Source organism: Oryctolagus cuniculus, chromosome 3 (assembly GCF_964237555.1).
Source record: "Oryctolagus cuniculus chromosome 3, mOryCun1.1, whole genome shotgun sequence".
Classification (NCBI taxonomy): Eukaryota; Metazoa; Chordata; class Mammalia; order Lagomorpha; family Leporidae; genus Oryctolagus; species Oryctolagus cuniculus.
In genome coordinates, this window is record NC_091434.1 from 148,073,649 (window position 1) to 148,217,827 (window position 144,179).

The window sequence follows — 144,179 nt, forward strand, 5'->3', positions numbered from 1 at the left end:
TTATCTAACAACATACAACACTAAAGTGAAACCAAATTGCAATCTATATTATGCAGGCCCACTGTTAACAATTATGGAGAAGTACAACTGCTATGCTGTGCACACAAGAGCTTGATTCCATTTTTTGTTTTTGCTGTTTTTACATTAAGAATTTTTATTTACCTTGCACTTTTCTAGGAGTGAAAATACATTCCTCTTATCCACAATGTATATGTTGCTAGGTTTTTTTCCCTGTGTGTGTTTCAGCTTTTTTCTTCAATCATCTGTTTCATTGAAGGGAAATAAATTAAGGGATTTCAAGCAGGGATAAAACTGTAGGATGAGTAGGCAATCATTCCCAGATACAGATATGGAGTACATATAGAGTGCTGGTCTTCTCTATCAGGTTTTAAGCTCCATGAAAGTAGGGGACTGCTATCACTGTGCTACCTGCTACCTCTCCATTGTATTGCTTGTGGACAAATGTAAATGAACACTGAATTAAAAACCTCGTATCATGAGAAACTCACCTGCTCCCCTCCAAGAAATTATATATTTAACTTTCAAGGAAACTGATAATGTAGTTAATTACACATAGTTGACCCCTATGAACTAGAATTTACACTGCTGTCCTAGTTCTGTCATAAAAAAACATCACAATGCATGGCAACAGGGAAATCATTTAAGTCTCTGGATATCAGTGAATAGATTTATGGAAATTAAGGGATTTGACTAGATGAAACTCATTTGGAAAATTCTAAAAGTCATTCCAGATTTGAAATTGATTTCCTATCCTTAAACACTTAAGATATGTCAGAGACTACAACACTTTCAGTTAATAAGTTATAGACAAAGAGAATTAGAAAATTTAAAATTTTTAATAAATGTGCTTTGTTCACAAAATGTGAAAAAATACAACAACACAAACATACATTTTCAGGAATGCTACCTCCCACCACTTGGCAACTATGATAAAACCACATAATTGAGTCATGATCTTGAAAAATCCAACCAAATGATTATCATTTGTTTTTGAAACACCAAATTTTGAAGAATCTTGTGAATGTGCCAGGAGGACTCTTTATATTCAAATGAAATCATCTTTAAGAGTACCTATACAGTTTCAGAAGGCCCCATTAAATTCTCTTGTCTCTATATTTATGATTTGGCACCATGCCATAATGACTGTTTATCTTTCAACACTTATACATTGAGTTGGCTTTGGTGGAATATGCATTGTCTTAAATTCTATGACAACCTAATTTGAAGGAGCTGAATTTACAGTAACAAATGATATAAATTCAAATAAATTTATAGTAAGTGGTAGGTTTTAGAGAATTTTCTTTAAAGTACTACTTAAAATACATCATGCACACTTTGGAGCATAAGCAGAATGAACATCTGTAAACAATCAGAAGAATTTATAGCACCAACATTTTAGCTGTAACACAAAGGCTGACTCTGACTCCAAGGTATATACTTAATCTGCCCTTCAAAAGCACTGTTTTCATTTACTTTCAAAGCACTTTCACTTGGAACACTATTTTCTTCACTCTTAAGATTAAATTTTGCTAAATAAAACACAGGAGGTACTACCAAAAACTGTATTATCCTGAACACAGTGCTTTTAAAATTTTATTCCTTGTTTATATTGAGTGAATTACAAGACATGATCCTGCAGTGCTTAACTAGAAACAAAAAAATCCCAATTATTAAGGAATCTTATGCTGTTGAAAGTAAATGAAAAACTTTAGGTTACTTATGGAATATTTGAGCAACCAATATTTATTGCATTTAGTCAACTGACTCTGGGTTAGTTAACATTCTTAAATCTTTTAATTAGCTTGTGAAGTTTAATTTGAAATATTAGGTACACATACTCAGTTGTTTTTATCTGGAAAGGTAAGTTTTAAACTTCTAAATAAAGTTTGACATTTAAAGTTAACTACAGCAATTCACAATAAGCACAAAAACATCAGTTTTACCAGAATAAAGAAGTGCAGTTATGAAATTTAGGATCAACTATTGAAAATGCATTTCCTTTAAAAACACACATACACATACACACAACGTTAACCATGAAATCTGAAACTGTGACATTTCAGTGCAAAAACCTCAGTATGAGGCAATTTTAATGTAACAACCACTTGAAAAAAAATCCACACAGTGGCACTCTTAAAAATGATAGTTTACATGACAATTGCTGACTGACAAGACAATATGGACTAAATGTTCTTAATTGTTTAAAACTAATCTTGTCTTGTTTGGGCATATATTTCTCCTTAATCATTTGCTTCTGATTCAGAAAGACAGCATTTATCAATGTGGAAAGGGAGAATTCCCACAGCCAACTAATGGTTTATATATTCAAAGAAATTTCTGCTAGGATTTAGATAGAAGTTAGGATACCAAAAGGTCAAAATTACTTTGAGATTACCGGCAGAGGGTTATTTCTAAATTTTCTCTATAATTTCAAACTTGTAGTGCAGCACCTCCATAATGGAAAGGCGAGGACTCTACCAAAGTTGGTTGAGATAGAACATAAATTCTTAACAAGTGCAAACCCTTTCACAAAGGTGTTTTAGGTCAGTATTGAGTACTACATTGTTCCTTGTGTAAGTAGAAAATTTTGTAAATGAAACCTAAGCTTTAAAAAGATACAAGTGAACTCTTACGATAAATATACTTCACACCAAGGCTCAAATAAACAAGGAAGTTATGAAAATACTACTTTGGCAATGGTGTTTACTGTATCATGCTAATGAAATCAGAATACATATTTTGGGGGAAGTGTTTTCCCCAATGTCTGATGCTACCAAATGAGCTTTTAATAGAAGAAAGAAGGAAAAGGATTATCACCAATTTAAAAAAGTTCAGGAAATACTGGATCATCAGACAAAATTGAACAGAAAATGGCTTTCTGTAATCGATAACAATTTAGTTAGAAAAAAAAAAAGAAAAAGGATAAGTGCATCACAAAAGAACTAAGCCAATCTATCTCTGTGTCATATTTAATTTGTGAGTTGTCAAAGTGCAATCTACAGCTTTCTACATATCTTAAAGTTTCCCACTGCAATGGTTTAAAGTCAACATGGAAAAACTGAAAAGGAAAACATACAGCAAATTATGCTTCATTTTTCACAGTAGCACTAAAGAGGAAAAAACAAAAAGGTACCTTTCTATGATATCTTAGTGCTAACTGCTAAAGTAACAGTGGTTTTTGCTATGACAGGAGTCACTCTGCATGAAACTTTAAGCTTTCCATATAAGAATAAATTTTAAAATCCGGAAGTAGAAAAAAATAGCAAACTCTGTAAACCTTTGCATTTCTTCTATGCAAACCAGGTTTTAAGTACTGAGTTCATGTTAATATTTTCAATTAGTGTAAGTTTAGGAGTCTGGACTGAAAGGGCCTTCTGTTTATATATTAACTTAAAAGTAATATGGGATCCTCTAACTCATAGAAAGGAATAGAGCTGGCTTGACTTTCTCCAGAATCTGAGTCATATGGAGCATCAGGGAGCTCTGTGAAACCATATGCTAATTGTTCATCTTCTATATCTGATCGCACATAGCAGGAAGGGTTAGAATATTCCTCATCTTCTATACTGTTGAAATCTTGAGGAATATACAACATCCCTGGATAGTTCCTACTAACCAAGTCACTTGTGGTTTTTAGGGAGATTTTCCTAAATGCCATCAGATGCATATGTGAAAATTTTGAATACTTGAAGCGTTTAAAACCCAGTGACTCTATAGCAATCTTCCAGCTTTTCATCATCATTGCATGTCGGTTCTGATGGGAGGAATCAGGTGTGATGATAAGTAATAAGCCATTTAACACTAACAGTTCATGAGCTTTCTTGCAGCAAATCCATCGTTGATAAGGTGATGGAAAATAAGAAAGAAGGAGAGAGAAAACAACCACGTGGAAGAGTTCTCCAGGAAGAGAATCAATAGGGTTCTTTAGTTGCTTCAAAAAAGCATCTATAGCATCCTGTGCAAGCTGGAGTGGTTGCTGAAGCTGTAAGTTCAGGAAGTCACATTTATAAACACTCTGTAGAAAGAGAAAAATACAGCATAAAAAGCACTTCCAGATCACATCCACCTTTTAGATTTTTTATATAACTTATACCAAAGAACTTCATATCTCATAGCATTTTTATATAATTCTAGCTCCAATTACATACCTTTGCTTTCTAAATGATTAAGTATACAAATGTATGCAACAAAACTTTTACTAGCAAAAATCTCAGAGTATTTAATCCCCAAGAATTTTGAGACATCATTTAAAATATGTATACAACTCTAACAACTTGAAGTTAGAAATAATTTTAAATATATATTTTAAAAAGTCATAAGGGCTTATTTGTAATTTAATTTGAATTCAGAGATTAGAGAATGATTTCCAAGCTTAATCATATTTACATTCACTTTAACATTTACAGTTACAAAGAATACACATGCATATGTGTGTGTGTATATATAAAAACTTTAATCAAAAAACACAGTGAAATAAGGATGAGTCAAATGAAGGAAGGAAGAAAGAGGCATTATAAAATCTGTACAAACAGAATGATGCCAAAATGTTTTAAAGTCATTAAAAATGTCTTTCAAAACCATTAACTTTAATCTCTTAAAAAGTAATCTTAATACTGCTTTCAATCTATTAAAAAGTTAATCCTTAGAAGTTTAATTAGCATAGTCAAATAATCATAGAAACACTACAACTAAAGGAATAAACAACATGGCAAAATTTGCTGTATATTAGAAGTATGCATGGGGCTGGCGCAGTGGCGTAGTGGGTAAAGCCGCCGCCTGCAGTGCCGGCATCTCATATGGGCGCCGGTTCTAGTCCCGGCTGCTCCTCTTCCAATCCAACTTTCTGCTGTGGCCTGGGAAAGCAGATGATGATGCTCCAAGTCCTTGGGCCCCTGCACCTACATGGGAGACCTGGAAGAAGCTCCTAGCCCCTAGCTTTGGGTTGGTGCAGCTCCAGCCATTGTGGCCAACTGGGGAGTAAACCAATGGATGGAAGACCTCTCTCTCTGTGTAACTCTGACTTTTAAATAAATAAATCGTTTTAAAAAAAGTATATAGAAGTTCAGAATTAAGAATTTTAAAATTAAGTAAAAATTATTCTTAAGTAGCATTATTTATTATTTATTTTGAAAGAATTACATAGAGCAAGAAACAGAGAGGTGTCTTCTATCTGCTGGTTCACTCTCCAGATGGCTGGAAGGGCCAGCGCTGGGCCAGGCCGAAGCCAGGAGCCAGGAGCTTCTTCTAGGTCTCCCATAAGGGTGGCAGGGACCCAAGCACTTAGGTCATCTTCTGCTGCTCTTCCCAGGCCATTAGCAGGGATCTGGATTGGAAGTGGAGCACCCGGGACACGAACCAGTGCCCATTTGGGATGCCTGCATTGCATGTGGTGGCTTACCCGCTACAGCACAATGCCAATCCCATAGTTATTTTGGAGGCTACACAGCTTGTGCCTTTTAAAAAAATCTATGGGAGAGAGAGCAAGTGCATGTGCGACTAAGCCAGGTCCCATCCACTGGTTTACTTCCCCAAATGCCCACAACAGCCTGAGCCAAAATTGAGCATCAAGAATTCAATCTAGGTTTCCTGCATGGTTGGCAGGAGCCCAATTACTTGAGCTGTCACTGCTTGCCTCTCTGGGTCTGCATTAGCATGAAGGTGGAGTTAGGAGCCAGAGATCAGTTACAGAACCCAGTTACTAATACAGGAACAGATGTCTTGACTGTGTAGGACAGATACCTACCCTAGCAATAGCTATTAACAGAAACATGGGCTAATACCTTAGTATCATACTTGTTAGTGGACAGACAGGTTTGTCACATAATCATCTGGATTGTCTATTGAGGAAAGTGATACGTAACATTGTATTATCAGAAATAAGATTCTTGTTTTCCTATCCCCCCCCCCCTTTTAAGGAAAGTTTTACTGAGGTGTAACTGACTTTATTGAAATACATAGTTTTTAAAAAAATTTTATTTGTGAAACAGGGCAAGAGTTCCTATTTGGTTAACTCAAATGCCTACAGAAAAAGAGATGCGGCCTCAACCCAAATCTCCCACATAGATGGCTTGCACTCAACTAGTCTTTCCATCATTGCTGCCTCCCAAGCTCTGTGTTATAGGAGGCTGGAATGTTTAATCTTCTTTTCCTAGTTTCTCTCACTAGGAATAATCAGTTTGAGATCTACCCTTTTTGCAAGTATTAATAGTATCTTCCCCCTTCTTTTGTGTGTGCTGAATAGTATCCCATAGTATTAAAGATACAACACAGGTTGTTTCCAGTTGTTTGGTATTACAACTCAAGCTGCTTTGACTATTCATGTCCAGTGTCTGTCTGAATGGACATGCTTTCATTTGTCCTGGGTAAATACCCAGGAGAGGAGGGTGGGTGAGATTTTACAGTAAGTATATGTATAACTTAAAGAAACCCATAAGCTATTTTAAAAAGCTATATACTATGTGTACACAAAAGATTCAGTTCCTCCACTTCCTCATCAATTCTTGGTATAGCCAGTCTTTTTAATTTTAGAATTTGTAGTAAGTGTGCTGTGGTATACTGTTTCTTTTTCCTAATGAGTTTTGAGGTTTATCTTCTTAAACAGCCTTATTTGTTATTTGTGTATCTTCAGTAATTGTTCAAATCTTTTACCCATTTAAAAATAATTAGTTTGCTTTAAATTTGAAAAATCATTTTCTTAAGGAATTTTAATTTTTTAACATTCTGGATATGAGTCAATCCTGTTTCAGAGGTATGACTTGCAAATATTTTTCTCAATATGAGGCAGCTTGTCTTGTATTCTCTCAACAGCATCTTTTATATTTAAAAATAATTGTGAGGCAGAGATACAGAGAGAAACCAGAAGAAGGGGCCTCAATCTAGGTCTCTCATGTGGATGGCAGGAACTCAACTACTTGAGTCCACCAAGGCCTGCGTTAGCAGAATGCTGGAATGAGATGGGGCAGAGCCGCACCCACTGGTTCACTACTCAAATGTCACAAATGACGAGGACTGGGCCAGGTCAAAGCTGGGAGCTGGGAACTCAACCCAAGTATCCTGTGAGGTTGAAGGAACTCAACTGCTTAAGCTATCATGGTTGACTACTATAGTCCTGTGAGGAGGAGCCTGGAGTCAGGAGCGGTAGGTAGATGTGGAACTCAAGTACTTCATTATGTGATGCAGGTGCCTTAACTGCCAGGTCAAATGCTGACTCTAATACCACCCTGTCTTGATTATTATAGTTTTATAATAAGTTCTGAATCAGATAGTGTTACTCTCTAGTACTTTTACCAGCATTTCTTTGAGCTATTCTAGCTGCCCTGAATTTCCACACAAAGTTTGGAATAAAATTTCATATTTCTACAAAAAGTCTGATTAGATTCCATGCAATCCTCAGTGAACAGATTAATTTGGGGAAAACTGGCATGCAGATAATATTGTCTCCTCCAAAAAAACATAGTAGATCTATCAGTTCTTCAATTTCTCTCAAATTGTAGTTTTCAGTATACAGATTTTTCTACATATTGCCATTTATGTTAAATATTTATTGTGTACACTTGTCAAAGTTTTTATTTTTATGCTACCATTAGTGGTACTATTTTAAAATTCAAATTCTGATTGCTATCAGTAAATATAAACAAATATAATTCTGTATATTAATCACATATCTTTGCAACCCTCCTAACTCACTACTTCTAATATCTTCCATGGCATAATCTAATAAATGATCAAGGTCATCTGGGAATAAGGGTAATTTCTTCCATTCTAATTCGAATGTCTTTTATCAGTTTCTTCTCATTTTATCGCATTTGTAAGAACTTCCAGTACAATACTAAATAGAAGTGGTGAGAATAGATATCCTTCCTTATCTTAGCGTGGGAAAAAGCATTTCTTTTCTACCATTAAGAAGCTGTAGGGTTTCTTTTTTTTTTTTAAACCTTCTATCTTGTTGAAGAAATTCCCTTCAAATGTTACCAGTGTCTTTTATTAGGAAAGGATGTTGGATTTTATCAAATGCTTTCTCTATGTTTAACAAGATGATCACATGATTTTCTTTTTGGTGAGTGAATACAGCAAATAGATTGATTGATTTTTGAACATTAATATTGCCCTCCTGCAGAAACTCTAAAATAGCCATGTTATATTATCCTTTTTATAAAAAATTATTTTTTCCCCAGAAACCTTTTAAGGAATACAAACTTCATATATCTCATAATTACAACTTTGGGAACATAGTGATTCTTCCCACTGTACCGACCCCTCTTTCTCCTCCCTCTCCTATTCCCACTCTTATTTTTTTTTACTAAGATATTTTCAATTATGTTTAGACACATATGATTAACTCAATGTTAAGTAAAGAGTTCAACAAATAGTATAAAAGTAAATATTCCTCAAGGGTTGTTATAAGTCATTGTTTCTCAAAGTAAAATCAATTTAATTTCTACAGGTTGCCTTTCAGGTACTCTAATTAGTTGTCACAGATCAGAGAGATCATATGGTATTTGCCCATTTGGAATGGCTTATTTTTCTAAGAATGATGTTTTCCAGTTTCATCCATTTTGTTGCAAATGATTGGATATTTTAAATCACTGTGTAGTGTTCCATGGTGTACATATCCCATTAATTTTTTTATCCAGTCTTCAGTTGAGGGGCATTTAGGTTGAATCCATGTCTTATATATTGTCAACTGAGCTGCAATAAACATGGGGGTACAGATAACTCTTTCATATGCTAATTATATTTCACTTGGGTAAATTCCCAAGAGTGCGATGGCTGGGTCATATGAGAGGCCTATATTCAGATTTCTGAAGTCCCTGCATACTGTATTCCATATTGGCTTCACCAGTTTACATTCCTATCAACAGTGGATTAGGGTATATTTTTCCCCACATCCTAGTCAGCATTTGTTACTTGCTGATTTTTTATATGAAAGTTACTCTAACGGGGGTGAAGTGAAACCTCATTATGGTTTTGATTTGCATTTCCCTGATGGGAAATGACCCTAAGCATTTTTTTTCACGTGTCTGTTGGCCATTTGGATTTCCTCTTTTGAAAAATGCTTAATTCCTTTGCACATTACCTAACTGGGTTATTTGTTTAGTTGTGGTTGAGTTTCTGGAGCTCTTTATATATTCTGGATATTAATCCTTTATCAGTGGCATAGTTTGCAGATAATTTCTCCTATTCTGTTGGTTGCTTCTCTGCTGAGTGTTTCTTTTGCAGTGCAAAGCTTTTCAATTTGATGTAATCACTTTAGTGAATTTTGGCTTTGATTGCTTATGCAATTTGATGGTCTTTGATCTATTTTGAGTGGACTGTTGTATAAGGTGCAAGGTAGGGGTTTTACTTTGTATTTCTGCATGTGGAGATCGAGCTTTCCCAGCAATATTTGTTGAAGTGATTGTCTTTGCTCCAGGGATTGATTTTAGCTCCTTTGTCAAAGGTTAAGTTGGTTGTAGATATTTGGAATGATTTCTGGTGTTTCTATTCTGTTCCATTGGTCTATCCAACTGTTTTTTACCAGTACCAGGCTGTTTTGATTATAACTGCCCTGTAGTATGTCTTTTTATTTTCTTTAAGATTTTTATTTTATTTATTTATTTGAAACTCAGAGAGAAGAAAGGCAGAGAGGGGGGGGGGGTCTTCCTTCCATTGGTTCACTCCCCAATTGGCTGCAATGGCTGGAGCTGCGCTGAAACGAAGCCAGGAGCCAGGTGCTTCTTCCTGGTCTCCCATGTGGGTGCAGGGCCCAAGCACTTGGGCCATCCTCCACTGCCTTCCCAGGCCACAGCAGAGAGCTGGACTGGAAGAGGAGTAACCAGGACTAGAACCCGGCATTCATATGGGCTGCTGGCGGAGGATTAACCAAGTGAGCCATGGCGCCAGCACTGTAGTATGTCTTTAAATCTGGTATTTTGCCTCCATCTTGATTTTGTTGTATAAGATTACATTAGCTATTCAGGGTTTCCTGTGTTTTCATATGAATTTCAGCATCATTTTGATTGACATCACACTGAATCTGTCAATTGCCTTTGATAGTATGGATATTTTGATGATACTGATTCTTCTAATCGATGAACATGGAGATTATTCCATTTTTGGTATCTTCTACTTCTTTCCTTAATTTTTTGTAACTCTCATCATAGACATCTTGGACAACCTTGGTTAAATGTATTCCAAGGTATTTGATTTTTCTTTTTTGTAGCTGTTGTGAATGGCATTGATCTTAGAAGTTCTTCTCAGCCAAGGCGTTGGCTGTTTATACATCTGTGAGATATACTGTGAGATCATTTATTTGATGCTGTTCCAATTTCTTGATGTAGGCACTAATTATTTCTTTTCAACTTTATTTAATAAATATAAATTTCCAAAGTACAACTTTTGGATTATAGCGGCTTTTTCTCCTCATAACCTTCTTCCCACCCACAACCCTCCCATCTCCCACTCCATGTTATACATTCGTCGTCATAATTCACTTTCAATTATTTATATATATAGATCAACTTAATATATATTAAGTAAAGATTTCTACAGACTGCACCCACACAGACACACGAAGTATAGAGTACTGTTTGAGTAGTAGTTTTACCGTTAATTCACATAGTACAACACATTAAGGACACAGATCCTACATGGGGAGTAGGTGCATGGTGACTCCCATTGTTGATTTAACAACTGACAATCTTATTTACGACATCAGTAATCACCCAAGGCTCTTGTCATGAGCTGCTAAGGCTATGGAAGCCTCTTCAATTCATGAACTCTGATCTTATTTACACAAGGCAGTCAAAGTGGAAGCTCTCTCCTCCCTTCAGAGAAAGGTACCTCCTTCTTGAATGGCCCGTTCTTTCCATTGGGATCTCACTCACAGAGATGTTTCATCTATGTCATTTTTTTCTTGCCAGAGTGTCTTGGCTTTCCATGCCTAAAATACTCTCATGGGCTCTTCAGCCAGATCTGAATGCCTTAAGGGCTGATTCTGAGGCCAGAGTGCTGTTTAGGACATCTGCCATTCTATGAGTCCGCTGTGTATCCCGCTTCCCATGTTGGATCGTTCTCTCCTTTTTAATTTTATCAGTTAGTATTAGCAGACACTAGTCTTATTTATGTGATCCTTTGGACACTTAATCCTATCATTATGATCACTTATGGACTGAAATTGATCACTTGGACTAGTGAGATGTCATTGGTACATGCAATCTTGATGGGACAGAATTGGAATCCCCTGGCATGTTTCTAGCTCTACCATTAGCGGTAAGTCCGAGTGCACATGTGCAGAACTGTACATCTCCTCCCTCTCTTATTCCCACTCTTATATTCAACAGAGATCACTTTTCAGTTAATTTTAAATGCCTAAGAATAACTGTGTGTTAATTAAAGAATTCAATCAATGATATTAAGTAGATAAAAAAATACTAAAAGGAATAAAATAGTATGTTGTTCCTCGACAGGACAAGGGCTGATCAAGTCACTGCTTCTCATAGTGTCCATTTCACTTCAACAGGTTTCCTTTTTTGGTTCTCAGTTACTTATCACCCATCAGGGAGAATATATGATATCTGTCCCTTTGGGACTGGCTTATTTCACCCAGCATGATGTGTTCCAGATTCTTCCATTTTGTTGCAAATGACCGGATTTCATTGTTTTTTACTGCTGTATAGTATTCTATAGAGTACATATTCCATAATTTCTTTATTCAGTCTACTGTTGCTGGTTCACTTCCCAAATGCCTGCAATGGCCTGGTCGGGACTGGGCTGAAGCCCAAAGCTGAGAATTCAACCAGTTCTCCCATGTGGGTTATACAGATTCAACTACTTAGGCATCACCTGCTGCCACCTAAGGTGTGCATCAGCAGGAAGGTGGAATCAGGAGTGGAGCTGGGACTTGAACTCAAGCAGTCTGATATAGGACGTTAAGTGTCTCAACCAGTATTTTAACTGTTAAGTTTATCAATAATTAAAGATGGGCATGTAGCCTAAGTTTAAATTTATAATCTTTGTTAAAAATTTGTCTTCACTTGTTTCCTGTTTCCTCTTTTACTGTTATCTTTGGATTAATTGAAATTTTTATTCTGTTTTATATTCTTAGTGGCTTATTAACTATAACTGTTTATATTAGTGACTGCTTTAGTATTTCAAATGATATGCCACTTCATGTATAAGAACCTATGGTAGTGTATTTCCAATTTTCCCATCCCATCCTCTGCGCTATTTTCATAGATTTTAGTTGCACCTGATTATAGCCTCCTCCCAATAGTTGTAGCAGTTTGCTAGGGTTGTTTTAATGAAGCACTATAAACTAGGTGGCTTAAATAAGATTTATTTTCTCACTGTTCCAGAGTCTAGAAGTCCAAGATGTCAGAAAGGTTCTTTTTTCTGAGGATGGTGAGGGAGCACCTGCTTCATGGCCTCTGCCTTTCTTTAATTTAGTTGGTTGACTGGAAATTTTTGGTATTCTTTGGCTTACTAGATGCATTACTCTGATCTCTGCCTTCATGAAGTCCTAATCTGTGTGCTTGTTTCTACATCCCAATGTCTCCTTTTAATAAGGACACCACAGTCACAATGGATTAAGGGCTACCCTGATGATATTATTTGTGAGGCCCCTATCTTTAAATAAAACCAAATACTGGAGTTAGGACTCCTTATCTTTTTTTTTTTTTTTTTTTTTTGTCTGGAGGTGTGTGGGGAGGTACAAAATTCAACCCATAACAATGATATTTTAAGTAAAAAGAAAATCTTTTACACTTTCACCATGTAGTTATCACTTCAGTACTCTTAATTCTTTTGTATAGGACTACACTCATGTTTCCATTTAGCTGTAATACCTTCAGCATTTCTTGTAATACAAGTTTGTTGCTGTTGAATTTCTTCAATTATAGGATGCCTGGAAGATCTGAAATGCCAGATGACAAGTTTTGTTTTTTTCTTTTAGTATTTTAACATATCTTTTAAATTTTCTAGGTACTTTTAAAAGTTTATCACTAGTTTTAGAAGTTTGATATTGATGTTCCTTTTGTAATTTCTTCCTATTTTGTTAGGATTTGTTGAGCTTCTTCAACTTGTAGTTTAATAGCTTTTGTAAAATTTGGAATAACCCCTTGCCATTATGTTAAAGTTCCTCCACAGCCCCTCTTGAGGATTCCATTGTGCTCATTATTTAGCTGCTTAAAATGTCTAACCACTTGTTCTAACCACTATTTCATTTTGGACAGTTTACATTTGAATGCTTTCAATTCAACTTTCTTTTTGCAATATTTAGTAGGTATAAATCTCATCTAGTAGGTGTTTCATATCACATATTGTAGTACCCATCTCTAGAAGTTAAATTTTGGTCATTTTTAAAAACCTTTTATGTCTAACCTTTTGGTATGTATGGAATACACTCACAATTTTCAGATCCTGGGTAATATCCAAGATCAAGATGTGAATAAGGATTGCTTCTTTGTGAAGACTATGAAGAAGAATCTATCCCACGCCTGTGCCTAGCTTCTAGTAGTCTGCTGGTAATTTTGGTGTTCCTTGAAGCATGAAACACACAGATGTGCACAAATCATAACTGTCTAGCTCAAAGAATTTTTTTCAAACTGCAATATCTGCACGTTAATGTGTTTGTTTCCTAATTTTAATACCTCTATCAGTTCCGAGTTTGTACTGTTGGTTGACTTATTTCCTCACTGTGGTTCCAATTTTCTTATTTCACTGCATAACTGATAATTTCCTTTTGGGATACCAGATACGTTGAATTATCTTGATGGTACTGGATAGCTCTAGATTATCTATACATATGCTTGACCTCTATTTTAGGATGGCACCAATATAGCTGAAGACAACTAGATCTTCTGTGTCTTGTTTTCAAGATTTGTTAGAACACAGTTATAGCCTGAGCCTCACCTTCCTAATTATTCTTCATTACTGAGGAAAGAACCTTCTCTGTAGGCTACCCAATGCCTTGTGAATCTTGAGTTTTCTTGTATGGCTGGTGGGAACAGGCTAAAATAAGCCTGTTTGAGTGTGAGGCACTCTCACTTTTAATCCTTTCAAGTAATACCTTTTCCAATCTCATACACAAATGCTGCTTAGCACTCAGCTCTAATTATACTTAGCTCCATGCCAGTTCCAGAACTCAGAAAACTGACTGGGCTCTGCTTGGGTTCTTCTCTCATTGTCATGCCCAGGAAATTCTCTCAAGGAAATATACAGGTGTAACTATATGGCTCATCACATTTATTTTTTACCTCTCAGGGATCACAGTCTTTAAAAATTATTCTGGTGTCATGTAAACTATTTTACATGTTTTGTTCACTTTTTGGGTTATTTTAGGTAGAAATTAGATAAATGTTGTCTTTTTTATTTTACCTTGGCTGGAATAGTAAGTATTTTTACTTTGTTTTTTTTTTTTTTTTTTTTTTTTTTTTTTTTTTTTTTTTTTTGACAGGCAGAGTGGACAGTGAGAGAGAGAGACAGAGAGAAAGGTCTTCCTTTGCCGTTGGTTCACCCTCCAATGGCTGCCGCGGCCGGCGCGCTGTGGCCGGCGCACCGCGCTGATCCGATGGCAGGAGCCAGGTGCTTTTCCTGGTCTCCCATGGGGTGCAGGGCCCAAGCACCTGGGCCATCCTCCACTGCACTCCCTGGCCACAGCAGAGAGCTGGCCTGGAAGAGGGGCAACCGGGACAGAATCCGGCGCCCCAACCGGGACTAGAACCCGGTGTGCCGGCGCCGCTAGGCGGAGGATTAGCCTAGTGAGCCGCGGCGCCGGCCCAGTATTTTTACTTTGTTTTAAAACTACTTAGAGGGTTCTTTTCTTTCCTAGTGACTATATAAAGGTTTATAGCTCTACCTATAAATAAATGTAGTATTTTAAACATATTTAAGCTCCAGGTTCAGAACAAATAGTCATCAATTCCCAGCAATCTTTAAGGAACATTTCTACAGTATACCTTGAAAAAGGAAGAAAAGAGAATGCATGCACAAAGCCACTTACACTTAAAACTATAGCTCCTGGTGTCAGAAATTCTCTTTAGCAAGAATAGCTATTTTACTGTAGTCAGATATTTGTCTTTAGGATGGACAGATAATAGTGATGGTTTTACATTTTCTTGTTCCTCAGTATTAGTCATATAGATCAAATTAAGAGTCATGCCCAACAAGATAATATTTAAATCTTCATGCAGGAACTTTTCAGTAATAGCAAGCAATTTTTTCTAGTACTCAATATATAACAGGTATAGTGCTAGGTGCTTTTAAATATTTTTTGCCAAGGAAACATTACAATATCCTATGACATATTATGCATAACTAACCTGAGACTCAGAGACCTGGAGAACTAGGTTGAAAGAGTCCATTATTTTACTTAAAAAAAAATAAAGCACTTTTCTATGTGTTAGTAATAGAGCAGTAGAGGGGGGAAAATCCCTAGTCCAAGGAGTTTATACTGTAATTTATACTTTATAATATTAAAATTTTAATGTATAAGGCTGTTTTTATACCTGTATTAAATATTTTTATTTATATCAAAAGTAAAATGGAAAACATTATGAATTTATTATTCAGGAAAAATACCTAATTTTTTACTAATATAAATAAAGAATGTGCCTGCCCTGTATCTGCCATCAAAAATAATCTTAACAAACTCTTGGAATTGTATGAACAGGATTAAAAAAAAAAAAAAACTGGTAAGGATTGAGGTGATTCTGCTTCACTGACTGAACTGACAGCACCACAATAACTGACTTATTGGAATATTATCAAAGGGAAAGACAATGTCATTTACTAAGGACCCATAATGTGCAAGGCCAAGTTACTCTTGAAATTCTCTAGTAAATGTAGAGTAACAGTCTATATCAGTTAAGTATTTTTAACCTACTCAAGTATATATAGGTGCATTTAATACAGTTCTGGCAGATTCTAATAGCCTTGTCTCTTTCTACTGATTCTATCATATGTCTACAACACTGTACATTTCAGAAAGAGACATTAAAAAAATCCAAATCAAACAAAACACAAAGCACAACACTGAAGCCATCTGGATTCTCTGCAATCCACACAAGTTTCTGGGTCATAATGGTTTTATTATAGCATAGTGCCAAATTTTAGTTATTTAGATGAACACAGAACAAAACAAATACAAACACGGTACTGGTCACATTACTATTGGTTAATTAAATGCTCAAATTTTCACCACATAATTTTTTTCTTTTGAAGTAAATAATATCATCTAGTACATAGGAAATGTATTTGCTGTTTCAGACACATAGGACAGTCCTTTTCCTCTGTAAATATATATACACTAATATTCAAGTATGAAAACAAAACTTTGCATACCTCTACAGCAGGTACAATGTCTATGCCAACAGTTAAAAATTCTTCAAACTTCAAAAATGGGTTAAAGCAGCTGCCAACATCAAGTAATCTGATCTTTCCTGAGGCTTGTAGCAACCTGCGAACAAGAATTTTAGGTTATAAAAGGCAATAAAGAAAAATCTCAAATACTTGAAAGTAAAAAAGGTCATGTAGGTTACTAGCTCTTTAACTTTTTGATCTCAGGGCCCTTTAAATATGTAAAAATTACTGAGGATGCCATACAGCTTTGTATTGGTTTTTATCAATAATTACCATACTTCACATTAACATGGAAAGCTTTTAAGAATATTTTTAAAATGCTAGATTTGGAAAAAGGATAAGAAGTGAGACTTTTATAATTTTTTTCAAGTTTTTTTAAAGTCTGGCTTAGTAAAAGACCAATGGTTCTAATATCTGCTTTTGTGTTCACCTGCTGCAGTATCACTAACATGTAGTCTCTGGAAAACATGATCCTATGTTCATGATAGAATGAGAGGTAGAAAAGATAAATGACAGTTTTTTTATGAAAATTTTTCTTCCTGTACAAAACTTGAAAGGGCTTCAGATTCTCAGACTACATTTTAACCTTTGGAAGCAACAATAATTTGTTCAGAGATTTAAAAGGACAAAAGAGAAAACACCATGAACAGTAGTATTCTGTAAGTTATGAAAATTTCTAATTGTATCCAGTGCTTTCCTCATGCCCGACAATTGAAAAACATAGCAAATTTAGTCAAAATGAGACTAAACATAGCAACAAGTACAGATAAAAGAAAACAGTGAATTTTGTCCCAAGTTGGTAGTCCCAATGAACAAACAATAAAGCAAAAATAAAAACATGGTTATGTTGACTTCAGACATATGCCATTTCAACTGATATTAAAATAAAACTATAAAATAGTTTTAACAATTCATTACTACATATTAGAAAAGAATCTTGGATACTTTAAAAAGCAGAGAGCCTGTTCAGCTTTTCTCCCTCATACATAAGCTAGCATTTCTCCTTAAAAAGGTGTTAAACTACAGATAATAGTGTAAGCTCATGAAAAAGGCAATGTAAATCAAAACAATCTGAGGATTTTTTCAGAGAAGAAACACAACAAATGAAGGTTATATTTTTAATCAGGACCTTAATATCCTAACATTTTATGGAAATAAGTACAACTACAGTTTTATTATAAGCCAACTATAAAGGACCTCCCTAATAAAGTATACAGCATTTTATAGTACCATAAAATAAGGGCCAATGAAAGATTTTTGCCAATAAAATCAATTGAGGACTCATCTGAGAATAGATATATGATAATATCAGTAGCAATTTTACATTTAGTTTTGATTTTTCTCTATAAAGCAAATGATTAATTTTGACTAAGACATCAGATGAGTGTGAGTTTTCGCAAGGAATAACTACTCTCCCAGTGAAAATAGCTGCTTCTGAGGCACAGATGTAATTTTATGTACGGCAGACAATCTGAGAGCAGATTACTATGTAAACTGTGTGATTCCTATAAAAAATAATCATTTGTAAAAGTTGAATTAAGTTTAGTGGTTCTGAAAGCACACAATAGTTCCAAGAAAGAAAGAAGCCAGCAAACTTGCCCCATTGGTTACAAGCTTCTCCTATCTGGAGCCAGAGAAATGATGGCTGGCATGGATCTGACACTGCTGTTGAATGAATGTAGAGTTGAATACTAAGATCACAACCAGTTAGAACAAAAGAGACTTTATAATATATAATATGATATATACCACTAGATCATCATTTTAATCCTCAATCAATGCTATATGTAACAAGAGTTCTGGAATCAGAAAAACTAAAGACCGAATACTGATTCTGTCCCTAATATTGATACCTAATAACAAGGCACCTAATAATGGTGCCTTTACATTGAAGTTTGTTTTTAGTATTAAACGACAAAATTGAGTCAATTCCTGACTCAATGCTCCTGGTTGATAGTGTGCACAAAATGGTAGATGTTACTGTTAGTGATTATTATGTTATAGATGAAAACTAATCATCTTCCTGTGCACAATAAAAGAAGAATTTCTGCCACATCAAATTCTATACTAAAGATTCTAGTAAACTAAGTATTAACAAATTTATGATATTCTTAAGATATGCTTCTTGCAAGTTGAATTTTCTACTTGGAAGAAGTATTCAGAATCCTTCAAGTTAATTCAGCATGATGGTATAATTACCAATAACCTTATATCACAGATTAGCTAATTTATATCAATACTCATTAATGTACTTAGTCCATTTCAACTTCTTTGGTTGAGCTACTTACTTTTCTATTTGTGTAAAATATAGATGTTCAGTTTAAAGCATAGTCACATAGTGAATAGTCAAGTAATTATCACCCAGCTCAAGAAGTAAAACATTGCCTACTGGCTTAAGAATGACCCTCCCTGATGACACTCCTCACCTCTTTCTATAATGGTAGCTATTACCCTAATTCTAGTGATAACCATTTTCTTGACTTTTTTCCACAGCCTAAATAGTAGTTTGGCTTTACAGCACACATTTGTTTTTGTGATGTGTTTCCATCATTTAAAATTGTGCTTCTGAAAGTTACCTGTGCTTCTATAATTCACTTTCATTCCTATATAGTGGTATCTATACACAACACATCCCACAGGGACTTATGATTTGTGAAGAATTATTTTTTTTACAATGATTTATTTTATTTTTGAGAAAGAGAGAGAAACAGAGAGAAATCTTCCACCCCCTGGTTCACTCCCCAAATGGCTGCAGCGCAACAAACTAAGCGGGGCCAGGCTGAATCCAGGAGCTTCTTGTCAGTTTCCCAAGTGGGTGCAAGGGCCCAAGCTCTTGAGCCATCATCAGTTACTTTCCCAGGCACATTAGCAGGAAAGTGGATCTGAAGTGGAGCAGCTAGGATTTGAACTGGCATCCATATGGGATGCTGGCGCTGCAGGCAGTGTCTTTACCCGCTACACCACAACATAGCCCCAGAAGAATTATTTTTACATTATGGAACACTTTTTTTTCTTTGAATTTAAAAATTCAATATTTTTGTTTGATTCCAGTAGCTTCAGCATTTTTTCTGAGAAAGATCTCATATTTTTTGTTGGATTTATCTTGGTATCTCATAGTTTTTCAGACTACTAATGTTACCTTTCTCACCCTCTTAAATAAACCTTACTGTTATTTAAAAAGTGATTTTCATGCATTGATTTTTTTACATCCAGCAGTTCTACAATATATCCTTTAACTCAAAAGTTTACCTATTTTTTCCTTTTCTATTTCTTTGTATTTCTTCCTTTCCTGCCTACCCACCAACCAACTCCCCCCTCCACACACACACACTTTACCGTTCCGCTCAGGACTTCTGGTACAGAAGTATACAGGTTGGCACTGCTATCTCCATCTTGGAGGGAACACTCTAGTGTTTAACCATTAAATATAATTATTGTTGTAGTTTTTGTACACTGCTTTTGATAAAGATGAACAAATTCCTTTAATGCTTAGGTAGATTTTGGTTTTAGTTTTAAAACAAAGGTATATTGAATTTTATCAAATGAATTCTGTACATTTATTGAAATACACATCTGCTTTATGTGGTAGAGATCATTAGTTAATTTGACAGTGTTAAATCAACCTTGAATTCTTGCATAAGACCAAATCTGGTTCTGATATACTCTCTTCTCCACATTAAAGGATCTGTCTCATATATAATATAATATATATTTGTGTTTATAGGTGGTCAATTCATGCTATTTGTGGTAGTTATATTTTATAGTTACTGCAAATGCTAAAGCAGGTTCCTAGGAGAGGTATGGAGTTATATTTTTGGTCACATTTTTATAACTAGATTAACATATATCCTGGAAATGTTTCTGTTTAAAGACATTTTATTATATATATTGTTGATTCACTAACACTGAACTTATGGCCAATAGCATTATAACTCATACCTGAAGGTTAAGTAACGTATTTTCTGTAAAGTGTAACAAGACAGACTTCTTATGCTTAGGACACTGGACTTCAACAACATGCTTTGAGGTCATTTAAAAAGCAAAATCAACAGTAAAAAGCATGAAAATGGAAAAAAAAAACTGGTATTATACATAAATGTCACTATAAAAGGATATTTAGTTACGTATGACAGCTGTGAAAAGGAAGCTGAAGCTTGGCTTGTTTGACCTTGGCTGGGAAGGTGTGTACAGGGTGACTCAAATTTATCATAATGCTGCCTCTGTGGACAGGGCCACAAGCTTGATTCTGGAGTTGTAAATAAATTTCGGCAAGAAGGTGAATTCACACATATGGTATCTATGAGTGATAAGTGTGTATGAGTTTGCATCTATGTTCATGAGTAGGCAAATATGTTATCAGGTTATTCAAATATTTTATACTTTCTTCCATTTTTTGGAATAATATTAGCTCAACAATTGAGAAAGGTTTATTGAGCACCTGCTCCTAAACATTTTTAGTCTAGAAATTACATGCCTGTATCATATGTTGGAGTACATGGTTCCATTCCCAATTCTGGCGCCTAACTTGTTTCTTGCTAATGCAGATCCTGGGAGGGTTTTTGGCTATTCTTATTGGAGACCTGGATTGTGTCCCCAGCTCCTAGCTTCTGCCCTGGTCCAGCTGCAGCTACTGTGGGTATTTTGGGAGTTCTCTATTTGTTGAATTCCTTTTTCTCTCTGCCTCTCAAATAAAAAAAAAAAAAAAAAAACTTGCCAATATTTTAAAACAAAGTAAGAATGATCTCTGAAAATTTCAAGTAATTCTCATTTTCATTTATGTTTGTTTTTGCAAAAACAAATCAAGGAAGCTAAAACAGAAACTAATGAAATTTCAGAAAACTTGCAAAATGAATGCTTTAAGGAAGGCATGGAATATCTGAGTACAACTTTCACTATAGTTTTGACTTTAGAAAATTAATATCTTATATATTCAAAAAATAAAGATGAGAAAAAAATACAACCCAATAGAGTAAGTACTGAACTAGCAATATATAAAATATCATGTAAGATAGAATACTATGTTCAGAAATTATTGAGTTTAACAATATCTCAAAGAATTGCAAAGAAATCCCGATTACTACTTAGCATGAGGATGATATGAACTTTTGCTGATGAAAAATGGAATTAAGACCTTTCATATGCATGGATTTCAAAAACTTTTATAAAGTCCACAGAGAGGCATATCAAAAACAACTGCATGAATCTCAAAATAACTTAATTCAATTTTCTCACAAACTTTCCAAACTACCTTCAAGTTTGTGGTGTGGTACTAATGTAGCCATTTTGAAATTATTCAATGTGTATGGAAGGGCTGAGGAAATGAACAAATAAACTAAGTTTCTAGGAGATGAAAATGAAGAAGGGAGGAGAGGAGGAAGAACCCTATAATAATGGTCTAGAATAGAGGTTCATATGAAAGGATTTAGAAGCAATAACATCTTTGTAGCTATGAGTATTCTAAAATTTGGTTTTTAAAGCCACAGCTTCACTAAATAAAACCAATTATTTCTTTTTAAGAATTTTAGTCACAGTTTTAGAAATTCGAAATTTTTAAAGGCAGAGAGACAGATCTTCATTTTGATTCACTTTCCAAATGCCTGCAATAGCCAGGACTGGCAAGGCTGAAGTCCAGAACCAGAAACTCAATCAGGTCTTCCAAGTGGGTGACAGGGACACAAGTACTTGAACCATGATTTCCTGCCTCTCCGGGTGCCTATTAGCAGGAAGCTGGGATCAGAAGCAGAGGCAGGATCTGAACCCAGGCATTCAAATATGGAATGTAATTGTTTGCTGCACCAAATGCTCACCCGGGAACGTGTACTTCTTAATGAAATGGCTTATTCCAGGGTTGAAGCACCGAAAATACAAAGTGAGTCTGGATAATATTATTATAAATTAATACTCAAAAAACTAACAGGGACACAAGAAAACATCAAAAAAGCTAACTTATAGGAGTTTCAACTAGCCAAATTAGGGATGATTTCAGCATAAAATGAATAATGAAAGGAATGAACTATAACACTTTGAATTGAGAAAAAAAAATCAGTCTGAATTTTCAAAAAATTACAGAAAGGGGGAAGAGGGAAAATTCTTTATAGACGAATGCCAACCAATATATATTTAAGCAAGACAGAAATAGAAAAATTGCCCTTTTCCAACCACTGTAATATTCAAAAAACTTGATTGAGACAAAACCATTAAATTAGTATTAAAACAACAGAGGAAATTCACTTGGTCTTCCTCCATAAAATACAGATTAAAGGTATTATTACAATTGGGAAATCTGGTTATAACATCTTAGTGAAAAGATCAACAGTAACATCACTGATGATGAACATATAGGGTTACTAGTTTTACTATTTTTTAGAATTTTGCCAGAGATTTGAGATTTATCAAACAACACTGGAAAATATTCCCCAAATGAAAGGATTTGCCTGTCAATTTTTACCCACTCGCCCGCACACAAAAATATGAGTATGGATAAAACAAAAATAAATTTCAAATCTCTAGGAAACTTTTAAGAATAATATAACCACTACACTTATATTCATTATCTATGTATGCTATACCATGAGGTACAAATTTCAAACTGTTATATTTTCTTATTTTTTTATGGAAAAATGTCTCTAATTTTGCCAATAATCTTTCTAATCCTGATGTTTTGAATATATTTCTCATAAGCAGCATGAATCAGATTCTTAAATCCAGTCTGAAAATCTTTTAATTGGAATTATTTAGGTCATTTACTTTTGATGGAGTTTACAGATTTTGATTAAAATATAGTTTCTTTCCACTTCATATGCTCCACGTGTTCTTTTTGTCTTTTTTCCTTCTCTTTGGTTTCCTTTATAATCACAATGGGAGCTATAAAATCTTAGATTCTGACCAAATTGGCATAGGGTGGAATATGGGCATAAAGATTTTTAAAAGCTCTCTAAGTGAATATACTACTCAGAACAAGTTGAGATTGACTTTATATATTTTTTCTTTTATGGTAATTTCATGTCTTTTTCATTTTGCTAATTTGAAAATTTTACAATGTTTCTCTCACCTTTAGTGGCTATCCTAAAAAAAGCATACTTAAGTACTGAATAACCTTAGTTTTCTCCCAGACTATAGAGAAGTTTGAGAACACTTAAAACTTCTGATACCCACATAACTTAGTATTAATTTTTTATGCATTTAATTATATTTTTGACCTTCCCAGATATTACTAGTGTACATCTGTTTCAGATTTACCAGCATATTTACAACATTTTATTTCTTCATTTTTTCATTTTAGACCAATTTCCTCTTATCTGAAATTCATATTTCAAATTTTAAGAAAAGTTTTACTCTGCTATTTGCTGTAATTTAGACTTCATTCTACTTCTACCTTTAACTATTTACTTTTTTGTATATTACATTTTCTTATGTGGTATTCTGCATAGTAACTGCCTTTGAGTTCCATAACTTCCTTTTTAATTTCAGCTTTTCAAACGTGTGATTTTTAACATTTCTATATTCTATAGAAATTTTCAAGCAATTCCTTAAAATAGTATATTTTATAAACTGTCACTAATAATATCGGAAGCCTTTAGGTCTATTCTTCCTGTTTCTACTGGCCTTAGGTCACAGCACCTTGTTTCCATACATGCTTGGTAATTATTGTTTATTGTGAGCTATTTATTTTTCTTGAAAAATTATTTATAAAATTGCTTTGAGCACAAGAATTCACTTTTGCTTCTGTCAGACAACCTGAAGTACCACTAGGATAGAATGATGTTCCACTAAATAAATTGAAAGTTTATAAAATTTTTTGAACTATCCTAGTTACAGGAATTTGAATCAAGTATTTATACTTGCCTTTCAGTTTCAAATTCTCAGGATCTATCTACTTTAGATGTATGGGATAGATTTACCAGACTGAGAAAAGTAGCTCTTTGGAGACTAAACTCTATTGAGAAAGTATACAAACCAAAGCTAAAGTTTCCTGTTTGGATAAATGCTCTCAGAGCAAAAGAAGGTTCACGTTCTGCTTATCTTTCTGGCTTCATACACTCATTTGAATTTTAGCTTTTTTTTTTGGAATATTTATCCAGGACTCTACAAATAAAGGACTTTGAACTTTCTTCATTAATAAAGGCAAGAAAGCCAACCTTAAGTGATCTTAAATGATAGGCTTTACTTCCACCTTAACAGGTATAATAGATAAAACAGGAGGGACTAACTTGGAAATCAATGCTTTATTAAATAAAAAATCCTGAAAGTATTCCTCAACAGTTGAGACAAGGGTTGTTAAGTCATTGCATCTCAAAGTGTCAATTTAACTTCTACAGATTACCATTTAGGTGCCCTATTAGTTATTATGGTATTTGTCCTTTTGGTACCCTCTTATTTCATTAAGTATGATGTTTCCCAGTTTCATCCATTTTGTTGCAAATGACAGGATTTCATTCTTTTTTCATACTATTTGTTGAACTCTTTTCTTAATAAAGAGTTAATCATATGTATAAAGTTAATTGAAAATATATCTTATTAAAAATGAGAATGGGAATAGGAGGGTGGAGGAAGAAGGGTGGGAGGGCAGGCATGATGGGAAGAATCACTATGAAATCCATGAAGTTTGTATTCCTTAAATACAATGTTTCTGGGGAAAAAAAATAAGTACCTGCAAATGCATGTTCATTGTTGCTTAAATAAGGTTTTCAAATATTTAAATCTAATTACTGAAAGAACATCAGTTCTTAAAGGGAAGCTCTACATCATATAACCTTGTTTATCTTTCTTCCTCTAAATCAAGGTTCTTACTTTTGGATCATGAAGCTCTGAAGTAGTCTGTTGATGTATATGGATACTTTTTAAAATGCTTTTAAATGAATAAATCTATTGAATTGTGAAAAAACTTCATTATCATGAAATAAAAATATCAAAATATTTAAAAAGTTATGATAGTGTAATGCAGGCCTAATATATTAGTGAGGATCTACCACTTAATTTTTAATAACTACCATAACTTCAAAACAATAAAAATTCTGTGTAATCTATCATATTTTTACTTAAATGTAATTTCTGTGACCATAGATACTAGATTTTGCTACCTCCATTCATAACATAAAGAAATGCTAAATTTTAAGGAGAAATGATTTTGTTCTTGTTGTAAGTTCATGGACCTTCTGATGAATAGTCAAATGACCTAAACCTAGACAACCTTATTTCACATAGTAAAAGACCTCAAATGGAAAAAAATTATTTTGAAAGAAGAAAAGACTTCTTTTCTAGCTGGCTCACTTTTAAGAAGAATATAGGAACCCTCTGTAGGCACTGCTTATATTAATAATCCTATGATTCCATACTACTCTTCATACATTTTATCTTCCTCATTCACAATATTTTTCATGCTTTTATGTATCTTGTTTTATAAGCCACTTATGTTATTTCTGGAATAGAACAACCTAGAAATTTTCTGCCAACAAAATAAACTCCTAATACATAAGTGAATAAAATTAAACTGTATTGCCCCATTTCCCCATTTTAGCAACTGTCTAACATTTTTCTGAGAAAAAAATTATATTTATTATTTATATAAATATTTAAACCCAACATCACATCAGAAAGATCATTCACCTGCACCAAGTGAAATTTATCCCAGGTATGCAAGGATGTTTTAACATTTGCAAATCAATGTGATGCATCACATTAACAAATTGAAGAACAAAAACCATATGATTATCTCAATAGATGCAGAGAAAGCATTTGATAAAATACAACACCCTTTCATGATGAAAACTCTAATAAAATTAGGTATAGAAGGAACAGTCCTCAAAAAAATCAAGGCAATTTACAACAAAGCTATGGCCAGCATCACACTGAATGGGGGAAAAGCTGGAAGCATTCCCACTGAGATCTGGTACCAGACATGGATGCCCACTCTCATCACTGGTATTCAATATAGTCCTGGAAATTTTAGCCAGAGCCATGAGGCAAGAAAAAGAAATTAAAGGGATACAAATTGGGAAGGAGGAAGTCAAACTATACTGATTTGCAGATGACATGATTCTATATATAGGAGACCTAAGAGACTATTGGGATTCATAGAGGAGTTTAGTAAAGTAGCAGGATATACAGTCAATACATAAAAATCGATAGGCTTTGTATACACAGACAATGCCACAGCCGAAAAAGAACTTCTCAGGTCAATCCTATTCACAATAGGTACAAAAAAAATCAAATACCTTGGAATAAATTTAACCGAAGAGGTCAAAGATCTGTACAATAAGAATTATAAAACATTTTTTTTTCATCATTTATTTTTTTTTAACTTTTATTTAATGAATATACGTTTCCAAAGTACGAATAATGGATTACTATGGCTTCCCCCCCATACCGTCCCTCCCACCCACAACCCTCCCCTTTCCCACTCCCTCTCCCCTTCCATTCACATCAAGATTCATTTTCGATTATCTTAATATACAGAAGATCAGCTTAGTATACATTAAGTAAGGATTTCAACAGTTTGCTCCCACACAGAAACATAAAGTGAAAAATAATAGATGATTTTTTTTTAATGATGATGAAATCAGATCAGACCTATTGTCATGTTTAATCCCAGTGAGAGTCAAGTTGGGAGTTGATAGTTTCTTTTCTTTTTTTTTTTTTTTTTTTTTTTTTTACAGAGGATCAGTTTAGTATACATTAAGTAAAGATTTCAACAGTTTGCACCCCCATAGAAACACAAAGTGAAATATATTATTTGAGTACTCGTTATAGCATTAAATCTCAATGCACAGCACATTAAGGACAGAGATCCTACATGAGGAGTAAGTGCACAGTGACTCCTGTTGTTGACTTTACCAATTGACACTCCTGTCTATGGCATCAGTAATCTCCCTATGCTCCAGTCATGAGTTTCCAAGGCTATGGAAGCCCCTTGAGTTCTCCGACTCTTATCTTGTTTAGACAAGGTCATAGTCAAAGTGGAGGTTCTCTCCTCCCTTCAGAGAAAGGTACCTCCCTCTTTGAAGACCTGTTCTTTCCACTGAGATCTCACTCACAGAGATCTTTTGCCAGAGTGTCTTGGCTTTCCATGCCTGAAATACTCTCATGGGCTTTTCAGCCAGATCTGAATGCCTTTAGGGCTGATTCTGAGGCCAGAGTGCTATTTAGGGCATCTGCCATTCTATGAGTCTGCTGAGTATCTCACTTCCCATGTTGGATCACTCTCCCCTTTATTTATTCTATCGGTTAGTGTTAGCAGGTACTAGACTTGCTTATGTGCTCCCTTTGACTCTTAGTCCTTTCATTATGATCAATTGCGAACTGAAATTGATCACTTATAAAACATTAAACAGAAGAAGATACAAAAAATTGAAAAATCTTCCATGCTCATGGATTGGAAGAATCAATATCATCAAAATGTCTATTCTTCTCAAAGCAATATACAGCTTTAATGTGATACTAATCAAAATACCAAAGACATTTTTCTCAGATCTAGAATAAATGATGCTGAAATTCATATGGAGCCACTGGAGACTTCAAATAGCTAAAGCACTCTTATACAACAAAAACAAAGCCAGAGGCATCACAATACCAGATTTCAAGACATACTACAAGGCAGTGATAATCAAAATAGCCTGGTACTGGTAGAAAAACAGATGGATAGACCAATGGAACAGAATAGAAACTCCAGAAATCAATCCAAACATTTACAACCGACTTATATTTGTCCAACGAGCTAAAACCAATCCCTGGAGCAAGGACAATCTCTTCAACAAATGGTGCTGGGAAAACGGGATTTCTACATGCAGAATTATGAAGCAAAACTCCTACCTTACACCTTACACAAAAAATCTACTACATAATGTCAATTTCAAATAGGTCTCAGTAAAAAGTAAGAGGGGTAATAAGAGAGGGAGCAGGAAATTTGTAACTGTAAAGCTGTGTAGTTCTGCATACAGTGTTATGGATTTACTTCTAAGTGTATTGTTTAAAAACTTGTCATGGGACTCCAAATCCCATTAAAATTGGTGGTAAAAATGCCATCTTAATTGTTAAGCTAATCTTATTAAGTGTTAAAATGAGCATATAGATAGGATTAAGTGTGAAAGAGATCATATAAATAGCATCAAGTGCCTGGTAATAATAATTGAATTAAAACTGGGGGAATGTCCATGAGAAGTAGTCCACACAGCAGACTCACAGAATGACAGTTGCTTTAAGTAACAATCTGACTTCCGAATCAGCCCTTAAGGCATTCGGATGTGGCTGAAAAGTCCATGAGAGCATTTCAGGCATGGAAAGCCAAAATACTGTGGCAAGACATACCCTACATGAAGAAGCTGAGTGAGACCCCAGTGGAAAGAAGGGGCCATCAAACAAGGATGTACTTTTCTCTGAAGGAAGGAAAGAACTTCCACTTTGCCTATGGCCTTGTCTAAATACTGACGGAGTTTGTGGTGACAAAAGACTTCCACAGCCTTGGCAGCTCATGGTAAGAGCCTCTGGTGATCACTAACATCAGAAACAAGAATATTAATTGTTAAATTAACAACAGAAATCACTATGAACTTACTGTAGGACCTCTGTCCTTAATGAATTGCACTATGAGAAATAACTATAAAACTTGTTTTCAAACAGTACTTTATATGTTGTGGGTGTGTATGTGTGGGTAGGTGGGTGGGTGCAAACTGTTGAAATCTTTACTTAGTATTGAGCTGGTCTTCTGTATATAAATTAGAAGTGAATCTTGGCCAGCGCCGCGGCTCAATAGGCTAATCCTCCACCTGCAGCACCGGCACACCAGGTTCTAGTTCCAGTCGCTCCTCTTCCTGTCTAGCTCTCTGCTGTGGCCTGGGCGTGTAGTGGAGGATGGCCTAAGGGCTTGGGCCCTGCATCTGCATGGAAGACCAGGAGAAGCACCTGGCTCCTGGCTTCGGATCAGCGCGGTGCGCCGGCTGCAGACGTGGCCGCAGTGGTCACTGGGGGGTGAACCAACGGCAAAAGGAAGACCTTTCTCTCTGTCTCTCTCTCTCACTGTCCACTCTGCCTGTCAAAAAAAAAAAAAAAATCTTAATGAAGAGTGGGAGGGTGAGTATGCGGGGGGGGGGGACCTAAAGTTGTACCTATGAAATTTGCATTCATTAAATGAAAGCTTTAAAAGAAGTGCAAAAAATGTCTCACCAAATAGAGAATATTAATAAAGTAAGAAAATGATTGCTATTTTTAAATAACAAAAGAAAATTTCATGGAAACAAACATAGTATAAAGAAAATATGCATGACTTCAAAATTTCTTTTACCATGACCTTTCTTAAGTTTTCCTACAGTTGAAATGGAAACTCTAGACTCAAATTTAGCTTACTCTTCATTTCTTAGCTTATTTTTAGCAATTTTCATATAGTCTACTTCATTTTTCCCTCAATCTGAAATTCTGACTGGCTGAAGATTTCTGTTTCATTTATTCATCTGCATTTGTTGAACCTATATGCACCTTTGAGATCTTACTTGACTGTGGTAAAAAATCTTTCATCTGCTGCTGGATTTAATTTCCAAGTATGTTTTTGAAGACTACTGCATTTATTTTTTATCAAGGACAATGGCTTCTAGCTTTCCCTCATACCCAGCATTTGTTCTTGTCTGGGTTTGATAGGAGCATTAACACTGGCCTCATAGAATGAGTTTTGAATAATTCCTTCCTCTGATTTTTTAAAAATATTTCAAGAAGAGTTGCTATTAGTTTTTGTTTAAAATCTGGTAGAATCGAGTAGTAAAGCCATCTGGTTCCGGACTTTTCTTTGATGGGAGATTTTAAAGTACTGATTCAATCTCATTACTTGTTATTGGTATATTTACGTATTTCTCAATCATTCAATCTTGATAAAATATACATGGTCATGAATTTGTCCATCTCTTCTAGGGTTTTAAATTAGTATAAAATTAATTGAACAATAATTTCTAACAATTCTTTCTGTAGTAGCAGTTGTTAATTTTTTCATTTTCATATATGATTTTAAGTCTTTTTTCCTACCCTACCTGAAGGTTTGTCAATTTTGCTTATCTTTTTAAAGAACTATTACTATTAGCTCAACTCACTTTTTTCCTCTTATTTTTTTAGGTTTTTTTAATTTACTTTTTTTATGAGTTGTATTTATTTTCTTCTAATTTTGAGCTCGTGGCTGGAGCTATCTCAGAAGGTGTTTATTTGAAATCTATTCGTTGATGTAAGCAATTACTGCTATAAACTTCTCAGTACTACTTCTGCTATATCCCTTAGGTTGTGGTATGTTGTACTTTCATTTCCATTCACCAAATTCTGACATTTCTTGATTTAAATTCCTTGCTTTCTTCCTTGGTCTGTTGGTTGCTCCAGAGTAAAATATTTAATTTCCATATATTTATGTCGTTTCCAATGTTTTTCTTGTTATCACCAGTTTTATTGCAATGTGGTCAGAAAAGATACTTGATATGATTTAAAAAAAATTACTGAGATTTGTTTTGTGGCTTACCACATAACATATCTCAGAGAATGATCCAAGTATTATTGAGAAGGATGTGCATTCTTCAGCGGCTGAATGGAATGTTCTGGAGATGGTGGTTAGGTCTGATTGTTGATTTTCTGTCTGAATATCCGTCTACTTCTGAAAGTGGGGTATTAAAGTCACACATATTGTATTGGAGTTTCTCTCTCCCTTCATGTGTATTAGTACTGGCTTTATATACTTGTGGACTAAACATTGGAGCACCCATGTATTACAACTATTATTTCCTCTTGCTGAATTGAACCCTATGTCATTATATAATGACCTTCCTTATCTTTTTTTTTTTTTTTTTTTTTTACTGCTTTTGATTTAAAATGTATTTTATCTGATAGAAGAATAGCTATTTCTGCTTTTTTGGGTTCTGTTTGTATGAAACACTTATTCCATTCTTTCCCTTTAGTCTATCTGTGTCCTTAGAGGTGAACTGTTTCTGGGCCTTTTTTAAAAAATTTTAACCCATTCTTTCACTCTTTTAATTGGTGAATTTTTAATGCATTTCAATTTATGGTAAATAATGATAGCTGAAGTTTTACTACTGGCATTTTGATACTTATTTTCTAGTTTTTAATTGCATTTTTGTTCTTACTCTCTTATAATCTTCCTTAGTGGTTAAGTGATCCTCTATAATAATGTGTTTTGATTCCTTGCTCATCATTTTGTTAAGTCTATCACTGATTTTTGCTTTGTGGTTACTCTTCCAAAACCATCTTTTTGTTATAACAAGGTATTTTGAAATGGTAGTTAGGTTTACATTGATTGTAAAGACAGGAAATAAGCAAAATGAAAAATTGGGAGCCAGATAAGAACTTGCCTTCATATCTTGGTACTAAATAACAACCAAAAAAATGTAATAAATGGAGATCAAGTGTGGTGATGAAAGGCAATAATATACACAAAACAAAAAGGATTGAAAACTTTGCCTCCCAAAAATACTTGAAAAGCTCTCACAAGGAACAGGGAGGCTCATGGTGTTAAGTATTTTTTCCCCAAAGTATATTTTATGAAATAGTCTTTAAATATAATGCAGAAACTCCATATACAGGGATCAAAGGCTTTATAAAATGAAAATATAGTTTCTTGTATTTAAGGATATAAAGCAGCAAACACTAGCTAGCAGTATGAGCCTCTGCATACCTAACAATGACACGTTTTGTTAAAAATAAAAAAGGATAGTTTTTAAGTATTAGCAGGGAGCTGGTTTGGAAGCAGAGCAGCTGAGACGAACCAGTGCTACAGTATGGGATGCCAGCATTGCAGGCAAAGGCTTAACCAATACAGGCCCCAAGACAACCTATCTTAATCTAATCAGAAATCATTTATCAGCTATGTGGACTTGATGTGTTATTTAACTTCCCTAAGCCTCAGTCTCTTCATCCATAAAATGAAAGTAATAGTACATACTCACAAGAAAATTACATTGTGGTTGCAGTAGCTATTTGTCACTGTTACATGACATTAAAGTGATAATCATGATGACAAATCAGGGAATGCTGTCATTAAAGTAGGGATTTGGGCATCTATACAAACCCACAGCTAAGATCTTTCTCTTAATTCTTTATACCTCCCTCTTTGATCCCTATATACGGAGTTTCTGCATTATATTTAAAGACTATTTCATAAAAAATACTTTGAGGAAAAAGTATTTAACACCATGAGCCTCCCTGTTCCTTGTGAGAGCTTTTCAAGTATTTTTGGGAGGCAAAGTTTTCAATCCTTTTTGTTTTGTGTATATTATTGTCTTTCATCACCACACTTGATCTCCATTTATTACCTTTTTTTGGTTGTTATTTAATATGCCTGGGAAAGCAGCAGCGGATGGCTCAAGTACTTGGGCCCCTGCCACTCATGTAGGAAACCAGGATCAAGTTCCAGTTTCCTCACTTCAGCCTGGCTCAGCCCTGGCATTTGCTGCCATTTGGAAAGAGAACCAGTGGATGGATGATCTCTTTCTCTGTCTCTCCCTCTATCTCTTTGCCTTTGAAATAAAACTTGTCTGACTCAGCAGTCTGCCATTTAACAATTATGCTTAATATGCCTAATACAGAGGGAAGTGGCAGTTTGGAAACAAGTTGTTTATGTATAACACCCTATGGAAATATACTATAAATAGAGCTCTTCATGTTAAACAATAACCATATACATTAGTTTTCTATTACTGTGTAACCAATTTCTCCCAAATATACTTTTTTTAAGGTTTATTTATCCATTTGAAAGGCAGAGATACAGAGAGAGAAGGACAGAGTCTTCAATCCATTGGTTCACTCCCCACATGGCCACAATGGCCAGAGCTTGGCCAATTCTTCTTCCAGGTCTCCATTGCTTTCCCAGGAAAATCAGGAGCTAGATTGGAAGTGGCTCAGATCAGCAGACTTAAACCTGTGCCCATATGGGATGCTGGCACTGCAGGTGGCAGTCCTAACAGTTTTCTAACAACTCTAATTGTGTAGGTCAAAAGTACAGGTAGCCTTGGTGGATGCTTTAAGGTCTAATAAGGCTGACATAAAAATGTCAAGGGGCGTGAGATCATATCTGGGGACTCCAGGGCAGAGAATCTGATTCAACCTCTTTTATGTTGGTGGGAGAATCCAGTTCTGCATGGATGAAGGACTGGGTTCCCTTTTTCCTTACGAGCTATCTGATGGGAGTCTTTCTTGGCTTCCAGAGGCCATGTGCATTTGAAACCCAACAACAGTACTTCAAATCCTCCTAATGCTTCAAATCTCCCTGATGTTTTCTTTTCTCTTCCTCTTCTGCTGTATCTGAAGAAGTTCTCTGCTTTTAACGTCTCAGGTGATAAAATTAGGTCTACCCAGGGAATCCTCTTATTTTAAGCTCAATTGCTAGTAATTCTAATTAACTGTATCTGCAGAATTAGTTCACAGCAGTGCATAGTTTAGTATTTGAATAAAGAAGGGATGAAAATTTTGGGAACAAGAATTCCACCTACCATATCATATATAAACTAATAATTCTGGAAGCTTATTCAGAATATTACTTTTGTGGTTAGAGAAAGACAATGAAGAGGACTGAGACTTATGCACTAGGGATATGTGTACATTACAAACATTCTTGCTACTAAAGACCACTTTGAACCCTGTATTTTTTTTAAAGGCATGAATATAAATAAGCATACATGGGCTGATGTAGTGGTGCAGCAGATTAAGCTACTGCTTCAATAGCCAGCATCTCATACCAGAGTGCTGGTTCTATTCTTGGCTGATCCACTTCTGATCCAGCTCTCTGATAATGTGCCAGGGAAAGCAGCAGAGGACGGTCTAAGTGCTTAGGTCCTTGCCACCCTCATGAGAGACCCAGATGGGTTCCTTGCTTTGGCAGCATTTTAGGGAAGTGAACCAGAAGATGGAAGATCTCTCTGTCACTCTGCTTTTCAAATACCTAAACAAATAAATCTTTGAAAACTACAAGTATTCAACCAATTTGGAAATTCAGTTAACATTAATTCCATTTTGATTAGCTGGTTTAAAAAAAAAACAATGGCAGTTAAAAATGAATATCATTTGTTTTCCCTGATCCAAGGTAACTAATAGAGTACCTGAAATGTAATGTATTGGAGTGAAATCGACATAGTAATATTCTATGATTGTTTATAGCCTTTGTCTCTTCCGTTGAGGAACAGCTTTTATTAAGATTTATTTACTTATTTATTTATTTGAAAAACAGAGTTACACAGAGAGGGAAGGACAGGTAGAGAGAGAGAGAGAGGTCTTCCATCCTTTGCTTCATTCCACATTTGGTTGCAATGGCCAGAGCAGTGCCGATCCCAAGCCAGGAACCAGGAGCCTTCTCCTGGTCTCCCATGCAGGTGCAGGGGCCCAAGCATTTGGGCCATCTTCTGATTTCCCAGGTCATAGCAGAGAGCTGGATTGGAAGAAGAGCATCCAGGACTTGAACTGGCACCTATATGGGATGCTAGCCCTGAAGGCGCCCCCCCCCCCTTTCTTCTTCATACTATTTGTTGAAATCTTTTACTATATGATCATTAAGTAAACTTAATATAGATCTTTGTAAAAATTGAGAGTGGGAATGTGAGAGGGAAGAGGAAGAACAGCTGGAGTATGGGTGGGAGATGTCATTATGTTCCTAAATCTGTATATTTGAAATACATGAAACTTGTATAACTTAAATAAAATTAAAAAAAGAGGTCCTGTGCAGGATTATTCTCCTTAATATGCAAAAAAAAAAAAAAAAAAAAAACCACACAGAAGAGTAATACCATTTGAAGAAATTGAAGACCAACAAGTAAAGAGCAAAGAGTCTAGACCTTTACATAACAATGGGGAAAATGATGCGAGAAAATGAGGGAAATATTAAAAATGTAAGCTTAAGGTCACCAACATTAACTCACAGTAGGAATCACAAAAATAAAAAGCAACAAATATACAGCTAAAATTTTAAGTCACAAGTATTATGAAATACTACTTTGTACGCAGGTTAAAATAAAATTCCAGAGCTATGTTGTTCTATACTGTGTCTGATGAGAAGACAAGGTGCTCGTTCAAATAAAAAAAAAAAATGTTAGCACATTATTGCATAAACTAAACAACCATATGCAGTACAGCAGCCTAAATGTCTAGGGAAGCTTTAAAAAGCTCACAAAAAATGGTCTAGATGTGCAAATGTGTAAAATTCACACTTATCTTGAAATCTGAAGCGTATACACTGCCAGCAACCTCTATCACATTCCCAGCGCAATCACCTTGTCAGGGAAAGAACAAGAGGTAAGTAAACACTGGGCTTTAAGAGCTGCAGCTAGGTGGGAGAGGTCACTTCCAGGATGCCCAGTAGTATGATTAGGAAAGAGCAGGCAACACTATTGACTATGTGGGGACTAGTTTATGAATGAAAGCATTTTCTCTGCTCCAGGGCTAGATCAATAGGCAAGACTACTACTCAATTTCATTTAAGTTTATATATGTCTGTCAGGTGAATGGCCACCTTTTATGTTGTACAACCTAAATACTACTTGTGGGAACCTTTTATAAAACAAAATGGAAGTGTTTAGTAAGAACACTAATATCCTTTGGCTTGCAATGTAACTAAATTTTATATTAAGGATAACATATTAGAAGCAAATATATCCAACATGAACTTAATGAATTACTATACAACCACTAAAAGTAGATATAAAAACCACAGTAGATATAGAATATATATACCCTGATAGTGAGAACAGAAAATAGCTGGGGGGGCCAGCGCCGCAGCTCAATAGGCTAATCCTCCGCCTGTGGCGCCAGCACACCGGGTTCTAGTCCCAGTTGCCCCTCTACCAGGCCCGCTCTCTGCTATGGCCCGGGAGTGCAGTGGAGGATGGCCCAAGTGCTTGGGCCCTGCACCTGCATGGGAGACCAGGAGAAGCACCTGGCTCCTGGCTTCGGATCAGCACGATGCGCCAGCCGCGGCGGCCATTGGAGGGTGAACCAACGGCAAAAGGAAGACCTTTCTCTCTCTCTCTCACTGTCCACTCTGCCTGTCAAAAAAAAGAAAAAATAGTTGGGGCAGGTATTTGGCCCAGTGGTTAGGACACCAGCTTCCCATAATGGAGACTCTGGGTTCAAGTCCTGGTTCTGTTTCTGATCCTTCTTTATGCTAATGCACACTTCACGGAGGCAGTGGATGATCCTTCAAGTACTTTGCTCCTGTCCACCCACCACCCACATGAGAGATCTGGAATGAGTTCTAATAGGCTCCTGGCTTTTGACTGGCCCATCCCCAGCTGTTACGGAGATTTGAAAAGTGAACCAGCAGACAGATCTCTCTCACTCTGCCTTTCAAATATTTTAAAAAAGAAAATAGAATATATACCTTGAAAGCAGCAATGTACAAACATATAAGTAAATGTCAGCAACAATAAAATCATTAGAGAATGTTTTATAAGTGTCTTTAATGCTTTCTAAAATAATTTCAAGAAAAGTTCCCATTTAGGGGTCAGTGTTGTGGTGTAGAGGTTTAAGCCACCACATACAATGCCAGCATCCATATGTGTGCCATTTCATGGCCCACCTGCTCTACTTCCAATACAGCACCCTACTAATGTGCCTGAGAAAAGCAGTGGAAGATGACCCAAGTGTTTGGGCCCCTGCCACCTATTTGGAGAAGTGGATGAAGGTCCTGGCTTCAGCCTGGCCCAACTACAGCTGTTGTAACCATTTGGGTAGAGAACCAGCAATGGAAGATCTCTCTATAAATCTTTCAAATAAATAAATCTTTAAAAAATAAAGTTCTCATTGTTAAATATTTACAAATTTCACTGTAATATTATAGATATTATATATTTGCTTAAAATCATTTTTAAAATTACAGCAATAATAAATTTTAATGAGGTATTAATCATGACTTTCAAATTAATGCGACTGTACTGTATGTCCACAGTTTACTTCTGAAAGCTTATATACTTACTGAAACATTCATAAGTCTTGTCTTTGAATTCTAGCAAGTAAAGCTGTTTGTAAAGGGCATCCACTACTATGTCTTTAAAAGTGAAGAATTTATAATGTCATATCATAAATTCTATTTGTGACTTTAACTTCTATAAGAAATTAAGCTTTACTGATATTTAATACATGAAATGTGTCATTTGATATGAAATATATGACATATCAAATATGAACTTTACTATCAATTGTACCATGATATTGGTCAAACACTAGTCTAGATATCACTGTGAAGTTTAATTTTTTTTTTCATGAGATTAACCCTTAAATCTTTGAATGCAGATTACCATTCTATAACATGGGTGGGCCACATCTAACCAGTTGAAGGTCTTAATAGAAAAAGTTCGAGGCTGCCCAAGGAAGAGAGGCTGCTGCCTCCAGAATACTTTTGAACTCAAGCTGCAACATAAACTCTTCCCTGGGTCTTCAGTCTGCTAATCTGCCTTCAGATTTTGGATTTGGCACCCCAACAATCATGTGAGCCAATTCCTTAAAATAAATCACTTTCTTTCTCTATGTATACAACACATACTGTTGGCTCTGTTCCTCTGGAGAACCTTAACTGATACACACCCCCACACAATCTGTGTGTCTGATAGTTAGGTTTCTCATCTGTTGTGTAGAGTTACCTGATGGACAAGAGGATTTTCCAAAACAGAGAGACAATGTCCCTGCTGTTTGTTCCTTTTTTTTTGGACAGGCAGAGTGGACAGGAAGAGAGACAGACAGAAAGGTCTTCCTTTTCCGTTGGTTCACCCCTCGATAGCTGCTGCAGCCAGCTCACCGTGCTGATCTGAAGCCAGGTGCCTGGTGCTTCTCCTGGTCTCCCATAAGCATACCGAAATGTACTGAATTTCCTTGCTTCCAGGTTAAATGAAAAGAGTGAATTATTGGTTTAAATTAACCTAAGCCTCACAGAAGAGCGACTTATCAAGATTCCTCACATAGAGATTAAAGAAGTCAATGTAAATGAAAAAGAATTTACCCCCCCTCCCCAAAAGCCACAACACACCTGACACTTCTCTTTCTAGTAAAAACACTTTGATACAGAGACAAAAATGGCTAAGATATGACAAGAAGTTGGGAGAAACTTGAAATTATAATGAGGGCTACCCGAAATGCAGACTTATATTCACTCATGACCGTGCACTAAGGGACTATGTCTTGAGATATTGATTAGTAACACAGGAAACTATTGTACTTGATATTTTAAACACTGTTGATTTCAAATATTTCATCTGTTATTCATGACAAACAACCTGCTGGCAACCATCTTGCAGTTTTTAAACTACATATTTTTTGATAACAAAGGCAGAGATCTAGTGCTTGAGTGATAATTTATATTTAACAGAAATCTTTTAAGATGTGTTTATTTTTTAAAAATTTGAACAGCAGTGTAACAAATCATTTGCTTGCTGGTTCACTCCCCAAATGGCTGGACCAAGCAGCAGGCACAAGCCCACAGTTCCATCCAAGTCTCCCATATGGCAAGGGTCCAAGCACTTTGCCATTTTCTGCTTTCTTCCCAGGAATATTCACAGGGAAGCTAAATGGGAAGGACATTCAGACTGGCACTCCCATATGGGATGCCGTTGTTGCAGTTGGTGGATTAACCCACTGCACCATAATGCCAACCCCAACCTTTTGAGACTTAATACACTTAACAAAACTGTCTTCTTAAAAACGACTTAAAGAATATACTCTCTTGACAAAATATTTTCATCGTCTACTAGCAATTTTTATGGATGTGTTATAGGACTCTCCCCCTATAATAAATATACCTATGTTTTTGCAATTATTCTTGTTCTGTAAGATAGTTGGTTTCCTCTATCACTATCACATTTTATCATAAATGATTATGACCCATGTGTCTTCTTACGTGAGGTCTCTAAGCTGCTATGATTGAAAAATTCTCCCCTGCCAGATCGCTTGTATTTGAAACCCTACTTCACCTCCCATTCCATGGCAACTGCCTGAATTGAACAGGGTGCTTAAATACAAGTCAGCTAAAACTGAGTCTTACTGTCTTATACTAACTAGGATAAGCAGCCTAATAGTTCAAATATAAGGTTAACAATACTTTCTGAAGATATCAAGTTCCCCCCTATTAAAAAAATGGAACACTTTTTCTGAATAGTCTATTCCTAACATTTTAACATTGTTTTTCCCCTTGGGATCATCTATTATGTTTTTATCTGTTATGTTTATGATACCATCCTACCATACTTTGGACCACATCATTTACAAAATGGCACAAAGTACTGAAAAAGTCTAGAAAAAAAGAAAAGAAAAACAAAGATAGTACTATAAATTTTCCGCTTCTAACATTAATTAAGCCATCTCCATGAATAAAGTCAGAGTTAAGAACGGTGCTATTTGGAATTCAAATTAAAAATAATTGCAAGATCCCTTCTAACAAAGAATTCATTCATTCACTGAATTACTAGGTTACTTTATATTCAAGATTCTGCTATAACCCAAGGTCTTTTGCGTCCTAATCCCTGGAGATTTATATAGCAGAAAATAATGCAGTTCTAACATCTGTAACTTTAAAATCTAATACAATAGTATGGGAAATTATAACAGTTGGGAAACTTATAATGCTCCTTGGGCCAGGTACTAAGTGAAGAAATAAGTTTATGAATTCTTTAACCCTTTCATAATTTTTCAACCACTACTAAGACCTAATGAAAGCTGGTATTTAGACCTTGTGATTTGGGGATGGAATGGATTAACTTGAATACTGTGAATTCTGTTAAACATAGACTTTTGCAGGTTTTTGAAATTTTATCTACTTTTGAGAACATGTATGTATTCAATCTAAGGTTAATCTTTAACAGTATAGAGATCTTCAGAAAATTAGGATTTCCCTCCTGAGTGATTCTGATGACAAGGAAAAAGGCTTAATGACTGTGGTAATGTCATTCTAAAATACTGGATTACTCCACACCCACATTAAAAATTAAAAGTTCTGTTATGTGGTGCTGGTGCTATGCCTAATGGGTACAGTTGCTGCCTGCAGTGCTGGCATCCTATTATAGGTGCCAGTCAAGTCTTGGCTGCTCCACTTCCAATACAGCTCTCTGCTATAGCCTGGGAAAGCAGCAGAAGATGCCCCAATCGCTTGAGCCCCTGCACCCACGTGGGAGACCTGGAAGAAGTTCTTGGTTCCTGGCTTTGGACTGGTTAAGCTCCTGACATTGTGGCCATCTGGGGAAGTGAACCAGTGGGTGGAAGTCCTCCTCCCACCCCAACTCTGCCTTTCAAATAATAAATAAACCTTTTTTTTTTTTTTTAAAGTGAGATAAAAGTTCTGTTATGTGACCACTATCAATGCTTGTTTAGACAGAAACACAGGGGATAATACTTATTTAAAGTCCAAAACCACTACTTTATAGAGAACATAGGTGGGGAAGAATTGAGATGGCTAAGATTCTTCACCGTACATAGTTCTTTTTTTTTTAACTTCTGTATTTCAAAGACAGTTTCTACCTGAGGTTCACATTTTGTCATTGGTTTAGCTCTTAAGACTATACTCTTAATTATAAAACATGGCATTCTCGAGACATAAAACAATTATGCTTAAACTTTCTGTATTACAGAAATACATGGAAGCTTCCTATATTATTCAACAATGTCCATTGTCTTTCTTCCATTTATTCAAATATAATTTATGCGCTAGATATTCCACAGGATTGTTTTTAAGTTTAAGGTTTATTTAAAAGGCTGAATGACAGGGAGAGACAGAGATGTCGCTGCACAAATGACTGTCAACAGCTCGGATATACTAAAGCCAGGAGGTAGGCACTCCATGTGTCTCCTACATGGGTTGCAGAAACTTAAGCACATTAACAAGGAACTGGATTGGGAGTGGAAGTAGGGTTTCTAGGCCTCAAACTAGCACTGTGATATAGGGTGCCTATGTTGAAAGTGGCAGCTAAACCCTCTGTACCACAATAACCCATTCAATAGGTTTTGACAAAAGAGTGAGGAACAAAACAAAGTTACTGTCCTTAAATTTATACAGCAGAAACATAATTTAAGCTATTGCTATATAAATGAAATGCTTAATGAATTATTTACATACCTTTCTAAATAGGCAGCTACATCGAAAAAGAATGGGAAACAAATATAAAAAGTATATAGTACTAAATGGATGCAATGATTTGAGATTAAATGTCTATATAATTCTTAAGATAGCTACCTAATACTACGAATTTGGCTATTACTACTAAAATAAACTATAGTAGGGGCTGGTGTTAATGGCGCTGTGGGTTACATAGCCTGTGACAGTAGCATCCCATATGAGTGTACCGCCTGCAGTCCAGACCACTCCACAAAACAGCAGAAGATGATCCACGTATTTGGGCCCCTATTACCTGCATGGGAGACCAGGATGGAGTTCCTGGCTTCCAGCTTTGGCCTGGCCCAGACATGGCTGTTGTGGCCATGTGTAGGATCTTTGTTTCACCCTCTTTGTCATTCTGCCTTTTGAATAAATAAATAAATCTTATAACAAGGAAGAATCATAGCATAAACATAATAAAATTTGGTACAGGGAACTAACTCTGAATTTTTCCAACACTGTAACTAAATAAGGAAGCCAGCCATAACTCTGGCAGATGAATGGCTTAGGGCAGAGAAAGGGCTTGCTAGTTTCCCTGGGCCAAATGAAGCACAGAGAATCAAAGAGAGGAATGAAGCTCAGTGGACAGCCAGCCGCCTGTGGCTGTAACAGCTGCTGCCTGTTGAAACAAAAGAGGTCAGGAATGAAGTGGGCTGAAACCCAAGAAGGCGGCTGTTGATTACAAATGTCTAGCTCCTGTTCTATGTTTTTAAGTAGCATCTGCCCTATAACATCCATGTTGGAAGGTTCAGAAGGCCACAACACTCAATTCCAAGTCTCTACCACAGGTCCCAAACTATAGATCCTGTACAGGCCTGAAAAGTACATCACAGAAGAATTCTGTACTTCTCTTTGTTTTACAACTAGTATCAGTCTTCATATTTATCCTTGTTTTTCTTACATGTTTTTTCCTTCCTCTGAAAATGCTTTCAAACAATGTTGTCACCACACTTTCTCAAAAGAATGAGATTGTAAGCAAAATAAGAAAACTGTTAAATACAAGATGAAAATACTTAAAAACTGAGGTTCATGTTTTTTCCTGTATATGCACGCCATTGCTGATTACCCTCTGTAGCAGTACTGGCCTGAAACAGTGGAACCAAGCACTGGAGAGGACCCCACAGACCTTTCCCCAGGCTCGGGACCTTCTTTATCCAACCTTGGGCAGACAGTGAAGTAAGGTTCTAGTACCTGGGAAGTAGGATAGGAAAGTATGCCCACGACTCTGCTTTGGACTTCAGTGTGAAGACTGCCACAGTGACAGCCAGCACCATACAAAGCCCCAAGGCCTCTTTTCATGCCAGTGCTCACAGATGGAACCTCTAGGCCAGTTGTATACCCAAGTTGGTCAAACTCTGGCTTTGGTTTCCATCACTGCCAACCGCTTGTGGGCCTAACATGCACCCTGTGTAGCTTTTAGAACCTGATGTGCGCCAATTTAGTGTCAGCTAGGGAAGCCAAGGCAGCCTCTACCAGTCATTCCCCAATCTCATGCTGACAGAAAGGAACAAGAATCAAGTTACTTGGGATTCAGGCAGAAAGCAAACACAAGACTGTGTTGGAATTGAGTGTGGAACTAGGAAAACCTAATCTTCACAATCCTCACCTTTCCTGTCCTTAGGCTGGTTAATGCAGATGGAGCCACTGAGGACCCACCTCAGTGGCACGTGGATGCTCAGAACCCCAGTTGATTGGCCAGCAGCACCTGTAGCTGATTGCAACAGTTTGGGACCACAAGTCCTCCTCAATGGCAGGTAGCCTATGAAAATATGGGCGTCGGTCCTCTCATGCTGAGTTGGTCTTGGCATGAACTAGCACTGTGGGATTGGTGGCCACAGGGCTTCCCACCCCATTCTTCCACCAGTCTCAGGCAGGATAACATGGAATAATTGGGGGTGCCCGGTGCTGTGGTGTAGTGCGTAAAGCGACAGCCTGTGGCACCGGTATCCCATTTGGGTGCCAGTTTGAGTCCCAGCTGCTCCGTTCCAATCCAGCTCCCTGCCTCGGGAAACAGCAGAAGATGGCCCAAGTGCTTGGGCCCCTGGCACCCACATGGGAGACCTAGAAGAAGCTTCTAGTTCCCAGCTTTGGACCAACTCAGCTCTGGCTATTGCGGCTATTTGGGAAGTGAACCAATGGATGGAAGATTCTCTCTGCCTCTCCCTTTCTCTCTCTGTAACTCTGCCTTTCAAATCAATCAATCAATAAAAAAAAAAAATGGCTTGGGGGAAGAAAACAAAAGTGCAAGTAAATATACAGGAGTTTATGGATGGTTTCTGTGGTCCCTCCACAGTGAAGCCAAGAGTTGGTCAGAATTCTGTTTCTGGCCCGGTTGCCCCTCTTCCAGGCCAGCTCTCTGCTGTGGCCCGGGAGGGCAGTGGAGGATGGCCCAAGTCCTTGGGCCCTGCACCCCATGGGAGACCAGGATAAGTACCTGGCTCCGGCCATCGGATCAGTGCGGTGTGCTGGCCGTAGCGGCCATTGGAGGGTGAACCAACGGCAAAGGAAGACCTTTCTCTCTGTCTCTCTCTCTCACTGTCCACTCTGTCAAAAAAAAAAAAAAAAAAAAAAAAAAAAAAAAAAAAAAATTCTGTTTCTGGTGCCTGACCATGTGACTATGGATGAGGTGTCTGGGCCAACCCAGGACACAAGGGTTTGGGGAGGGATGGGCCATACTTTCCTAGTTCATTCTGAACAGCAAACCAACTGTGGATTGGGGGGCAAAACTGAGCTTGGCATATCCTCTATTGCTAAAATAGCAACAACATACCAACAGAAGATTAACAGCATTAAAGCACCATTCCGTGCTCAAACAGCGAAAGTCTCAATAGGCCTAGAAAAAGCAAGACTGTATAGAATTCCTGGAGGGAATGGCACAAAGACAGATTATGAAGTCAGGAATATGTATCTAATCCTTCAGTGTGCAGATAATATCAAGTACCAACAAGCATAAAGAACTTTCAAGGAACTGTGATCTTACTTAATGACCAAAACATGCCAAAAATCAAGCATATAGCAACTGATATCTGTAAACTTTCAGATGAAGAATTTAAAATAGCTGTTTTAATAAATTCCACTAGCTGGCTTTAAGAAAACAAATAATTCAGACTCTAACAAAGATCCTGAAACAACTAAAACAAACAGAAATCTCTCACTAAAAAAAGTAAAATAAGCTAAATTAAAAACACAATAAAAGAGATATATAGCCTATAAAATCTAAACAGAAAAGAATTATTGAACTTAAAGGCAGATTATTTAAAAACACAAAATTGCAGAAGAAAATAAAGAACAAGGAAGCATGAAGAAAGTTCACCAGACCTTTGGGGCAGTATTAAAATACCTAATATCTGCCGGCGCCGCAGCTCACTAGGCTAATTCTCCGCCTTGCGGCACTGGCACACCGGGTTCTAGTCCCGGTCAGGGCGCCGGATTCTGTCCCGGTTGCCCCTCTTCCAGGCCAGCTCTCTGCTGTGGCCAGGGAGTGCAGTGGAGGATGGCCCAAGTCCTTGGGCCCTGCACCCCATGGGAGACCAGGATAAGTACCTGGCTCCTGCCATCGGATCAGCGCGGTGCGACGGCCTCAGTGCGACGGCCGCGGAGGCCATTGGAGGGTGAACCAACGGCAAAGGAAGACCTTTCTCTCTGTCTCTCTCACTGTCCACTCTGCCTGTCCAAAAAAAAAAAACAAAAAAAACAAACAAACAAAAAAAAAAAACAACTAATATCCAAGTTACTGGGGATTAACAGAGATTTTGAGAAAAGCAATAGGGTGGAAGAATGCTAACACAGTTTGGTTAACAGGTACTAAGTTATACTTAGGAGCAAAAAATTTGGGTGTTTTACTGTATAATAGGGTGACTACAGGTAACAACATATTATGTATTTTAAATTATTAAAAACAAGAGGATTTTGTTTTCATCAGAGAGACATCACAAATGAAATAACATTTTTAAAAGCCTAACTTTTCATCTTTTAATTTTTTTAATGTCATTTATTTCTACTGTTATCTTGGTGACTTGTTTTAGGTCCTTGAGGTAAATCAATAAGTTATTTTAAACCTGTCAATTTTTAAAATGTAGGTGCTTTATGTTATAAACTTCCTGCCTAGTACTGCTTTTCCTATATTTCACAAATTTCGACGTTTTATTTCCTTTTTTGTTCAGGAAGTTTAAAAATTTCTTTTAATTTCACTGTTTGTTCAATAGCATGTTTGTTTGTTCAGTAGCATGTTTTTGTCAGTGCCCATGTATTTGTATAATATTTGGTTTGTGTTATTTCTAGTTTTATTCTATTGTATTCAGAAAAATATACACGTGATTTCAATTTTTATTTTTGCATTTGTTGAACTTGTTTTTGGCATAATATATGGCCTATTCTAGAGAATATTTGATTTGCTGATGCAAAGAGTATGTATTCATAGCTTTTGGATGAAATGTTCTGTAAATGGGGCCAGTGCTGTGGTGCAGAGGGTAAAGCCGCTGCCTGCTGTGCCAGCATCCTAATGGGCGCAGGTTCGAGTCTCTGCTGCTCCAATTCCGATCCGGCTCTCTGCTATGGCCTGGGAAAGAAGTAGAGGATGGTCCCAGTCCTTGGGCCCCTGCATCTGCATGGAAAGACCTAGAGGAAGCGCCTGGCTCCTGGCTTCCGATCGGCACAGCTTCAGCTGTTGTGGCCATCTGGGGAGTGAACAAGAAGATAGAAGACCTTTCTCTCTCTTCCCCTCGTTCCCTCTCTGTGTAACTATAACTTTCAAATAAATAAAAGAATGTGCCTGAAGTTGTTTTGAAAAAAAAAAAAAAAAAAGAAAGAAAGAAATGTCTTGTAAATCTGTTAGTCCCTTTGGCCTATAGTATGGTTTAGTTTAACTGATATTTCTTTGATTCCTTTTTTCTTTAGGTGATCTGTTCGGTGATGAAAATGTGTGTTGATGTCCCCTACTATTACTGTATTGGAGAATTTCCCTTAAGATCTAATAACACTTGTTTTATATAATTTGGTGTTCTGGCATTTTATGCACACATATTTACAACTGTTGTGTCTTCCTGTTGAGTTAATCTCTTGATTACATATACAGACCTTATCTCTATTTTACAGTTTTTCTCAAAGTCTATTTTATCATGTATAGCTATTTCTGCTCAGTTTTGTTTTTGTTTGCATGGGTTATCTTTTCCCATCTTTTCTAATTAAGTATATGTGTCTTTATTAAAGTAAGTTTTAAGCTCTTGCTTTTTGATACATTCAGCCAGTTTGTATCTTTTTTTAACTTTTATTTAGTAAATATAAATTTCCAAAGTACAGTATATGGATTACAATGGCTTTTTCTCCCCTAGTTTGTATCTTATAAATTTGTGAAGTTATTCATTTATATTTAAGGTTACTGATACACAAAGAATTAGTATTGTCATTTTATAAATCTGAGTAGTGTGACTGACTTTCATTCTTTTCTTCCTCTTTTATTGGGCATCTTTGTGGTATACTGTGTTGATTAAGTCTGATTCTAGTAAGTTTTATATCTAAACATGTTTCCTTGCTAGTAACATTTATTTCACTTCTGGATGTTGAATTCCTTTAAGTATATTTTTGCAGTGTTGGTCTGGTGATAATGAACTCCCTGTTTTTAGCCTGTTTTGGAAAGGCTTTTTTTCTACCTCATTTCTAAAGGACAGCTCTGCTGGGTATAGTATTCTTGGTTGGCAGCTTTTTCTTTAAGAACTTGGAATGTGTAATCCTATTCCTTCCTGGCCTGTAGGGTTTCTGTAAAGACATCTGCTGTTAGTTTAGTGAGGGTTCCTTTGGGACTTTTGCAATTCTCAGAATTCTTTGTTATGTACTTTTTTTCAGCTTGATTATAATGATATGCTTCAATGAAGACTTTTCAGGCTGTATTTATTTAAGGTCCTATGGGCCTCCTGCACCTGAGTACCCATATCTTTCCTAAAACTGGGAAAATTTTCAGCTACTATTTTATTGCAGAGGTTTTCCGTATCTTTTCCCTTTTCTTCACCTTCTTGAAGCCTGCAATTTTGAATATTTGTTCACTTAGTGGTATGTGAAATATTTTAAAGGCTATTTTCTCTTTCTTCGGTCTATGATGTTACAAAAGGTTTGTCTACATGTTCAGTTTTTTTTTGTTTATTTGATGTAGTTTGTGGCTGAAGCTTTCATTATTTTTTTGTCTCATTAAGTTCTTCATTTCTAAGACTTTTGTTTGATTCTTTTTCAAAATCTTTATATCTCTTTGTTGAATTTCTTATTCATATCATGAACTATTTTCCTACTTTCACTAAACTACCTGTATGTTTTCTCTGGTATCTTACTAACTATAATTATTCTTTTGAATTCGTTATCATGCATTTCTTTAATGTTCTTTTATTTCTTTGAGGTTTGTTGCTAAAGAGTGAGCTATGTTCCTTTGGAGGCAACATGATGCCTTGGTTTTTTATACTTATTGTGCCTCTACATTGATATATGTATATCTGGAAGATCAGTTTTCTCTATCACATTTAAAAGGTTGCTTTTCTAGTAAAAGCCTTTCTTTGTAAAGATGTATCTTTGGCTTTCAGTTTGCTAGACTATTTCGGTTTTGCTTCCAGATGGATGCTGCATTGTAGTTTCCCTATAGTTCCTTCAGTTGTAATCACTGACTTTGGGTAAGGTATGTACGGCAGTAGGAATAGGAGCCCATCTGTCTCCATGTCACAAAGGGTGAGGATACCCAAATGGCCCAGGCTGTTATGGTGCACACTGTAGTTGGAGAGGTATGTTCTGTGGCTACTTCAGTTGGCTCAGAAAGGTGTGTAGACATGTGCATACACATGATGACAAAAACATATTTGTCATTTTCTATGGACTGCACAATGTGTGCATGCAGTATGCCTGGGCTGATGTGGTACTACACACATCAAAGGAGCACAATGCTTGTCAGTCTCCACGGGATATGCACTGGTGGGCCTCCCTAGGCAGATGAAGTGCAGATTCTACGGCAGTGAGGGTAGAGCACCTCTATGATATACTCTGTCTCTGGGGACAGCACAGGGCTGGGGTCACTCTTGCAGGCCCTGGTACATGAGGCATGGTTTATGCAATGAGTGCATGTTAGTCCCTGGGAATGGTGCAAGGGTACAGTCACTCTAGTGGGTGTAAAGATGTGGCATAGCTCAAACTGTACAATCGATGAGTCTCTGCAGGCTGCCTGGGGGTGAGGTACAGTGGTGGAGTGGGATGTAGATGGGCTTGGGCAACCAGCAGCAACCTGGGTAGGAGAAGCAAACACATAAAGTAAACTGGTTCCACTGTGAAGTGCTGCAATGGTGAATACTCCCTGACTAAGCCTAAGATCCTCCAGCTGCAAAAACTTCAGGTGTTCATGGTGCCAATATGGGCTGTTTTACCACTTTCCTGTCATAGGAGGATTTTCCCAGGTTCAAACTAGTCTAGACTAGGGTAACGGGCCAGTCAATACAAGGCACTTCATCACCCAGGGTCTCCGTGTTCCACATTTTCTTTGATCAGCACTATATCCTTAAACTCCTTCCTAATATGCTATCTAAATAGTAACTGTTAGTTTTTGATCCACCTTTGTGGGAGGAAGTGTGCCCTGTTCCTTTAGTCAGTCATCTTGTCAGAACTTCTCTCCATATGTAAGTACAAAAAAAGAACTCCTATACATAAGAACTTATGGTCTGATGCCACTTAGTATACCCAGAGTCTAACTGAAGTTAATCTGTGAATAGTTTCTTTTTCCTTATTATAGTAAAATGATTTGTATCAAAATTTCCATAAATAATGTCCCCAGATATATAAATCATGAGACATGGAATAATGGTGCTGAAAAGCAACAGATCATCTTTCACACTAATCAGTAGTTTGTCTATCAGATATTATTAATGTTTAAAAGCAAAATATGGCTGGCGCCGCGGCTCACTTGGCTAATTCTCCACCTGCAGCGCCAGCACCCCGGGTTCTAGTCCCAGTTGGGGCGCCAGATTCTGTCCTGGTTGCTCCTCTTCCAGTCCAGCTCTCTGCTGTGGCCCAGGAAGGCAGTGGAGCATGGCCCAAGTGCTTGGGCCCTGCACCTGCATGGGAGACCAGGAGGAAGCACCTGGCTCCTGGCTTCAGATCAGCGCAGCGCGCCGGCTGTAGCAGCCATTTGAGGGGTGAACCAACAGAAAAAGGAAGACTTTTCTCTCTCTCTAACTCTGCCTGTCAAAAAAAAAAAAAAAAAGCCAATCATAAGAAAATTAAGGTCTCTAGGAATATTTTACACTTGCAAACTGCCAAGGGTAATACAGAAATATGAAGTTGAGGAACTAAGTATAAATTATGCCACCTGTAACTTTATAGGGATTTATCTTGCTTCATATTATGCTAAAGGGCAGGGGTAGGGATTGTCTGGTCTACAGGCTGTGTAAGTCCTGTGAAATCATTTTGGTCTGGCACTGCAACAGCAGGCAGGATGTGAAATTCAATAAATTTATAGCAGGATCATTTTTAAGTTGATAATTCTGTACGCCCCACAAATGATGTTATAGATATCCAAATGGCCCTTGGCAGTTATCACAGGAATAATTTTGATTTTAGCTCAAAATGCTGTGAAGAATAAAGTGTGCTTATCAAAGTGCAAGTGATTAAGAAAACAGCAGCGAGGGCAGAGGGCCAAGATGGTGGTATACCAACTGGACATTCCAAGTCACAGGGGGAAAACAATTAATAAGGAAAGGGGATACAGATTGGCAACAGAGCTATGAGAGTGTCACATGGAGAAGCCCAGGAGTCCAGCAGACTGGGCAGTTCCACACATAAGTAGCAAAGAGTGATAGAAGTGTGGCAGAGGTACAGTGGAGAAGCCGAACGGGGAGACTGACGTCACCCCCCTCCCTCCAGCAAATCCAGTGAGATTCGAGGTTGTGAGTCCACGGAGCTGCAGTTAGCAGCAGGTGGGAGAACTGGACAAACTGTTTGAAGTTCCAAATGGGAAGACTAGGGGAACAGACGGAGAAGTTGGGCACACCCCTGTCCATCCACATCTCCCGTCTCCCCTCTCCCCACAACAGGATCTGCAGCCGGCAGGGAGAAGCCAAATTGTCTGTTTACATCTCCAAATGTAAACAGGGTGCTACCACATTTGCCTCCTGTGCACACGCCCATCAATTGCAGGAGCCACTTCCAAACACCCTCCCACCCAGGAACGAGGACTACAATATTTCAGAGTAATTTCCCTTCACGACCATGCAGGCTTTACAACAGGCTTAAATCCCTAGCTCCTACCACATACCAGAGCTCTCCTATCTGCCCCCATCACCATCCAGAAGTCAGCAGGACTCTCAGAAGGAGGGCTGTGTGTTTGCACTGGCAACGAAGACAAAAAGCAGCTCATAGCAGAGGGAAATCTCGCCACAAGCACCAAGACACATGTTAAAGATAAAAGCAATCAGAAATGCTGAGAAACAAAGGGAAAAACTTTAATAAGACTAGGGAAGACAGTATGAACCCCACAAAGGAACACTACATCTCCTCTTCAGTAATAGAAGGTGAAGAAGAAGAAATCGAGGATATGCCAGAAACAGAACTCAGAAAATTAATCATCAGATTACATACAACCAATAAGAATCAAATTCATGATCTAAATGAAAAGAGTTCCCGAGAAACTGAGATCTCGAAGAGAAGTCAGAATAAAATACTAGATATGAAGAATTCAATAGATCAAATAAAAAATACAGTGGAAATCCTCAATATTAGAATAAATGAAACAGTAGAAAGAATATCAGAACCAGAAGACAAATTTCTGGAAATAACACACTGAGACCAAACACAAGAAGAAATCAGAAAATTAAACACGGAGATCTGCAAGATTCTATCAAATGACCCAACATATGGATCCTAGGAATTCCAGAAGGTGTCGAAACAGAGAAAGGATTAGCCGGCCTTCTTAATGAAATAACAACAGAGAATCTGGAGAGAGAAAGAGACGTCCAAGTACAAAAAGTACACAGAACTCCCAATCTACAGGAACAGAAAATACCCTCACCTAGACACACAGTGGCAAAGCTCTCCTCAATAACACATAAAGAAAAGGTACTAAAATGTGCATGAGAGAAACGACAAATCACATTCAGAGGAAACCCAATTAGACTCACCCCAGAGTCATGTGCCGGGCTCTGGTATGTGATAGGAGCTGGGGATTTCAATGTTTAGAACTTAAGCCCGTTGTAAAGCCTGCGTGGCGGTGGAGGGAAATTACTCTGAAATATTGTGATCCTCGTTGCTGGGTGGGAGGGTGTTGTGAAGTGGCTCCTGCAATTGATGGGCGTGTGCAAGGGAGACAAACCCTACAGAGAATAGCAAAACGTACACCAAGCCCTAAGAGAAAAATACTCAACCCAGAATACTGTACCTGGCAGAACTGTTTTATGAATAAAAGAGAAATAAGGATTGTCCACACAAACAGAAATTGAAAGAATGTGTAACTCACCCAGCCCAAAAAAGAATGCTCAAAGATGTGCTACACAGAGAAACACAGAAAGGAATATCACTATAAAAGAAGATGAACGCAGATAATGACCTAGCAAAAGAATAAATAAAATCCGGCCAGCACCGCAGCTCAATAGGCTAATCCTCTACCTGTGGCACCGGATTCTGTCCCGGTTGCCCCTCTTCCAGGCCAGCTCTCTGCTGTGGCCAGGGAGTGCAGTGGAGGATGGCCCAAGTGCTTGGGCCCTGCACCCCATGGGAGACCAGGAGAAGTACCTGGATCCTGCCATTGGATCAGCACGGTGCGCTGGCCACAGTGCGCTAGCCGCAGCGGCCATTGGAGGGTGAACCAACAGCAAAGGAAGACCTTTCTCTCTGTCTCTCTCTCACTGTCCACTCTGCCTGTCAAAAAAAAAAAAAAAAAAAAAAAAATCCAAAGTACATAAACAGAACAATTTAAGGAAACATGGCAGGGCAAAGTCGGCTCTTGACAATAGTCACACTGAATGTAAACTGTCGCAAAACCACAGTTAAAAGACACAGATTGGCTGAATGGATTAAAAAAGAAAACTCATCTATTGCTGCCTACAAGAAAAACATCTTGAAACAAAGATGCACACAGACTGAAACTGAAAGGATGTCAAAAGATAATCCATGCTAACAGAAACCAAAAAAGAGCTGGTGTGGCCATCCTAATATCAGATAAAACAGACTAAAACACAAAATCCATTAAGAGAGACAAAGAAGGAAACTATATAACAATCAAAGGATCAATTCAACAAGATGATGTGACTATTATAAATGTATATGCACCTAATTACAGGGCACCTGGCTATTTAAAAGAAATGTTAAAGGATTTAAAGGGAGCTGGACAGATCAATGAGACAGAAAATCAAAAGGAAACAACAGTTAATTGATACCATATACCAAACAGACCTATCTGAACCCTACAGAAAATAGTACATATATTTCTCTCCAGTATATAGAACTCTTATCTAGGATTGACCACATGCTAGGCCATAAAGCAAGTCTCAGCAAATTAAAAAAAAAATCAAAGTCATACCATTCATCTTCTCAGACATGTCAATGAAGCTGGAAATCAATGACTCAAGAATCTACGTCATATACAAACACATGAAGAACGAACAACATGTTACTGAATGAACAGTGGTTCATAAAAGAAATCAAAAGAAAAATAAAAAAATTTCTGGAAACAGAGGACAATACAACACACCAAAATTTGTGGGATACAGCAAAAGCAGACTTGAGAAGAAAATTTATAACAATAGGTGCCTACATCAAGGAACTAGAAAGATACCATTATAAAGTTTGAAGCATTCCCACTGAGATCCAGAACCAGACAAGGATGCCAACTCTCACCACTGCTATTCAACATAGTCCTGGAAGTTTTAGCCAGAGCCATCAGGCAAGAAAAAGAAATCAAAGGGATTCAAATTGATAAGGATGAAGTCAAACTATCCTTATTTGCAGATGATGACGATATAAATATAAGGGACCCAAAAGACTCCACTAGGAGACTACTGGAACTCATGGAAAAGTTTGATGAAACAGCAGGATATAAAATTAACACACAAAAAACAACAGCCTTTGTATACACAGACAATGCCACAGCTGAGAAAGAACTTCTAAGGTCAATCCCAGTCAAAATAGCTACAAAAAACAGTAAATACCTTGGAATAAATTTAACCAAGTATGTCAAAGATCTCTACGACAAGAATTACAAAAATTCCACAAAAATATGAAAAAAAAATTTCCATGTTCATGGATCAGAAGAATCCATATTATTAAAATTCCCACTCTTCTGAAAGTAATTTACAGATTCAATGCAATATCGATTAAAATACCAAAGTCATTCTTCTCAGATCTAGAAAAAACTATGCTGAAATTCATTTGGAAACACAAGAGACCTTGGATAGTTAAAGCAATCTTATACAACAGAAACAAAGCCAGAGGCATCACAATACCAGATTTCAAGGCATACCACAAGGCACTTATAACCAAAACAGGCTGGTACTGGTACAAAAACAGATGGACAGACCAATGGAACTGAATAGATATGCCAGGTATCAATCCAAGCATCTACAACCAACTTACATTCGACCAAGGAGCTAAAACCTTTCCTTGGTGCAAGGACATGCTCTTCAACAAATGGTGCTGGTAAAACTGGACTTCCACATGCAGAAGTATGAAGCAGGAACCCTACCTTACACCTTACACAAAAACCCATTCAAAATGGATTAAAGACCTAAATCTATGACCCAATATCATCAAAAACTAGAGAACACTGAGGAAATTATTCAAGACATTGGCACAGACAAAGAGTTCCGGGAAAGGCTCTAGAAGCACAGGCAATAAAAACCAAAATTAACAAATGGGATTACAACAACTTGAGAAGCATCTGTATAGCAAAAACAAAACAAAACAAACAAAAAAAACAGGCAAGTAAAGAGGCAACAGTTTGGGAGCAACTGATAAAGGATTAATAACCAGAATATATAAAAGTGATCAATCTCAACAATAGTAAAACAAACAATCCAGTCCCAATGGCCAACAGACACATGAAAAAATGCTCTGGATCACTAGCCATCAGGGAAATGCAAATCAAAACCACAATGAAGCTTTACCTCACCCCAGTTAGAATAGCTTTCATACAGAAATCAACAAACAACAAATGCTGAAAAGGATGTGGGGAAAAAGGTATCCTAATCCACTGTTGGTGAGAATGCAAACTGGTAAAATCACTATGGAAGAAAGTTTGGAGATACCCCAGAAATCTGAATATAATCCTACCATATGACTCAGCCATTCTACTCCTCAGAATTTACCCAAGGGAAATGAAATCAACAACTAAAGAGTTATCTGCACCTCCATATTGGAAAACATCATACTTAGTGAAATAAACCAGTTCCAAAGGGACAAATACTAAATGTTCTCCCTGATCTGTGATAACCTAAAAGGAAACCTGTAGAAGTAAAATTCACACTATGAGAACCAACTACTTGAACTGCCCTGTCTTGACTGTTGAGGAAGTTTATTATTTCATTTTTAATTTTTTTTTATTTTTTTCTACTTAACATAGAACTAATCATAGCTGTAGTAATTCAACTGAAAATAGATCTCAGTAAAAAATGAGGGAGGGGCTGGCGCCGTGGCACAGTAGGTTAATCCTCCACCTGTGGTGTTGGCATCCCACATGGGCGCCAGTTTGAGTCCCAGTTGCCCCTCTTCCAATCCAGCTCTTTGCTATGGCCTGGGAAAGCAGTAGAAGATAGTCCAAGTCCCTGGGCCCCTGCACCCGCAGGGAAGACTGGCAAGAAGCACCTGGCTCCTGGCTTCGGATCGGCACAGCTCTGGCCACTCCGGCCAATTGAGGAGTGAACCAGCAGATGGAAGACCTCTGTCCCTCTCTTTCTATCTGCCTCTCCTCTCTCTGTGTAACTCTGACTTTCAAAATAAATAAATAAATCTTAAAAAAAAAAAATGAGAGGGAATGAGAGAGGGAGGGGCTGTATAGTTCAGCACACATTCCCATGGACTTATACCCTCTAAGGGTAAAGCAAAAAACTTGCCATGGTTCTCCAAACCCCAGTAAGCAACCTTATGTGAAGAAGGATCATATTAAGTGTGGTACTGATCATATATATAGGATTAAGTATCAAAGGGATCACAAAATAAGACCAAGTATTTGGTAATAACAGTAGATAGAATTAAAAAGGAGACAAAGTTCTAACATGGGATGCAGCCCACACAGCAGACTCATAGAATGACAAATGCCCTAAACAGCACTCTAACCTCAGAATCAGCCCCTAAGGCATTCGGTTCTGGCTGAAAAGTACACAACAGCATTTCAGGAATGGAAAGCCAAGACAGAGTGGCAAAAAGTGTTCTGCATGAAGAATCTCTGTGAGACCCCAGTGGAATAAAGGGGCCATCAAAGAAGGAGGTATTTTTCTCTGAAGGGTGGAGAGAACCACTTTACATTTGGCCCTGTCTAAATACCAACAGAGTTTATGGTCACAAAAGGCTTCCATGGCCTTGGCAGCTCTTATCAAAAGCCTCGGGTGGTCACTGACGTCAAAAATAAGAGTGTTAATTGTTAAATCAACAACAGGTGTCACTGTGCACTTATTCCCCATGTAGCACCTCTGTCCTTAATGAGTTGTACTGAGAAATAACTTACTCTCAGTTTGAACTTTATACCTGGTATGTGTCTGTGTGGGGGCAAACTGTTGAAATCTTTACTTAGTATAGAGCTGGTCTTCTGTATATATGGTTAATTAAAAATGAATCTTAATGAAGAATGAGATGGGAGAGGGAGTAGGAGGTAGTACAGGAGTTGGGGTAGGAGGTTGGGAAGGGGGGGGAATCATTATATTCCCAAAACCTGTATCTATGAAATTTATATTCATTACATAAAAGCCTTCTAAAACAACAAAAAAGGAAAAAAGGAACAGATAAAAAAAACAGCAAAGAAAGTAGTATAACTAAGTAGTATCACTTTCCTACAACCCATATAAAATTAACAAATGCTTTCTGTGTCTCACGCCAAGAAACTAACTTACTCAATTAAACAAGATGGCATTTACAAACAAAATTCATTCTCTATAAACAGTGATTTTTAATTTCTTTTAAAATTTATAGGCTTATTACTTATCTACAAAGGAAAAGGATTAAGAGCAGAAACTTCAAAATATTTCTTTTGGAATTATCCTCAGTCCTCAGAATGTGATCTTTGTGAGTATACAAGGAGGTGATGATTAATGTTGCAGCACTAAAACAATCTGCTCTTCAACCAATACAACCCGATATGTACATACATCTCCTCTTCCTTGAGTTTCACCAATTCATACTCTCTGGCCCTTAGTTATATGAATGATGTATTAGCATTAAATGTGATTTCATCTTAGATTACTTAAAATAAGAAAATTACTTTATAGACTTATTTGTACAAAATAAAATGCTTGCTCTTATCAGTTGAGTAGAACACCTAATGAATTTCCATCACGCCATTATCCTCTCTTAACCTTTCCACTTACTATCACAGTTTTCTTAAGAGTATCATTATTCCAGAAACCTTCCACTTGAACTTCAAATCACTGAAATTTAGCTGCCACCCTTAACACTGCACGAGTATTTCTCAAGGTCAATGACTTCTTAATTGTTTAATACAAGAATATTACAAGAACATCTTCTTAATCCATATCCTGTTGCTGATTATTTTTCTGAACTCTGATGTTCACTGTGGATTCCTTTACAAAATGAAATATTAGAAATGAAGAAGTCAATATGTCAAAAAATACAGTGGAAAGCCTTAACAACAGACTTGGTGAGGCAGAGAAAGAGTATCTGAGCTAGAAGATAAATCCAGAAATTTTTCAGCCACGTTTAAAAAGAAATTAGAAAAATTGAAAACCGCATTGGAGATTTATGGGTTACTATCAAACAACCCAACATACAGATCTTAGGAGTTCCTGAAAGAGTGGAGAGAATGGATTAAAAGGCCTATTCAGTGAAACAATTACAGAAAATTTCCCTAACTTGGAGGAAGAAAGGGATACCCAAGTACAAGAAGCACACAGAACTCCTAATAGACTTAACCAGAAAAGAAAAATTAAGAGTGGGAATAGGAGATGGAGGAGGAAGAGAGATGGGCATGTAGGTGGAAAAGAGGATAATCTGCAAGTATCACTATGCTCCTAAATCTGTATATATGAAATACATGAAATCTGTGTACCTTAGATAAAATTTAAAAAATAAATTCTTTTCTCCTAAATTTACTTTTAATTTCTATTTTTCTATAAAGTATCCTCCGATGGAAAAGATGATTGTCAAAAGACACTAAAGAATCATTAGCCCCATACTACAATAGAATGTGACTTTGCCAGCCTCATGAAGTGAGTATTTCAAGAAAGAATTCACGCTCTAAGTAACCTATTTAAACAGTAATAATTTGGGGGCCAGCACAGTGGCAAAGCTGGTAAAGCCACTACTTGCAGTGTGGGCATCCCATATGGGCACCAGTTCAAGTCCTGGCTGCTCCACTTCCAGCTCCCTGCTAATGCACCTGGGAAAGCAGTGGAGGATGGCCCAAGTCCTTGGGCCCCAATACCCACGTGGGAGACCTGGAAGAAGCTCCTGGCTCCTGATTGGCCCAGCTCTGGCTGTTGTGGCCATTTGGGGAGTGAACCAGCAGGTGCAAGATCAATGGATCTCTCTCTCTCTCTGCGCCTCTTTGTAACTTAGACTTTCAAAAATAAATCTTTAAAAAAGAGTAATAATTTGTTACTTATAAAATTTAAGATTACATTTCCCAAATAATCTATTATTTTACATGTAAATCTAATTAGCTTCCTTCCCCCTCCATTAGATCAAACCAGATTCAATTCCCGCTACTAAAATAATAAAACAGCTTGCTTTAAATAGTAAGCCATAAAAGTTCCATGCATACATGTTCACTGAATTCAGAGGTTAACAAAACAGGTTAAGCCACCGCCTGTCACACAGGCATTCTTCCACATGAGTACCAGTTCAAGTCCTGACTGCTCCACTTCTGATCCAGTTCCCTACTACTGTGTCTGAGATGACAGCGGAAGGTGGTCCAAGAGCTTGGGCCCCTGCCACCCACATCAGAGACCTGGATAGAGTTCCTGGCTCCTGGTTTTGGCTTGGCCCAGTCCCAGGGGTTGTGGCCATTTGGGGAGTGAACCAGTGGATGGAAGATCTAATTGCCTTTCAAATAAATAAACAATAAAACAAACAGAAATAGTTTTGAAAGGAAACAGTTACTTTATGAATGTTTTAAGCAAGGCAAACTTGATTTTGCATTTGGTAACAAGCACCACTACAGCAGAAATCAATTTTTAAAATTACATCATACATTATTTTACATGTGATGCAATATATTGATACTAAGCTTCCAGATCTGATATTTGTAATAACAAACTTATTCTAGTTCAACAAAATAAATGAAGAACTGTATTTTCAGGTTCAAATACACATTTGGATAACCCTTTGTAAATAATATGTATATATAAGCATTTCAAACTTAAAGCAAAAACATTATTGAAATAAGTAAAATTTTTTATTTATATACAGAATTATGTCTAAAAAGATATTTTATTTCTTCCCTTACCACATATTATCTTCTGATCCCTAGGATAACCTTATGTTTAAAAAGTCAAAAATAAAAAGGAAACGAAACCAAACAGAAGTAAAGTGTTAGATAAAACTTGAAAACCAAAGCCAAGGAACATTTTAAAAAGTTATTCAAAACCACTTTTCAACTGTTATAAAATGAACCGGCAAAAGAAGCATTATTATGTCTAATTAAGTTTTATTAGACATCATCTATTATCATGCATTATATTCCATTTCTCTGTCACGAATCTTTAAGACTATGTCCAGCCAGCACCACGGCTCAATAGGCTAATCCTCTGCCTGCGGCGCCGGCACCCCGGGTTCTAGTCCCAGTCGGGGCGCCGGATTGTCCCAGTTACCCCTCTTCCAGGCCAGCTCTCTGCTGAGGCCCGGGAGTGCAGTGGAGGATGGCCCAAGTGCTTGGGCCCTGCACCCTCATGGGAGACCAAGCCGCGGCAGCCATTGGAGGGTGAACCAACGGCAAAGGAAGACCTTTCTCTCTGTCTCTCTCTCACTGTCCACTCTGTCTGCCAAAAAAAAAAAAAAAAAAAAAACCATGTTCAACATCTTACATCCTAAGGCAGAATGAAGATAAGGCCTAGCATGAGACTCTTGGATTGGCAATGATAATCTAATATTCTTTATAGAGTTTTCTTGGGTTTACTGCCATTATCCATTCCTTCCTCGTTTTTCCCACCAATTAACTTTCAAATAGATGATTATAAAAACAGAATTTTGCTATCCTATACCTTTCCTTTCTTTTACTCTTGAAGTATGTGTTAAGCCCCAACTCTAATAACTGTATGTTTCCAGTAATACCCTTAGTACTAAAGAACTCATACAAATTGATAAACACTTAGCATCCCAATACTTACATGGACAAATGACTTAAACAGAAAATTCTCCAAAAAAGAAAAAGGAAATTAAAAAAAAAAAAAAAGATCCTATTCACAGATCAGCCTCATTTGTTAAGAAGCAGGAGTCAACAATGTACACCTATGCATAACACAGGTGAAGGGCATAAATAGTACGTGAGCTTCTCTCATACTGACCAACTGGTTCTTAGAGGGATGGCTTCTTAGAGGGATGTATTGAAAAAGATTCTGCAGGCCGGCGCTGCGGCTCAATAGGCTAATCCTCCGCCTGCGGCACCAGCACCCCAGGTTTTAGTCCCGGTTGGGGCGCCGGATTCTGTCCCAGTTGCCCTCTTCCAGGCCAGCTCTCTGCTGAGGCCCGGGAGTGCAGTGGAGGATGGCCCAAGTGCTTGGGCCCTGCATCAGCATGGGAGACCAGGAGAAGCACCTGGCTCCTGGCTTTGGATCGGCGCAGGGCGCCGGCTGTGCTGGCCATTTGGGATGTGAACCAACAGAAAAAGGAAGACCTTTCTCTCTCTCTCTCTCTAACTCTGCATCGAAAGTGCATCGAAAAAGATTCTGCAGTCAAGTTCAGGATCTGTAGGAATGACCCTATGACTGATGAAGTGCTTAAATTTATCATGGATTTTTGAAAGTATGAGGGTCTTCAAAAAGTTCATGGGTAATGTTTATTATGAAAAAATGTACAGATTTCAAATTGTTGGAACCAAAATAAACTTAATTCCTTTTTCTTAAAAATTTTTGAGTTATCCTCAGATGGTGACAGCATACATATTTCTGCCAAAACATGCACTAGAATTTCATAAGATGTATTTTACTATACAGATTCCATATTATGTTCCCTTCTTCTAAATTTTATTTTTTCTTGTTTTATCTTATGTACCTACTAGAAGTGCATATTAACACAATGAAATGCCATTTTATTCCACTGTGTTAATAAAGAATAAGAACACTCAATGCAGTTGAGTTTTGGCAAGAAGGGCACTTACATTGACTGAGGTAATTAAATTAGTATTTTCTTTCAGGAAAGGAATTCAATAATTTATAACAGAACCTATAGCCATTTATATTTTCAAACCAGAAATCTACATCTGGGAATCCTGAGGACATGAAAATCAAGCCCCAAGATGTTTAATGCTAAGATGAAATAACTGTGAAAAGGGAAATAACTGAATGTCTAATGAAAAAGTAATGTATATGCAGCAATATTCTTTCCATCATGTTATTTCTCATAAACAAAAGTATGGTTATGTCTGAGCTCTACAGTCTTTGCCACTAAACCCTCTAAATTTCTTTACTTTGAACAATAAAATGCTATGTGCAGAAAACTAATACTAGCCCACAATAACTTTAAACAAAGTAGGTTTGTTGCTTTCTTGATAATAATCATTTGATGAACTTGGGGAAAAAGGAAAAAGGTAAAGCAATTTAGGGCAAATTTAGTAATTACAAATTGAAGCACAGTTCTATAATTATTAGTTGTTGGTTGTTTTCTGAAAAAAAAAAAAAATTCCCACTTTAGAGAAAAAAAATCTAGAAGTGGCTGGAGTGGTGCAGAAAGTTAAACTGCCAGCACAATGTTGTCATCTTACATGGGAGTGCTGGTTTGAGCCCAAGCTGCTCTGCTTCCAATCCAGCTCTGCTAATATACTTGGAAAAGCAGTGGAGGCTGGCTCCGACGCTGGAACCCTGGCCACCCAATATGGGAGATCCATATGGAGTTCCTGGCTCCTGGCTTCAGCCTGGCCCAGCCCAGGACATGGTGACCAATTGGTGGAGTGAACCAGGGGATGGAAGATTTCTCTCTGTGTCACTCTGCCTTTCAAATAAATAATTTTTAAAAAATCCAGAAGATTCTCCAGTTTCTTATTGGTCTTAGCTTGTTTACATCACTAGCAAGAAAAGCACAGCTTTAATCCCCAAATATGGATTCTGTCACTATCTAACCATGTTCCTACAATCAGCTGGGATGTCAATGTTAATTCAACTGGAAAAAGAATGGTTCAGCGTCTTAAAATACATTAGCTGGCCTCATAGAAGGAGTTAAATTTTCCCTTTGATTCTCTTTCTCAGGAACAGATTATACAGAATTGGTATCATATTTTCCTCAGGTGTCTGGTGGATTTCCGCATCAGCAGGAAAATCATCTGAGCCTTGTGATTTCTGTTTTTTAGACCTATTAATTATCAACACCCAAAAACCAGAAAAAAAAAAAAAACAGAAAAGTATGACTCATTCTCAGGAAAAAACAGCAGCAAACAGAAAATCTACTAAGTACATAAAAATGCTGTATTTAGTACATAAAAATCAAGACAGTGATTATTAATCCATAATAATATTTCATTTTTTATTTGTAATTTCTTAGTGGATTGCTACAGCTTAACAACATCTAAGAAACATTTATTCATTTTATTTGAAAGAAGAGTGACAGGGAGAGGAGGGGAAGGAAGGGGGGACAGGGGAAGAGGAGGAGAGGGGGAGAGGGAGAGAAGGGGAGAGGGGGAAAGGAGAAGAGGGGGAGAGATGGAGAGGGGAAGAGGGGGAATGAGAGAATCTTTCACCCACTGGTTCACTCCCCAAATGGCCACAAAGGGCAGGCAGGGATGAAACAAGCCACAGTCAGGAGCTGGAAGTCCACCCTGGTTTCCCACGTGGATGGTAGGCACCCTAGCACTTGGGCAATTTGCTGCTGCTTTCTCAGGCATAACAGTGGGGAGCTGCATTGGAAGCAGAGTAGCTAGGACTCAAACTGGCACTCAGGTATGGCATTCTGGCATTGCAGGTGGCAGCTTACTCATTGCGCCACAATGCTGGTTCCGATAACATCTAATAAACTACTCTTTCTTGCTATAGAACACATGCTATAGAACCACGCATTTTCTAGATGGCTTTAAAATTTTTTTAATTTCTGACTCATTGCCTACTACTTGTTATAAACCATTATACTATTTTATATTAACACAACTAAACAAATAATGCTAATAACTGAAGCAAAAAAAAATGTACTTACTCAGTTATAAATTCAGGGTTTGTAAAGCTGAGGTTGGTTAAATGACCTTCAAGTTTAGAAGAGTCATGCGTATTTAAGGCTGGAGTGGTCTTAGAAGCAAGTACAGCTCTTCTTTCATCTTTCTCAAGTGCTTTTCTCTTCCCACCATTTTGGAAATATTCTCTGCAAACACTACAAGTTAAAATAAAGTTACATTTTAGAATAATAGACATCAGTGTGGAAAAATAGAAAAACAGTAATCTTTTATATAAAGATGAGAAGCTTTCCAATTAAAGATTCCTATTTTCAAAGTGTTAAACAGAAGTATGTGTGAGCACCTTACAGAAATACTTAGTAACCAAGAATGATCATGGATTATGTTTAATAAGTATGTAGTTCAAAAGTATAGATATGCCAATATGTATTTTACTCAACTTCATTCTTAACTAAAATTTAAGTTCCTCCAGCAATGCCTAGATGAAACTTCACTATTCAGTTACAGCATCCAAAAAGAATAGTAGAATAGTTGTTTTTGAGGTCCCTCAGGGTGTCAATATATTCAGGGGTCTTTTTATTTGTTTTGAGAGAATGGCATAAAAATCTATTTCAGGTTAAAACAAGGTATCCTTATCAGAAAGGTATAAATTCAAAGAAGACAGAAATTTGAACATGAGTAGTTTTTAATAACATCTAGAATTTATTCCTGCTGCCATCAAAAAGCCATTACTGCATGTCACAATTCTTATACAATTTATATACAGATTTTTTTCAAGATATTAGCATTTTAAGTCCAGATAAGGTGTTGTTCAAAATTAAACTGATGACTGGAATAAATACTTTTCTTAGTATTTATGATATACCTAATATAATTATAGGATGACTACAGTAGTGTGCCATATCAGAATATGTAACAGGACAACAAAATGCACCAAAGAATCAACACAGGGCCAGCACTGTGATGTAGCAGTTTAAGCTACCGCCAGCTTGTGGGCATCCCATGTGGGCACCAGTTTGAATGCTGGTTGCTTCATTTCTGTTCCAGCTACCTGCTAACGTGCCTGGGAAAGTAGCAGAATATGGCCCAAGTACGTAGGCCCCTACACCCTTGTGGGAGACCTGGAAGAAGCTCCTGACTCCTGGCTTCAACCTGGCCAAGCCCTGGCCATTGTGGCCATTTGGGGACCAAACCAATGGACTGAAGAGATCTCTCTGTCTTTCCCTCTCTCTTTCTCTTTGTCTTTGTAACTCTGCCTTTCAAATAAAGAAATATTTTTTAAAAAATCAACTCAAATATTAGCTGTTTAGCCAAGAAACTTAAAGGGAAAAAATTAGTTAAACATAGCTGTGGTTCTCATACTCAAAATGTCAGGAGACATACACATTTGAAAATAATTGGTAAGCTTATCAAAGCTACTTAAAGTGAAAGATGATAGAACCTGAATAAATTTTCTTTCTTTTTAGATTCTTAATTCTTAACATAAACTACATTATTATTATAAATAGCTCATTCTTTAAAACAAAGCTAGAACTACTTTTCTCCACAAATACTGCTTGATGAAGGTCTAAAAACACACGGCAGCAAAAAAAATTGAAAAATTCATTTAAAACAGGTTTAAGCAAGCAGAACTATGGTCTGAGGGTATAACACCAACTTCTCTCTCATACTTTTAGGATACCATTAATTCAACTTCTGTTTTCCTTAGTTCTTATTTTATGTAAAACTTCTTAAACTTACCCTCTGTAGATTCAGTTTAACTTTTTTTTTTTTGACAGGCAGAGTGGACAGTGAGAGAGAGAGACAGAGAGAAAGGTCTTCCTTTGCCGTTGGTTCACCCTCCAAAGGCCGCCACGGCCGGCGCACCTCGCTGATCCGATGGCAAGAGCCAGGTACTTATCCTGGTCTCCCATGGGGTGCAGGGCCCAAGCACTTGGGCCATCCTCCACTGCATTCCCGGGCCACAGCAGAGAGCTGGCCTGGAAGAGGGGCAACCGGGACAGAATCCAGCGCCCCGACTGGGACTAGAACCGGTGTGCTAGCGCCGCAAGGCGGAGGATTAGCCTAGTGAACCGCGGCGCTGGCCCAGTTTTACTCTTTGTATGCAGGAACTGAAACTCATTCATCATTAATTAAACATTTATTTAGTTTCTATCAGGTGTGGAGGCACAAAGGTAATAGAAAAACAAACTGAAGATGATATGGACACTACCCTCAAGAGGTTCAGAGTAGTGAAGGAGACAAATAATTATATGAGTATACCACAAAAATCTGAGAGAAAAGGGAATTAAAGGATAATGTGTATTTTCTACAAACTATTTTGAAAGTATTCTTATAAAGAAAATACAACTAATACAGACGGTTTTGTAAATGGAATATCTAAACCAATCTAAAATCACTGATATAATCTGATTTTAGAAAGCTGAACAGAAATAAATAAGGCAAGGAAGACTGTTAGTTATGGAGGAAAGTGCTTTCCAGGTAGAGTATGGATGTGCAAAGGCATGGGGAACAGCAGCAAAATGGACTGTGCAGAGGTTTGCCTCAGCAGAAGGGATGTGAAGTTTATAGTACAAGGCAGAAGATACATGGAAGGAAGGACTTACACATGATAATGTCCTAATATCAGCACACATACAGGAAGGAAAGGTAGCTGGGTTAACACTGGAGAAGTAAGCTAGCTTCAAATCACATAAGACCCACAATTTAAAACTGTGGCCTTTACAAATCTAATCTGTGACAGAAACCAGTTTAGTGGTTGTCTATAGAGGAGATGGGACTAAGTGCAAAAGTGTACAAGTGAGTTTTCTGAAGTGATAGAAAGTCTTACATCTTGACAGTGGTAGTGGCTACATAACCATAAAGAATTATAAACACAATCTGAACATGTGTACATTTTATTGTACATGAATTATACCTAAAGTTGAAAAAAGTATAGCTTTTATCAACTTGGAACTAAAATAACTCCTAAACTACAGACATTACATTTATACTAAAAATAATTCCTCCATTATATAATGTTTCACTATGGTATGAAGTACAAAGTAAAATAGTTGCTCACCTTGTTATTAGGTAGAATTCTATGAAATTGCTGATATTCAACAGTTCTTGAATCATAAGAACTGCAGTTTTATGTGGTCCAATTTAACAGTTGTAAGAAATTTGTTAGTAAAGTACTTAAAGGGCTAAAACTCCACGTTATCATAGGAAAACATCCATCTAAATTCCAGCCTCACCAAATACCCTCCAGAAAAATAAATTCATTAAAGAGAATAAATAAAAGCATTTACAATTTATGTCTATAGCATAAGTAGGAAACACAGAATAACACTCCATTTTACATACAATTGGGCAAACAAAATCACCCAAAATACACAGATAGCACAGTGTAAAAGAGAAGAAGGTATAATGGAGTCTTAGAGATAGCAAAATCAGTTAACACCAAGATTCACCACCAAGAGAGGGTCCAACACCAAGTACAGAAATGCTAACAAAAGATTTGAGACCTAGTTAATCAAAGTATCTGCCACTAAGTTTGAAAGAAAGGAGTCTAGAAGGGACGGAAGCTACTAAATGTGAGTTTCAGTAAGACAGTGTGTGGGAAAGGGGAGGCATTTCTGGATGCAAGGTGATAAAGAGAAAAAAAGAATGAAGCCATTAAAGATTAAAAGCCAATTGAGATGTCATCATTCAGATAAATATCATTTATTAAAAGGAACTCTGCATCTGTACTAATCAAATAGGACTTTGGGGAATTAAATAATGGGCTGGCTTTGTAGCATACAGGTTAACCCATGGCTTTTGATGCCAGTATCCGGCTACTCTGCTTCCAATCCAGCTTCCCGCTAATGCACCTTGGAAGACAGCAGATAACAGTCCAAGTTCTTGGGCCCTTGCCATCCATATGGGAGATCTGGATGAAGTTTCTGGCTCTCATCTTTCTCAGGGGATTGAACCAGTGGATGGATGATATTTCCGTTTCTGTCCCCTTTCTCTGTTGATCTAACTTTCAAATAAATAAATAAGTAAAATGTTGAAAAAAAATGTTAAAAAAAAATAAAGCAAGCTACCCAAGCCCCTACCCATACTCTTTACAGAAACTGGAACATACTCAAATAGAGAAAGTACATAAAACACTAATAAACCCAGGCAACTATTGACTTTTCAGTGAAAAATTCTCAGAATCACAAAAAAGTCACAAAACAGAAGAAAACTTGAATATAACATTTCAATGTTAATTATAAATCACTATGTAAACAACTGCAGATATGAAAGAACACTTCAAATCTGAAATTAAAAGTTAAAGAGCTAAACAAACAGTGAGACAGTCTATGTTCATGGAGAGTCAGAGATTCAATATTGCCAAATGTCATGTCCTTCTCAACTTTATCTACACATTCAACACAATCCAAAGTCCTGGAAAGTTATGTTGTGGATATTAATAAACTGATTCTAAAGTTTATGTGATTTATTAGGGTTCTTCAGAAAAACAGAACAGAATATATTCATATCTGGAGGACCAGGAAAGCTGGTGATGCAGTTCTAGTTCATGTCCAAATACTTGAGAGCCAAGAGGAGTCAATGGTGTACATCCCAGTCAGAGGGGAAGAGATGACTGATGTTTCAGCTCAAGCAGTCAGGCAGAAGAGAGAACAAGTTTTCACTTTATCCAGCTTTCTGTTCTATGCAGGCATTCACTGGATTAAATAATGCCTATTCACATTAAGGAAGACAATGTGCTTCACTCCCTCTACCAATTCAAATGTTAATCTCATCCAGAACCACTCTCACAGATACATCTAGAAATAATGTTTAGCCAAGTATCTATCTGGGCACCCTGTGATCCAGTTAAGTTGTGATTAATATTCACTAACACTCCCTAACACACAACATTAACTATCACATAAGCAGAGGCAAAGACCCAGAACAGCCAACACAATATTGAAGAAGAATCAGTTTGAGGACTAATATTACTGATTTCAAAACTTACTATAAAGCTACAAAAAAGCAATATGGAACCAGCAAAAGAATAATGGAAAAGAATAGAAAGCACAGATAAAGACATATAACAACATTCATAGAGTCACCTGATCTTTGACAAAGGAAAACATTTTCACGAAGTTGTATTGGGACAACTGGACATCTACATGTAAAAAAAAAAAAAAAAAAAAGCTGAATTGAGACACAGATCTTATACCATTCTCAAAAATGGATGACAGACCTAAATGTAAAACACAAAAGAACAAATATTTAGAAGATGTTTATTAATTTGAAAGGCAGAGCAACAGAAGAGAGACCCTCTGCCAGCTAGTTCACTTCCCAAACAGTCCACAACAGCTAGGCTGGACAAGCTGAAGCCAGTATCCAGGAATTCAAACTGGGTCTCCAATATGGGTGGCAGGAACCCAAGCAGAACCATTATCTCCTGCCTCCCTGCAGAATAACACAGGAGAAAATCCGGATGGCCCTTGATATGGTGATAATTTTGAGATACAATACATATAGCATTACCCAAAGAAAGATTCAATAAGCTGGACTTCAGTAAAATTAAACTTTTCTACTCTGTGAAAGACAAAGTCATGAAAATAAAGATTTAAGATACAGACAGGAAGAAACTATTTACAAAAGACATTCACATGATAAAAGAATGATTATCCAAAATATACAACTCTTAAAATTCAATATGAAAATGACCCAATTAAAAAAGGTAAAAGACATGAACAGACAACTCACCAAAGAAGATAATACAGTTGTCAAATAAGCATATGAGGGGCTGGCATTGTGTTGCAGTAGGTTAAGCCACTGCATGTAACACAAGCATCCCATATAAGCACAGAGTCCCAGCAGCTCCACTTCCGATCCAGCTCCTTACTAATGTGCTTGTTAAAGCAATGAAAAATGACCCAGGTCCTTGGGTCCCTGTCCCATACGGGAGACCTAGATGGAGTTTCTGGCTCCTGGCTTCTGCCTGGCCCAGCTCTGGTCAGATGGAAGATTTCTCACTCTGTCTCTTCCTCTCTTTGTAACTCTGCCTTTAAAATAAATGGATAAATCTTCAAAAAAATTAGCATATAAAAATATATTCTACATCATGTTACTAAGAAAAGCAAATTAAAACAACAATGAAGTACCATTACACACCCAGGAGAAAGGCCAAAATATAGAACACTAACTCTACCAAATGTGCCAGAATATGGTACGACAAAAAAAAAAAAAAAAAAAAATCAAATCACTGCTAGTAGTAGTGCAAACTGGTATAGTCACTTTCAAAGACACAGGCAGTGTTAAACGAAACTAAACATACTCTTAACATCCAACCCAATAATCATGCTTCTTGCTGTCTATCCAAATGAGACGAAAATTTATCTATACAAAAACCTGAATATAAATTTCATAGTCAAAGCTGCTATAAGACATGAAACATCTTGATGGAATCTCAAATACATATTACTAATTGAAAGAGGCCAATCTGAAAAAGCTACAGACTGTGTGGTTTCAATTATATGACATTTTGGAAAAAGCAAACTATGAAGACAGTAATAAAATCAGTAAATGCTGGAAGGTGTGAAAGAAGATTTTTAGGGCAGTGAAAATACTCTGCATAATACTATAATGTTAGACATATATTACCATACACATTTTCAAAACTCAGAATGCACAACACCAAAAACGAATTCTAATGTAAATCACAGACTTCAGGTGATAATAAATGTCAATGTAAGTTCAACAAATGTAATAAATGTACCACTCTGGTGCAAGACGTTGACAGTGGGGGAGGCTATGCATGTTGGAGAGCAGGGTATATGTAAGAACTCCATACTTTCTACTCAATGTGAACCCATTGCTTTAAAAATAGAATCTATTTAAAAGAAAAACTTGGAGTAGATAATATGTAAGTCTGATGTACTACATTTAAAAGCACACAAAATTACCTATGTAATATCCATGTTAATAATGCTTAACTTGAATGCAATCACAAAGAAACAATCACACAAGTCCAAACTTTAACAGTTTATAAAATTCTAACTTTAACAAAAGGGACACAGGGCCAGAATTGTGGCATACTAGGTAAAATCTCACCTGCGCTGCTGACATCCCAACTGGACACAGGTTTAATTCCCAGTTGCTTCACTACCAACTCAGCTCCCTAACATACCTGGGAAAGCAGCAGAAGATGGCCCAAGTACTTGGGCCCCTGTACCCATGTGGGAGACCTGGAAGAACCTCCTGGTTTCTGGCTTTGGCCTGGCTCAGCCTAGGCCATTGTGACCATCTGGAGTGAACCAGCAGACAGAAGACCTCTCTCTGAAACTCTGCCTTTCAAATAAAATTTTTTTTAAATTTTAAAAAAACAAAAATAGAGCTATGTCATAAATTCCAAATAAATATGGTAGAGAATTTTTCTAAATTAAGAGATTAAAGATGCTAAACAACTAAGTGCAATGAGCTATCCCTGATGGGATTTCTAATCCCAAACAACACCCACATATATCTTACAATGAAAAGTGGAGAAATGATTTTGGATTGCATATTAGTGTAGAGTGCTACATCAATGTCAAATTTGAATGTAATAGTTGTATTGTGATTATGTAGAAGTATACTGAAGTATTCTGGAGTACAAGTCTAAGGATTTTGGCAACTGATTCCTAAATGGTTTGGTAGTGTCCAGTGGGAAAAGGATATAGGAAGGAGAATGGGTAGTAGAGATTCAAAATAAGACAAAATACAGAAATAGTTTTTCAGAAAGTGCGTCAAGAATTTTATTTTTTTAAAGATTTATTTATTTATTTATTTCAAAGTTACACAGAGAGAGAAGACAGAGAGATAGAGAGAGGTCTTCGATCTGCTGGTTCACTTCCCAATTGGCCGCAACGGCTGGAGCTGTGCCGATCTCAAGCCAGGAGACAGGAGTTTCCTCCTCCTGGTCTCCCATGCGGATGCAGGGACCCAGGCACTTGGGCTATCTTCTACTGCTTTCCCAGGCCATAGCAGAGAGTTGGATCGGAAGTGGAGCAGCTGGGACTTGAACCAGTGCCCACATGGGATACTGGCACTGCAGGCGGCAGTTTCACTCGCTGTGCTACACCACCAGCCCCAAGTCAAGAATTTTATATCCAAGCAAGCTGTGCATCTTGTTACAAAACTATTAAGTTACTCATAAGCAAGAACTCGGGAAAAATCATAATTGAAAGCTTTTTCAAAAGAAATCTACTGGAAGATGAATAATCATAAGGTGATTAAGAAATATTGGTGAAGAGACTGGTAACAAATAAAAAGCATTATCTAAATACAAAAGGACACTTTATAATGCTGAAGCCCACAACTGCCAATGAAGACAGAATAGTAATGAATATTTATGTGCCATTTATCACAGAAGCCATATTACAAAACAAAATTCTGTGAGATGCATGGTGAAACAGACACAATAAGGAATTTAACTCAATCAAATGAATGAAAAATAATTAAGATTACAGAAGTCCTAAAGAATATATTAAGGCTTATCTTATTGTTAAAAGATGAACTTAGCACTCGAATAGAGTATAGCTTCTTTCCAAGTGCTCATAGAGTTTCACAAAAATTATCATATACATGTATTAAGTCATAAAAGAAAAACAATACAGGAAAACTATGCAATCACCAAAAAATAAAATTAGAATATTAATGAAAACAAAAAATTCCATTCTACCTGCAAACTAAAATATATATATATATATATATTAAATAACTCTTAAGCCAAAGAGAAAATACTAACAAAATTACAAATTTCTAGAACCATACAAGTACTCCCCATCAGAATTTAAGGAATGCAACTAAAATGATTACCTGAGACCCTTTTTAATTTGTATCAACACAAATAGAGGAATAAAAATGAATAAAACTGACATCTAACTCAAAAGATTAGAGAAAGTAAAGCAAAAGAGAGGAGGAAGAAATAACGTTTAGGACAAAACAAGACCCAAAAATATTATTTCTTTAATCTACATAACTTTTTTTTATAGGAAAACATTCTAAGTATAATATATAAAAATACAGGAAAATTTATTAAATTTGACTCTGGTAGAAATGAAAAGTTTAATTGGGGCCGGCGCTGTGGCATAGCAGGTAAAGCTGTCGCCTGCAGTGCCAGCATCCCATATGGGCTCTGGTTCAAGTCCCAGCTGCTGCTGCACTTCAGATCCAGCTCTCAGCTATAGCCCAGGAAAGCAGTAAAAGATGGCCCATGTGCTTGGGCCCCTGCACCTGCATGGGAGACCCGGCTCCTGGCTTCGGATCAGCGCAGCTCCGGAAGGTTGTGGCTAATTGGGGAGTGAACCAGCAGATGGAAGTCCTCTCTATCTCTGTCTCTCTCTCTGCCTTTTCTTCTCTTTCTGTGTTAACTCTGACTTTCAAAAAAATTAATATTAAAAAAAAAAGAAATGAAAAGTTTAAATAAAACCAAAACCCATACATGAAATAAGAGAATGATCAGGGTTACTTCACCAAAAAGCCAGTCCAATGAGGAATTCCAAGTATTCAAAAAACTAGGCAACCCTTGTATTACTGATTTTTTTTTTTAAGTTTTCTGTACCTTATGCTTTGAGGTCTTGAGAGAATGGGGGGCAGTGCATTTAAAGACCCTTCACCTCTCCTCCTCCTCGGGTTATTTCTTGAAGAGAGTAGACAACTTAATCTAAGAGCAGCTTCTCACATGCAAGCCAGCCACTTCTTTTATATAACTCTTGTATAGCAAGCCATGACCACATACCAAATAGCTAAAGATATCCCCATTTGCACCAAACCCATATAAATTACTGTGAAATGAGTAAAGCACGGCTCTGCAACAGACAAAAAGGATTTAGCCAAATGAAGTGGAGAGGAAGAAATAAAACTGTGTATTCACATATGATTGATGGACATTCAGACAACCCAAAGGAATCAACCATAAACTAACACAAACAATGGAATTAATTAAAATGAAAGGATATAAAACATATAAAAATCCAAAGGATTCTTCTAAATAGAATTCTTGTATATAACAGAAAGGAAGATCACATTAACAACAACAATAAAAAAGATACCTAGTAATAAACACAAGAAATGCAAATAATCACATTTTTTGTCTTTAAAAAGTCCATGGAAAATTTGTATTAGGAAAATAACGCATGGATTCCAAAACTGGTTTTGCACCAAAATAAATTCACCTTTGAATTCCATCTAGCCATCAACTTTCTGAAGTACCCTCATACAGAAACCCTCACAATACTATGATTCAAAAGTAGAATACAACAGGGGCAAGTGCTGTGGTGTGGTGGTTAAAGCTTCCTGCCTGCAGTGCTAGCATCCCATATGGGCACCAGTTCGAATCCTGGGTGCTCCTCTTCTAATCCAGCTCTCTGCTGTGGCCTTTGAAAGGAGCGGAGGATGGCCCAAGTCCTTGGGCCCCTGCAGCCACGTGGGAGACCAGGAGAAAAGCTCTTAGCTCCTGGTTTCAATCAGCCTGGCAGGGGCCATTGCAGACTTTTGCAGGAGTAGGCCAATGATGGGAGAACTCTTTCTTTTTCTGTCTTTGCCTCTCTGCAATTCTGCCTTTCAAATAAATAATCTCAAAAAAAAGGTAGAATAGAACAAATGTAAAACCGTATCTTTTTCATGGATAGGATGACTCAACATTACAAAAGGTGCCCATTTTTTTTGGTTTGTAATAAAACTAATGTCACTGTAATAACATTTTTAAAATTTAGTTTGCATGAAATCATGTGTGTATTTTCTCTCCCTCTAATATTTTTATGTACATATGGAGAAAACCAAAACCAGTAAGAATACCCAGAGAAAGAAGAATGGTGTACATGTGTGTATGTGTGGAAGGCAGATGCTACAGGACATCACTATAGTGTTGGGGAATGTGTAACCAGAGGAAATAATTAGATCAATACTTTACAACAAACAATAGATTTGAATTCCAAACAGGTCAGAGATCTAAATGTAAGTCATACAAATACTAGAAGAAAACAGGAGTGAATAATGAATAGAAACTCCTATAGTACAGGAATCAGGAAAGCTTTTCTAAGATAATCAAAATCTAGAAGTAATAAAGAAGACTGATTTGTCTGATTCTGTAAAAACAAACCTTCTGCATGGCAAAACAAAACCTACAAGACAAAAGACAATAAATAAAGGCAAAGGGCAGAAGAAAATTCTAAGATGGCTAAATAGAAGTCTCACTCCCCTTAGCCACAGAAAAATACCAAAACAATGAAGGAAAGACTGTGTTTCCAGAGGACTGATTAAGAGAAATTTTCAGTCACAAGGTGCTAAAACAGCAAGCAGTGACAGAAAACAAATATACCACCACCGCAGCTTCTACATCACCAGCTCCTGGCCAGGGGATGCCATCTTACCAGGGAAAGCTAAAAAGGTCCACAGCCACCATGGACTGGCGACCCTAACTTCAGAAGAAGTTCACAGTCTTCACTGAATTCAAATCCAGCCAACAGAGTTGACTGGGGTCTGAGTGACTATTTTCCTCTGAAAAAGGAACGCGTACTGCCTCCCTTACCCAAAGTGCCAGACTCCAATCTGCTGCTACCAGAATCCACAAAGGGCAGAGATGGGGGCATTTTCCAAGAGCAGAGAGCAGACCACCTGCACCCTGCAGCTGTGGGAATTCTGGGCACCAGCCCCAGAGCCACAGTCATTCATGCTGCATAATCCAGGGAAGCTCCCCTCAGCTTCTTCAGGACAGCACCAGCCCAAAACCCATGAGGACCAGACCTGAGGAAGGCCCTTCTGTATTTCCTACCTCACAGTCCTAGGTGTTAATTTGCACAAGCCCTAGCATTACCCTTGCATGCCATGTAGAAACTAAGTGCTGTTCCTTCTGTTCCTTGCAGATCTGAGACTGCTGATTTTGGTTCTGCAATCTCTGGAGTAACTTATATTCATCTGCAGTACCTGGAGAGCCCTCTCTACATTCCACTGCTTTAAGCTGTGGCTGTCAGTCCACAGTCCCCAACAAAACTGGTTCTCAATATGTAAGACCTGGAAACAATCCCACTCCATCCCATGGTAACGGAATTGTGACTATTAGTACTAGATTCTTCAGATTCACCAGATTCTACCCTATGGGATTTAGGAAAGAACCTATCTGCATTCCACCTCTCTGGACTTAGACCAGATAGTGCAAAATCCTCAGTAGATCTGGTAGTCACTTGTAGGTTCCCTTTGTATTCTCCAGTTCTGGGATTAGTGTTTTTGGTGCTATAAGTGATAATCACTCAGAAAGATCTGGGGAAGGTCTCACCCACATCACACAGTCCTAGAACCACAACTATTGGTTCCACAAGTCACAGCATCATGCAGGGTTGCCCAATGGGCAAGGGGACAGGCCACTCTGTCTGGGCTTCTCAGCACCAAGAACAAAGTTCTAGACTAAAGAAAACCCTACTGCTATTGATACCATAATGTCTGGGGACTGAAGACACGTATCTTAGGCATGCCCACAACCCATTCAAAGTCACACAAACCCTTACATACAAAACCTACATGAAAACCTCTACAAACTGCTGCAGACTATACAACTGTGGCACTCACAGACACTGCTGACATCGATTAAAGCTAAAGAAATCAACTCAGAGGTGACAATTCTGGGCTAATCTAGAACCAACATCAAAGCAGCAGGCACTTGATACCCTGCATTCCATCTAAGCAAAAGCTTATTTCCAATGAAACATACTCCATAGAGAAAGGACGATAATACTAGATGCAGACATCAACACAGAAACACAGGAAACACAGGAAACACGAAGAAGCACGTAAGTATGACACTGGTACAGGATACAGCTGTTCTCCAGAAACAGATCCTGATCTGAAATTCATGAAAAGCCAGAAAAATAATTCAAAATAATAATCCTAAAGAAACCTATGCAACATAAGATAATAGTTTAAAGGATGACATGAATGAGAAATTCAAAAAAGAACTCCTTCAAAGCATATTGTAGTCAAATTGGTAAATGTTAAGAACAAGGAGGGAATGCTAAAAGACAGTAAAAGTGTCAAGTTACATATTAAAAAAAAAAAAAGACCAGCAGCAGACTTCTTAGCAGAAACTCTACAAGCCAAAAGAGAGTGAGATAATATATTCAAGGTCTTGATTCAAAAAATCTTCGGGAGCCGGCGATGTGGTGTATCAGGTTAAGTCAACACCTTCAGCACCAGCATCCCATATGGGTGCCAGTTTGAGTCCTGGCTGCTCCACTTCCCATCCAGCTCCTTGCTGATGTGCCTGGGAAAGATGGCCCAAGAGCTTGGGACCCTGGATCCACATGGGAGACTCAGATGAAGCTCCTGGCTCCTGACTCTGGTACAGCCCAGCCTGGTCATTGTGGCCATGTGGGAAGTGAAGCAGCTGATATAAGATTTCTCTCTCTCTCTGCCTCTCCCTCTAACTCTGCATTTTAAATAAATAAATATTTAAAAATATATAATAAAAAAAACTTTCAACCAAGGATAGTAAATCTAATGAAGCTATCCTTTTTCATGTGAAGGTGAAATAAAGCATTTCCCTGACAAACAAAAACTGAGCAAATTCATAACCAGAGACCAGCCTTACAAGCCATTCTAGAGAGTCCCACATTGAAGTAAACATCATGAAAACACAGGACACTACCAACTTCACTAACAGAAACAATCAACAAAATGATAGGGGTTAGATCTTATCTATCAATACTAGCCTGAAATGTAAATGTAAATTCCCCAGTCAAAAGATATAGGTCAGCTAAATGAATAAAAAAAGACCATGGAACTACATGTTGTCACAAGAAACACTTTTCACAAGTAAAGATACTCATCGTGAAGGAGGGGGAAATGGAAACCAAGAACTCCTATCACATGAAACAAACTTTAAATCACAAACTGTAAAAAGCAAGAAAGAAGGACATTATATATTTATACTGATTCAGCCAGAAGATACAACCATAATTTATGCATCCAATGCAATGCTACCCAGATTATATACAGCAAATCTATTAGATTAGACCCAAAGGGAGAAATAGACTCCAATACAATAGTAGTAGGAGAACTTTATAACAATAAGTGCTTGCATTAAAAACAGATCTCAAATAAATGTACTAATGACGCACCTCAGGACTTAGAAAAACAAGAAATCAAACACAAAATTAGCAGGACTTGACAAAAAATAAGAATCTGAGCAGAAATAAATGAAATCAAAACTTTAAAACATCAAGACTAGCAAAACAAAAAACTTTTTTGGGAAAATATAAACAAATCAGTGAAACCTTTAGAGAGACTAAGAAAAAAAGGATTAAAAAGCCTTAAATAAATACAGAGATGAAAAAAAGAAACATTACAATCAGTATCTCAGAAATAAAGGATCATAATATATACTATAAACAATAAACTATATGCTAACAAATTAGAAAATCTTGAAGAAATGGATAAATTCCTTGAGGCATATAACCTACTAAGATAAAATAAATAAGATGAAGAAAATCTAAACAGACACATAACAATCAACAAGATAAAGCTGTCATTAATTCTTCCATTAAAGAAAACACCAGGAACTGATGGGTTTACTACTGAATTCTGTAACACATTTAAAGAACTAACTTTAATACTTTTCAAATTATTCCAAAATACTGAAAAAGATGGAATTCTGCCCAGCTCCCTTTATGAGGCCAGCATCACTAATACCAAAATCAAAGACACACTGAAAAAGAAAACTACAGGCCAATGTCTCTGGTGAATCTAGATGCAAAAATTCTCAACAAAATACCACCAAACTGAATCCAACACTACATCAAAAAGATCATACATTATGATCCAATGGGATATATATCCCAGAGTAGCAATGGTGATTCAACATTCACAAACCAGTAAATGCCATAAATTACATCAATAGAATGAAGAACAAAAGCCACAAGATCGTTTCAATAGATGTGGAGAAAACATGTGGTAAGATTCAACATCCCTCAACAAATATAAACCCTCAACCAAGTAGATTTATACTTCAAAATTATAAGACATACCTCAAAATTATAAGGAGGAACATACCTCAAAATTATAAGACAGACCAACAGCAAATATCACACTTAATGGAGAAAAGCTGAAGGCATTTCCTTCAAATCTGGAAAAAGGCAAGGATCTCCACTTAGACCATTTTACTGAATATAGTACTCAAGGTATAACAAGAACAATTAGGATAGGGAGGAAAAAGAAAGAGGATCAAAATTGGAAAGGAAGAAGTCAAAATTTCCATGTTTGCAGAAAACACGATGTTGTACATAGAAAAAATTAACACTCTACCAAAAAACTGTTAAAACTGGTAATTCAATAAAATCACAGATTATAACATCAACATACAAAAAACATGAGCATTTTTATATGCCACCAATGAACTCACTGAAAGAGAAATCAAGAAACAGATCCCATTCAATAGCAAGAAAAAAAAAATCAAATATTTAGGCATAGACCTAACCAAAGAACTGAAAAAATCTCTACAATGAAAATTATAAAACATAGCTAAAAGATATCAAGGACAAACACAGAAAATAGAGATATTTCTTGCCCATGGATTAGAAGAATATCACTAAAATATCTATACTATCAAGGCAATCTACAGATTTAATGTAATTCCTATCAAAACACCAATGTATTCTTTAAATAACTAGAAAAAACAGTCCTAAAATCCATACGGAATCACAAAAGACCCAGAATAGCCAAAGTGATCCTGGGAGAGCAGGAGGAGAATTAAGTTGGAGGCATATCAATACCTGATTTCAAAGCTACAGCATTTAAAAACTACAGCAATTAAAACAGTACAGTACTGCAAAACAAACAAACAAAAAACTGGCACAATGACCAAAGGAACAGAATAGAGAGCCCTAAGAGCCCTAAAATTAATCCATATACATACAACCAACTGATTTTTGAAAGTCCCCCACACACAAGAGAAAAAGTTTTTTCCATAAATGGTGCTGGCAAAACTGGATGAACTGGATGTATGTATGCAGAAAAATGGAATTAGAACTCTGCCCCTCACCATATACAAAAATCAACTCAATATGGGTCAAAGATCGAAATTTAAGATCAGAGACTGAAACTGCTAGAAGAAAATTTATGGGAAATACTTTGACAATGGTGTTAGGTGATGAAATCTTGAGTAATACCTCCAAAGCACAGGCAACAAAAGCAAAACTAGACAAATGGGATTATAACAAACTCAGAAGTTTCTGAATATCACTGGAAACAACAGTGAGGAGACATTCAACAGAATGGAAGAAAGTATTTGCAAGCTACTTATCTAACAAAGAATTAGCATGCAGGATATATTAGCAACTAAAAAAAAATTTCAACAACAATCAACCAATCCAATTAAGAAATGGGCAAGGACCTCAATAGAAATATGAATGGCCAAAAAATATATGAAAAAATGCTCAGTACTATTAGCTAACAATACAATTAGCCATACACTGTTGGCAGGAATGTTAGTGCAGGCACTGAGGGAACTCACTGTAGTACTACAGCAAAATTCTTTTTGTAAATTTAAAATTAACCAAAAAAGGGAAAAAAGGTACATATCCATAAACTAAAGAGATTTAAAAAAGGAGAAAGGGAACAAAAAACATGCAAAAAAGGGTTCAAAAACATGATCACATAATTGATTAAAATCAAGAAAGGCAAATGACTCCTAAGTAAATGAATCTTAAATTTATCAATGTTATTTATAAAAGAAATGTAAAATAAACCCACAGAAACACTAATTCCATCTATCATAATAAAAAATTCAATAATTAGGCAATATACTCTGTTGATGAAGTTACAGAAAGAGTAATCTTTTGCTGGTGAAACTACAAAATGATACAACCTCTATGGAGAGCAATTTGGCAATATCTAGCAAAAATCACACATGCATTTACGTTTTTTTTTGTTTTTTTGTTTTTTTGTTTTTTTTTTTATTAATGGCTGGGGATAGGCCAGGCCAAAGTCAGGAGCCCAGAACTTTTTTTTTTTTTTTTTTTTTAATATTTATTTATTCATTTGAAAGACAGAATTAGAAAGAGAGGGGAAGGCAGAAAGACAAAGAGATCTTCTCTCTGGTAGTTCACTCCTCAAATGGCCACAACAACCAGGACTGGGTCAGGCCTAAAGTCTGGAGCTTCACCCAGTTCTCTCACATGGACTACAGGGGTCTAAGTACTTGAACCATCTTCTGTTGCTTTCCCAGGCCCATTAGCAGGGAGCTGGATCATAAGTGGAGCAGCCAGGAAACAAACTGGCACCCATATGGGATGCTGCCGGTGGCAGGTTATATATTCTGACCCTTGGTAGGATATGTTGCAAACAAAAGAACTGAAAAGAAATCTTAAACTTCACAGTCATTTTATGTTAAGAAGTAAAACTGCCATTGCAATTTTGAAACCATTTTATGTAACTATAGTATACAAGAATTAATGTTATTTAGAACTAAGTTCTTTATGTAACAAAAGAGATACAAATATAAAACAATTAAGTAACATGTCTATAAATTGTAATATTACATTTGAAATGAAAATATCAACTATGAAATTAACATATAGATATAGGTTAACTATCCTTTATAAATCAAGAATGTTTTGGAGATTTTGCTATTCAGTTTTGGAATATCTGCAAATACCCATTGAGATATCTTGGGGATAGGGCTCAAATATAAACACAAAATTCATTTATACTTCAAGTTAGTTTTCTACAATGGGTTTAGCAATTTTGTGCATGAAACAGGCATGGTGTGGAATTTTCACTTGTGGCAGCATGTTGGCTCTCAAAGAATTTTGCATTCTGGATTTTTTCAGATTACAGATGCTCAATCTGTACCTTATATTTCTCATATAAATTTAAGACTGCACTATGCACAGACACATATAGGAAGGACCTTCAAAAAGTTCATGGGAAGTCTATTACAAGACTACATATGGATTTCAAAAATTTTTATCCCAAAATACACTTACCTTTAATTCCATTTTCCATGAGCTTTTTGAAGTCCATGTGTGTCTTTTTGTTTTTCTAATTCTCTTTATCAAAAACACTAAGAGGACAAGACACCCAATAGTACACTTAGTGCCCAGATACTACTTTCTAAATGTCATTTCCTACAAACAGAAACTAGGACTTCTAAAAAAATAGGAAGAGAAGGTAAAGATTCACTTTATATTAGATAGCAAGAAAGTGCTCCCAGATCACGTCAGAAGACAGAATCTGGGGCCCCATGTTGTGGCACAGTGCATTAAGCAGCTGCCTGAAGCACCAGCATCCCATATGGGCACTGATTCCAGTCTAGGCTGTTTCACTTCCGATCCAGCTTCCTAATAATGCACATGGGAAAGCAGCAGAGGACAGCCCAAGTGCTTGAGCCTCTGCACCCCTGTGGAAGACCAGGAAGAAGCTCCAGGCTCTTGGCTTTGGCCTGGCCCACCTCTGACCATTTTGCAGTCCTTTGAGGAGTGAACCAGCAAATGAAAGATCTCTGTCTCCATATCTCTCCCTGTCTCTCTGTAACTCTGCCTTTCAAATAAATAAAAATAAATCTAAAAAACAAAAACAAAACACAGAAAATATCAACCACCAAAAAGGGTGATACAGTAAAAACACTTTACCCTGTAAAACCTACCCTCAGCTGTTGCCTGCCTGTCCAAGGCCACCCTTAAAAAAAAAAAAAAAAAAAAAAAAGGAAAATGTCAATGACTGATGGAAAAAATATAATAAGTAAAAACTTAAGAGGGTACAGTGATACTGCAACAAAGTTTTAAAGACATTTTACTTGGGGCCGGCACTTTGGCGCAGTGGATTAACACCCTGGCCTGAAGCGCTGGCATCCCATATGATGCCAAGATCCAGCTGCTCCAAATCTGACCCAGCTCTCTGCTATGGCCTGGGAAAGCAGAAGATGGCCCATACGTGCCATAATTGTAACTGACTATAACACCAATTACTTACTGTGAAAATCAACAATTAAAGAATTATATTTACCAAAGCACTTCACAAAGTTTGAGAACAATGGAATAAAAGACAAGCTTATTCTGGTGTAAAATATTTTTGAAATCTATTCATATGAGGGGGAACTTCAAAAAGTTAGTAGAAAATGTATATTATAAAAAAACTATGTATGTATTTTAGAATGGTCGCACCAAAATATACTTATCTTTTATATGAAGTTTTTGAAGTACCCTCATGTATATATATTTCACCCAGTTTTTCTGAAGCACATGTAATCATCCCATGTTCACAAAGGAAAGTTCTTATTTACAGAAGAATGCCAGCTACCTAATGCATGCCAAGGAGTGATACAACTTAAAAAAACTCATTATTTGCAACTGCAAATATTACTTAATAGACAGAAATAAAATTGTTAGTTGAAAGATAATTGGGAGGCAGAATTAATTCATAAGTCAAAATGTCATTCCATACATTACTTGTTAATTGTAAAGGAAAAAACATGCTTATAATGGAAAGATCTCATAGGCACCACCTTAATCAAATGGCAATATTTAGTGTCCTTAATGGTAAACAGTAAGAATTTACTAAGATATGAGATAGTGAGAATTTACAATGTGGTATACAGTTTCGACTATTAGATACTTTTATAAAAATATATGACCTGAACCAGCTTGTTAGACTCAACTTTCAGTTTACAATAAATAAATAAAATTGAGAAAACAGTTAAATGGCACTCTGAGAAAACAATTAGATAAATCCTGAACATAGTAAACAAAGTCAGCTTCAGATCAGGATATAGACAATAACAGCCCCCTGGTTCTGGTGTAAATAGGAAAGAAAATACAATCTAAAAATCAATATATTAAAAGAAATCAAAATAGCTGGGATACAAAGAGGTCTAAAGGAATGAAACTGTGGAGAAAGCCAAGCTCTTCTTAAATAAGGACCAGTTACCGTACACCTTTGATGAAATGGTATGTATGTGAGCAGCAAAGGACCAGCTTTTCAGGGTAGCAAGACTTGGAGATTAAACGGAAACCAAACAAGTACAGGTATTAAAGAATGCATAGATAGTACAACAGACTGAAATCCTTAAGAAATTAAAACAAAGAGATAATTCTCATTCTCTCCCTGATTCTTCCCACAGATCTTCATACAAGGATGTGAAAGCAGCACTAGTACTAGAGATTGGGAATGGGAATGAAAGGCAGAAAAAGATCTCTGCATTCTTCCCTATATTTAGGTATCAAGATTCTGCCACATGGCTTGCATCTGTAATATACAAAGAACAGGATTCACTTCATCTCAAACCAGAATTGAACTGAAACTACCTAAAGAAGTAATCCAGCTTCAGCTCTGTTCAATATCCATGGACTCAAAGTGTTCAGTCTCTAAATCTAGTTGTTTATTGAAAAAGCAGCATCGCCCTCTGGAGAAAATCAACACTTACCACCCATAACCAAAAGAAAAACCAATAAAAAGAAAAACATATAGACAAACCATGTTAAAACAAGCAGGTAAGGATTTTATTATAAATTTGCTTTAAAAATAATGAATGTAAGTCAAATAAATGAAAACAGAGAATATAAACAGAAAAATGCCATCTCTAAAAAAGTAATAAAGAAAAATAAAGAAAAATTATATCTTACATACACCTCAGTAATTAACTGATACAATGAAAAGCCAAAAATGGAAAATCAGTGAAGATACATAGAATTTTATTAATTCTAATACATCCTAATACATAGAATGCTATTAATTTCCTTGAACCAACAGCAGCAAAATTCAGAATGAGATATTCTACAAATCAACTAAGATTTGTCCAAAAATTCTGTTAGAGAAATCAAAAACAAGAAACACTTAAAGAGATGTATCTAACAAATGCAATGCATGAACCCTGACTGAAGAAAGTTATAAACGATTGGATAATCTGGAGGATAGCAATAAAAATCTGAATTTATGAGTTATACAATTTTGGAAATTAGAAAATTACTGCTAATTGTCTTAATGTGATGATAGTGTTGTGGTTATGCAGAAGAATCTCCTTAGATGTATGATGACAGATTTAGAGATGAAATATCATGTTATCTGTGATTTACTTTCAAATACTTCAGGAAATAGAATTTTGAATGTTTCTCTATGTGTAGTTAAAAGGAACTTCCTTTTTTGAAGGTGTTACTATACCTTTAAGTTTTAAATATTTAGTATATTACTTACGAATTTTATTATTATTTAATGGAAACCCTACATTGAATTCTTCCATGCAAATAGTCAATAAAATGTAGCAAAGTAATGTAAGCAAGGCTTATCTCACATAAAATTTTAAGTATAATTGACTGAAAACAAAATTTTGTCCAACACTATTTAAAACCCACTTTAGCTTCCAAAGTGACACTGTCTTTGAATTATCAATAGAGAAAGAAATTATGAATAACTCATTTTCAAATCATATATTACTGAAGCTTCAAAATTCAATATTGTTTTAAAGCCTTTTTCTCAAACCTAGTTTTAGGCTTAAAGACATTATATAACTTCTCTTAGGACTACTGCCCACAATAAATTACATATAGACAGAATGCATATATAATATCTTACACTGTTCCTTTACAGCAGTTTCATTTAAATTCTTATTAATTTTTTCCAGCAGTTTGACCAAAAACGTCTTTTTAGAACAGATGTAGATACGTCAACTATTGATAAAACACAAGTTCAGGGGAAAACAAAGAGTGAAATATGAGGCAGATTCATGAGACAAACCGGAAGTATACACAAATGCTCCTATGGGAACAAACTGCAGCAAAGGCCATTTAAGAAATAAAGTTTGAGGGCTTTCTTGCTGTATTGGAATACTAATTTACAACCTAAAATTACTAGAAGTCAAGAATAATGATATTAAACAGTGATAGTACTGATTTCCTGACTAGATTATACATATTACTTTCTGTTAAAAGGGAAGTGTTTGGTTGAGTTGTACAACTCACTTTGTGTTTTCTATAGTTTGAAGGAAAAATATAAAAATATAAAACAGATTTATAACCATTTTCTCTTCAGAACCAGGAAAATAAAATCAATCAATTAATCTCAAATATCCCTTTTCTATTATTCTGATTCCTTCCTTTAGTTTCCCAACTTCATAATTCCTTTGATTCCACAAGCCACTGCTGTCACCCACCTCATATTTTCAACTCCTTTCTTACTATCCTCTTAAGGACACAATGTAAACATGCCCTCCAAAGTCATACTTATTTGAGCATTATTTCTGGTACACTGTCCTATCCATTCACTCTTATAGAATACTGCTAAACCAAACTGTCTGCTTTGATTACTGCAGTAATATCTTTATCTGGTTCTCTTACTTTACACACCTGCTCTAATTGATAAGAATTTTTTGGAAACGTGCCAGGGGATTCCAATACAATCCCATCAAGGTGGCATGTACCAATGCCATCTCACTAGTCCAAGTGATCAATTTCAGTTCACAATTGATCACACTGATAGGTCTAAGAGTCAAAGGGATCACACAAACAAGACTAGTGCCTGCTAATGCTAACTCATAGAATCAAAAAGAGAGAGAACAATCCAACATGGGAAGCAGGATACACAGCAGACTCATAGAATGGCAGATGTCCTAAATAGCACTCTGGCCTCAGATTCAGCCCTTAAGGCATTCAGATCTGGCTGAAGAGCCCATGAGAGTATTTTAGGCATGGAAAGCCAAGACACCCTGGAAAAAAAAAAAAAAAGGAAGACCTAAATGAAATATCTCTAGAGGCGAGTGAGATCCCAGTGGAAAGAACAGGGCCATCAAAGAAGGAGGTACCTTTCTCTGAAGAGAGGAGAGAACTTCCACTTTGACTATGACCCTGTCAAAATAACAAAGTCGGCGAACTCAAAAAGCTTCCATAGCCTTGGCAACTAATGACTAGAGCCTAGGGAGATTACTGACGCCATAAACAAGAGTGTCAAATTGTTAAGTCAACAACAGGAGTCACTGTGTACTTTCTTCTCATGTGGGATCTGTCTTTAACGTGTTGTCCAATGTGAAGTAATGCTATAACTAGTACTGAAACAGTATTTTATACTTTGTGTTTCTGTGTGGGTGCAAACTGATGAAATCTTAATATATACTAAATCGATCTTCTGTATATAAAGATAATTGAAAATGAATCTTGATGTAAATGGAATGGGAGAGGGAGCGGGAGATGGGAGGGGTGCGAGTGGGAGGGAAATTATGGGGGGGGAGCCATTGTAATCCATAAACTGTACTTTGGAAATTTATATTTACTAAATAAAAGTAAAAAAAAAAAAAGAATTTTTTTACACATTGTAAACGTTAATAAAATCCTGTTATTCCTTTTGTGAAAATATCCAATGATTTACCATCTCACTCAGAATAAAAGCCAACATCTGTCTGCATGCCTCTGCCACAAGGTCTTTGTACTTGGTAGAGCTGGTTTGCTCTCTGACTGCCTTCCTGTCTTGCTAGCAGATCAGTTCAGTCAGCCCTTTTCTCTGTACCCTATTTAAAACTGTTTTACTTCTCCTTGCCTTATTTTTCTCACGGTACTTACCATTATCTGACTGATCATATGTTTAATTAATGTATTTTTATTTGCCTCTCATTCCCAATAACATGTAAACTCCATGAGAAAAAGTATTTTGTGTGTTTGGTTGACTTTGTACTCAGGTACTTACAATGTGACTGGTGCAAAGCAGATAATCACTAGTATTTATTAAGGCAATAAACGAAAGAATTAAACATATTTTTCTTTAGATCACTGGTTAAATAAATAAAATGTATGCACTATTACATACTTTTAAATGATATTAAAATAGAAATTTTTAATAAGAAACAAGTGAAATATACCCTAAAATTAAAGTTATTATTTATGCTAAAAGATAATGCCTTGTTTTCTGAGAATTCATCTAAATTCAATCAACATACCTACCCTTTCTTGAAATTTTACCATATTGAAGGAATCTATTTCATTTTATGATGCTTCAACATTAGTATACATATTGAGGAAATAAATATTATCCAAAGCCAATGTAAATGCTGGAAAACACTGAATAACACCTGAAAAAATTCAGGATTTATGATGGTTACCAGAGGCTGAGGACAGAAAGGTGGAAAGAGGCTGGAGAAAAGTTAATTAATGGGTACGGAATTTACAGTCAGATAGGAGACAAAGAAGTTCCAGTGTTCTACTGCACAGTAGGTGGCCAGAGATAACAATGATATTTTTTATATATATTTGTTTTTTAAAAATACCTAGGTGAAAGGATATTTTCACCGCAAGGAAATAATAAATGTTTGAGCAGATATGTTAACCCTGATTTGAACATTATACAATGTATATATGCATCAAATCATCACATGGTACCCCGTAAGTATGTATAATTTTTATGTAATAAAATTTTTAAAAATTCAAGATTAAAAATAAGATTTTTAAAAATTTTAAATTTTAGACAACTAATTTTACTTGAATATAGATACTGAAATTTCTGTAACTTATTACTGATGAGTCAAGAATTAAATCTCTTACATTTTAAGTGTACTAGTTTTCACATGTACTTAAAACCAAATTTTTAAAAAGTTAAAAAGAGAAAATTCAATGTCAAAGAAAAAAATTTTGATTAAAAATAGATAAATGAAATAAACAAAGGAAAAGTGAGGAAGAAGTCATTTAAGATGTGCTTCAAAATACTTCTAACTTTCCATTTTACACATAACAGAACACTACTAAGATTTAAGAGATTAAACAATCCATTAAAAACTGAAATTGTTCATAAAAACACTCACCTACAACACCATTCAATACGACCTTCCCCCTCACAAGTTTTTGCCCAATGATTATCTGCCAAATTTTTCATGGCAACAGCATATTCACAAAGTGTTTCCTCATCTTCACAGTGTTCTCGCCAAATCTTATCAAAATCTCCCACTAAAAACAAGGAAAAAAAAATCAACTTTACTTAAAAACATGTCAGTCTTGAAAGTGTCAGCATACTCTAAAATTATTTAAAAATATAAACAAAATCATGAAATAAAAGTTTATTAAGTTTTAAACATTTAAAAGCTCCTCTGTGCAAATAAATGCATACATCATTTTAATTATGATTTCATGATCAAATAGATTTGAAGGTAAAGAAACCATTAAAAGTAAGTAGATACATATAAGTTATCAGTTCCTTAAGCAGACATGCTGGTAGGGGACAATTATGGTTGGGCATCCTAGCATTAATTTTCATACTATGGTGGGTAGTAATGACCTTGCAAGAACAGAGTAAACACGAGCCTGCTTCTTGCCTGTTATTTTCTTGGATTTCTACATACATATCCATTCACTGTATTTTAAAAAGGGGTTGGTAGGTGAGATTATTATGTACATAAATGAATATTTAATTAGATATTTGGACTTGTTCTAGCCATACTGTACCTTAAAACATTTTAATGCTTTGGCAAAAATGTTGAAGAAATTACCTTGGAAGCCTCTCCAAAGTTTTGAGTTTTTATTTATAAAATGCTATGAATGAAAACTAACTGTAAGCTGACTACATTATCTAGCCAGTCACTACTTTTTTAAAATTAAGAGTGGGAATGGGAGAGGGAGGAGGAAGAAGGGATGGAGCATGAGTGGGAGGGAAGGAAGCATCACTATGTTCCTAAAGCTGAAACTTGTATCAATTAAATGAATTTTTAAAAAATACAAAAAAAATAAATTTTGGAGTCTTAAAAATATTAAGTCACTCATCACATTTAATATGAAATCAGAGACATCACTGTGAGAAACTGATAAAGAAAGGTAAAAAACATGCTATGGTCAAATAAAGTACATTAACACAACCATATGGGTGAAAAATACACAAAAATTATCAGAGTGGCTTCATTCAATGTCTGTAAACATAGGAATTAGGTATTCTCCCCTGCTGAAATGTAGGCAATTATTTGGTAACAGAATAAACTTAAAAATATAAATGGAACAGCCAAATTTGGAAATAACTGTATTAAAATTCTTTCTCCATTTAAGACTACTAAGTATTAGCATTGAAGAATTTCCTTTTAAAATAAAAAAAAAATTATTTATTTGGAAGGCAAAGTTACAAAGAGAGAAAGGGAGACAGAGATAAATCTTCCATCCATCAGTTCACTCCCCAAATGTCCACAAAGGCCAGGGCTGGGCCAAGAGCCCAGAATTTCTTCCAGTTCTTCCATAGAGGTGAAGGGACCCAAGGACTTGGGCCATCCTCTGCTGCTTTCCCAGGCCATTAGCAAAGAGTTGGATAGGAAGTGGATTAGTTGGGACAGGACCCAGCACCCACATGAGATGCAGGCATAGCAGGCAGCAGCTTTCTGCTATGCCACATCACAGGCCCTCTTTTTATTTTTTTTTTTAAACAGGAAAGGAATTAAAATATTTTACATGTAACAATCAACACTTATCTACTTAAATGGGAAAAATTTGGTTATTTTGTGTTATTGGTTATTTTATGCTTACAGTCTAATGAGTACTGAGTTAAAAATCAAATATTAGTGTTAAAAGAAAGAAGAGTACAAACACATAAACAAACATGTTATTCAGTTAAGATAACTATGTTTCCATCTCAGTCTTGGCTTGTATTCAAATTTTAAGCCTGAAAGGTATGAAAAGTTTAATTATCGGGGGCTTATGCAAGTAAACACCAATATTTTCATTATTTATTAATATGTGTGTAGTGACAAGGCTTTAACATTATGCAAATCAGCAATAAATGTCTGCTAAAAACAAAAGTTTTCTAAATTCTCAAATAAAAATTCCTTAGTCTTATTAATATCTTTCCATATGTAGTTATTTATCAAGCCTCTAAATACAATTATAGGAAGCAAAACCTTCAAAATATTTTGATTAATGATCTTCACAAATCTCTGGTGGTTTATAACACTATTTAAGAATTTACCAGGGCTCACTAGGTTAATCCTCCGCCTGTGGCGCCAGCATCCCATATGGGTGCCGGATTCTGTCCTGGATTGCTCCTCTTCCAGTCCAGCTCTCTGCTGTGGCCCAGGAGGGCAGTGGAGGATGGCCCAAGTCCTTGGGCCCTGCACCTACATGGGAGACCAGGAAGAAGCACCTGGCTCCTGAATTCGGATCGGCGCAGCGCCGGCCATGGCGGTCATTTGGGGAAGAGAACCAACGGAAGGAAGACCTTTCTCTCTGTCTCTCCCTCTCACTGTAACTCTACCTTCAAATAAATAAATAAATCTTTAAAAAAAAAGATTTAAAAAAAAAAGAATTTACCAACAACAGATTAGATACTAACTAATATAATCTTAAAGTTGCTTAATTTTTGACTGAGAACTGATATCTTCAACTCTAAAAAGTCCTTTGTGAAGGATGTACTTTTCTTTGAAGGGAGGAAGAACTTCCACTTTGCTTATGGTCTTGTCTAAATACTGATACAGTCTGTGGTCAGAAAAGGTTTCCATAGCCTTGGCAGCTCATGGCAAGAGCCTTGGGTGATCACTGACATCATAAATAAGATTAATTGTTAAATTAACAACAGAAGTCACTGCACACTTACTCCCCATGTAGGACCTCTGTCCTTAATGAGTTGTACTATGAGAATTAACTGCAAAACTTGTTCTCAAACATTACTTTATACGTTCTGTGTGTGCATGCATGTGTGCAAACTGTTGAAATCTTTACTTAGTAGAGAGTTGGTCTTCTGTATATAAAGTTAATTAAAATGAATCTTAATGAAGAATGGGATGGGAGAGGGAGTAGGAGGTAGGACAGAAGTGGGGGTGGGAGGGAGGGTATGGGGGGAAGAACTACTATGTTCCTAAAGTTCTACCTATGAAATTTGCATTCAATAAATAAAAGCTTTAAAAAATAAAAAATATTTGATTTACCACTGCCCAAATATCTTATTAAAATATAAGATGTTTATCAAAAAAAAAAGTGCTTTAAGTGCTTTGTTTGAACTTTACATTTAGCTGCCATATATTAGGTACATATTATAATAAACACATAAATGTACTCCCTGTACTATTACTAGTGGTCACACAAACAGAAGTTCTATAATACTATGCATTCTGGGAAAATTGTGTTTAAAATAAAAGGCTTCCTTTGTGTCAGATTCCTTAGTTTATACTCTACAGTATGTACAACTTAAGACATAAATCTGGGCACAAGTATTTTATTTGGGAGAGAACCTTAGAAAACAAGAGTAAGGAAAGGAGGAGAAAGATAAACATGGGAAAAAAGCTAATAGTACAAGGTACATTATTGAGGGTGCGTCTAATGTGAAGAATATAGACTACTTCTAGAATTGTGCACCTGAAAGACAGGAGGTTATCTCAATAATCACTCCAGTACTGCTGGAGACAGGCAGAATCTAGAAAAGAAAACAGTATGCACTTAAAGAGGGATCCCATCGGGGTTGGTAACTCTGAGCCCAGTTTCTGTCTCACAGAGAGAACTAAGGGTTTGTTATACTGGGCACCAAAGTTGTCATCTACAAATTCTTTGATCCCTTTCTATGACATTGTATAATTTGAAAATTAACTTTCTCTATAATTATCCAACTAGTAAAAAGATGCAAAGATAACTAAAAATACAAATAAAGCTATTACCCTACAGCTTTTGAGAGGACATTTAAGTTTTTACATCCAACAAAATTCTCTTTAAATATTTTCTTAAGAATTTTGAGGCATGCCATCTGCACCACTGTTTTGAGAAAGGATTCAAAATTTCTCTTTAGGCCTATTCTATAACTAACTTTATATTTTATAGGCCTATTCTATAACTATAAATAACTTCAATTTTTAATGTTTTCATTAACATTAAAAAGTGTTTGGGGCTGGCGCTGTGATGTAGTAGGTAAAGCCACCACCTGCAGTGCCAGCAACCCTTACAGGTGACATTTCTAGTCCAGGCTGCTCTACATCTGATCCAGCTCTCTGCTAATGGCCTGGGAAAGCAGCAGAGGATGGCCCAAGTCCTTGGGCCCTACTCCCACATGGGTGACCCAGAAGAAGATCCTGACTCCTGGCTTCAGATTGGCACAGCTCAGGCCATCACAGCCAACTGGGGAGTGAACCAGCAGATGGAAGACCTCTCCTTCTCGCTCTGCCTCTCATTCTATGTGTAATTCGGACTTTCAAGTAAATAAAAAAAACTTAAAAAAAAAAAAAAAGCAAATCAAGAACTAGAACTTGAGGTCAGCATCCAAGATCTATCCAGTATAGTAAAAGAAAGGATTTATATTCAATCAGAGTGTCCAGTTGATAGAAGATATAAATTTAAATTTTCTTCATGCTAAAAAATACTGAAAACACCGAAATTGTAAATAAACCAAAGTAGCTGCCAAAGTAAAATTCCTGGCTTCATCCGGGCCCAGCCCCAGCCATTGAGGCCATTCTGGGAGTGAACCAGAGGATGGAAGATATCTCTCTCTCTTTCTCTTTTTCCCCCCTTCTCTAACTCAGCCTTTCAAATAAATAAATAAATCTTAAAAAAAAAAAAAAAGAAAATATAAAGCACAGAAGAAATTAGTAAATATAAATCTGAGGCTAATTTAAGATAAGAATAGATTTATAAACCATGTATCTGATAAAAGATTAACATCTAAAATATATAAGGAACTCATAATTCACAGCAAAAAACACAATCTGATTATTAGGCAAAAGAGCCGAATAGACATTTCTCCATAGACAACGTACAAATGGCCAACAGGTATATGAAAAGGCACTAAACATCCCTAATCACCAGGGAAATGCAAAGTAAATGAGATATCATCTCACACCTATTAGGATAGGTATCATCAAAAAGACCAAAAACGGAGCCAGTGTTTCATGCAGCTATTAGGATGCCACTAAGAACCCCGCATCCCCTATCAGAGTGTCTATGTTCCAGTCTCAGCTATGCTTTTGATTTCAATTTCCTGCCTATGTGCTCCATGGGAGGCAGTAGATCATGTGAGAGACCTAGATTGTGCACCTGGCTATTTGCTTCTGCCTGATTCAGCTCTGGCTATTTAATTTAGGGAATGAATCAGCCTTTCAAATAAACTGAAAATAAACAAACTTAGAAAAGACAAAAGAGAACATTTGTATGCTGTTAATGGGCATGTAAATAAGTATAGCCACTGTGGAGAACAGCAGAGAGGTGCCTCAAAACACCAAAAAAGAACTATCATACGATCTAGCAACCCTACTTCTGAGTGTGGATCCAAAGGGAACAAATCAGTGAGTGAGAGAGGTATCCGCACTCCCAAAAGGTCATTTCCTGTAATGCGAGGTTAGCAGAGAAACTCATCACTAAGTTGAAGCAAGTTCACCTGCCATTCTGAGACATTAAAGTATTCAAAGTCATATTCCAATGGTTATGTCATCTTGCCTCTGATGTTCCATAGATATAAACAAAGTTCTACACTACAGCAAAGTATAAGGACTACAAACTACAAATTGACTTTTGTCAGTCAAATGAAGTTATTCAGTCTCTGCAACTGCATTATTTGTTAGATTTCTGGCAGCAGCTCTCAACTGTGGCTGCAACTGGAATCACCCAGAAGTTTCATTTAACAGGACTGGCGTGGGAAATGGTCATGTATTTTAATGCATCTTAGATGAAAACGGCGCAGCTGATGGTGTATGGTGGCAAGGTTGTACACTTAATGTCTGGTCAGATAATACAGACAGCAGTGAGGACTGAGGTAACCCGAAGAGTCAAATTTAATTAAAAAAAAAAAAGTATGGATTAAAATTATCTAAAATTAATACTTGGCTCATGGTATATCTCCTTTGGAACAGCCTCTAATTATAACATATTTATGATTAAAATACTTATTTGAGCTAGGGAGAAGGAAATATTAAGAAGTTGGAGACAATATCATGAACATCTGTTTAGTGAAAAATAACTTTATAGATGTATGTATGACCACTAAGATCACTTGGTGAGTGTAACTTTGAACTTTCAAGCAAAAGGACTTTTGAACAAACTCCTGAAATTTAATTTGCATTAAGCAGACAATTTCTATATAAATGGGAAACAATGAGGATTAGGCATCTATTCTAAAAGAACAATCATCAGTATATATTAAGGCACAATAAATCAGGACAGTTCAGATCAGAGGTTCTCCGACGTCAGACTTTGGAACCAATATAAACTCTGCCTACAAAATTTAGAGGACTGAAGTTCGGGCTGCAATTTTGTGTGTGTGTGAAGTTAGGGCATATAACTATAAGTAAATATACACAAATACACAAATGGGGCCAGTGTTGTGACACAGTAAGCTAAACTGCAGCTTGCCATGCAGGCATCCCATTTTGAACACTGGTTTGAGTTAAAGCTAGATCCCTGCTAACGTATATGAGAAAGCAGCTAAAGAAGGCCCCTGCCACCCATGTGGGAGACCTCGATGGAGTTCCAGGCTCCTAGCTTTGCCTTGGCCCAGCCCCAGCCATTGGCCCTTATAGTCATCAGAGGAGCATATCAGCAGATGGAAGATCAATCAATCTTCAATATCTTTCTCTCTATCTCACTTCCCATCCTCCTCCCCTCCCGTCACTCAGCCTCTCAAATAAATCTCTTTTATAAAAGTTTATTTATTTATTTGATACAGTTACACAGAGAGATGGAGAGGCAGAGAGATGTCTTCTATCTGCTAGTTCAATCCCCAGTTGGCTGCAACAGCCGGAGCTACACCAATCCAAAGCCAGGAGTCAGGAGTTTCTTCCAAGTCTCCCACACGGATGCAGGGGCCCAAGAACTTGGGCCATCTTCAACTGCTTTCCTAGGCCATAGCAGAGAGCTAGACTGGAAATGGAGCAGCCAGGACTCGAACCAGCGACCATACTGGATGCCGGCACTGCAGGTGGCAGCTTTACCCGCTATGCCACAGCACCAGCCCCTAAATCTTAAAAAAATTAAAATTGTTATGATCTTTTAATACCAAAACATAGAGACAGTCATTACATTCTTTGCAGTATCCTATTAATTCTTATTTCTGTGGACTCAAAAATCTTAAAATAAAAAAAAAAATCAGATTGACACTGGTATGTAGGGACCAAGTTTAAGAAAGAGGAAAGAGAAGAAGAGTATTTAAGGACAAGCAAGGCACTTTATAATATCTGTATACTTTACTTTTATAATTTTATTTATAGAAAAAATGATGTTCAAAATGTCCAAAATAATAATTTGGACACTTAATAAAGGATAAAATTAATCTAATACATTCAATGTAAGAAGATATAAGCATAAATTGATGTAAAAATATTTGTATACAAAAGTTACAATTTAAAAGTTAAGAGTAGCAAAAAGATAAAACAACCTTCTTGCAAGGAGAGGTGGTTATAATAGGGACTATGTGACAAATTTTTCTGGTTTATTAAGGTAATCATGTAAGAATATTATTTTCTCTATAGAAGTAGCAAAAAAATAAATAAAAATCTAACATAAGAAATCAATATACATGTCAAAAGTATCAACAGAGAAACTTAAAGGCAACTTTTCATACTGACAATACATCTTTAAAACAAGGAACTCTTTACAAAGTAGTATACATAATACCTACTATGAAAAAAATCGTAAGTTATTGATGCTTCACTTTGTATACTGTGGTTTTATTACAAACTCTTTCAAAGGTACACATGAACAGGAATATGAAAAATAATTATAGCTCTCCAGGACAAGCACATGCTTCAGCATTAAAGTGCCTTATTTTTCTAAGAGAAACCTTAGTTCAGTATTTTTCAAAAAGTGACCAATCATCTGCACACAGGAGATGATTAAATATGTGGATTCCTAAACCCCAACTGCAGACCCACTGAACTGCTTTCTGAAGCCTAGGTATCAGCATTTTCAACACTCAGCAGAGGGAGCACACTAAAGCTTAAAAACCATTGCTTAGGCCGGAGCCACGGCTCACTAGGCTAATCCTCTGCCTGCAGTGCCAGCACACCGGGTTCTAGTCCCGGTCAGGGCGCCGGATTCTGTCCCAGTTGCCCCTCTTCCAGTCCGGCTCTCTGCTGTGGCCCTGGAATGCAGTGGAGGATGGCCCAAGTCCTTGGGCCCTGCACCCACACGGGAGACCAGGAGAAGCACCTGGCTCCTGGCTTTGGATCAGTGCGGTGCGCCAGCCACAGCATGCCAGCCGCAGCGGCCACTGGAGGGTGAACCAACGGCAAAAAGGAAGACCTTTCTTTCTGTCTCTCTCTCACTGTCCACTCTGCCTGTCAAAAAAAAAAAAAAAAAAAAAAAAAAAGACACAAAACCTAAGCCAACAGAAACTGAAACTCTTTCAAAATCAAAGCCAATCACCATGTTCTTAAACAGTATTATAATAAACAATTTTTTCTTTTCTTGAGGACTTTAGGTTTTGTCACTGTGAGGATATCTACTCTAATATAAATGAAGCATAAATGGTAGTGGGTAGTTCTTTTACTATTAGCACCCAGCACAATAGAAACTCAATCCCTGGGGTACTCTTTGTGTGCTATGATGGTTCCACTTTCTCCTTCCAAACCTTAACCTTTGTGTTATCCAAAGATCTGCACTGCTAACACATTACCACCATTCTGTTGGGCAATTCACCTGCCCTTGACAGTTAACCTCCCCGGAGATGGATTCTAATCGTAACCTTCCAAGGGATATATTCCAAGCTAAATCATTGCTACCAGCCCTATAATAAGCCAACCTGCCTACCCTGTTCTCCCTATCCCCTACTCTTTTGCAAACATATGAATTTCCAAACTGGATGCTAAAGGCTACTACCTACATTTTCTCAAGCAACAAACCTTGGCATCATCTTGGCTTTTTCTCCTTACCTTCACTAAAACTTCTTTAACTCTGATCTTCACAAAGTCTTTGTCTTTTCTCTAGGTCGGCGATCACTACTGTTATTTGTGTCATTATCAAATTTAAATCAGGTTACTGTAACAGTATCCTAACGAGTTTTTCTTCTAGATTCCCTCCTACTGCAATCTAGAATTTTAGTTTAGTGTTCTTCAATCTCTTTGTCAAGTATACATTCTGTGGCGTTTTTAAATAACGGACACCTATATTCTATAAAGTTCAAAGATAAGATTGTTGTGGAACCAATACATTTGTTGCTTTTGCCATAAAACAAATGCTCTGCATCAATATCTTGGTTTTTACTGTTTTCTTTGAAGCATAAATAGTCCCTAAAAGGATACCTTACCACAAAGATAATAGTAACAAATCAAATATCTAACTTTCACTGCCTGCCCATTATCTGCCTTTCACTGAATTTACTAAATTAATACTACCTTTCTCTAATAGTGTACTGAGTATTAAGCTCCTTCCTCTCTCCCTCTCTTTTTTCTTAAACTGCTAGAATAAAAATTCAAGCTCTCCTACAGTGAACTAAACTGTGTGGAGTCTTTTCCTTATTTATTTTGCTGATCAAGCAAAGACTCTATCAAAAAAGCTTTTTGATTATGTATCACCATGTTTGTTAATGGGAAAAATACCAAATAAAAACAGGGAAAACCCTCATTTGAAAACAGGAAAAAACAGAGAACCTGTTCAAAGTTTCTTAAGGACAAAGAGTCAGTATTTTAAAATAGCTGTACTGAAGGGTCACTAAAGAAAATAAATTAAGTTCAATTAAAAAAAGTTTGTTATTCTAATTTTTAAAACAATTTCAAATCTTTTTAAGATTTTATTTATTTGAGAGGTAGAGCTACAGACAGTGAGAGGGAAAGAGAGAGAGAGAGGTCTTCCATCTGCTGGTTCACTCCCCAGATGGCTGCAACGGCCAGAGCTGCACTGATCCAAAGCCAGGAGCCAGGTGCTTCCTCCCGGTCTCCCACGTGGGTGCAGGGGCCCAAGCACCTGGGCCATCTTCAACTTTCCCAGGCCAAAGCAGAGAGCTGAAAGGGAAGTGGAGCAGCCAGGACTAGAACCGGCGAACATACTGGATGCCAGCACTGCAGGTGGCGGCTTTACCCGCTACACCATGGTGCCGGCCCCACAATTTTGAATCTTTGTTTCAGGACGAACACCAACATTTACATTCACTCTTTCACTTTTAGACTTTCTGATTTCAATTTAGAAGATTTATTTCTGTTTCAAAGACTTCCCTCCTTTGGTCACAATTCCAATTTTAGATGTTTGCTAAAGAACAATCGTTCACTAATCAATTTTTCTGTTTACCCTAAACCACCATGCTGGCTGAACCTCTAGCTCATCCTTCATAGTCTCAAACTATGAAGAAATATTAAACATCTAAAACAGGCTATTTAATCCTTGATTTGGAAAATGCTGTTCACAATTGCTAACCTTTGTAACACCATTTTTCTCTGGACTTAGTTTATAGAGCCAAAAAGTTCTGTGTTTTATTCTGCTTCAAAATCAATAATCTTGGTCATTTTAACTACATTTGTATTATTATCTTTACTATTAACATGGGACTTTTAATGTATAACAGTATAATGAAGATCACTCATAATTCCATGACCTTGAGAAAAACATTGCTAACCATTTAGTACCTACTTTTATTTTTCTGCCTAACATATGAGCTGATGGGTTTATATGATAAAATGTGTTAATTTTGGCATGTACAATAAGTAAATTCAGGGACTGAATTAATTGAAGAAACTTGCTATGATGAAGATATTCATAAAATAGGCTTAAAAATCAAAACTAAAAGGAACAAAGATCTTACTTTTATTCCCAAGAGCTTCAGTCTTTTATATTTTCTTGGAATGTTTGCATGACTACTTTAAGTTTGGAAGAAGAAACACCAGGAAAATAACAACTATTACTGAAATGGGCTCATGTGAATAGGATTATGGGGGAAAAAAATCATACAAAGAAAACCGAAAATACACATGGTTCAACTTCAATTTTCAATCTTACATGTTGTCATCAGGCAGCATATCTGATTAAATAATAAAGTTGTGTTTGGAAAGCAAAATTGGCCATTTCTTACTATAAATCTGTATACAAACCCTATGATATATTTGAAGTATTTTTGGTCAGATTTTGTTGTGGCAGAGCAGGTAAAGTTGCTGCCTGCAATGCAGACATCACATACACCCATAGATGCAACTCCAGGCTGCTCCACTTCCAATCCAGCTCCCTGCTAATGCACCTGGAAAAGCAGTAGAAAATGGCCTAAGTGCTTGAGCCCCCACACCCGCATGATAGATCCAAAAGATAGCTGGTGGCTTTGGCCTGGCCCAGCCCCAGCCAAAGTGGCTATTTGGGGAGTGAACCAGCAGATGGAAGATCTCACTATCTCTTCCCCTCCCTCTGCCCCTGTAACTCTTCCAAATAAATCAATCTTTAAAAAAAATGCACAGCACAAACAGAAAACTATATATGCATACATATTTTCATTTACATAAATTCAGTCTAAATATTGGATGGGCATTGTGTTGCAGCAGGTTAAGCAGGCAATTGGGATGCCTGCACCCCATACTGGAGTGCTGATTACAGCCCCAGCTACTTTGCACATCTGATCCAAACAGACTGCTAAGGCCATAAATGATGGCTCAACTACTTGCATTCCTGCTTCCCATGCGGGAGTCCTAGATGGAGTTCCTGGATCCTGGCTTCCAACTGGTGTAGCCCTTGCTATTGCAGGCATTTAGGGAGTAAACCAGCGGATGGAAGCTGTCACTCTGCCTTTCAAACAAATAAATCTTTAATTTTTTTTTTAAGGACTGTCTCCTATGTACAAATGGCTAACACCAGAAACATCCTTTCTCATCACCACTAGTAGGTATTTCCCTCCAATTTTCTTTTAGTAACTGCTTCAGATACCACTACTGCCTAGAAAACAGATCTTTATCTCCAATTCTCACTTTATCCTTATCCCTACTGACATAGGACCTCCAAGTAGTAATATAGGCAGTAAAATGGAACAGAAAAGGGAAAAGTGGTTTAAAAAAAAAAAAAAAAAAAAAAAACAGAAAAGGGGACTGGCATTGTGGTACAGCTGGTTAAGCCTCAGCCTGTGATGCTGGCAAACCATACAAGCACCAGTTAGGGTCCTGAGTGCTTCACTTCTGATCCAGCTCCCTGCTAATGCATCTGAAAAAGCAGCAGCAGATGGCCCATAATGCCTGGGATTCTGTCATCCACATGGGAGACCTGGATGGAGTTCTAGGCTCCTGGCTTCAGCCTGCCACAGTCCCAGCCAATGTGGCCATTTGGGGAACGAAGCAGCAGATGGGAGATCTCTAATTCTTTCAAGTAAATAAAATAAACAGGAAAAAAAAAAAAGAAAACAAATGTATCAAAACTCCCTGGTAGGGCCGACACCGTGGCTCAGTTGGTTAATCCTCTGCCTGTAGCACTGGCATCCCATATGGGCACCGGGTTCTAGTCCTGGTTGCTCCTCTTCCAGTCCAGCTCTCTGCTGTGGCCCAGGAGGACAGTGGAGGATGGTCCCAGTGCTTGGGCTCCTGCACCTGCATTGGAGACTGGGAGGAAGCACCTGGTTCCTGGCTTTGGATCAGCACAGTGCCAGCCAAAGCGGCCATTTGGGGAGTGAACCAACGGAAGGAAGACCTTTCTCTCTGTCTGTCTATAACTCTGTCAAATTTAAAAAAAAAAAAAAAAAAAAAAAAAAAAAAAAAAAAAACAAAAACCCTCCCTGGTAGTCTTTACAATCTACCCACCTATCTATTGCCCCAATTTGAAGCCTTCTCATCATTATCAACAAATATCAGCTTGAGGCTGGCACAGTGGCGTAGTGGGTAAAGCTGCCACCTGCAGCACCAGCATCCCATATGGGCGCCGGTTCAAGTCCTGGCTGCTCCACTTTCAATCCAGCTATCTGCTATGGCCTAAGAAAGCAGTATAGCATGGCCCAAGTCCTTGGGCCTCTGTACCCACATGGGAGATCCAGAAGAAGCTTCTGGCTTTGGATCAGTGCAGCTCCAGCTGTTTTGGCCAACTGGGTAGTAAACCAGTAGATGGAGGACCTCTCTCTCTCTCTGCCTCTCCTTCTCTCCTTGTATAACTCTGACTTTCAAATAAATAAATAAATCTTTAAAGAAAAATATCAGCTTGACAACTGAACTGGAAAACAGTGGAGTGAAATCTTTTCTTACATCTGCAGAAAAATCTCATTTTCCTTATTCCTCCTGCTTTATTTTCAATTCCACTACCAGAGTTAACAGAAAACTTTATTCTCCAACCCAACCTTGTCTAGCCCTCACTACTGTCCTTAACATTCCATGATTATTTTCGTTCTTTCTTCATTCCACACAAATTTATTTCCTTCCCTACCATCTCTCCCTTAAAAACCCACAGCCTCAGCTCAGCTAATGATACCTATCTCAGGGATCACCCATTCTCATCAATTTGTAACCTTTCCCTAACCCAAATTCTAGGACTGCTTCCTGTTTTCCATGTTCCCTCTCATTCTAACATTTGGAGTCATATGGGCTTGGAATTGGGGTGGAGGTTTTTATTCTCATAAGATACATAGAGTGCTATGATGAACTATTTAAACTATTTAAAGCACATTAGTCTTTTTGGGACTTGCTAATTCATCTATAAAATTAAGGGGCTGGATTACCACACCACAATCTGGCTGACAAATTTCTAAGCCTTAATGATAGAGAAACTAAATCTGAGGTAGAAGGCCAGAATTTTCTAAAGGAACTCAGATAAGCTTGCTATTAAGCCATATTTGCGAATCACTGAGAAATGCTAAGTTTCCTTCTGGTCTAACATTCTAAGTGATAAAACTGAATTTTCACTATATTTTCTGGTAGGGAAATTATAAAAGGAGAAGAGTTTCCATAGTTATTAGTGCTACAGTTCAGGTAAGTACTGATTAAACAGGTCTCTGTAGGTTGACTTAGCACCTACGCAGCCCCTCTATTACTATTTTAACAGCTTACTTGCAAATGAAATTTGTAAAACACGATAGACTAGAGAACATCAATATTAAAATACCAAGCCCCCCAAAGTAAAACACTAAAAATTATTTGGAGGAATTATTTGCACAGACTGTTTTCACAGGTGGCCTTTATACAACTAAAATTTGATCTATTTGTCAGAAATAAAGATAGAAAAGGAATGTTTATAGGATCAATTTTACTGCTAGTTCATTGCTAGGGCTTTGTATATCACTGAACAAAGCCTAGAGAAGTCTAGATTATTGGTGGAATTCAGGGTATTAAAATGCCTAAATAACAGTCTCATTCAAATGTTTAGACTGCTAGGACCTTACCTTCCCAGAAGCCTACTAGATCATTCACTCACTTATGAACTACATGTAACTATTCCAGCTCTGGTAACTTTCAACTTCCAATTCTCATTCTAAATATGTTCCTGTGGTTGATATTCAAGATTAAAAACACGTTTAAACATGTGGGAAATAATCTAGAACAAACAGCGTTTGAAGAGATGATGGCACTTTAGCTTTGTGTTAATGTAAGTGGAACCTATTCATAAATGAATAATACAATAATGAAAGTATTATAAAAAGGTAAAAATGGAAACAATTATATGTTAGTCATCTTCTTTAAAAAGATGCACTTCATTTTCTACAAAATAGCATGGTAAATTGCAGGGAAGTGTGTCCATTTATTTCATTTCTCCAAATAACAAAAATCTACAGTGAGTGCCATTATGTAAGTGCATTCTTTGAGTATCAAGACTGATGCAGTTGTTGCTATGGTAACTACTCATTTTACTGAATAAGTTGTGGGCTGAGGTTGAAAGCATTCTTTTAAAAAACAAATTTCAACATCCTAACTCTGGAACTGTTCCTATTGCTACCTATTAAAAAAAAACCCATAAGCCATCTTTGGGGATGATTACTCAAGTAGCCTCCATTAAAAGCTAGGCTTGGGTTGCTAAGGGGAAAAAAAACTTTGAACAGTTTGAAAAATGGAACATCACCTTTATTCAAAGCAACAAGACACTGAGTTTTAACTTTCTGGAGTCACTGAAGTGCATGACTCAAAACTTAACCTACCCTTCCAATTCTCTGTCCCTTCACTGCCATAACTTTGCTTCTACTAAACTATTAACACTAACACTAGAAAGCTGCTGACTTTGCAGTCTGCAATTAAGCTAAGTGAAAACTACTGAAAATTATCCACCACCATTTTGATACTCAGAGAAATTTCTGAGCACACAAAACAGAATTTTCACTGCCAAAAATAATGTAGAATTGCTCTGCACAGGAGTCTATATTTAAAAATACCCAGGCTAACTGCAGACTCCAACTAGAATCATTCCTAGGCAGAAGCAAAAGCTGGGAATGATCACTCAAGATCTTCCACGGAGGGGGCTCCCACTGATGGCGGCTTCTTGGGCAACTGTGCTTTCAGCAGGCTCGGTCGTTACAGACTCTTCAAACCAAGCAGTATTTTGAGAACCTGCCCCAGATTTTGCCCTCACCCGCCTAACTACACACTAAGATCAAGTATTTGGAGAGTGGGGGTGGCGGGCGTGGATGGAGCCCGTCCTCCTCTTAACAAGATGAAGTTCAGTCCGCGAAAAGGCCTGCTGACTTTGCAGCCCGGGAAGCCAATGCGAAGAGGCTGAGCGAGCAGGGCCCAAGAACGAGGGTCCGACCAGGAAGCCGAAGGAACGACGGGCTGGTCAGCGCCAGGGAGTGAGGGGCACCTCGGGCTGCCTGCCGCCGGCCTGGCGCTGGCTGCTCGTACCTGTCCTCGCGCTGTACCTCGGCGTCTCTCGCGACGAGCGACCCCTACCTCTCCCGTGTTCGTGCGCGCGGTGACGACAATCTCAGCACCCCGGCTGGGGACAGGGATTTGGAGGGGGTGGGGACTCAGTTCACCCACAGGCCTGGAACTCTCCCGAAGGGCCCTCGAAGAGAAAGGGGGCGGGAGGAGCGCGCCCGACGCCGACGGAGGACTCGGACCCGGCCTGCGAAAGCGGCACCGGCAGTGGCTGACGTGCAGCTCCTTTAAGTTCCAATGGTGGCCTCTCTGGGGGAGGGGAGAAGTGACCAGGGGTCGGGGTGATGACGCCTCCCCTCCCCCCCTGCCCCAGCTCGCTGTTTACCTTCTCGGTACTTCTTGCGGAGTCGCCGGTGGACGCTCTTCACCACTCCCGAGAGCTTCTCCTGCTCCAGCTTCCGCTCCTGCTCCCGGGGCGGCGGAGTGTTCCGGGGCCCGGCCCCCTGCCCACGATCAGCGCTTCGGCGGCCGTCCCCCGGCTCCATATCACAGCCGCCGCCGCCGCCGCCGCCCCTCAGGCCCCCGCAGACGCTCCCCTGACGGAGGAGGTGGGGAAGGAGAAGGCAGCAGCGGAGGCAGCAACCGGAGGAGGCTGAGGCACTGGAGCGACAGCTTCGGAGGTGGTCCTTTACCCCCAACGCGCAAGTTGATTGGTGGACTGTGGAAGGCTGGGCGGAAACGGAAAGGGCCGAGAGCCAATGGTCGGAGAGCGCCGGCGGCGCACCAGGTTGTTTGGGAAGGCGAGCAGCTGGAGGAGGCGGGGCTTGCGGGCCGAGCGCTGAAGCGGTGGGAGGGCTTGAGTGCGTGTGCTCTTCACTCACCCGTCCCGCCCCGGATTCTGTGCGCAGGCGCTTTGCGGGGCCTCCGGAGTCGCGAAGTGCTCGGCGCGCTTGCGCAACCCAAGTTTGCTTACTTGGGGGCTTCATTCTGTTGTCCAGCTTTCCTCACGTCGTCCGCGGCCGTCAGCGTCTGCGATTTATAATCTGGCGCGGCGCAGCGAGGGTCAGCTACCTGAGCCTCTCCTGCACCATGTCACAGACAGGTTCCCTTTAGCTTCGGGGACTGTCAGATGATTTGGCAGCACAGGAATTGTACGCTACCAGGGAGGAGGTCTGGCTACAAAAAGCTGATTTAGGTCACTGGCCGACAGAGGTAGCGGATGGTGGTAGCCTGCAGTGCTGCTGCTGGTCTAAGAAAAGATAGAGAAAATGGGGATAGGACAGGGCCGAGAAAGGCAATAGGAGCTGCGGGAGGAGGGGGAAAGATGGCAACCCCACAACCGAGGCCTTCCAGAACATTTGCAGTCCCACGGTGTTGGAGGAAGCCTGTCCTGGTGGAAGTCGCTGCAGAACTTCCAAGAATCGGTGGAGGTGACCGCCCGCCCTCTCACTTGGAGGGTTAGTCTATGCAGGGTGTGCCTGAGTGGGAATGGCATCCACTGTGCCTCCTTGGCTCCTTTCCTTGCTTTTGGGGAGCCCCCTGGGGGAATGTGATTACTGACTTCAGGCCCAGAAAGGCGGAACACTGCGCACTAGAGATGTCAACTCCGCAGGAGCTCCTCAAGTTGCCTGCAGCTGCTGGAGCGCTGGCTGTCCAACATGGGAGTCCTTGATGAATTGTTAGCTTCTGACTACCTCGCTTTGCAGTTGTTACCTGATATGGGAACCTTGTTGCAAAGGAGGTTTTTTTTTTTTTTTTTTTTTTTTTTTTTTTTTTTTTTTTTTTTTTTTGATTTATTTATTTATTTGAAAGTCAGAGTTACACAGAGAGGAGTGGCAGAGAGATCTTCCATCCGCTGGTTCACTCCCCAACTGGCCGCAACGGCCGGAGCTACACTGATCCAAAACCAAGAGCTTCTTCGGTGTCTCCCATGCAGGTGCAGAGGCCCAAGGACTTGGGCCATCTTCCATTGCTATCCCAGGCCATAGCAGAGAGCTCGGAAGAGGAGCAGCCGGGACTGGAACCAGTGGCCATATGGGATGCCGGCGCTTCAGGCCAGGGCATTAACCCTCTGCCACAGCGCCGGCCCCAAGGAGGTCTTTCTGATCAATGATTTTATTAATGTGAATAAAACTCACTGCTTTCTGAAAAAATGAAGACCCTGAAGAACAGCTTATTCTACCCGCTCTCCAGAACACAGGAGGAGCTGGAGACGGGGAGGTGAAGGGAGACTATTAGACAAATTTAAAGACAGATGATGTGTCCCTACCAGCCCAGTAAAGAGGCAGATCAAATACAGAGACATGGACACGTAACCTTTAAAAGAATGAATTATAATTATGAAGAGAAATTACAAGAAAGTGCCAGAAAGGAGTAAAGAAAACCCACCACTGTAAACAAACTGCCAGTTCTTTCCTTGTATATATCAATTGTAAGTGGGAAATGTTAATGCCTATGTGGTAATCTGTTGCAATAGTCACCACTTCAGGAATCAATCCCAAGTTATATATTTACGTTGTCTGTATTACAAGACATGCTGAGGGGCCTACACTGTGGCACAGTGAATACTTAAAGCCCCAGCCTGGAGCGCCAGCGCCCATCACCGGTTTGAGTCCCAGCTGCTCCACTTCTGACCCAGTTCCCTGTTAATGTGCCTGGGAAAGTAGTGGAGGATTGCCCAAGTCCTTTGGCCCCTGCACCCGTGTGGGGGGCCAGGAAGAAGCTCCTGGCTCCTGGCTACAGATGGCTCAGCTCCAGCCCTTAAGGCCATTTGGGGAGTGAACCAGCAGATGGAAGACCTCTATCTCATGCCCGCTTTCTCTCTCTCCCTCTGTAACTGTCTTTCAAATAAATAAAAATAAATCTTTAAAAAAATTTTTGAAAGAAAGTCATGCTGAGATGAACTACTTTATACAAATTTCTCAATATCAAGTATATGTTTCAGCTTACTGAATGCCTTAGTCGAATGCCTGAGTCTAAGGATCAAACAAGGCTTGGAGTTTTAAAATTAGTTAATTTTATTTATTTGAAAAGCAGAGAGATGGAGTTGATGAACTTGGAAGAAGAGAGAGAAGAAACAGCTAGGACGGACCTGCTGTCGCCCAGGAGTTATGTTCCCAGGAAGCTGGAGTTGGATGTGGAGCCTGAATTTGAGCCCAGGCAGTCTGATATATGGGATATGGGCATCCCAAGCAGTTTCTTAACTTCTAAAGGTGAAATGCCTGCCCAAACATAATCTAGTGCAAATTCCCTTCTAGAAGATGGTACTGGTTGTGCTACCTCCTGTGTACATGTTGATGTTTATTTCAGTGCACTTTACCAAATGTAGACATTAAAAATTTATAGTAATTGAGTTTTTGAATTCTTAGTTTTTATAAGGCAGAGAGAAATAATTCTATCCATTGGTTCACTCTCTATATTCCTGCAACAGCCAGGGCTGGGCATTGCAAGTGACATTTTAACTGCTACTCTAAACTCCACCTCTGAGATTTTTTTTAAAAGGTCTCTATTTTAAAGAAATCTGTGGGAATTTCCTTCTGTGTCTTAACTTGACAGCATAATATTTAACTTAAAATATCAAAAAGAATAAAAAAAGGAAGCAGGTTTTTGATGCATTAGTCTTTGGATGACTGCAACTCATATTGGAATGAACCCTCTGCTCCAATTCTAGCTTCCTGCTAATGTGCACCCTGGAAGCTGCAGAGGATGACTCGGGGTCTTGGGTTCTTGCTACCCACAAGGTAGACCCAGATTAGGTTCCGGGCTCCTGGCTTCCATTTAGTTCAACTCTCCCATTATGAGTCTAAGTTAGCCATCTTTCTACCTTTCAAATAAGATGAGAACAAATTAAACATGTTTTAAAAAGAGTATGCAGCACCTACTTAAAAAAAAAAAAAGAATAAAAAGGAACTTGTTGATCTCTCTTTTCATCTATCCCTCTCTGTAACTGCCTTTCAAATAAATAAATCCTTAAAGAAGAAAATGAATACTGGTGTTTACTTTTAAAAAGGAAAAAGAATTTATTTAAGACTATTTACTCATTATTTTCCAGTAAATTGAAGAACCCACATTTCCCATTTGTTTTTTACACCCCACTTTGCTGAGAAGCAGTTCAAGCAGTAGCAAATAAGCAGATTTTATTTTAAATCTGCACAAATTCAGATGGGGCATAGAGGGACAAGTCCTGAGTTTTCTTAACAGGACTTGGAAACTGGCTGAAGTTCACAGTGTAAAAGGAAGTTTATAACTACCCTCCTCCAATGAGATTAGGGGAAAAAAAAAACAAAAACACTTTATTTGTTAAGGTAGCACAGAGAGGAATGATAATGGGATTTTCCACTTAAGTGAAGTAAGTGTACTAATTGCTGTTAAATGGAAAGAAGCTTGGTGCCATATTCAACCAACAATCCCTATACCCAGGAAACTAGAACTTTCCTTCCCTTGTGGTGACAAGTTTTTATTTACTGTAAACATCCTATTTTTAAAAATTCTCTCATTATTATTTCAAATGACTCTTGGGGGAAAGGAATGTTGGAATAAAACCTTCTTCACTGAGCAGAGCAAACCAGTCTGAGAAAGAGGCATTTCAGCACTAAGCCACTGCTAACTAAATTTCTCATCCTCATTCTTTGCCAGCTTCTCCACCCTTCTCCATGTGCATGTAATATTTCCTCATAAACTTCCTGTGTCAAACAGCCACTCAGTGTAGGGGAAAGTTCTTTAGTAAGAAAAAAGACCTCTTTCTCTTTATTTACTGTTATATTCTTAGTGCGGAACACAAATATCTACAGATGACATAAGGAGTCACCATATTTTAATAATGAAATATGTTTTATTTTCAAAAACAATGTTAAAATATGAATTGGTGATGAAAAGTAAGTTTTAGAAATCAAAATCAAAATCTGAGATGTGGTGCTGAGTTAACCAATACATTCTGAGTGCACACTGCAAAAATGTCCATTTCATTTGGGCATTATTGATTCATGTAGACGAGAGGAGACTATATAATGGAAATTGGAGTTTTTTGTGTTATCTACAGCATTTATTCTTATTCTTCACAGTTTATTTTGGTATTATATATTTCATTTTGGTCTTTATTATCAAAATCCTAAGAACAATTAGATTTTAATGTCATAGACTATTAGTATTAAAATTATATTTTGTAAATATACAACACTGGACGTCAATAGTGAAAAAATACTTGGTCCAACTCATTATTAATGGAGATAGAGCTGTGTTCTACGCTGGACAAATCTTTGCCTCATGACTATTTAAAAATAAGATTTTCAGAAATTGAATTCAAATGAATTCTGGAGGGGCCGGCTCTGTGGCGCAGCAGGTTAAAGCCCTGGCCTGAAGCTCTGGCATCCCATATGGGTGCTGGTTCTAGTCCTGGCTGCTCCTCTTCCGATCTAGCTCTCTGCTTTGGCCTGGGAAAGCAGTAGAAGATGGCCCAAGTCCCTGGGCCCCTGCACCTGTGTGGGAGACCCGGAAGAAGGTCCTGGCTCCTGGCTTCAGATCAGCGTAGCTCCGGCCATTGTGGCCATCTGGTGAGTGAACTAGCAGATGGAAGACCTCTCTCTCTCTCTGCCTCTCCTTCTCCCTGTAACTCTGTCTTTCAAATAAATAGAATAAATCTTAAAAAAAAATGAATGCTGGAAAACTGAAATCAATTATTTTGAAAATATTTAACTGCTATTTGATTTTACATTTTTTAAAAATTTATTTATTATTTGAAAGGCAGAATTACAGAGAACAGAGAGGGATCTTCCATCCACTGTTTCACCTCCCAAATGACCACAATGGCTGGAGCTGATTCCACCTGAAGCCAGAAGCAAGGAGCTTCCTCTGGCTTTCCTGAGTGGGTTTAGGGACCCAAGCACTTGGGCCATCTTCCACTGCTTTCCCAGGTGCATTAGCAGGGAGCTGTATAGGAAGTGGAGGAGACTCCAAATGGCACCCATGTGGGATGCTGGCACTGTAGGCAGCAGCTTTACCCGTTACACCATGGCATCAGCTCCTGAATAAATTTTGCCCATGAACTTAAAAATACCTAAGTAGCAAACTCAAAAATTTAAAAGATAGAGGTATCATTAATTGTGTGAATTAGAAACTCTTGAAAAGCTTTTTGTTTTTCATTTTTTATTTCAAATCGAGCTTTCTTTGAAAAATGTATTTTATGTTTTGATAGAAACAGTGGAGAACTGGAAAGAAAAGAAATATTTTCATTGATATATTTTCATTCAGTATGGCACATTTTAGAAACTTCTGCTTATGATGACAGGATTGTTTAATTTAAAAAAATTATTTTTGGGGGTGGGCATTTGGCCTAGCTGTTAAGTTGGGGTTAAGATGACCACACCCCACATTGGAGTAACTGGGTTTGAATCTGGCCCTGACTCCTGATTTCAGCTTCCTGCTAATGCAAACTCTGCCAGTAGTGGTGATGGTTTAAGTAGTTCGGTCCTTGCTACTCACAGAAGACATCTGAATTGAGTTCCCAGCACCTGGTTTCATCTAGCTGAGCTTAGCCGCAGCCATTGCTGGCATTTGGGAAGTGAAACATTGGATGAGACCTGTGTGTGTGTGTCTCTTTATCTCTGCCTCTCTACCTCCAAAAAAATTGCATTTATATCTACTGCAGATTTTCCCTGCAAGTCTTAATATATCTGCCAACATGAAAAATATTTACAATAACACAGACATCAACTATCTTTCCAGAGTTAATATACAGAATGGTGTTAGTACTAGTAATAATTACAAGTGACAACTACTAATAAATGCCTAACTCTAAACATGACTATAAAATTTACAGTATCTCTGTGATATGCTGATTAATAAAATATATGCAATAATCATAACAGGGCTGATGTGAGAATAGGCCATCATAGAAAATAAGACATGTTCTTATAGGTGATAGTTCTATAATTCATTATAAGGACATAATCTAAGAGATTTTCTATGTCCTAATTCCAGATTTGTATTAACCACCAGAGCAAGGGATTTGATTTTCTTAAGCCACATTTTTCTTTAGTCAAGTGTAAAATGAAGAGATTGTCTTTCAATTTTTTTTATTTTACCATTACTCAAATAAGAAATACATTTTCTACTGGGGATTAGGACACTCAGTTACAAACTATCCATGTGCACATATATACATATGTATATACATATATACATATGGTGAAAACAGAATTTCACCAATCCTTACCTCCACTAAATGCAATGTGTGTTGTGGTATTTTCAATCTATTTTTGTTTTTAAAACTGTAGAGAACACTGTATTGATTTTACAGCCAAGATTCATCAGTCTTGGCATAAAATTTACAAAACACTGGCGTTTTGAAAGCTCCTTTTCAGTCCTCAAACAACAGTAACTGTGTGATTCATATTGATTTTGAGAAATCTCTGTGAGATACCTTGTGGTTTTGAAGGCAGTCAGTTCCATACATTTTTGTATTGGGAAGATTTTTTCCATTATACTTGAAAGCTCATAAGTGAAATAGACTCTGCTAATCATATTCTCTTGAGGGATGGTATTTGACAGACAGGAAACCATGAAGCAGAAGCCATGGGGAATCTTCTGGTCTGCAAGGGGAGACTGTGGAGGTGTGGCTCTGCGAGGACTGCGTGACTGGTACTCTATCTTCTAGAGTCAAACATTTGCTCATAAACCAGTTGATAGGCAATGGGGTCTTCCTCAGAGTGTGTGCTGGGCTTGAATTGGGGGTTAATCCTGGTTGGGTGGTCTCCAGGTCTGCCTTTGTGGTCGTTCTAGAGATTTGGGGCCACCTAGCATACTTTAATAACTGCTTTTTCTATTGATCCAGATAGAGAGGGTTCTATTTTTTGGCCCAGAGGTGTCTACTGAAGAGATTATCTCAAAAGAAAGAGGACCTGGAAGCAGTCTTCAATATTTCCGAGTATTTCAATACTCTGACTTGATGATCTGTTATCTGCTGGCTTCCTCCCTATCCTTGGTTATAGGATGATAATGATGATTGATTTCCCTTTCCTACATCACAAAGTTGTTGTATAAATAAGAAGAACTTATAGACTAAAAGTGTTTTGAAAGTTAAAAAATTACAAAAGTAAATAAAAGGGTTAGGCATTATTTGTTTTGAAGGGGCCAGAAAACAATAAAATTTTTTGGACACAGGTAGCTGAATTAATAGTTATTTTTTTTGAACTTTTATTTAATGAATATAAATTTCCAAAGTACGATTTATGGATTACAATGGCTTCCCCCCATACCGTCCCTCCCACCCACAACCCTCCCCTTTCCCACTCCCTCTCCCCTTCCATTCACATCAAGATTCATTTTCGATTATCTTAATATACAGAAGATCAGCTTAGTATACATTAAGTATGGATTTCAACAGTTTGCTCCCACACAGAAACATAAAGTGAAAAATAATAGATGATTTTTTTTAAATGATGACGAAATCAGAGCAGACCTATTGTCATGTTTAATCCCAGTGAGAGTCAAGTTGGGAATTGATAATTTCTTTTTTTTTTTTTTTACAGAGGATCAGTTTAGTATGCATTAAGTAAGGATTTCAACAGTTTGCACCCCCATAGAAACACAAAGTGAAATATATTGTTTGAGTACTTGTTATAGCATTAAATCTCAATGCACAGCACATTAAGGACAGAGATCCTACATGAGGAGTAAGTGCACAGTGACTCCTGTTGTTGACTTTACCAATTGACACTCCTGTCTATGGCATCAGTAATCTCCCCATGCTCCAGTCATGAGTTTCCAAGGCTATGGAAGCCCTCTGAGTTCTCTGACTCTTATCTTGTTTAGACAAGCTCATAGTCAAAGTGGAGGTTCTCTCCTCCCTTCAGAGAAAGGTACCTCCTTCTTTGATGACCTGTTCTTTCCACTGGGATCTCACTCACAGAGATCTTTTGCCAGAGTGTCTTGGCTTTCCATGCCTGAAATACTCTCATGGGCTTTTCAGCCAGATCCGAATGCCTTTAGGGCTGATTCTGAGGCCAGAGTGCTATTTAGGACGTCTGCCATTCTATGAGTGTGCTGAGTATCTCACTTCCCATGTTGGATAACTCTCCCCTTTATTTACTCCATCGGTTAGTGTTAGCAGGTACTAGACTTGTCTATGTGCTCCCTTTGACTCCCAGTCCCTCCACCATGACCAACTGTGAACTGAAATTGATCACCTGGAACAGTGAGATGGCATTGGTACATGCCACCTCAATGGGATTGAATTGGAATCCCCTGGTATGCTTCCAACTCCACCACTTGGGGCAAGTCAGCCTGAGCATGTCCCAAATTATACATCTCTTCCCTCTCCCATTCCCACTCCCATGTTCAACAGGGATCACATTTCAGTTAATTTTCAACACTTAAGAATAACTGTGCATCAATTACAGAACTAAATCAGTCATATTAAGTAGAACAGATAAAAAAAACTACTAAGAGGGATAATGTATTAAGTTGTTCATTAACAGTCAGGGCTATGCTGATTAAGCCACCGTTTCCCATAGTGTCCACCTCACTCCAACAGGTTTCCCTCTTGGTGTCCAGTCAGTCGTCACCGATCAGGGAGAACATATGGTATTTGTCCCTTTGGGACTGGCTTATTTCACTCAGCATGATGTGTTCCAGATTCCTCCATTTTGTTGCAAATGACTGGATTTCGTTGTTTCTTACTGCGGTATAGTATTCTAAAGAGTACATATCCCATAATTTCTTTATGCAGTCTATCGTTGATGGGCATTTAGGTTGGTTCCAGGTCTAAGCTATTGTGAATTGAGCTGCAATAAACATTAATGTGCAGACAGCTTTTTTGTTTGCCAATTTAAATTCCTTTGGGTAAATTCCAAGGAGTGGGATGGCTGGGTCGAACGGTAGGGTTATCTTCAGGTTTCTGAGGAATCTCCAGACTGACTTCCATAGTGGTTTGACCAGTTTGCATTCCCACCAACAGTGGGTTAGTGTCCCTTTTTCCCCACATCCTCGCCAGCATCTGTTGTTGGTAGATTTCTGCATGTGAGCCATTCTAACCAGGGTGAGGTGAAACCTCATTGTGGTTTTGATTTGCATTTCCCTGATTGCTAATGACCTTGAACATTTTTACATGTGCCTGTTGGCCATTTGGATTTCCTCTTTTGAAAAATGTCTATTGAGGTCCTTGGCCCATCTCTTAAGTGGGTTGTTGGTTTTGTTTTTGTGGAGTTTCTTGATCTCTTTGTAGATTCTGGTTATTAACCCTTTATCTGTTGCATAGTTTGCAAATATTTTTTCCCATTCTGTCGGTTGTCTCTTCACTCTCCTGACTGTTTCTTTTGCAGTACAGAAACTTCTCAATTTGATGCAATCCCAATAGTTGATTTTGGCTTTGACTGCCTGTGCCTCCCGGGTCTTTTCCAGAAACTCTTTGCCAGTGCCAATATCTTGAAGGGTTTCTCCAATGTTCTCTAGTAACTTGATGGTGTCAGGTCGTAGATTTAGGTCTTTAATCCATGTTGAGTGGATTTTTGTGTAAGGTGTAAGGTAGGGGTCTTGCTTCATGCTTCTGCACGTGGAAATCCAGTTTTCCCAGCACCATTTATTGAATAGACTGTCCTTGCTCCAGGAATTAGTTTTAGATCCTTGATCAAATATAAGTTGGCTGTAGATGTTTGGGTTGATTTCTGGTGTTTCAATTCTGTTCCATTGGTCTATGCATCTGTTTCTGTACCAGTACCATGCTGTTTTGATTACAACTGCCCTGTAGTATGTCCTGAAATCTGGTATTGTGATGCCTCCGGCTTTGTTTTTGTTGTACAAGATTGCTTTAGCTATTCGAGGTCTCTTGTGCCTCCATATAAATTTCAGCACCATTTTTTCCAGATCTGAGAAGAAGGTCTTCGGTATCTTGATTGGTATTGCATTGAATCTGTAAATTGCTTTTGGGAGAATGGACATTTTGATGATATTGATTCTTCCAATCCATGAGCATGGAAGATTTTTCCATTTCTTGGTATCCTCTTCTATTTCTTTCTTTAAGGTTTTGTAATTTTCATCGTAGAGATCTTTAACGTCCTTGGTTAAGTTTATTCCAAGGTATTTGATTGTTTTTGTAGCTATTGTGAATGGGATTGATCTTAGAAGTTCTTCCTCAGCCATGGCATTGTCTGTGTATACAAAGGCTGTTGATTTTTGTGCATTGATTTTATACCCTGCTACTTTGCCAAAATCTTCTATGAGTTCCAATAGTCTCTTAGTAGAGTTCTTTGGGTCCCCTAAATAAAGAATCATGTCATCTGCAAAGAGGGATAGTTTGAGTTCTTCCTTCCCAATTTGTATCCCTTTAATTTCTTTTTCTTGCCTAATAGCTCTGGCTAGAACCTCCAGAACTATATTGAATAGCAGTGGTGAGAGTGGACATCCCTGTCTGGTCCCAGATCTCAGTGGAAATGCTTCCAACTTTTCCCCATTCAATAGGATGTTGGCTGTGGGTTTTTCATAGATTGCTTTGATTGTATTGAGGAATGTTCCTTCCAAACCCAGTTTGCTTAGAGTTTTCATCATGAACGGGTGTTGTATTTTATCAGATGCTTTCTCGGCATGTATTGAGATAATCATATGGTTTTTCTTCTGCAGTCTGTTAATGTGGTGTATCACATTGATTGTTTTGCGCACATTAAACCATCCCTGCATACCAGGGATAAATCCCACTTGGTCTGGGTGGATGATCTTTCTGATGTGTTGTTGCATTCTATTGGCGAGAATTTTATTGAGGATTTTTGCATCTATGTTCATCAGGGATATTGGTCTGTAATTCTCTTTCAGTGCTGCATCTTTCTCTGGCTTAGGAATTAAGGTGATGCTGGCTTCATAGAAAGAATTTGGGAGGATTCCCTCTTCTTCAATTGTTCTGAATAGTTTGAGAAGAATTGGAGTTAGTTCTTCTTGAAATGTCTGGTAGAATTCAGCAGTGAATCCATCTGGTCCTGGGCTTTTCTTTGTTGGGAGGGCCTTTATTACTGTTTCAATTTCTGTCTCAGTTATGGGTCTGTTTAGGTTTTTGATGTCTTCCTGGTTCAATTTAGGCAGGTTGCATGTGTCCAGGAATCTATCCATTTCTGATAGGTTTCCCTGTTTGCTGGCATACAAGTCCTTGTAGTAATTTCTGATGATTCTTTTTATTTCTGTGGTGTCTGCTGTTACATTTCCTTTTTCATCTCTGATTTTATTGATTTGGGTCTTTTCTCTTCTTTTTTTAGTTCGTTGGGCCAATGGGGTGTCAATTTTGTTTATTTTTTCAAAAAACCAGCTCCTCGTTTGGCTGATTTTTTGGAATGTTTTTCTTGATTCAATCCTGTTGATTTCTTCTGATTTTAATGATTTCTCTTCTCCTACTAGATTTGGGTCTGGTTTGCTGTAGGTTTTCTAGATCCTTGAGGTGAATTGAAAGCTCATCTAGTTGGTGCCTTTCCAATTTCTTGATGTAGGCACCTATTGATATACACTTTCCTCTTAACACTGCTTTTGCTGCGTCCCATAAGTTTTGGTATGTTGTGCTGTTATCCTCATTTACTTCCAGAAAGTTTTTGATTTCTCTTTTGATTTCTTCTATGACCCATTGTTCATTCAGGAGCATGTTGTTCAATCTCCATGTGTTTGCGTATGCTCTAGGGATTCCTGAGTTGCTAATTTCCAACTTCATTCCTTTATGATCTGAGAAGCTGCATGGTATGATTCTAATTCTTTTGAATTTGCTGAGACTTGCTTGATGGCCTAGTATGTGGTCAATCCTAGAGAAGGTTCCATGTACTGCTGAGAAGAATGTAAAATCTTTAGCTGTAGGATTGAAAGTTCTGTATATATCTGTTAGATCCATTTGGGCTATAGTGTCGTTTAAATCTACTGTATCCTTGTTGATCTTCTGTCCTATTGATCTGTCTATTTCTGAGAGTGGAGTATTGAAGTCCCCCAGTACTATTGTATTGGGGTCTAAGTATCCCTTTAAGTCCGTTAATAAATCTTTTAGATAAACTGGTGCCCTGTAGTTAGGTGCATATACATTGATAATTGTTATATCTTCCTGTTGAATTGATCCCTTAATCATGATATAGTGTCCCTCTTTGTCTCTCTTAATAGTTTTTGTGGTAAAGTTTATGTTGTCTGAAATTAAGATGGCTACGCCCGCTCTTTTTTCATTTCTGTTGGCATGGTATATCTTTTTCCAGCCTTTCACTTTCAGTCTGTATGGATCTATGTTGGAAAGATGTGTTTCTTGTAAGCAGCAAATACATGGGTTTTGTTCCTTAACCCAATCAGCCAATTGGTGTCTTTTAACTGGACAGTTCAGGCCATTCACGTTCAATGTGACTAATGATAAGTGGTAACTTTGCCCTGCCATTTGCCAAAGATAAGTTCTAATATATGCTTTGAATTCCCTGTGATCTTTTGCTGTGAGCTTTCCTTCCTTGGTTTCCTTCCTTTACCTTCTTTCATATTGATGACCGTGTTTCTGTGTTTCTGTGTGCAACACATCTTTAAGCATCTTTTGCAGGGCTGGTCGAGTGGCAACAAATTCTTTCAATTTCTGTTTGCTATGAAAAGTTTTTATTTCACCTTCATTCACAAATGATAGCTTTGCAGGATATAATATTCTGGGCTGGCAGTTGTTCTCTCTTAGTACCTGGGCTATATCTCGCCATTCCCTCCTAGCTTGTAGAGTTTCTGATGAGAAGTCAGCTGTGAGTCTGATTGGGGATCCTCTGAGAGTAATCTGACGTTTCTCTCTTGCACATTTTAGGATCTTTTCTTTATGTTTCACTGTGGAGAGTTTAATTACAACGTGTCGTGGTGAGGATCTCTTTTGGTCGTGTTTATTAGGGGTTCTGTGAGCTTCTTGTACTAGGATTTCTCTGTCCTTCTCCACACCTGGGAAATTTTCTGCTAGTATCTCACTAAAAAGGCCTTCTAATCCTTTCTCCCTCTCCATGCCTTCAGGAACTCCTAGAACCCGAATGTTGGTTTTTTTAATAGTATCCTGAAGATTCCCGACAATATGTTTTAGATTTCTAATTTCCTCTTCTTTTCTTTGGTCTGACTGTATCCTTTCCTGTTCTCTGTCTTCTAAGTCCGATATTCTCTCTTCTGCTTCACCCATTCTGTTTGTAAGGCTCTCTATTGTGTTTTTCATTTGATCTATTGAATTCTTCACTTCAGTCACTATCCCAGTTTCCTGTTGTACTAGTTGTTTCGTTTCATTTTGATTCCTCCTTAATATTTCATTTTCACGAGAGAGATTTTCTATCTTGTCCATTAAGGATTTCTGTAGTTCAAGAATTTGTTTTTGAGAACTTCTTCATGTTCTTATCAATTTTTTGAGATCTGCTTCTTGCATTTCTTCTATGTCATCATCTTCATAATCTTGAATTGGGTGTCTTTTTCATTTGAGGGCATCATGGTGACTTCCTTGTTTTTATTACCTTGTTTTTTGCATTTGTTATTTGGCATATTGGAGATATTTGGTTTCTTCACTGTGGTGCTTTTTCTTGTTATACTATGACTCTAGATTAAGTGGACTATCTGTTTTTGATGGAGCCTTAGGGCTTGAGATGGGTGTGGCCTGAGAGCTCTGTTTGGTGTGCCAAAGGTGACACTCCCAGGTTAGGCGTGGTAAATCTCTGTCTCTCTCTTTCTTTTTTTTTTTTGATTCGAAAGGGAAGTAATTCCGCACAGCTGAACGAAGTTGGAGGTAGTTAGCAGGCAAATGATATACCCACAGGAGCCAGAGATCAGAAGCTCTTTCCCCAGGACCCCACAGGGAATCTGTTCGGCCCTCAGAGTGGGCTCAAATTCTCCTTCAGTCTCCCACTGGGTTGCCAAAGTTACAGAATTGTAGCGTCTCTGGAGAGTGCTCACATGAATTCCGTGAGTTCTCTCCCCCACCATCTCTTTTTTCACAGTCTCAGTTCAGTAGCACCACAAATTTACTAGGTCCTAATTTCCTGTTAATTTGCCCCGTCCAGAGTCAGGTTTTTCTGCTAGTCTCAGGGCCGGTGCAGACCTGAGGTCGCTCTGCTTATGACGTATGTCCAAGATGGCGCCTGCTCTTTGTCTTGCTCGCCCTTGAGAGGTGAGCGGAGAGAGAGAAACCCATGTCCGTACCAGTCACCCTTTTTTTTTTTCTCTCTCTCCCTCTCTTCCAGTTAGCCTGGCGAACTTCCCCCCCCCCCGGGGGTCGTTCCCTCTAGTCTCCTCTCTCCGCTTGCCTGCCGGTGTCTCGGGCTATTGAGGTTCGGCTCACCTCGCGTTCCAGCGCTGGTGTGTTGAGTCTGCCGCTGGTGTCCCGAACTGTGGGCTCCCATGCTCTCCACGCAGGTCCGCTGTGAGTCACACATTCCGGAAGAGTTTCTTCTGCTGTTTCCTCCCCTACTCTTCCTTGAACCTGCAGTATCTCCACTTTTATTAAACTATCTCTCCCCAGACTATCAGTGTGCTCCCTTCCTATTCCGCCATCTTGCCGCTACCCCGAATTAATAGTTATTAAATGCTATCTAGTCTCCCTTCAGATTTTAATAGTTTGCTGCTGACTCATCATTTAAATTTTTTTCTAATGGTAGAACAGGCTCTAAAAATTTTACATCAGCTGTATCATTCAGCTTTTTATAGCTATAACAAAATACCTAAGGCAACTAAGTTAATAATGAGAACAGGTTTATTTAATTCATGATTTGGGAAGTTCAAGTCCAGGACTGGTCCACCTTATTGGTTTGGTCTCTGATGAGGGTAGCAATACTGAAGCACACAATGCAGATAGAGGAAGATTCACCTGATGAGCAAGGAAGCAGAGAGTGTCTGAGCCCAACTCAGGCTTTTATAAGCAAATTCATTTATGTGAGATAGAGAGATCTACCATCCAATTCACTGAAGGTGGGGGGGGACTCCTATCTGCTAATTCATTCTTTAGATGCCTATCACATAAAGGACTCAGCCAGGCCAAAACCAGGAGCCAGGAACTCATGCGTGGCAGGAACTTTACTACTTGAGCCATTACCTGCTGCCTCCCAAGGTACACAGACAGGAATCTGAAATTAGATGTAGGGCAGGGACATGAACTCAGGCATTCTAATATGAAACTTAAGCATCCCAAATGGCATCTAATTGGCTGTGCCAAATACCTGCCACATTAGCTCTTAATGACATGGTTTTATAAGTCAAAACATGGAGCAATCATACATTTCCTAAAGCCCACTGTTATCTCTCTTCAAATATTCTTGTAATATAATTAGAATAAAGTCTTTTTGAAAAGCCAGATTATTCATTCCAAAAATCAAATTTCCAAGAATTCCTTATTTATTTGACAAAAAATATATTGAGCTAGGAGTCAGAAAAAATGTTTAAAGATGTCCTAACTTTCTGTTGCTAATAACACAATATGATAGGTAGGGAAAGTCATAAAGAAAATAAGTTTATTTTGTCTCTTGGTTCTGGTCCAAGGCTAAGGAGTTACATCTGGTGATGACCATGCTGGAAGAGTCCCCACACAGTACACGGATCATATAGTTAGAGACTGCACACTTAAGACCTAATCAAACATTTATTATTATTATTAAAACTTCTTTTATTGCACACCCACTCTTAAGATAAATTATGTAACTCATCACTCCATGATTATATGAATAGATTAACCCATAAGCCCTGATCACCTCCTAAGGGTCCCACTTGGTCCCATTCTTTTTAAAAAATTTTAAAAATTATTTATTTATTCACTTGAAAGTTGGTTGGGTGGGGCAGACAGAGTGAAAGCAAAACTTAGCAAGAAAGGGAAACTGAAATCTTCACCTACTAGTTCATACCCCAAATATGTGCAATAGCTGATGCTGGACCAGACTGAAGGTAGGAACTCAATCCAGATCTCCCATATGGATAGCATGGATCCAAGTACTTGAGCCATCACCAACTGCCTCCCTGGGAGTGTATTAGCTGGGACTGGAATTGGAAATGGAGATGGGATTCAAATCCAGGCACTCTGATAAGGGATGCAGGCATCCTAAGTATCATCGTAACCACTCTACAAAATCTCTGCCCTAGTTACATCTCTTAATATCTCATAATAAGTATTAAATTTCAAGGTAAGTTTCAGTAAGGACAACCTGTATTCAAACAATAACATCTCCCTAAATGACCTAAAAATTCACATAAACCCCTATCAAAATCCTGAATTTTTTAATAGAAAATCATGAGCTAATTTTAAAGTTTATGTAGAAATATAAAGAAAATAGAATACCCAAAACAATTTTGAAGAACAGTTAGAAGCTTCAACATTTAATATATAGCTATGGTAATCAAGACAGTATAACATTGTTATAAAATTATTGAACAGCCTTGAGATTTGGCCCTACCTTAGCGGTTCAAGACAGATGTCTTATTAGTGGCCACTGCAGGCATGATTGCCTTCTAGAGGGTAGAAAAGAAGAATTTCCTGAAAATACATGTTTAAACAGCTCAGGAAAAATAAAGGAATATTGTGACCAAAAAAAAAAAAAAGTATAACATTGTTATAGAATTAAAAAAATAGATCAATGGAATAGGAAAGAAAGTTCAGAAATATGAAGGCACTTAAATATTTGTGAATCTCTTTTTTAATTTCACACTCCATGAACTTTGTGAAGTACCCTTGTAGACCCACATATGTATAAACAACTGATATTTCCATAAAGGTCTATGCAAGGTAGTGCAAGGTAGTGCAGGTTAGTGCAGAAATTATACTCTATTCAATAAATGATACTGGAACAACCGTACATTCATATGCAAAAAAATGAACTTTAAGTCATGTCTCATGTCATGTAAAAATTAAGTCAAAGTGGAACATATACCTAAATATAAAATCTAAAACTATAAAATTCCAAGAAGAAAACATGTGAGAAAAATTTTATGACTTAGGATGAGGCAAATGTTTTTCTTATATACAATACAAAATACAATCCATAAAAGAAAAAATCGATAATTTTAATTTCATCAAAATTTAAAATTTCTGCTCTTTGAATGACATTGTTAAGGGAGAAAAAAAGTCAAACTACTGCATGAGATAAGTCATTTGAAATCTTAAGTTTCATAAAGGTCTTATATCATGTATTAGTCATTTTTTATTATAATGAAGCTTTGTAAAGAGAAGAGATTTGTTTTGGCTCTAGAAATTCATGGTTCAATGTTAAGTGAATTCTATTAATTTGCTTCTGCTTTTGTCCTTGCTGGCAATGTCCCAAAGTGACACAGGCTCACATGATATGAGAAAGGGAATGTGCATAGCTACCTATGTAGTTTCTCTCCTTATAAAGCCACCATGATTTTATCATAGGATCCCCACCCTAACAACCTAATTCAATATAATTACATCCCAAAGCCTCACTTTTAAACATAATAAATTAATTATGTTTCTATCCTCTTAGTATCATTGATGTAGGACTTTGGGCACCAAATTATATCTAAACCACAGCATAATCCAGAATATATAAAGAACTCTCAAAAAACTCAATAAGAAAAGAAACTCCTCCAAGAAATGGGAAAACTATATGAAGACACTTCCAAAGATGTTATGCAAATGACAAAAAGTGCATTAAGATGTGCTCGACATCACTAGTCATTAAGGTAAAGTAAAGGTAAATCAGTAGTCATTAAGACACCATAACATACATATCAAAGACTAAAATTCAAGACTGTTCCTATCAAATGTTGGCTATGATGGAGAGAAATGGAAACATATAGAATGCAGGAGAAAATGTCAACTGGTACAACCACCTTGGAAGAAGGTTTGGCAGTCTCTTTAATAGTCAAACATAAACTTACTATATGATCCAGCCATACCACTCCTAAATATTTGTCAAAGATAAGGAAAACATGTTTAGCACAAACATTTAGATAGGAATGTTCACAATATCTTAACTTGTAATAGCCCCAAACTGTGAATGACTGAAATGTTCATCAACAGGTGAATGGATAAACAAACTGTTGCAAGGCCATATATTGGTTTACCAGTTAACAATAAGCAGATGTAAATTATTATTTTGCACATCATGAAAGAATCTCCAAACAATTGAGTGAAACAAGCAGGACAGAAAACCATACTTGTAAGATAATAAAGACTAATGAAATCATTTATTCATTATTTGTAAAATAGTATAAATAGGAATTTGACAAAGTTACCTCTTTTTGCTACCCCAGATAAGCCAAGTGTTTCTATTAACTGAGAAGGTAAGTAAAAGTGATTAAGAAAGATCAAGTGTTAGAATATTATACCCTTACCTATGTCCATGACTTTAAATAGAAAAATGTCAGTGATTCATCAAAAAATATAGTGATTTAAAACAGTATCAATTATTTGCTCAAAACCCTGAAATTCAGGTAAAGATCAGCAGCAGTATCAATCTGATGTCTCAACTAGTCGTGAAGGACCCACTTCCAACATGGCCTCACTCACACGTCTGACATGTGGTTGTACCTGTTCCAGCTGGGAACTCAGGGTCAGTGACCTCTGTTTTCTATGTGACCTCTCTGTATGAATAGTTTGGACTTCTCAGAGCATGGTAGGCAGCCTTTGGGGTGATTAGCCTATTTCTACAGTGGCTAACTTCCCCCGGAACTGAAAAGAGGACACTTCTAAGCAATCCTTTTTTTTTTGGAAAACTATTATTTAATAAATATAAATTTCAAAAGTACAAATTTTGGGTTATAGCGGTTTTCCCCCATAACTACCCTCCCACCCACAAACCATCCTATCTCCTACTCCCTCTCCCATCCCATCCTTCATTCAGATTCATTTTTAATTATATTTATATACAGAAGATCAACTTAGTATATTCTGTGTGCACCCACACAGACACACAAAGTATAAAGTACTGTTTGAATACTAGTTTTACTGTTAATTCTCATAATACAACACATTAAGGAAAGAGATCCTAAATGGGGAGTAAATGCACAGTACTCCTGTTGTTGATTTAACAACTGACACTCTTGTTTTGGCGTCAGTAATCACCCGAGGCTCTAGTCATGAGTTGCCAAGGCTATGGAAGCCTCTTGAGTTCACAAACACCAGCCTTATTTAGACAAGGCCATAATCAAAGTGGAAGTTCTCTCTTCCCTTCAGAAAATGGTACCTTATCCTGATGGCCCGTTCTTTCCACTGGGATCTCACTCACAGAGATCTTTGATTTACGTCATTTTTTTGTGTAGGTAATCCTTAGGGCAAAGTTTTCTAGTGTATCTTGAGCAATTCTGTATATCCTCTGGATCATTGCTGAAGTCATCTCCCTTACCTTCAATAACTTCCTCAGAGCTTTTTGTTAATCTATATTCCCAATCTCCTCCAAGAAAGACTTCCTTTATGGAAATTTTTCAATTATTCCACACTGGTATGATAACACTTTCCTTTTGAAACCTGAGTTTTTGTAAAATTGTCTATTTCTCACTGAAAATATGCTCTCTTAGAAGATTTATTTTCCTATGGATAGCATCTCCTCTCTCCTCAACTTACTGGATGAACCTCAAGGACAAAAACCAAGGTGCATACCTATGTCTCCGTGCCCACCATGTAATATGCACTAAATAAATTCTTGACAGCAAGGGCAGTTGGTTGTGAATTAGAGCATTGTTGCTTTTTAGGTGTTTTTCCATTGGAAGTGGTATAAAGCTTCAACACACATAGATGCTTTTAAACAATCTGCTTGAGAAGATCCTTAACTGAACTACCAGAAAAAATTGAAATACTCAATAGGTGTAATGAGTTACATCATCAGATGGTCTGATCTGATGTACATGTACATCATCATTTAAAAAATCATCTATTATTTTTCACTTTATGTTTTTGTGTGTTAGCAAACTGTTGAAATCTTTACTTAATGTATGTTAAACTGATCTTCTGTATATAAAGAGAATCGAAAATGAATTCTCATGTGAATGGAAGGGGAGAGGGAGTGGGAAAGGGGAGGGTTGCGGGTGGGAGGGACATTATGGGGGGGAAGCCATTGTAATCCATAAGCCGTACTTTGGAAATTTATATTCATTAAATTAAAGTTAAAAAAAAGAAAAAAAAATCAGTTATTTTACCAATATTCTTAACTTCATATCTGTTGGTCTTAATTATTCAAAGAAATAAAAGCTTTTAGGAATATATAACATTAGTGATATAGGCCTAGGAAATGCAAAGATAAAAACTAGTTTTCTTGGAAATAATGAATAGAAATGTCTGTTAACCTCATGGTCTTCATCTGGAGAGAGAACTAGAGCCATTTTAATAGTAGTCCTTTTCTGAATCTCATTTTCTCTATCAGCACAGAGCTGTGGTCCACACATTAACTGATTTTGTCTTCCATTTCTCTATGTATTTGCCACTATTATGAGTTGGAGAATAATGAATATACCATTATAGTGAGGGAGGAAAACTGGTACAAATAGGCACTTGACAAGGAATGAGTTGGATCTGTAAATGAGTGAATCCAAATTTTAAAAATGTCTTGGCTTCCAGACATGTCAGCATCTTCAAAAGTGGTTTCTTTTCAGGGCAGTGCAGTGATTTCAGTTTGAAGAAGTTTCTGAACTTTTTTCCCAGGGTAATGAGCCAGTTAATAGGAGACTGGGTTTTGTGTAGGAAGCAATTACCCCGATTGATAGGAAACTTGAGAAAATGAGCACAAGCTTTAATGAGATTGGCAAAAAGGTCACGTGTCTTAGCTGAGGTAGAGTAAAAAAGGAATGATGGTGGGAGAAATCATTAAAGGCAATGCCTGAGAATGAAGATGAGCTATAATATCATTGGATTTACCTCTACAAAAGTCACAAAATTAATTTGCCTAAAGATAAGGTGACTTCTAAAAAGTTAGGCATCAGGAGTGTGTAGTTCAATTGGAGCTATGTCCATGATCTTGTTTGAGTTCAAACACAGTGAAAAGTTTTTTTAATATAATAAATTGTTATAATCCTTATATGTGTTAGTTTATATACAACTTTTGGAAAGAGCAGGTCATAGGCATTACTTCCACTTCCTCTTCTCTCAATCAGTTCTCAACCCACTGCAATCCAGCTTCCACCCCCACCACTTTACTGAAATTACTCTGAGAAAGGTCAGCAATGATGCAATTGGCAAATACTTTGCCCCTTTACAGCTCTCATCCTACTTTCATTTCAGCAGAATTTGACATTGTTGATCATTTCTTTCCTCTTAAAGCTCCTTCCTGGCTTTTGAAATACAGCTATCTCATTCTTCCATAGGTTTGTCTGCTCTTTATCTTTCTCCCAGTTCCATCTCTTGTGCTAAAATTTTCCAAGAGGGCTACTATCTTTTATTATTCTTTCATGATCTTCTTGAATTTTTTCATCTGGTCCCAGTGCTCCAATTGTTACCTGTGGCCCAAATATTGCTTTCTCTCTTTGCTTCAGCTGTGGATTTTAAATTAGACATACAAAAATTCCTCAAGCTTGAGATTGCTCCTCGAATCTTATATTATCTTTTCTTATTTTCCATGTCTCAATGACAAGAAATTCTATTTATCCTATTGCACAAAATAAGAATGTGAGAGTACTGTTTTCTTTCTCAGCTTTACTAACTTCTTACATCCAAGTATGATTCATTTATTCTCTGAAAGAGATCTGGTACCTGCCAAGGCCTTTTTGTTGATACTGTATTGTCCTAACCTATACTATTATTTCTTGCTTAAAATTTTTCTTAGTGGTTTCCTAGTTATATTTACCAATCTGGATCTGGTTAATCTCTGTTCCAATCTATTCTCATATTGCTGCCAAAGGTATCTTTTTTAGATGATGTATTTTTTCATATTGCTACCATGTTTTTGAAAGAAAATCTTCCTGTCTTCATGGTTTAGGGGCCTCCTGTCCACCTAATAATATTAACTTCTATGAGCTCTGCTGCTCATCCACAGGAATGTGCCTCTAGAAGCTGTATGTATACCAAATGACTCCCATTGTCATGGCACAGTTGATTTAAATAGGAGTGAACACCTGAACTGGATCAATCATTCTCCCATCTATGAAAAATATACTTTTAAGCTATGAGGCCAGTTATTTAAAAATGTAGAATGGAGAAGTAGGAAACAGACTGAGGGGAAAAAGAGAAATGAGTGACAAAATACAATATACCAACCTCTTCCCAGGCTGCCACTGTATACCCACTCTTGAATTTTTAAAATTATTTATTTTCATTGGAGATACAGAGAAAGAGTGAGATAGACTGAAAGATAGAGATCTTCCATCCACTGGCTTATTCCCAAAATGTCCACAATAACTAGGGCTGGGCAAAGCCAAAACCTTGAGCCTGGAGCTCACTCCAGGTGTCCCATGTTCCCAGGGTACATTTGTGGGACCCTCAATGGGAAACAGAGCTAGAACCCAAATCCGGGCACTCTGATATGGGATGCAGATATCCCAAGGGGCATCCTAACTGCTGGGCCAAATGCCCCCAACTCTTGATTTCTGTAAGACAATAGCAGCCGTTTATTAAATTGCCCCCTTAATTTTATTTTTATTTGGTTGTTAAGTTCACCCAAGTGGATTCCTGTTTTTTTTTGTTGTTGTTGTTATTTTTTGTTTTGTTTTGTTTTGTTTTGTTTTTGACAGGCAGAGTGGACAGTGAGAGAGAGAGACAGAGAGAAAGGTCTTCCTTTGCCATTGGTTCACCCTCCAATGGCCGCCGCGGCTGGCGCGCTGCGGCCGGCGCACCGCACTGATCCGGTGGCAGGAGCCAGGAGCCAGGAGCCAGGTGCTTCTCCTGGTCTCCCATGGGGTGCAGGGCCCAAGCACCTGGGCCATCCTCCACTGCACTCCCTGGCCACAGCAGAGAGCTGGCCTGGAAGAGGGGCAACCGGGACAGAATCCGGCGCCCCAACCGGGACTAGAACCCGGTGTGCCGGCGCCGCAAGGCGGAGGATTAGCCTAGTGAGCCGCAGTGCTGGCCCGATTCCTGTTCTTTATAACTTTAAGAGTCTAAATAATTATTATTGTCAACAAAGTAAGTTCAAACTCTGTAGCAGGAGATGAAATGTCCTTCTGAAACAGTCATTGAAGCTTGAAGTTCCATTTCTTTTCACTGCCTCTGTGCTCTATTATAGCCTCAAAAGACAACACACATTCCTTCAACCTTGTGTCTAATTTAGTCTGTTTTGTGCTATTATAACAAAATATCACAGTGAATAATTTATAATGAATAGATATGAATTTCTCACAGTTCAGAAGGCTAGAGAGCCCAAGATCAAACAGCAGATGGTGAGAGCCTTCTTGCTGCCTCTTCCCATAGCAGAAGACAGAAGGACAAAAAAGAGGGTGAAAGAGAGAAGGGAGGGAGAGAGAAAGAAGAGGAGAGGAGAGGAAGGAAAAGGAAGAGAGATGGAGGGGTGAGAGGGTAGAGGGGGAAGGATGGAAAGAAGACTGAATACATCCTTCTATAAGGAATCTACTACTTCAACCATGTAATTAACCCATGCAAATGTGCAGATACCTCATGGTCTAATCATCTCTTAAAGGTTCCTCTTCCTAATACCGTTACAGTGGTTATTATGTTTCCAACACCCGCCTTTTAGGAGACACATTCAAACCACAGCAGTTTTCATGGAATCATCCTTTTCCTTTCCCAAGTATGTCTGCTCCTCAGAAGCTGCAGTATTCCTGGTTCTTTCCAGCTTTCTTTGTTTTCACATTTGTTTGGCTTTCATGACATCATAATCCCTATTTTATCCTCTCACATCATTCTCCAACTTAGATTCCACTGACCACCAGCCTCTTGAAAACACTCATGTACCATGTCCTGTGCCTAGACTTCTTTATTAATGCACCCCCTTTCCCTAAGCCATCAATCTCTTGGTCTATACTAGAGCATTACTTTAATGTACAAATATTTTTTGGTATCCTGTATTGATCTAATAATTTCTTCCAGGTCTTTCCATTTTTCTCCTTCCCTTCAAATTTAAACTTGAAAGGTTTGTTTGTTTCAATTGTCTAACTGCCTTTTTACTCTTCATCTCACTCCAATCTGAATTTTATTCCCCAAACTCTACAGAAATTGATCTATTCAAGATCATAAACTTCATTTTTCCATATCTAGTGGCTACTTCTGTTTTTATTTTATGTCACTTAACACCATTGAACCTATTTGATCATGACTTCCTTCTTCAAATACTTCTTGAAATCCTTCTTGAAATATTCTTTTTAGGGAGATTTTGAGATTCTTCATTTTCTAGTGGCTTCTCCTCCCTCTCTAGTCACACCTGCTGATTCTCCTTAATTCCTTTTCTATCCAAACTTTAAATGTTCTAGTTGACCAATTTTTTTTCCCATCTGGTTAGATATTTCCTCAATCCGCCCACTCTGTATGCCAGACACCTGGGAGTTTTTGTTGCATCCTCTCTTTCCTTCACCCACATTTAATCCTTAAGCAAGTCCTATGAATACTCCTCAATTATATTCAAAGCTGTTCACTTTCTCCTCTCTCCATTGTAGCTTCTCTAATGTACTGCCCACCATCTCTCATCTGAATTTCTGCAAAGGCTTTCTAACTAGTTTGCTAGTCTCTGCCTTTGCCTACACTCTAATGCAGTCTACATTTGAAAAAAAGAATAAGCCAGTAAATATACAAATTGCATCATGCCATTTTCTTGCTTAAAACCATTAAATGGATTATTACACTTGAAATAAAAATATCCAAACTCTCTACCATAACTTCAGGCTGTGAATTTATAACCCTTCCTGTTCTTTCTCTTTCAATTCATTCCACTTTCCGTTTATTCTCTAGCCATTGGCTTCTCTTAGATCCTCAAATATGCCGAGTTCTCTTCCACCTTAAGTATTTTGAACATGTTGGGTTCTCTGCTGGAAGCCTCTCATCTTAGCACTTTGTTTTTCTTGCTTATTTTCATTATTAAATTCTCAACACAAATGTTGCTTCCTGAGCAGGGTATTTCCTGCCCAGCAAATATAAAATAGTGCCCTCCACTTAATCAAAATTCTTCTTTACAACATTTACTGCAAATTGTAGTGATCTGTTTCCTTATTTATTTTCTTTCTCCTTCAGATTGCAGTGATCTGATACAGGAACCCTGTTTGTTTTCTTTGCCATAATATATCCAGATATGTGTGTACATGACACATAATAAGTGTTTAATAATATGTTGAATTAATGGATAAATGGATGAATGTTTATGTGACAGACTTTTTTTTTTTTTTTTTGACAGGCAGAGTGAACAGTGAGAGAGACAGAGAAAGGTCTTCCTTTTCCGTTGGTTCACCCCCCAATGGCTGCTGTGGCTTGTGCACTGTGGCTGGCGCACCGCGCTGATCCGAAGCCAGGAGCCAGGTGCTTCTCCTGGTCTCCCATGGGGTGCAGGGCCCAAGCACTTGGGCCATCCTCCTCTGCATTCCCGGGCCATAGCAGAGAGCTGGCCTGAAAGAGGGGCAACCAGGACAGAATCTGGCGCCCCAGTCGGGACTAGAACCCGGTGTGCCGGTGCCGCAGGCAGAGGATTAGTCTATTGAGCCGCAGACTTTTTCTTTACCACTAATCCCAAATAGACTGTCAGCTTCTCAAATGTAGAACCATGTCTTATTCACACTTGTGGATAAGGAATTCTTACTCTGAACTACAGGAAATTTCCAATAAAGGCATAGCAATTTTCAACTAAAATAGATGCAAATTATCATATATTTAACGAACTAACTGCTTGGTACTGCCATATTCTATGCTATCTAGAGAAACTCTGCCTTTATGTATAAAACTAAAGTAATTCCTTGGTTTCTAATAACTAGTTTATTCCTTTTCAGTGTTTCAATTTTTTTTTAAATTTATTTGAAATGGAGGGTGATAACAATGGGAGAGGGAGAGCCCGAGGTAGAAAAAGAACTTCCATTTACTGATTGATTTCTCAAATCCATCCAGGTCTCCCATATGGGGTGTTAGGGGCCCGAACACCTGGCCAATCTCATGCTGCTTTCCCGTTTGCATTATCAGGGAGCTGGATAGATTGGAAGTGGAGCAGGCAGGACTCAAACTGGCACTGCCATATGGGATGCCAGCATTTCCAGCAGCAGCTTAACTCACTGTGAGACAATATTGGATCCAATTCATTCATTCATTCATTCATTCAAATATTCCTTGAGAGCCTACTTTGTACCAGATATTATTACAAATTCTGGATACAACAATGAACAAAATAGACTAACAACAACAGCAGCAGCAATGATAACACTTTCCCTCTTGAATTTTATATTTCCATAAGATTAACACCTCAAATATTCTGCTTTAATTAAAGAGGCTTAAATCTTGGTATATAGAATTTTAAGATCTGCCTAGATGACTAATGTACAGCTCAAACTGAGAGCCTTTACTTTAGGGAGATAATGCCTATTGCCTCTTTCTTTCCTCCCTCTTCCTCTCTTCCTTCCTTCCTCTCACCACATACATGTGGCAACAACTTTTCTTTTTCTAAATGAATATGGGTTATCTTCCAGTGTCACTGTTTGACTTTTAACTTACAAGGTATTAGAAAAAATAATATGTGATATAAGATTGTGTTATAATGAATTGTTTTGCTTAGACACAGAATCCATTCTGAAGGAGTAGACCAATTTGAATTCTCTCCCACTTAGAATGTGCATTTTAATCCTTAAGGCAAAAAAGATTTTAAGAAGGAACAGAAAATATCTTTGTAGCTTCCCTTTCCTTAGTACACACTGTTTTGTAAGGTTGGAAAATTTCTTCTTCCCTCTTTTATTCACATTCTCATTGCTTTCTATATTCAGTATTTGTATTTGATTGGCTAGAGAATTATATACAGTCATGACTTTTCATGGAAAATTATATGCAATGGGTTCACATTTCTAATTATGTTGAGAAATTTAAATCTTATAAGTGAACAGATAAAGCTACCCTCTTATACCATTTTTATTGAGATAAAACATGCGAACAATTTGGTGATTTTCAATAAATAAATACAGACACATATGCGTCAATTTAAACAAGATGTGGGACATTTTCATCACTCTGGGAAGTTGTATTATACCCCTTCCAGTCATTCTCCACTCCCCACTTGGAATCCCTGTTCCCATTTTGTCAATATAGGGATATTTGACTTGTTCTTGAGATTTTTATAAAGGGAAATGTTCAGTGTTTTTTCCTTTGTATTGACTTCTTTCAAACAACAAAATGGCTTTCATATCCATTCGTATTATTGTTTAAATACTCTTTTTCTATTGCCGAGTAGTATTCCATAGTATAAATAAATCATAATTAGTTGATTTATTCACACATTGATGGACAGTTGTTTCTGCTATTAACACTTCTTTACAAGTAATATAAACACATATTTTCATTTTTAAAAATAAATACCTAAGAATGGAAACAGATCCAAGGAAAGATGTGTGTTTGAATTTGTAATAAAGTCTGAAAACTTATTTCTAAAGTGGCTCTATCATTTTACACTCCTCTTGGTAATGTATGAATTTCTAGTTGGTCTGTATTCATGCCAATATTTTGTATTGTCACCTTTTAAATTTTAGCTATTGTAAGGTATAAAATGGTATTTCATTGTGCTCTCAATCTGTACTTCCATGATGACTAATATCATTGAGCATATTCTTATACTCATTGTACTCTTCAGTTCTAGAATTGTCATTATGTTCTTTTGTGTAATATGTCTGTGCTGAGATTTTCCCAGCTGTTCACTCATTTTGATCATCCTTTTTAGGTCAAGAACTTCCTTATAATTATTTCTCTTAAAGTCTTTGCCTGCTAGTTTTAAGACCCAGGTCAGGGGCCGGCGCTGTGGCTTACGAGGCTAATCCTCTGCCTTGAGGCGCCGGCACACCGGGTTCTAGTCCTGGTCAGGGCGCCGGATTCTGTCCCGGTTGCCCCTCTTCCAGGCCAGCTCTCTGCTGTGGCCAGGGAGTGCAGTGGAGGATGGCCCAAGTGCTTGGGCCCTGCACCCAATGGGAGACCAGGATAAGTACCTGGCTCCTGCCATCAGATCAGCACTGGTGCGCCGGCCGCAGTGCGCCGGCCGTGGTGGCCATTGGAGGGTGAACCAACGGCAAAAGGAAGACCTTCATCTCTGTCTCTCTCTCTCACTGTCCACTTTGTCTGTCAAAAAAAACAAAACAAAACAAAACAAAAAAAACAAACAAACCCAGGTCAGTTTGAGATCTCTTTCTATTGATTCTTTTTTCATTTGACTAGGGTTATACTTTGTTTCTTGGCATGCATATTCGTTTATGACTATACTCGATATTGTGGAAAATGCATTATAGAGACTCTAGACTTTTTAATATTTTTCTGAGAATTCTTTTTTGTGTTACCTGGTGGTTAAGTTACTGGGGTTTATCACCTTGAACTTGTGGAGTTTAGTTTTTTCACTTTGTTAGAGAATGCTTTACCCACAATCTTAGGGGTTAGTTTGCCCTTATTCTTTTCATACATGATTGAGTCTTGGGAAAGTCTTTTTTTTTTAAAAAATCAACAACTATGATTGTTCTGGGATTTCAATGGAAACCTCAGAGCATCTACCATACCTTTTCAAGTAGACTCGATAAACTCCACACTCTATTTTTCCTGGGTATCCAACAGCTGGATTACATGATGAGCTTTTTTTTTCTTTTTTTTTTTAATTTATTTTACAGGTAGAGTTGTAGACAGTGAGAGAGAGACAGAGAGACAGAGAGAAAGGTCTTCCTTCTGTTGGTACACTCCCCAAATGACCGCTGCGGCCGGCGCTATGCCGATCTGAAGCTAGGAGCCAGGTGCTTCTTCCTGGTCTCCCATGCAGGTGCTGGGGCCCAAGCAACTGGGCCATCCTCCACTGCCCTCCCGGGCCACAGCAGAGAGCTGGACTGGAAGAGGAGCAACTGGGACTAGAACCCAGCACCCATATGGGATGCCAGCACCACAGGAGGAGGATTAACCAAGTGAGCCACGGCGCCAGCCCCCCAATGTTATAATTGTACCACAGCTTCAAGGGAAAAGATGTACATAGGGATCTCATTGAATGCAGTTTCCGTTTCCTCCTTTCAATGATTGAATTTCTCTACGGGTCCTGCCCGCTTTTGATTATTCTATATTGCCTTCAGATACTTGCATTTGTATTTTTCCCAGAGTTTGCAATTCATTTGCATAAAAAGTTTAATCTGATATTAGCTGCTCCACTATTCCATAGGTAACATGATAAAGAGCAATTTCCCCATATATTCCCTCTTCCTGTAATCTCTTTATAACACATTGAGAATTACAGACAGTATGGTGCCAATAGAGGAAACTGAGTTCACTTAAAGAAAGAAGTGACCATATTCTCATTTCAACATCTATTTTCTGACTAAATTGTGCTATAGTGCATATTCATTGTTTTTCCTTGGGGAGAGGATAAATCCTAATCATATAAGAATGCTGAGGTATTCATGATAATTATAAATAAACTTGCTGTGATGATAACAACTAGAAAATATAGCAGTTATTTCTAGCTTGAACTAAAATAGAAAAGCCAATATTTTGAAGTATTGGAATGTATGTGACAGACTATTTTATGTTGTGGAATGTATGGGTTCTTTCCTATGATATTGTCATGCATTAATGCCCAATAGAACCATATTTGGAGAAGGTCCTTCAGCTAGGTAATTGAGGTTAAATGGGGTTTTGGGGGGTATAGCCCTAATCTTACAGGATGAATGCCTCTATGGGAAGGTGAAGACATGCCAGAGCTCTCTCTCTCTCTTTCTCTATGTGCATGTATCAAGGAAAGACCAAATGAGGACATGTTGAGGTGGCCATATGAAAACCTGGAGGAGAGCCCTCACCAGAAACTGAATGTCTTACCACCTTGATCAAGGACTTAGCTTTGAGAAAACAAAATTCTGTTGCTTAAGACATTTAATTTGTTATTTCTTGTTATGGTAGCCTCAAGAGACTAACATCCCATTTAAAAAAAAAAAAAAAGATTAATTTATTTGGAAGTCAGAGTCACAGAGAAAGATGGAGACACACACACACACACAGATTGAGAGAGAGAGAGAGAGATAGAGAGAGAGAGAGAGAGACACTGCAATAGCTAGGGCTGTGTGAGGCCAAAGCCAGGAGACAGGAACTTCTTCCAGATCTCCCACATGGGCATAGGGGCCGGAGCATTTGGGCCATCTTCTGCTTTCCCAGGAATGTTAAAGAGAACTGGATTGGAAGTGGAGCAGCCCAGACCTAAGCCTGCACTCATATGGAATGCCGGCATTGTAGCCACAGCTTTACCTGCTTTGCCATGATGCTGGCCCCTACTCCACATTTTTAAAAAAAGATTTATTTATTTATTTGAAAGGCAGCGGTACAGAGAGGCAGAGGCAGAGGCAGAGGCAGAGGCAGAGAGAGAGAGAGAGAGAGAGGTCTTCCATCCATTAGTTCACTCCCCAGACGACTGCAATGGCTAGAGCTACACCATTCCGAAGCCAGGAGATCCTTCTGGGTCTCCCACATGGGTGAAGGGGCCCAAGGACTTGGGCCATCTTCTACTGTTTTCCCAGGCCATAGCAGAGAGCTGGATCAGAAGTGGAGCAGCTGGGACTTGAACTGGAGCCCATATGGGATGCCAGTACTGCTGGCAGTGGCTTTGCCCCTACACCACATTTTAAATCTTGATTGTTCATTATTAAACTTGTGATGTTAATCACTAGCATTTTAAGCTAATAACTATTAAAATTCTTGACTGGCCGGCGCCGTGGCTCACTAGGCTAATCCTCCACCTAGCGGCGCCAGCACACCGGGTTCTAGTCCTGGTCAGGGCGCCGGATTCTGTCCCGGTTGCCCCTCTTCCAGGCCAGCTCTCTGCTGTGGCCAGGGAGTGCAGTGGAGGATGGCCCAAGTGCTTGGGCCCTGCACCCAATGGGAGACCAGGATAAGTACCCGGCTCCTGCCTTCGGATCAGCACAGTGCGCCGGCCGTGGTGGCCATTGGAGGGTGAACCAACAGCAAAAGGAAGACCTTTCTAAGATCTTTCTCTCTGTCTCTCTCTCTCTCTCACTGTCCACTCTGCCTGTCAAAAAAAATATTCTTGACTAAGTAATACTATTTTCTTACATTTTTTCTTCCTCTCTGCTTCCTTATTTAAAAATCATCTATAGGGGGCTAGTGCTGTAGCATAGTAGGTTAAGCCTCTGCCTGGGTTGCCAGCATCCCCTGTGGGTGGCTGGGTTGAGTCCTGGCTGCTCCACCCTGGATCCAGTTCCCTGCTAATGTACCTGGGAAAGTGGCAGAAGACAGCCCATCTATAGTCACAAGTAGACAGAAAGGTAGTCTTAGAGTTGCAATTAAGAGGACCTGATTACTAAGATTTATTGAATGATTCTCAAATTCTCTAGAAAAATACCCTAATGGTGAAATGTAATATCTCAATCATTGCATTTCAAAATATGGCTTTGAATTTACTTTGGCTTTGAATAATGTCAAATATGACACTCACAGTTATCTTCAGAGGTGGGCATCCCTGCCTGAAATCCAGACATTATGCACAGTAAGCACTCTCATTCTTTGTCTTACTATTATCATTAAGGAATCACTTTTATTTTCTGCTCTAGTTCCTAGTACTAGACACTATTGAAGATAAGTAAAATATATCTCTTATCACAAGAATACATAACTCAGGGGTGGAGGGCATTTGGCCTAGCAATTAGGACACCCTCATCCCAAATAGGAGTGCTTGGGCTTGAGTCCTGGCCCTGGCTCCGGTTCCTGATGCAGGTTCCTGCTAATGCAGACCCTACAAGACAGCTTGTAGTAGCCCAAGTGGTTTTGTCCTTGCTACCCACATGGGAAATCTGGCATGATCTTGCCTCCTGACTTCAGCCTAGCCCAGCCAAGGCTGTTGTAGGCATTTGGGGATTGAATCAAAGAATGGGAGATCTTGCTGTCTATCATTCTGTCTCTCTGCCTCTCAAATAGTTACTGAAAAATCATTTAAAATTCAAATAAAACTGAACCCACTTCTGGAATTGATTTTATAATAGTGATTATGTTTTATTTACTCAGTCTTCCATTACATGGTTTAAAGTCAGTTTTCATCCTGCTTTAGCTATTCAAAGGAAATATGAAAAATATAAGTGGGAGAAAGAGAAATTTAACAGTGTTGGGCAACTGCATGTCAGAAAACATCCACTTCATTTCATGTTGTAAGCCCGGAATACTCTATAGTAAGGTAATTAGACTTATCCCATCTATCTCATATAACATGTTTTTATTTAATCAGTAAATAGGCTATGGCTTCATTTTTCTGCAGACCTGCTACCAGACTGAAGGAAAAACACTAATAATTGGATCTTTATGGACATTTTGGATCTGTAGATTTATTCAAAATCTGAATTTAGGCATTTATGATGAAAGGAGAGATGCATTTGCTGGCTAACGAATTGGTGGACATTTATATGGCGTAGACATTGAAGCAACTTCTCAACATTTACTTTAGTTTGACTTTAGTTGATGTATTTTATGATCCCTATTTTATAGCTGAAAAAATTCATAGAAGCCAATTACAGAGAAAGTTGCTCAAAGTAAAAACCTTTAACATTCAATTCTTTCATTCTGCATATCTGAATTGCTATAAACATGCCTCTTTGACAATCATTTCTCTAAGTATATCATGTCCCATGCATGTAGAAATAAACATTGAGCTGTCTGTTTGCATAAGTTTAATGTTTATTTCTATACCTGGGGAAAAAATAGAGAATTACATCATGATAATGAGAAATTGAAACTGCAAAATGAGATTTGAGACTGCTTTGCCAATGCAGATTAGTTAGCAGAAGTACCTTGAGGTTTTCAGAGAGAGCACTAAAAAACTTATAAAACATGATCAAAGAAAATAAGAAAATTCCAAGCTAAACTCTAAAATATTGATCAGCATTATTTAGGCATTTCTAAGATACTGCATTTATTAACTAAGTTAATTTTTAAAATATTTGAACCATACCTAGAATGGCTCTAGCAGATATTAGATTTTATACATAATTTGGTAGATAAAAAAATCTTTCTGCTTACTGGATGGCATACCCTATGCTATTACTACAATTTTAATACTGCAGAGTCATCTATTCATTTGGAGGTATACAATTTGGGCCCTTGGCCAATTGCCGCAAGCAAAATGTATGTAATTGAGAAATTATCTTGGCTTCAGGATAGAAGAACCCACTTTATTGTTTCATCTATTTATGGACTTGTCTGTTTATTCTTTGTCAATTCAAAGTAAGATTGAATAGAGACAGGCTGGGGCCAGTGTCTTGGCACCATGGGTTAAGCCTCAGCCTACAATGCTGGCATCCTGCTCTGCTTCCTATCCAGCTCCCTGGTAAGGTGCCTGGGTAGGCAGTGGAAGATGGCTCAAGTACATGGGTCCCTGCCACCCATGTGGGAGACCTGGATGGAGTCTGGCTTCTGGTTTTGTCCTGGTCCAGCCCCAGCCATGGTGGCCGTTTGAGTAGTGAACTAGCAGATGGAAGACTCTCTCTCTCTCTCTCTCTCTCTCTCTCTCTCTGTCATGCTGCCTTTCAAATAAAATAAATATTTTTTTAAGAGAGAACAGGGAAAGAAGACATTGGTTTTAGGGTAGAGGCAAAATTATTAGAGGTAAAGAATGGAATGTGGAAATGATACTTCAGGAATGGTTCAATCACATCAACACGTTAAAGGTTTTACATGGGTGGCCAGCGCCACGGCTCACTAGGCTAATCCTCCGCCTAGTGGCGCCGGCACAGTGGGTTCTAGTCCTGGTCGGGGTGCTGGATTCTGTCCCAGTTGCCCCTCTTCCAGGCCAGCTCTCTGCTGTGGCCAGGGAGTGCAGTGGAGGATGGCCCAAGTGCTTGGGCCCTGCACCCAATGGGAGACCAGGATAAGTACCTGGCTCCTGCCATCGGATCAGCGCAGTGCGCCGGCCACAGTGTGCCGGCCGTGGCGGCCATTGGAGGGTGAACCAACGGCAAAAGGAAGACCTTCATCTCTGTCTCTCTCTCTCACTGTCCACTTTGTCTGTCAAAAAAAAAAAAAAAAAGGTTTTATATGGGAGCCTTAAAGAGATCAAAAGAAATAAGGTCACAAATTCCCCAGCTCCAACAAACCAGGACCTAAAGGAGAAAACATAAAAGAGACAGAATTTTGGCTGTCAAAAAGTTAACAAAGAATTAGTGTTGTTAGGAAATTGATCTGTACTTAAACAATGGAATTCAAAATTTCCATATGGATTTGATTTCAATTTTGCCATAAGTGATACTTTTAATACTGGGAGATTGACTTTTCTACTGCTAAGGGTAAAAACCATTGTGAGTCAGATAATTAAGAAGAAAATCCTGTGGTATCCTTGGGGGAAATGGCCTACAACCAAGAGATTTGGGTTCTGATTCCAGCCTTGTCACTAACCTGCTAAACCTCTCTGAAACTATTTCTCTCTAAAACCCCAGTACTGAAAATTATCTCTGAGATCTTTATCAGGTTTTGCTTCTAGTCATATTTATCCCCTTGTTTTTACAGATATCAGATGACCTGAGGACAAAGTGTATAATTAATGATAAGATGTAAAGTAAAGGGGCCAGAGCTGTGGCCCAGTGGGTTAAAGCCCTGGCCTGAAGTGCCAGCATCCCATATGGGTACCAGTTCTAGTCCTGGTTGCTCCACTTCCAATCCAGCTCTCTGCTAAGGCCTGGGAAGGCAGTAGAAGATGGTTCAAGTCCTTGGGCCCCTGCGCCCATGTGGAAGACAGGGAAGAAGCTCCTGACTCCTGGCTCCAGCCATTGCTGCCATCTGGGGAGTGAACCAGCACACAGAAGACCTCTTTCTCTGTCTCTGCCTCTCTCTGTAACTGTCTTTCAAATAAAATAAAATAAAATAAAATAAAATAAAATAAATAAATACAAGATGTAAAATATTTCCAGAAGAAAAGCAAAAAAAAAAAAAAAAATAGTACCACACAAAACTTCCCAAAAAGTTAGTTCATAATATAGATATCTGAATCGTATTTGAGACATGAGTTTACTGTTTTGAATTTGAGTTTTGTGAAATAATTATAAGGATATTAGATTGATAATCTCCAAAATAACTTAAATTTATAATACTGTTTCCTGAGGAGCAAAGGGTCCTTGTCTTTGCACAAGAAAGAATTCAGGCGTGAGACAGAGTAAGTGGAAAGCAGAATAGCAAGGTTTATTAGGGTGGGGACATCCATAAGAACAGATAGGCACCTCTCCAGACAGAAACTGAGAGAATGCACAGTTAACATCTAGGCTGGGGATTTGAAGGGAATGGGTCTTGACTTCCCTCCCCCTCTCCTTCTCCTCCCAGACAAAGGACTTGTTTGAGGATGTTTGAAGCACAGATACTGGGCTGCACCTGAAAGGTTATTGGGATGACTGAGATGCAGAGGCTGGATCTAGATGTCAACTCCTTAGGCCTTTGTCATACACACATAAGCTCATTTCTGACTTCCTACCTAACAATATCAGGATGATATACCAAAACTAAAACATCCATCAAGTACACAGAAGACTTAGATTTGCAAAGGCAGTATGTATTCTAATGTATTTATTGTGAACTATATTTTTTTTGACAGGTAGAGTTATAGACAGTGAGAGAGAGAGACAGAGAGAAAGGTCTTCCTTCCATTGGTTCACCCCCTAAATGGCCACTTTGGCCGGCGCTGCACCTATCCGAAGCCAGGAGCCAGGCGCTTCCTCCTGGTCTCCCATGTGGGTGCAGGGACCCAACCACTTGGGCCATCCTCCACTGCCTTCCCGGGCCACAGCAGAGAGCTGTTGTGCATGAGGAGCAACCAGGACTAGAACCCGGCACCCATATGGGATGCCAGTGCTGCAGGCAGAGGATTAACCAAGTGAGCCATGGTGCCAGCCCCGGATTGTGAACTATTCTTTAAGAAAAAAACATCTTTTTATACGTTACTAAATGCGATGAAAATCTAAAAGTTGATTAAAAATTTAAATCATTTAAAATTATTTGTATTTATTATGGGGAATTAAAAAGCAAAACCTGCCCAAAAAAGTAAAACTGGTGGGGCCAGCACTGTGGCATAATGGGTAAAGCCACCACCTGCAGTGCTGACATCCCCTCTGAACGCTGGTTTGAGTCCCGGCTGCTCCTCTTCCAATCCAGCTCTCTGCTATGGCCTAGGAAAGCAGTAGAAGATGGCCCAAACCCTTTTTTTTTTTGTACCCATGTGGGAGACCTGAAAGAAACTCCTCACTCCTGGCTTCGGATTGCTGCAGCTCCAGCCAATGCTGCCATCTGAGGAGTGAACCAGTGGATGGAAGACCTTTCTTTCTCTCTTCCTCTCCTTTTCTCTCTGTTTAACTCTGACTTTCAGGTAAACGAATAAATCTTTAAAAAAAAAAGGTAAAATTGGTAACAAAATTAATTTTATCCAAATGTACAGGTGTTATTTCAGGTAATGAAGTTAGTCTGGCCATTCTAAATGCAGATAACAGGAATGAAAATAGAAACTTATATTATGAAGTTCTCTGTTTTGACTGCTAACTCAGGATTTTTTACAGTCAGCAGATTTTGTCAGGGCTTTTAGAAGAATGATGAAAGTCCCTAAACTAGCTCTGGGGCATTGAAAATCCACCAACCAGCAGAATGCTTTGCATATCTCCAGAGAAAAGCTGATAACAGGCCTGCAAAGAGGCCCATTGGAGTGGAGAATTGGGAAAATGAGAGTGATCCCAAATGGCACAGGAAACGGGGAGACAGACAACTCTAAATGTGATAAAGAAATATAAAGACCCATGTCAATACGGTGGTTAAACCCTAAAGTTCTACTTCTGCGTCTACATTTCTAGATACCAGCTAGTATAGAGACTAGCACTGGAGAATATCATGTTGGAGATGGTTCAGAAACTCTTGTCTTGGAGCTCCCATCCCTAACATTTGTATTATAAATTTGCTGCCAATTGACCTAAGGGAATTTGTTCATTCACAATAACTCATTTTGGGGGGTAGACATTTGGAATGACCACCAAAATTCAAGTTAGGTGAGGGCTATAGTTCTCTTCTCCCAAAAGCCAAGTCTCAGACTAATTTGAAATACATACAATGATTTCATAGCAGTGGCTATTGGAGAAAAGCAGTCATATGACCCTACTCTGTAAACTATCATCATGGGCATTCTGCCACTAACTTGCATACACCTTTTCCTAGAGGCGAATGTGTATTTCAATGTCAAATATAGCTAATCTTTGAAGCAGGCATTTAGGCTGGCAGTGAAGCTTCCAGTGTCTGTGTCCCATAATCAGGTTGCCAAGGTTTGATACTTGTCTCTGACTCCTGACTCCAAATTCCAGCTAATGCAGATTCTGGGAGGCAATAGTAATGATTCAGGTATTGGGTTTGGCTTCTGCCCAACCCCAGCCATTGCAGGAATTTTGGGAATGAATCAGAAGATGGGAGCTAGCTCTCTCGGGTGGTCTGTCTGTTTTGTCTCTCTGTCTGCCAAATAAATACATAAACAAACTAATGTTTTAGTTAGAGTCAAGTGACAAAAGTTTTCCATTAGGTAGTCAAACAATTTTTCATAATCATTAACTAGGATTTATCTTGTAGGGTTAGGATATTGGGTCACTCAGATACTAGACTATTCAAAGATGGAAAAGTCTGTACAATATTTCTGACAAATACTTACATTTAAAAAAAATGTATTTGTAAAGCAGAGTTAGAGAGGCAGAGAGGAAGAGATAGATAGAGAAAGAGATATTCTATCTGCTGGTTTACCCCTCCAAATGGCAACAGCAGGAACTGGGCCAGAACAAAGCCAGGAGCCAAGGGCTTCTTCCAGGTCTCCTACATGGGCACAGAGGCCCAAGCACTTGGGCCATTTTCTGCTACTTTCCCAGGCACATTAACAGGGAGCTGGATTAGAAGAGGAGCAGCCAGGACTTGAACATGTATCCATATGGGATGCCAGTGTCACAGATGGCAGCTTAACCCGCTGTGCCACAGTGCCAGTCCCAGACCAATGTATACATTTTGAACATCACTTCACCAGTGGAAAAAAATCACTTTTAACACGTAACAAAGCCTCTGGTGTTGATTTGAGATAAAGACGCTTGAAAGGCTGGTGTAGCAGACTACTAGAGCTATTTAAGTGGTAACTAAACCAAAAGGATTGTAAGGACCTGCCTCTAAGATAGAGCAAACTGAAATCCATCTATCACACTGTCTATACTGATGAATTTTAGAATGAATTATAAAAAGTAGAGAACAATTTATTTTAAAATGTTGTAATAGTTTGGATTTTATTTTCAAAATAAATGAAATAATAAACATTGGCCTAAAATTCCAACAAACAAGTAGTATGCTAATACATTAAATATTTGAATATGAGTAGAAAGATTTATGTAGAATAGAAAGATACAAACTGAAAGGGGAAAACGTCCCTTACAATTTCCCTCCAAATATCTTCAGTCATAATCAGACTCCTTCCTCCATCTTGCTGTCTCACACAATACATATACTTGCACACAATTCCTCACTTGAAAGTTCATTTAAGAATTTTATATTTTAGAATTATATCCATATTAATGTGTGTAATATACTTCTGTTCTTTATAAGTAATTGCATATTGTATTGTGTGAATGTACCATAACATTTTAAACCAATCTCCCACAGAAACTATTACAAATATCTTGTAGTTTTGTGAACATTCCACTGGGAGAATTCCTAGCAGAGATTTCCTGAGCTAAGGAATATGTGACTTTAAAATTTGAGTAGATAGTGCTGGTGCTGTGGCGTAGAAGGTTAAGCCTCTGCTTATTGCATTGACATCCTGTACAGGTGCCGGTTTGTGTCCCAGCTGCTCCTCTTCTGATCCAGCTCTCTGCTATGGCCTCGGAAAGCAGTGGAAGATAGCCCAAGTGCTTGGGCCCCTGCATCCATGTGGGAGATCCAAAAAAGCTTCTGGCTTCAGATCAGCCCAGCTCCATCTGTTGAGACCATTTGAAGAGCGAACCAGTGGATGGAAGACCTTTTTCTCTGTCTATCCCTCTCTCTAAAATTCTACCTCTCAAATAAATAAAATCTTTTTGCCTCCTCCTATTGCTTTCTCAGGCCATAAACAAAGAGCTGGATTGAAAAAAGAGCAACTGGGAAGTGCATTTGTGCCCATATAATATGCCAGTGCTACAGGAGGAGGCTTAGCCTTCTATGCTACATGCTGGTCCTAATAAAATCTTCTAAAACAAAATTTAGATAGATGTTGCCAAATGTCCTCCTGAAAGCTTGAGTCAATTTGTGAATCATTGTTTAGATTTGCATTTGTTAAATTATTAATTTGAAGTTGAAATTTTTACTTGACAATTGGTAATTTGTATTTCTTTTCTATTAACAAATTCAAGTGTATCTTTCCCCTTTTGATTTTTCATCTTTTTCTTGATTTATATTAATTTCTTTAATTTAGGGACATTATCATGTTTTACATGTTAAAATTTTCTCTTTGTACATTGTTTGACTTTATGGTTATAATTTTAGCTTTTGTCATACAGAAGTTTACCACTTTGATGTGACATAGCACTTTAACATAAAGGGCATTTGTATGGATGTATTTTGGTTAATTTCTCAACTTTGTTCTGCTCAGTTGACCTACCTATTTCTTCTAAGAACTGATCTACTTAATTATTGA

General features: G+C 37.8%; 1 protein-coding gene across 3 annotated transcripts; it reads right to left on the bottom strand.

The window, feature by feature from the left end:
* Positions 1-838: 838 nt before the first annotated feature.
* On the bottom strand, positions 839-104,234 carry SAMTOR (S-adenosylmethionine sensor upstream of mTORC1). Of its 3 annotated transcripts, none has more exons than XM_002712013.5 (5): positions 103,913-104,234; positions 87,709-87,850; positions 62,966-63,136; positions 16,342-16,456; positions 839-4,036 (listed from the first exon to the last, which is right to left on the bottom strand). In XM_002712013.5, exons 1-5 carry the CDS (start codon positions 104,070-104,072, stop codon positions 3,407-3,409), a joined length of 1,218 nt encoding a protein of 405 aa, XP_002712059.1. In that variant the 5' UTR covers positions 104,073-104,234; the 3' UTR covers positions 839-3,406. The 3 variants fall into 3 exon arrangements, with proteins under 3 accessions (XP_002712059.1, XP_051704855.1, XP_051704853.1); XM_051848895.2 differs by lacking the exon at positions 103,913-104,234 and adding an exon at positions 103,552-103,664; XM_051848893.2 differs by lacking the exon at positions 62,966-63,136 and having other exon boundaries at positions 103,913-104,219.
* Positions 104,235-144,179: the final 39,945 nt, after the last annotated feature.

What these genes read in the sequence shown, in the direction of transcription:
- SAMTOR (XM_002712013.5), bottom strand. Translation starts at nt 104,072, where the DNA reads ATGGAGCCGGGGGACGGCCGCCGAAGCGCTGATCGTGGGCAGGGGGCC. An exon ending in CGTATTGAATGGTGTTGTAG is followed by an intron (nt 63,137 to 87,708) that starts GTGAGTGTTTTT and finishes TTTAACTTGTAG; the next exon opens with TGTTTGCAGAGAATATTTCC. An exon ending in ACATTGTACCTGCTGTAGAG is followed by an intron (nt 4,037 to 16,341) that starts GTATGCAAAGTT and finishes CTCTTTCTACAG; the next exon opens with AGTGTTTATAAATGTGACTT.